The sequence below is a fragment of the Phyllobates terribilis genome, unplaced genomic scaffold (assembly GCF_046119375.1).
Source record: "Phyllobates terribilis strain yellow unplaced genomic scaffold, ASM4611937v1 Scaffold_12__6_contigs__length_324123572, whole genome shotgun sequence".
In the NCBI taxonomy this organism is placed as follows: Eukaryota; Metazoa; Chordata; class Amphibia; order Anura; family Dendrobatidae; genus Phyllobates; species Phyllobates terribilis.
In genome coordinates this window covers 213,611,538-213,755,716 of record NW_027362772.1, presented here as the reverse complement: position 1 = coordinate 213,755,716, position 144,179 = coordinate 213,611,538, and positions in this window count along the sequence as shown.

Sequence of the window (144,179 nt, the reverse complement as noted above, 5' to 3'; positions counted from 1 at the left end):
TGGCAGTGTATGTCACATGTACTTGGCCTTTAAGACCCAGCCATTTTCCACGTAGCCACCATTTTCTCACTGCTGCAGCTGAGTGTTAGACAGCCCTGCTGCTGCTGTTAGCGCTATACTTTGAGTGTTAATTTCAAGCCAATTTTCGCACAAATCTACAGATAGCTTGGGAGTAGGGAATAGTTGTGATTGCAGTCCTTTTGAGGACTAGGTTACATCATTTCCTACGACTTTTATAAGGCAGGTCTGCGCTCTTAAATAGATGGGTTGGGAGTAGGGACTAATTGTAATTGCAGTCCTTTTGAGGCCTAGGTTACATCAGTTCCTATCACTTTTTGCCAGGCACGTCTGTGCCAGTGCTGTGCAAGTCTTTTTCACAGCATTTGGCTTAATCTAGCTAAGCAAATCCTTTTTGGCCTCTTGCAGTCTGTGTTAGTCAGTGGAGTAGCCTCTCTGTGTTGCAAGCTACACCACCTGTGTATAGAATACAATTTTTTTTACTTCACCTAGCCAAGTAAAACCTTTTGGGCATAGCATCATTCTATTAGTCCATCTATACTAACTTCCACCAGGTTGCAAATTAAAAATAATTTTTATCTGCATCTAGCTCTGAAAAAATATTTGGGCTTGTAGCAGTGTGTGGGACTTGTTCTATTAGTCCATCTATACTAACCTCCACCAGGTTGCAAATTAAAAATATTTTTTATCCGCATCTAGCTCTGAAAAAATATTTGGGCTTGTAGCAGTGTGTGGGACTTGTTCTATTAGTCCATCTATACTAACCTCCACCAGGTTGCAAATTAAAAAATAATTTTTATCTACATCTAGCTCTGAAAAAATATTTGGGCTTGTAGCAGTGTGTGGGACTTGTTCTATTAGTCCATCTATACTAACCTCCACCAGGTTGCAAATTAAAAATAATTTTTATCTGCATCTAGCCCTGAAAAAATATTTGGGCTTCCAGCAGTGTGTGGGACTTGATCTATTAGTTAATCTATACTAACCTCCACCAGGTTGCAAATTAAAAATAATTTTTATCTGCATCTAGATCTGAAAAAATATTTGGGCTTGTAGCAGTGTGTGGGACTTGTTCTATTAGTCCATCTATACTAACCTCCACCAGGTTGCAAATTAAAAATAATTTTTATCTGCATCTAGCTCTGAAAAAATATTTGGGCTTGTAGCAGTGTGTAGGACTTGTTCTATTAGTCCATCTATACTAACCTCCACCAGGTTGCAAATTAAAAATAATTTTTATCTGCATCTAGCTCTGAAAAAATATTTGGGCTTGTAGCAGTGTGTAGGACTTGTTCTATTAGTCCATCTATACTAACCTCCACCAGGTTGCAAATTAAAAATAATTTTTATCTGCATCTAGCTCTGAAAAAATATTTGAGTTTGTAGCAGTGTGTGGGACTTGTTCTATTAGTCCATCTATACTCCACCACCTGTGTATGTAATAAAATTGTTTTACTGCATCTAACACAGCCAATACTTTTGGGCTAATACCACAGTTTGCCCACTTAGCTCTGCTCGGTTCCCATCCATTGTTTTTTGTGCAATCAACTCCAGAGTTGTCAATTAGTTAACCACCAAAATGAGTGGAAAAAGGCCTGCTGCTGGTGGAAAGGGGAATAGGCGTGTTGGGAAGGGAAAAAAAGGTTGTGTCCGTGGTGTACAGTAGGTGTTAAAGCAACAGAAACATCTGCAGAAGAAAGACCATCTTCCAGCCAAACTAAGATGTCTACTTCTTTTAGCGGACAATGTGATAAGATCCCTTTCTTACGGCCACGCCAATCGCTACAAATTCCAGATGAGGCACAAAAACAGCAGGTGCTTCAACGGATATCAAGTGCTCCTTTAAGTGGGCTCTCCTCCACCTCAACTTCAACATCACAAATACTCCAGTCCTCAGAGGTGTCACCCCAATCGCCCTTGCTTCCTCACAGCTCCCAAGTCTCCAGCTGCCCGTCTGAGTATGGGGTAGAACAGATGGTTGAGTCTGCAGAGCTGTTTTCTCATACTATAGCCTGGGAATCAGAGGTTGGCTCCAGAGCTTCTGTGAATCCAGACGAGGAAATGATCTGTACTAAAGGCCAGAGTCGGATCCAGGACCAGACGCAGAAGGTTCTGACCATAATGTTGACCCTCGTTCCCAAACTGAAACTCCTGTTGGTGGAGACAATGAGGAAGACGATGATGAGACTCAATACCTGATTGGAGCGACAACTTGAGAATTTGTCAGGGCAGGAAGAGGTTGGCTCTGAGGACGATGGGTGTGATAACACACAGGGTGATCATGATAAGTTTGGAGATCCCACTTACAGTCAACCCACTGTCAACCAGTCGATGAGGTCAGCAGAGGAGGTGGAGGAGGATGCAAGTGACGACAAGGTCAGGTTGCGCCGTCCTGGACAGAGACCGAGTACTGGAAGCATGTCAACAACTACATCCTCAAACACAACTCTGCCTCTGACCCCAAATCGTGGTGTCTCTTTAGGTCGCATGTGTGCTAAGCCTTGCATAGCCTGGGCATTTTTTCAGATCGATGTGGATGACCCAACTCATGTTATCTGTAACATTTGTCAGGAAAAGCTAAGTAGAGGCCAAAAAATACATAGTTTGAGTACTTCATGCATGAACCGGCACATGGATATGAAGTATAAGTTGCATTGGGAAGCTCACTTTGCTACAATGTGGCCTAGCCGGCCGGGCCAACCACCGTCTGCCACATCTTGTGCATCCGCGGCCTCTTCATCCTCTGTGACTGGGGGGACAGCAGTCACAACTGTTTTGGGATGCAGATCTGCCACCTCTTTACCCGCAACAGCCAGCATGATTGGCAGGTCATCATTTTCTTTGGAGGTGGAAACACCAGCTGGTGTTAAGTGCTCTCCGACATCAATAGCACCACCTTTGGATCAAGGCAACCTAACATGTCCGCCTACATCTTCCTCACAGACCGGCAGTTTGCTGGGGACACCCTTCTCAACCCAGTCTAAGCACAACAGCCAGCCCTCGGCCCCTCATATGTGGACAAGTAAAAGACCATTTCCTCCTAGCCAGGAGAAAGCTAAGAGGTTGAATTTCACCATCTGCAAGCTCTTGGCTACAGAAATGCTGCCTTTCCGCCTGGTGGACACAGAGGATTTTCGAGACCTTATGTCCGTCGCAGTGCCCCAGTATCAGATGCCCAGTCGGCACTACTTCTCAAAGAAAGGTGTGCCTGTGCTTCACCAGCATGTCGCACACAACATCACCGCTTTGTTGCTGACTGGGCACTGGGTAACTATGGTGACAGCAGGACAAGGGGCTGCTGTCCAAGTCTTGCCGTCCCCACGAGTTGTGCGTCAATCCTCTTTATCTCAAAGTTCCTCCACTGCTTCGGCCTCCTCAACCTCCTCTCGGTCCTCCACCTGCACCCAAAGCCTGTCTGGTCATGCCACAAGCTTTCTAACTGTGCAGAAGGGATCCTGCACACCTCCTTACTATGCTGGCAGCAGGGCTCAACGTCATCAGGCGGTTTTTAAATTGAAATGTCTGGGAAATGTGAGTCACACAGCTGAGGAGTTGAGGTCAGCTCTGGAGAACCAGTTTCATGAATGGTTGTCTCCACTGGACCTGAAACCAGGGAAGGCCGTGTGTGACAATGCTGCAAACCTCGGTGCGGACCTTTGCCGGGGCAATGTCACACACGTGCCTTGTATGGCTCACGTGTTGAACCTGGTTGTTCAGCAATTCTTAGCCCACTATCCCTGACAAGATGGCCTTCTGCAGAGGGCATGGTCGCTGTGTGCTCATTTCCGCCATTCACATCCCGCAGCTCAGCGACTTACATCTCTACAGAAGTCGTTGGGCCTGCCACTTCACCGGCTAAAATGCGATGTGCCTACCCGGTGGAATTCAACTCTGCACATGTTGCAGCGACTGTGGCAGCACCGACAAGCCCTGGTGCAATATGTTCTGACGTATAGCCTGGGCCAACGAGATCCAGAGGTAGGGCAAATCACGCTGGAGGAGTGGTCTCAGATCAGGGACCTATGCACCCTTCTGCACAGTTTTGAAATGGCGACGAAGATGTTTAGTGCTGACGATGCCATTATCAGCATGACTATTCCGGTGAATTACATGCTGGAGCACATGATAAACAGAATTCGGAGTCAGGTGGTGGCACAAGAGGAGGTGGAGGAAGTAGAGGAGGAGGAGTTGTATGCGGAAGGGCTAACATCTGCAAGGTCCAGACGGTCGGCAGCACCAAGGCGGCAGGCATGTGAGGGTGGGGGAGATGGTGTTACCAGGGCGCATGGTAGCAGCCAAACTAGTGAGGAAGGTGCAGGAGCCCAGGAAGAAGTGGAGGACGAACTGATGGAAGACTCATCAGATGAGGGAGACCTTGATCACATTTCTGTTGTGCGAGGTGGGGGGGAGAGGGCAGAGGAAGGAAGCATGATTGTTACCTCGCCACCAATACAACAGGGACTGGATTCTCCTGGATAAAGATGAGCGGTGTTCGACTAGAACTGTTCGCCAATCTCAAATTCGAGCTGTTTTGGGCGGTGTTCGAGTTGTTCGACGAACCCGAACGATTTGCAAAAAATTCGGCTGTTCGAGGTTATGTTTGATAACTGTTCGTGCACCAAAAGCGTGTCCTGCATGTCTGGCGCTATTTAGAGCACGAATCATGCAGGGATTGTCTGCCACTCACTGTAATGCCACAGCCATGGTGGTTGTGGCATTAGAGTGATTGCCCAAATCGATGGGAACTGTGCTCACAGTGAAACATGAAAAGCCGGCAATTCAGCAGCGGCATACACCGGTACCCGACAATTTAGAACCGAAAGAATAGAGCATCACACATAGATTAGATAGATAGATAGAAACATGTCAGTCACATATATAAGAAGTACAGTGACAGTGTTGATTACTATACTTGCCATTTAGTGTAAAGGATTTATTAAAAAAAATATTAGTGTTTTCATGCACCGTCTCTTTAAAAAAGCCGGCCGGCAATTCAGCAGCGGTACCCGACAATTTAGAACAGAAAGAATAAAGCTTCACACATAGATTAGATAGATAGAAACATGTCAGTCACATATATAATAAGTACAGTGACAGTGTTGCTTACTGTACTTCTCCTTTAGTGTAAAGGATTTATTTAAAAAAATAATAGTGTTTTCATGCTCCGTCTCTTTAAAAAAGCCGGCCGGCAATTCAGCAGCGGTACCCGACAATTTAGAATTTAAGGAATAGAGAATCACACATAGATTAGATAGATAGAAACATGTCAGTCACATATATATGAAGTACAGTGACAGTGTTGATTACTGTACTTGTCATTTAGTGTTAAAATAAAGGATTTATTTAAAAAAAAATTGGCGTTGGGTTCCCCATAATTTTAGGCTCTAGCGGAGGTTAAGCAGACAGCTGGGGCAGATGTTTGAAGCTTGGGAAGGGGTAATACCCACGGAGCTTCCCAGGCTACTAATATCAGCCCCCAGCTGAATGCCTAGCCTTTACTAGCTATTAAAATGGGGGACCCCCCCAAAAAATTGACGTGGGGTCCCCCTTATTTTAATAGCTAGCAAAGGCTAGGCAGACAGCTGGGGGCTGATATTAATAGCCCAGGAAGGGTGCCATGAATATTGGCCCCCTCCCAGGCTAGAAACACCAGCCGTCAGCCGCCCCAGAAATGATACATCCATAGGATGCGCCAATTCTGGCACTTAGCCTCGCTCTTCCCACTGCCCTGTAGCGGTGGCAGTGGGGTAATAGGGCTGGGGTTGATATCAGCTTATAATGCCAGCTGACATCAAGCCCAGGTTAGTAAAGGAGAAGCGTCTGTAAGACACCCCCATTACTAACTCCATAGTCAAAGTTAAAAAAAAACACAAACACCCAGAATAAAGTCCTTTAATTGAAATAAAGACACAATTCTTTATTGTTCTAAATTAAACCATACTTACAATCACGCCCATTCCAACTGAAACCAACGATCCCCTGCAATAAAAGAAAAATAATAAAGCAACATAATCCTTACCTTTCCATGGTTCCCATGACAGCTTCAGCTCTGCTAAATCGAGATGACAGGCTGGACCGCAGCAGAAAGCTGCCATCCAGCCTGTCATCCCACAGACACTGAGAAGAGCAGGCATGCTTGCACTCCTCAGCGTCTCTCTGTGACGGCATCCAGATGAGCCGAGTTCATGTCCAATGAACTCGGCTCACCTCATGCACGTCACTGACAGCGTGGGAAAATTCTCACGCTGAAGCGCTGAGTGCAGGAGAATTCTCCCACGCTGTCAGTGACGTGCATGAGGTGAGCTCATGTCCAATGAACTCAGCTCACCTCATGCACGTCACTGACAGCGTGGGAAAATTCTCCTGCACTCAGCACTTCAGCGTGAGAATTCTCCCACGCTGAAGCGCTGAGTGCATGAGAATTTTCCCACTCTGTCAGTGACGTGCATGAGGTGAGCCGAGTTCATTGGACATAAACTCGGCTCATCTGGATGCCCTCACAGAGAGACACTGTGGAGCGCAAGCAAGCCTGCGCTTCTCAGTGTCTGCGGGATGACCGGCTGGATGGCAGCTTTCTGCTGCGGTCCAGCCTGTCATCTCGATGTAGCAGAGCTGAAGCTGTCATGGGAACCATGGAAAGGTAAGGATGATGTTGCTTTATTATTTTTCTTTTATTTCAGGAGATCGTTGGCTTCAGCTGGAATGGGCGTGACGGTAAGTATGGTTTAATTTAGAACAATAAAGAATTGTGTGTTTATTTCAATTAAAGGACTTTATTCTGGGTGTTGTGTTCTTTTTAAACACTTTACTAGAAATTCATGGTGGTCATGTCTAATATTGGCGTGACCCCATGAATTTCAGGCTTAGGGCCAGTTGATAATGCCAAGCTGGCCCTAACCCCTTTATTACCCAGTGAGCCACCGCATCAGGGCCCTGGATGAGTTGGGTACAGCGCCAGAAGATGGCGCTTCTATGAACGCGCCATTTTCCGGGGTGGCTGCGGACTGCAAATTGCAGCGGGGGTGGCCCAGAAAGCTTGGGCCTCCCTGCGCTACGGATTCCAGCCCCCAGCTGCCTAGTTGTACCTGGCTGGACACAAAAACAGGGCGAAGCCCCACGTCAATTTTCTTTAAATTATTTCATGAAATAATTAAGAAAAAAGGGCTTCCCTATATTGTTGTGTCCGGCCAGGTACAAATAGGCAGCTGTTGGTTGGGGGCAGCCCGTTCCTGCCTGCTTTACCTGGCTGGACACAAATATAGTGCGAAGCCCCACGTCAATTTTTTTTAAATTACTTCATGAAATAATTTAAAAAAAAAAGGGCTTCCCTATATTGTTGTGTCCGGCCAGGTACAAATAGGCAGCTGGTGGTTGGGGGCAGCCCGTTCCTGCCTGCTGTACCTGGCTGGACACAAATATAGTGCGAAGCCCCACGTCAATTTTATTTTAATTATTTCATGAATTTCCTGAAATAATTAAAAAAAATTGAAGTGGGGCTTCGCACTATATTTGTGTCCAGCCAGGTACAGTAGGCAGGAACGGGCTGCCCCCAACCACCAGCTGCCTATTTGTACCTGGCCGGACACAACAATATAGGGAAGGCCTTTTTTTCTTAATTATTTCATGAATTTCATGAAATAATTTGAAAAAAAATACGTGGGGCTTCGCCCTATGTTTGTGTCCAGCCAGGTACAACTAGGCAGCTGGGGGCTGGAATCTGCAGCGCAGGGAGGCCCAAGCTTTCTGGGCCCCCCCCGCTGCAAATTGCAGTCCGCAGCCACCCCGGAAAATGGCGCGTTCATAGAAGCGCCATCTTCTGGCGCTGTACCCAACTCATCCAGGGCCCTGGTGCGGTGGCTCACTGGGTAATAAAGGGGTTAGGGCCAGTTTGGTATTATCAGCTGGCCCTAAGCCCAAAATTCATGGGGCCACGCCAGTATTAGACATGACCGCCATGAATTTCTAGTAAAGTGTTTAAAAAAAACACAACACCCAGAATAAAGTCCTTTAATTGAAATAAACACACAATTCTTTATTGTTCTAAATTAAACCATACTTACAATCACGCCCATTCCAGCTGAAGCCAACGATCTCCTGCAATAAAAGAAAAATAATAAACCAACATCATCCTTACCTTTCCATGGTTCCCACGACAGCTTCTGCTCTGCTACATCGAGATGACAGGCTGGACCGCAGCAGAAAGCTGCCATCCAGCCGGTCATCCCGCAGACACTGAGAAGCGCAGGCTTGCTTGCGCCCCTCAGTGTCTGGCTGTGACGGCATCCAGATGAGCCGAGGTCATGTCCAATGAACTCGGCTCACCTCATGCACGTCACTGACAGCGTGGGAAAATTCTCACGCTGAAGTGCTGAGTGCAGGAGAATTCTCCCACGCTGTCAATGACGTGCATGAGGTGAGCTCATGTCCAATGAACTCAGCTCACCTCATGCACGTCACTGACAGCGTGGGAAAATTCTCCTGCACTCAGCGCTTCAGCGTGAGAATTCTCCCACGCTGTCAGTGACGTGCATGAGGTGAGCCGAGTTCATTGGACATGACCTCGGCTCATCTGGATGCCGTCACAGCGAGACACTGAGGAGCGCAAGCAAGCCTGCTCTTCTCAGTGTCTGCGGGTTGACAGGCTGGATGGCAGCGTTCTGCTGCGGTCCAGCCTGTCATCTCGATGTAGCAGAGCTGGAGCTGTCCTGGGAACCATCGAAAGGTAAGGATGATGTTGGTTTATTATTTTATTTTTATTGCAGGAGATCGTTGGCTTCAGCTGGAATGGGCGTGACGGTAAGTATGGTTTAATTTAGAACAATAAAGAATTGTGTGTTTATTTCAATTAAAGGACTTTATTCTGGGTGTTTGTGTTTTTTTTTACTTTCACTATGGGGTTAGTAATGGAGGTGTCTTATAGGCGCCTCTCCATTATTAACCTGGGCTTGATGTCAGCTGGCATTATAAGCTGACATCAACCCCAGCCCTATTACCCCACTGCCACCGCTACAGGGCAGTGGGAAGAGCGAGGCTAAATGCCAGAATTGGCGCATTCTATGGATGCGGCATTTCTGGGGCGGCTGACGGCTGGTGTTTCTAGCCTGGGAGGGGGCCAATATTCATGGCACCCTTCCTGAGCTATTAATATCAGCCCCCAGCTGTCTGACTAGCCTTTGCTAGCTATTAAAATAGGGGGGACCCCACGTCATTTTTTGGGGGGGTCCCCCATTTTAATAGCTAGTAAAGGCTAGGTATTCAGCTGGGGGCTGATATTAGTAGCCTGGGAAGCTCCATGTGTATTACCCCCTTCCCAGGCTTCAATCTTCTGCCCCAGCCGTCTGCTTAACCTCCGCTAGAGACTAAAATTACGGGGAACCCCACGCTAATTTTTTTTTTAATAAATCCTTTATTTTAACACTAAATGACAAGTACAGTAACCTACACTATCACTGTACTTATTATATATCTGACTGGCATGTTTCTATCTATCTAATCTATGTGTGATGCTCTATTCTTTCTGTTCTAAATTGTCGGGTACCGGTGTATGCCGCTGCTGAATTGCTGGCTTTTTTAAAGAGAAGGGTGCATGAAAATCGGAGGGCACTAGTGTGTTCCAAGTGCCCTGCTATGTTTTTCATGCACCCTCCTATATACCCTGCCTGCCTGTCTGCCTATATATTCTGCCTTCCTGTCGTTTAATTGAGCACTATTGCCATCGATTTGGGCAATTTTTGACCTTCTGCAGACCACCGGAGTGGGGGACCGCCAGAAAAATGCTTGAGTTTCCCATAGACTTACATTGGGCTCGTAGCTCGGGTCGAGCACCCAAGTATTCCAATGTGCTCGACCCGAGCTTCGAGCACCTGAGCATTTTAGTGCTCGCTCATCACTAACTCTGATTCATTCCCAGAGGACCTTGGTCTCAGACAAAAATATAACAAACAAGCATTTTTAAAGGGAAAAAAAGTCTTACTGTTTACCATAATAAACATCCGTCAATCCTACCTTGGGTTCCACAAAATGTGCTCCAGAACAGCTACTCACGAGTTGCTGGAGCTCGGCCACCTCCAGAGACAATCCCTGCAAGCATTGAGCCAGATCCTGGACGGACAATCCCTGTAAGCATTGAGCCAGATCCTGGACGGAAGCCATAATGATCCCCAAATTTCTTTCCTTATACTTTTTTTTGGGCTGGACTTACTGTTATGATCAGCAACAAGTACTAAGGAAAGAAAGGGGAAAGCTATCCCTACAGTAAGACTAAGTTGAATCCCTACGATGTAGTGGGCTGCCTGTTCCTTGCGAATAGGCCCGCCTTAGTCCTTGGCTAGTCTGAACGAAGACCTATAGAGTAAAGGAAGGGGTCTCTAAAGGAACTAAAGACTGGAACGAACAAAAATGGGACACTACCTGAACAGAGAAGGTTGTTGCAGAACACAAATAGGTAAACTGACAAAAAGGTACTAGAGATCCCAGAAGGACCAAGTGAACTGACAGAGATAGGCACATAAGCACCTGGCTAGCAAAACAGTCAAACAACACTGAAGTCCAGCACAGCCAAAAGGGCGGAGCTGGAATATAAAGGCAGATGGTCACGTGACCGCAAAACACAAGATGGAAAAAAAAACAGGAGGGTTCTAACAGCTAGACTGTGTGTAATCACCCTGTATGGTTCCTTCTGCCTGCAATGCCTCCTATTTAATTGTAAACAGCAAGCGTTTCAGAAGACAGAGAAGCGGGATAGTGATGTTAATTGTGGCGCCATCACCGCTCATCATTTTGGTGGTGTCCACAAAGTTTTGGACGCCCACGGTTTTAAATACCGGCCTTGTAGTTTACTATTATTGGCAGTGACTACATGTGAATAGCTTCACCAACACACTGTTGCCTGAGTGTAAAAGGAGGATAATATTTTGCACAGTCCCTACAAATTGCTGGATTTGTACAGCGGTAATATGTGATACGTCTGACGGACGCCCATGGTTTTAAATAGCAGCCTTCTACTTTCCTATTATTGGCAGTGACCACATGTGAGTAGCTTTGCCAACACACTGCTGCTTAACTGTATAAGGAGGATAATATTTTGCACGGTCCCTACAAATTGCTGGATTTGTACCGCGGTAATATGTGATATGTCTGATAGACGCCCACGGCTTTAAATACCAGTCTTGTAGTTTCCTATTATTGGCAGTGACCACGTGTGAATAGCTTCACCGACACACTGCTGCCTAACTGTAAAAGGAGGATAATATTTTGTACGGTCCCTACAAATCGTTGGATTTGTACTGCATTAATATGGGATCAAGTCTGATGATGGAAAAGATCTGGCTGTATTATGCAGTGTTAATGAGCAAATGGAGCAGTAAAATGTTGGACTTTTTAAGAAAATAATCAGGATTAAGTGCAAAAAAAAGCTCTGATATCTAGTCCAATGGCTATCTGTAACAGGCAGCAACAGCAGACAGAACGTGCAATGGACACTATTGTGCTGTATTGTGTTCAAAGATTTCTCTGCCTGCCTAACTCCTGCTATCACCACTGAATATAGAGGGACTGTTAGTTCAGATGGATATGTATCTTGGTGTGGAATACCTATACCTAACTATTACACAGATAATTTTGTCCCTTACAAAGCAGCACCTCTCCCTACTCTGTCTATCTGAAGGTTAGACTGTGACAAGTCTAGCGCCACCAGGTCTTATATAGACCCGATGATGCTAAGCAGCCAGCCAATCACTGTAATGCCACAACCAAGATGACTGTGGCATTACAGTGATTGGCAGACAATCCCTATATGTTCATTGACTTTCTAAAGAGCGACATACATGCTGGGCGGGGACCTGAGCTCTCATCCGAGTATCCCGGAAATACTTGCCGAGCATCTCTAGCCGTGAGATGCTCAGGCGAGTCCCAAGCAGTGACGAGCACTCTCGCTCATCACTAGTACTAAGTTAACACTATTTTGAGCAGAAAAGTGTAGAAGCGATCCAACCATGATAAGGTGTACCCAATCGGGACAGTCTTATCCTATCTCTAGTATTAAAACCTCACCTTGTGTCTCTACTAGTGTTGAGCGATACCTTCCGATATCAGGAAATATCGTATCGGATTGGATCGGGCCGATACCCAAAAAGTATCGGATATCGCCGATTCCGATACCGGAAACCAATGCAAGTCAATGGGACACAAATATCGGAATGAAAATAAACCCTTTCTTTCCTTGTAGGTTAATTCTACATGAAGGAAAACAACTAAGAATAATGTAGAATGACATGAAAAGCCGGCAATTCATCAGCGGCATACACCGGTACCCGACAATTTACAACAGAAAGAATAGAGCTTCACACATAGATTAGATAGATAGAAACATGTCAGTCACATATATATGAAGTACAGTGACAGTGTTGCTTACTGTACTTGTCATTTAGTGTAAAGGATTTATTAAAAAAAATATTAGTGTTTTCGTGCACCGTCTCTTTAAGAAAGCCGGCCGGCAATTCAGCATCTGTACCCGACAATTTATAACAGACAGAATAGAGCTTCACACATAGATTAGATAGATAGAAACATGTCAGTCACATATATAATAAGTACAGTGACAGTGTTGCTTACTGTACTTGTCATTTAGTGTAAAGGATTTATTTAAAAAAATAATAGTGTTTTCATGCACCGTCTCTTTAAGAAAGCCGGCCGGCAATTCAGCATCTGTACCCGACAATTTAGAATAGAAAGAATAGAGAATCACACATAGATTAGATAGATAGAAACATGTCAGTCACATATATATGAAGTACAGTGACAGTGTTGCTTACTGTACTTGTCATTTAGTGTAAAGGATTTATTAAAAAAAATATTAGTGTTTTCGTGCACCGGCTCTTTAAAAAAGCCGGCCGGCAATTCAGCAGCGGTACCCGACAATTTATAACAGACAGAATAGAGCTTCACACATAGATTAGATAGATAGAGACATGTCAGTCACATATATATGAAGTACAGTGACAGTGTTGCTTACTGTACTTGTCATTTAGTGTAAAGTATTTATTTAAAAAAATAATAGTGTTTTCATGCACCGTCTCTTTAAGAAAGCCGGCCGGCAATTCAGCATCTGTACCCGACAATTTAGAATAGAAAGAATAGAGAATCACACATAGATTAGATAGATAGAAACATGTCAGTCACATATATATGAAGTACAGTGACAGTGTTGATTACTGTACTTGTCATTTAGTGTTAAAATAAAGGATTTATTTAAAAAAAAATTGGCGTGGGGTTCCCCTTAATTTTAGGCTCTAGCGGAGGTTAAGCAGACAGCTGGGGCAAATGTTTGAAGCCTGGGAAGGGGGTAATACCCACGGAGCTTCCCAGGCTACTAATATCAGCCCCCAGCTGAATACCTAGCCTTTACTAGCTATTAAAATTGGGGAACCCCCCCAAAAAAAATAACGTGGGGTCCCCCCTAATTTAATAGCTAGCACAGGCTAGGCAGACAGCTGGGGGCTGATATTAATAGCCCAGGAAGGGTGCCATGAATATTGGCCCCCTCCCAGGCTAGAAACACCAGCCGTCAGCCGCCCCAGAAATGGCGCATCCATAGGATGCGCCAATTCTGGCACTTAGCCTCGCTCTTCCACGCTGCCCTGGTGCGGTGGCAGGAGGTAATAGGGTTGGGGTTGATGTCAGCTTATAATGCCAGCTGACATCAAGCCCAGGTTAGTAATGGAGAGGCGTCTATAAGACACCCCCATTACTAACCCCATAGTCAAAGTTAAAAGAAAACAGAAACACCCAGAATAAAGTCCTTTAATTGAAATAAAGACACAATTCTTTATTGTTTTAAATTAAACCATACTTACCATCACGCCCATTCCAGCTGAAGCCAACGATCTCCTGCAATAAAAGTAAAATAATAAAGCAACCTCATCCTTACCTTTCCATGGTTCCCACGACAGCTTCAGCTCTGCTACATCGAGATGACAGGCTGGACCGCAGCAGAACGCTGCCATCCAGCCTGTCATCCCGCAGACACTGAGAAGCGCAGGCATGCTTGCGCTCCTCAGTGTCTCTCTGTGACGTCATCCAGATGAGCCGAGTTCATGTCCAATGAACTCAGCTCACCTCATGCACGTCATTGACAGCGTGGGAAAATTCTCCTGCACTCAGCGCTTCAGCGTGAGAATTCTCCCACGCTGTCAGTGACATACATGAGGTGAGCTGAGTTCATTGGACATGACCTCGGCTCATCTGGATGCCGTCACAGCCAGACACTGAGGAGTGGAAGCATGCCTGCGCTTCTCAGTGTCTGCGGGATGACAGGATGGATGGCAGCGTTCTGCTGCGGTCCAGCCTGTCATCTCGATGTAGCAGAGCTGAAGCTGTCGTGGGAGCCATGGAAAGGTAAGGATGATGTTGCTTTATTATTTTACTTTTATTGCAGGAGATCGTTGGCTTCAGCTGGAATGGGCGTGATGGTAAGTATGGTTTAATTTAGAACAATAAAGAATTGTGTGTTTATTTCAATTAAAGGACTTTTTTCTGGGTGTTGTGTTTTTTTAAATACTTTACTAGAAATTCATGGTGGTCATGTCTAATATTGGCGTGACCCCATGAATTTTGGGCTTGGGGCCAGCTGATAATACCAAGCTGGCCCTAACCCCTTTATTACCCAGTGAGCCACCGCACCAGGGCCCTGGATGAGTTGGGTACAGCGCCAGAAGATGGCGCTTCTATGAACGCGCCATTTTCTGGGGCGGCTGCGGACTGCAATTTGCAGCGGGGGTGGCCCAGAAAGCTTGGGTCTCCCTGCGCTGCGGATTCCAGACCCCAGCTGCCTAGTTGTATCTGGCTGGGCACAAAAATAGGGCGAAGCACCACGCATTTTTTTTTTAAATTATTTCATGAAATTCATGGAATAATTAAGAAAAAAAGGGCTTCCCTATATTGTTGTGTCCAACCAGGTACAAATAGGCAGCTGGTGGTTGGGGGCAGCCCATTCCTGCCTGCTGTACCTGGCTGGACACAAATATAGTGCGAAGCCCCACGTCAATTTTTTTTTAATTATTTCATGAAATAATTTTTTTAAAAAAGGGCTTCCCTATATTGTTGTGTCCGGCTAGGTACAAATAGGCAGCTGGTGGTTGGGGGCAGCCTGTTCCTGCCTGCTGTACCTGGCTGGACACAAATATAGGGCGAAGCCCCACGTCAATTTTTTTTAAAATAAATCCTTTATTTTAACACTAAATGACATTTGAGGAGTTAATAAAGATGCAGTCCCTAAATTATTATTTATTTTTTAATTAATTTTTCCCAAAACTTTTGACGTGGGCTTCGCCATACTTTTGTATGCCAGCCAGGTACAGCATCCAGCTCCTATGAACGCGCCATTTTCCGGGGTGGCTGCGGACTGCAATTTTCAGCGGGGGGCAGAAAGCTTGGGCCTCCCTGCGCTGCAGATTCCATCCCCCAGCTGCCTAGTTGTACCTGGCTGGACACAAAAATAGGGAGAAGCTTCACGTATTTTTTTTTTTTAATTATTTCATGAAATTCATGAAATAATTAAAAAAAATTGATGTGGGGCTTCGCCCTATATTTGTGTCCAGTCAGGTACAGCAGGCAGGAACGGGCTGCCCCCAACCACCAGCTGCCTATTTGTACCTAGCCGGACACAACAATATAGGGAAGCCCTTTTTTTCTCAATTATTCCATGAATTTCATGAATTTAAAAAAAAAAAACGTGGAGCTTCGCCCTATTTTTGTGTCCAGCCAGGTACAACTAGGCAGCTGGGGGCTGGAATCTGCGAGGCAGGGAGGCCCAAGCTTTCTGGGCCCCACCCGCTGCAAATTGCAGTCCACAGCCGCCCCGGAAAATGGCGCGTTCATAGAAGCGCCATCTTCTGGCGCTGTACCCAACTCATCCAGGGCCCTGGTGCGGTGGCTCACTGGGTAATAAAGGGGTTAAGGCCAGCTTGGCATTATCAGCTGGCCCTAAACCCGAAATTCATGGGGTCACGCCAATATTAGACATGACCACCATGAATTTCTAGTAAAGTATTTAAAAAAAACACAAACACCCAGAAAAGAGTCCTTTAATTGAAATAAACACACAATTCTTTATTGTTCTAAATTAAACCATACTTACCATCACGCCCATTCCAGCTGAAGCCAACGATCTCCTGCAATAAAAGAAAAATAATAAAGCAACCTCATCCTTACCTTTCCATGGCTCCCACGACGGCTCCAGCTCTGCTACATCGAGATGACAGGCTGGACCGCAGCAGAGCGCTGTAATCCAGCCTGTCATCCCGCAGACACTGAGAAGCGCAGGCATACTTCCACTCCTCAGTGTCTGGCTGTGACGGCATCCAGATGAGCCGACAATGAACTCGGCTCACCTCATGTACGTCACTGACAGCGTGGGAGAATTCTCCTGCACTCAGCGCTTCAGCGTGAGAATTTTCCCACGCTGTCAGTGACGTGCATGAGGTGAGGTCATGTCCAATGAACTCGGCGCACCTCATGCACGTCACTGACAGCGTGGGAAAATTCTCACGCTGAAACGCTGAGTGCAGGAGAATTTTCCCACGCTGTCAGTGATGTGCATGAGGTGAGCTGAGTTCATTGGACATGACCTCGGCTCATCTGGATGCCGTCACAGCGAGACACTGAGGAGCGCAAGCATGCCTGCGCTTCTCAGTGTCTGTGGGATGACAGGCTGGATGGCAGCGTTCTGCTGCGGTCCAGCCTGTCATCTCGATGTAGCAGAGCTGAAGCTGTCCTGGGAACCATGGAAAGGTAAGGATGAGGTTGCTTTATTATTTTACTTTTATTGCAGGAGATCGTTGGCTTCAGCTGGAATGGGCGTGACTGTAAGTATGGTTTAATTTAGAACAATAAAGAATTGTGTCTTTATTTCAATTAAAGGACTTTTTTCTGGGTGTTTGTGTTTTTTTTAAATACTTTACTAGAAATTCATGGTGGTCATGTCTAATATTGGCGTGACCCCATGAATTTCGGGTTTAGGGCCAGCTGATAATGCCAAGCTGGCCTTAACCCCTTTATTACCCAGTGAGCCACCGCACCAGGGCCCTGGATGAGTTGGGTACAGCGCCAGAAGATGGCGCTTCTATGAACGCGCCATTTTCCGGGGCGGCTGCGGACTGCAATTTTCAGCGGGTGGGGCCCAGAAAGCTTGGGCCTCTCTGCGCTGCGGATTCCAGCCCCCAGCTGCCTTGTTGTACCTGGCTGGACACAAAAATAGGGCGAAGCCCCACGTATTTTTTTTTTTAATTATTTCATGAAATTCATGGAATAATTAAGAAAAAAAGGTCTTCCCTATATTGTTGTGTCCGGCTAGGTACAAATAGGCAGCTGGTGGTTGGGGGCAGCCCGTTCCTGCCTGCTGTACCTGACTGGACACAAATATAGGGCGAAGCCCCACATAATTTTTTTTTAATTATTTCATGAATTTCCTGAAATAATTAAAAAAAAATTGACGTGGGGCTTTGCACTATATTTGGGTCCAGCCAGGTACAGCAGGCAGGAACGGGCTGCCCCCAACCACCAGCTGCCTATTTGTACCTGGTTGGACACAACAATATAGGGAAGCCCTTTTTTTCTTAATTATTCCATGAATTTCATGAAATAATTAAAAAAAAAAAAACGTGGAGCTTCTCCCTATTTTTGTGTCCAGCCAGGTACAACTAGGCAGCTGGGGGATGGAATCTGCAGCGCAGTGAGGCCCAAGCTTTCTGCCCCCCGCTGAAAATTGCAGTCCGCAGCCGCCCCGGAAAATGGCGCGTTCATAGAAGCTGGATGCTGTACCTGGCTGGCATACAAAAATATGGCGAAGCCCACGTCAAAAGTTTTGGGAAAAATTAATTAAAAAATAAATAATAATTTAGGGACTGCATCTTTATTAACTCCTCAAATGTCATTTAGTGTTAAAATAATGGATTTATTTAAAAAAAAATGGCGTGGGATCCCCCATAATTTTATTCTCTAGCGGAGGTTAAGCAGACGGCTGGGGCAGATGTTTGAAGCCTGGGAAGGGGGTAAAACCCACGGAGCTTCCCAGGCTACTAATATCAGCCCCCAGCTGAATACCTAGCCTTTACTAGCTATTAAAATGGGGGACCCCCCCCAAAAAAATGACGTGGGGTCCCCCCTATTTTAATAGCTAGCAAAGGCTAGGCAGACAGCTGGGGGCTGATATTAATAGCCCAGGAAGGGTGCCATGAATATTGGCCCCCTCCCTGGCTAGAAACACCAGTCGTCAGCCGCCCCAGAAATGGCGCATCCATAGGATGCGCCAACTCTGGCACTTAGCCTCGCTCTTCCACGCTGCCCTGGTGCGGTGGCAGGGGGTAATAGTGGTGGGGTTCATGTCAGCGCCAGCTGCCATGAAGCCCAGGTTAGTAATGATGGGCGTCTATAAGACACCCCCATTACTAACCTACAAAGTGTTAAAAAGAAAAAACACACTACACCCAGAAAAAAATAATTTATTTGAAATAAAACACACAATTTTATTTAATTCTTAGTTTACTAAAAATAATAGTTACCTGTCCACGTTCCTGCGCTGATCTCCCATGCACAGCTGTCACATCTGGAGATGGTGACAGCTGTGCATGGCTGCTGTAAGCTCACGCTGCCGGGAACACGTCCGCTCCCGGCAGCGGGAGCCACTGACTGAGGTCACCGGAGTGCATTCAGGCAGCGCAGCTCCGGAGACCTCCTTTACGGCACTGCTGTACCGTGGGAATTTCTCACGATACAGCAGGGCCGTAAAGGAGCTAACCGGAGCAGCGCTGCCTGAACTCCGGTGAACCCTTACGGCCCCGTCATTCTAGCGGCGGCAGCGGTTCAGAGCGGTCACATTCTATGTGGCTGCTCTGAACTGGAGATCTTCGTGGGACACTCGTGGACTGCTACGGAGGGGTAAGGATAAGGTTGTGGTTTATTATTTTATATTTTATTACAGGAGATCGATGGCTTCGGGGAATTAGGTGTCTTGGTGAGTATAGGTGTAGTTTTTTATTTTTTACTTTATTTTAGGTGGCGATCAGCGGGGACAGGTAATGTATGAACTAATTTCTTTTAGGTAACCACTGGCCACCAATGACATGTATTTAAAATTTATTGGGGACACAGTAGGGCAATTTAAATAGCAGGATCAGTCTGATGGGAACTACTGCTCCCATCGAGCTGATCCTGCTGGCAGGAGTGGACGGGGGACAGACATAGGCCGATGGGAGTAGTAGTGTCACATCGGCTTATGTCTGCCTGCACGCACACACCCGCACACACACCGCACACACCCGCACACATCGCACAGACACCGCGCACACCCGCACAAACATCGCGCACACACCCCGCACACACACCCCGCACACACACTAATCATGACGGTCTGATCGTCTGGGAGGTGAGGCTGACCTGTGCGGCCATGGGAAAGTTCATGTGAGTTCATGCAGTCAAGCATGAACTCACATGAACCCTCTGAGGGCACCGCGGCTAATTCAAATGAACAGCTGACCGGCATCAGCTGATACCTCAGCTGTTCATTTGAAATAACCGGCGGGAAAGCGCAGCACAGAACGGGAAAGCCGGCGGTGAAGTCTTTTCACTGCCGGCTTCCCCGCCCGGGTCCTTCACTCCCCGCTCCTTGGAGCTGCGCTCCCCGCCCGGTCCTAACTTACGATCGGGATGGGAGGTGGCGAGGGGAGCGGAGGATCGGGGTGGGAGGCTGCGGGGAAGCAGTATGGGGCTGTGTGATTGTTTAAAAGCCGGCGGCTTTTTACCGCGCGCCGTCTTTTAAACAATCAGGAGAATTCTCCCCCGCTGGGATGGCATTCTGATGACAGGCTGGATCGCGCTGCCATCCAACTTGTCATCCTTCACAGACACTGCAGAGCGCAGGCATTATGGGAACTTCCGATTCCGGTATCCGATATTGTAAAAGTATCGGAATTAAGTATCGGAATTCCGATACCGCGAATATCGGCCGATACCCGATATTACAGTATCGGAATGCTCAACACTAGTCTCTACGATTGATCAAAATCCAGAAGTTCGCACTGAGCAAATTACAGTAGAATTTAATTCCACTCGAAAAAACTTGCCCAAGCCCAATAGAGATCCAACTGTTATGATGATCAAAATAAATGGCAGCGGCACTAGCAAACTAAAAACCAAAGAAAAATAACAACAAAAGCATATTCCCTGTAATAAGAAAATAATAATAGTACATGCAAATAACATATGGTACAAAGTTAACACTATTTTGATCAAAAGTAAAAGCCATGCAACCACAATAAGGTGTACCCAATTGGACAGTCCTATCATATCTCTAATATTAAAACCTCACCTTTTGTCAGCAGAAATCAATGTAGATAAGGGAAGAGCAGGATACAGGCCTGACAATTCAGACTCCTGCCCATAACGAGCTATATAGATGAAATGCCAGCTCACAAATGGGGTGCCATGCGCTTGTTGTAGAGAACACAAACTACTTCAAACCCAAAGCACAAGTTGGTATATGTGCATAAATATGTGCAGCTACATTAACTGCTCATTCTAAATGCATGGGTAGTGGGTAGAAAGGCAAAATGAGCAATTGTAAGTACACATTGCTATATAATATGATGATTGCAATGTATTAAGAGTAGTGTTGAGCCACCCCCGTAGTGTTCGAGTTCGGTTCGGTCCGTCGAACACCCGTGTGTTCGCCGAACTGTTCGTCGAACACCTTCGAACACCGTTAAAACCAATGGCAGGCAAACAAAAACACATAGAAACACATAGAAAACACCTTCAAAATTGTCCAAAAGCTGACAAACTGCTCAGAAGACACAACTAACACATGGAAAAGTGACAAGTACATATAGTCATGCGAAAAGAAAAGAGGTGGAGGAGTAAAAGGAGGGGGAGACACAGATATAGGCATGTCATGCCCTTCTAAAATCCAAAAAGTGAGAAGCCGACACGGCCAGTCCGCTTCTGCCCGTGCCACCTCCGTGTTGCCGGGTTTGTGCCAGAGCCGCGATGAACCCTGACGGCCAGCCCCCCTCTCCCAATACTGGTGCCTGTCCGCTGGTGGGTCGAGCGAGCCCCCCTGTGGTGGAGGCAGCTCTAAGCTTTTTAATTTAAATTGTCTCTCTAATTTGAATGAATACACTTTAAATCCATTTACAAGGATCTATTGGAGGGCAAGTCTCATGCCAGCAGCCGCGTAATTCCAGCTCCAGTAGCGTCCACTAAAGCTGCTGCAGTTAAAAAGCTTTCATAAGGATCGAGCTCGGCTGTCCACCGCAAGGCATCCTACTGCCAGTCCCAGCCCCTATGCCTTGGGGTGCCTCCTGATGCTCTTCACTGAGTATCCCGTGGTCCCGAAGCATTTCCTTTAAAAAAATTAAGTGTCCAAACTACAGGTGGTGTAGCTTACTTAACAGCCCGGATAATCTGCTGACCAGCAGACACTGCTACTAGGCACAAAGTATTTCCTGGGCTAGATGCAGTTAAAAATTTGTAATTAGATACTCTCGTTGGATGCTGAGAAAGCATTCCATAGAGTCTCCTGGCACGCCATATATGATTCTCTTAAAAAGCTTGGGGTAGAGGTCTAGGGGACCCTTTTATAGCCAAAATCACGGCCCTGTATCACAATACGTCACCTAGGCTGAAGATAAAAGGAACTGTAGCACCCTGAGGGCTCGGTTGCTACAGACGTATTGCACCTCACCCAGAGGTGTGATATCTCACTCTCAGGTAAGGATGGAGTGTGGATCACGACCCGACATCTGCATGCATTACACCACATTGCCGTGGGGCAGGGCGACCAATATGCCCCTGAGATGGGCACGACAGTCCCTGTCCCTGGCTGAAGTGGGGGGAGGGAACACTGAGGAAGGGGAACCCTGTAGTGCAGGAGCAGTGAGGAAGCAGTTCCTGGGTGCATTGAGAAGGGAGTATAAAAGGTGGGCACCATCTTAGTTCAGTGCAGAGAAGTCTGAGCAGAAGAGACAGGGAGCAGGGGCTCTGTATGGGCTCTGCTCCGGAGGCGGGCCTAGTAACTAGAGATGAGCGTTGTTCTACTCGAACTGTTCGCCAATCTCAAATTCGAGCTGTTTTGGGCGGTGTTCGAGCCGTTCGGCGAACACGAACAATTTGAGAAAAATTCGGCTGTTCGAGGTTATGTTCGATAACTGTTCGTGCACCAAAATCATAACTGCATTTTTTCTCAGTAATGATGAAAATTAATGTTAATACGCAGTTTGAGTGTACAGCGGGGTGGGGGGAGGGGCAGGGGATGGATCTCTGCAGGAACAATGAAGATCTCCATTTTTTTTTCTCTTTCCTGCATTTACAGTGGGGAGGTGCAATCTGTCAGCCTATCAGCAGCGCACACACAGAGCGAAGTGCTTTTATTCACACAAGCAAGGGCATGTGTCATTGGCAGTGTATGTCACATGTCCTTGCCCTATAAGACCAAGCCATTTTCCCCGTCGCCACCATTTTCTCACTTCTGCAGCTGCGTGTTAAACGGCATCGCTGTTGCTGTGTGCGCTATACCTTGTTAATTTCAAGCCAATTTTCGCACAAATATACAGATAGCTTGGGAGTAGGGAATAGTTGTGATTGCAGTCCTTTTAAGGACTAGGTTACAGCATTTCCTACGACTTTTATCAGGGAGGTCTGTGCTCTTAAATAGATCGGTTGTGGGAGTAAAGACTAATTGTAATTGCAGTCCTTTTCAGGACTAGGTTACATGAGTTCCTATCAGTTTTTGCCAGGCAGGTCTGTGCCAGTGCTGTGCAAGTTTTTTTCACAGCATTTGGCTGAATCTAGCAAAGCTAATCCTTTTTGGCCTATTGCAGAGTGTGTTAGTCAGTGGAGTAGCCTATCTGTGTTGCAAGATATACCACCTGTGTATAGAATACCAATTTTTTTACTGCACCTAGTGAAGTAAAATCTTTTGGGCATAGCATCATTCTATTAGTCCATCTATACTGACCTCCATCAGGTTGCAAATTAAAACTAATTTTTATCTGCATCTACAGTACCTCTGAAAAAAATATTTGGGCTTCTAGCTGTGTGTGGGACTTGTTGTATTAGTCCATCTATACTGACCTCCATCAGGTTGCAAACTGAATATATTTTTTTCTGCATCTACCTCTGAAAAAATATTTGGCCTTCTAGTAGTGTGTCGGACTTTCTCTATTAGTCCATCTATACTGACCTCCATCAGGTTGCAAATTAAAACTAATTTTTATCTGCATCTACAGTACCTCTGAAAAAATATTTGGGCTTCTAGCAGTGTGTGGGACTTCTTCTATTAGTCCATCTATACTGACCTCCATCAGGTTGCAAACTGAATATATTTTTTTCTGCATCTACCTCTGAAAAAATATAGGGCTTCTAGCTGTGTGTGGGTCTTGTTCTATTAATCCATCTATACTGACCTCCATCAGGTTGCAAACTGAATATATTTTTTTCTGCATCTACCTCTGAAAAAATATTTGGCCTTCTAGTAGTGTGTCGGACTTTCTCTATTAGTCCATCTATACTGACCTCCATCAGGTTGCAAACTGAATATAATTTTTTTCTGCATCTAGCTCTGAAAAAATATTTGGCCTTCTAGTAGTGTGTCGGACTTTCTCTATTAGTCCATCTATACTGACCTCCATCAGGTTGCAAATTAAAACTAATTTTTATCTGCATCTAGAGTACCTCTGAAAAAATATTTGGGCTTCTAGCAGTGTGTGGGACTTGTTCTATTAGTCCATCTATACTGACCTCCATCAGGTTGCAAACTGAATATATTTTTTTCTGCATCTACCTCTGAAAAAATATTGGGCTTCTAGCTGTGTGTGGGTCTTGTTCTATTAATCCATCTATACTGACCTCCATCAGGTTGCAAACTGAATATAATTTTTTTCTGCATCTAGCTCTGAAAAAATATTTGGCCTTCTAGTAGTGTGTCGGACTTTCTCTATTAGTCCATCTATACTGACCTCCATCAGGTTGCAAATTAAAACTAATTTTTATCTGCATCTACAGTACCTCTGAAAAAATATTTGGGCTTCTAGCTGTGTGTGGGACTTGTTGTATTAGTCCATCTATACTGACCTCCATCAGGTTGCAAACTGAATATATTTTTTTCTGCATCTACCTCTGAAAAAATATTTGGCCTTCTAGTAGTGTGTCGGACTTTCTCTATTAGTCCATCTATACTGACCTCCATCAGGTTGCAAATTAAAACTAATTTTTATCTGCATCTACAGTACCTCTGAAAAAATATTTGGGCTTCTAGCAGTGTGTGGGACTTGTTCTATTAGTCCATCTATACTGACCTCCATCAGGTTGCAAACTGAATATATTTTTTTCTGCATCTACCTCTGAAAAAATATTGGGCTTCTAGCTGTGTGTGGGTCTTGTTCTATTAATCCATCTATACTGACCTCCATCAGGTTGCAAACTGAATATATTTTTTTCTGCATCTACCTCTGAAAAAATATTTGGCCTTCTAGTAGTCTGTCGGACTTTCTCTATTAGTCCATCTATACTGACCTCCATCAGGTTGCAAACTGAATATAATTTTTTTCTGCATCTAGCTCTGAAAAAATATTTGGCCTTCTAGTAGTGTGTCGTACTTTCTCTATTAGTCCTTCTATACTGACCTCCATCAGGTTGCAAATTAAAACTAATTTTTATCTGCATCTACAGTACCTCTGAAAAAATATTTGGGCTCCTAGCTGTGTGTGGGCCTTGTTGTATTAGTCCATCTATACTGACCTCCATCAGGTTGCAAACTGAATATATTTTTTTCTGCATCTACCTCTGAAAAAATATTTGGCCTTCTAGTAGTGTGTCGGACTTTCTCTATTAGTCCATCTATACTGACCTCCATCAGGTTGCAAACTGAATATATTTTTTTCTGCATCTACCTCTGAAAAAATATTGGGCTTCTAGCTGTGTGTGTGTCTTGTTCTATTAATCCATCTATACTGACCTCCATCAGGTTGCAAACTGAATCTAATTTTTTTCTGCATCTAGCTCTGAAAAAATACTTGGCCTTCTAGTAGTGTGTCGGACTTTCTCTATTAGTCCATCTATACTGACCTCCATCAGGTTGCAAATTAAAACTAATTTTTATCTGCATCTACAGTACCTCTGAAAAAAATATTTGGGCTTCTAGCTGTGTGTGGGACTTGTTGTATTAGTCCATCTATACTGACCTCCATCAGGTTGCAAACTGAATATATTTTTTTCTGCATCTACCTCTGAAAAAATATTTGGCCTTCTAGTAGTTTGTCGGACTTTCTCTATTAGTCCATCTATACTGACCTCCATCAGGTTGCAAATTAAAACTAATTTTTATCTGCATCTACAGTACCTCTGAAAAAATATTTGGGCTTCTAGCAGTGTGTGGGACTTCTTCTATTAGTCCATTTATACTGACCTCCATCAGGTTGCAAACTGAATATATTTTTTTCTGCATCTACCTCTGAAAAAATATAGGGCTTCTAGCTGTGTGTGGGTCTTGTTCTATTAATCCATCTATACTGACCTCCATCAGGTTGCAAACTGAATATATTTTTTTCTGCATCTACCTCTGAAAAAATATTTGGCCTTCTAGTAGTGTGTCGGACTTTCTCTATTAGTCCATCTATACTGACCTCCATCAGGTTGCAAACTGAATATAATTTTTTTCTGCATCTAGCTCTGAAAAAATATTTGGCCTTCTAGTAGTGTGTGGGACTTTCTCTATTAGTCCATCTATACTGACCTCCATCAGGTTGCAAATTAAAACTAATTTTTATCTGCATCTACAGTACCTCTGAAAAAATATTTGGGCTTCTAGCAGTGTGTGGGACTTGTTCTATTAGTCCATCTATACTGACCTCCATCAGGTTGCAAACTGAATATATTTTTTTCTGCATCTACCTCTGAAAAAATATTGGGCTTCTAGCTGTGTGTGGGTCTTGTTCTATTAATCCATCTATACTGACCTCCATCAGGTTGCAAACTGAATATAATTTTTTTCTGCATCTAGCTCTGAAAAAATATTTGGTCTTCTAGTAGTGTGTCGGACTTTCTCTATTAGTCCATCTATACTGACCTCCATCAGGTTGCAAATTAAAACTAATTTTTATCTGCATCTACAGTACCTCTGAAAAAATATTTGGGCTTCTAGCTGTGTGTGGGACTTGTTGTATTAGTCCATCTATACTGACCTCCATCAGGTTGCAAACTGAATATATTTTTTTCTGCATCTACCTCTGAAAAAATATTTGGCCTTCTAGTAGTGTGTCGGACTTTCTCTATTAGTCCATCTATACTGACCTCCATCAGGTTGCAAATTAAAACTAATTTTTATCTGCATCTACAGTACCTCTGAAAAAATATTTGGGCTTCTAGCAGTGTGTGGGACTTGTTCTATTAGTCCATCTATACTGACCTCCATCAGGTTGCAAACTGAATATATTTTTTTCTGCATCTACCTCTGAAAAAATATTGGGCTTCTAGCTGTGTGTGGGTCTTGTTCTATTAATCCATCTATACTGACCTCCATCAGGTTGCAAACTGAATATATTTTTTTCTGCATCTACCTCTGAAAAAATATTTGGCCTTCTAGTAGTGTGTCGGACTTTCTCTATTAGTCCATCTATACTGACCTCCATCAGGTTGCAAACTGAATATAATTTTTTTCTGCATCTAGATCTGAAAAAATATTTGGCCTTCTAGTAGTGTGTCGTACTTTCTCTATTAGTCCTTCTATACTGACCTCCATCAGGTTGCAAATTAAAACTAATTTTTATCTGCATCTACAGTACCTCTGAAAAAATATTTGGGCTTCTAGCAGTGTGTGGGACTTGTTCTATTAGTCCATCTATACTGACCTCCATCAGGTTGCAAACTGAATATATTTTTTTCTGCATCTACCTCTGAAAAAATATTGGGCTTCTAGCTGTGTGTGGGTCTTGTTCTATTAATCCATCTATACTGACCTCCATCAGGTTGCAAACTGAATATAATTTTTTTCTGCATCTAGCTCTGAAAAAATATTTGGCCTTCTAATAGTGTGTCGGACTTTCTCTATTAGTCCATCTATACTGACCTCCATCAGGTTGCAAATTAAAACTAATTTTTATCTGCATCTACAGTACCTCTGAAAAAATATTTGGGCTTCTAGCTGTGTGTGGGACTTGTTGTATTAGTCCATCTATACTGACCTCCATCAGGTTGCAAACTGAATATATTTTTTTCTGCATCTACCTCTGAAAAAATATTTGGCCTTCTAGTAGTGTGTCAGACTTTCTCTATTAGTCCATCTATACTGACCTCCATCAGGTTGCAAACTGAATATATTTTTTTCTGCATCTACCTCTGAAAAAATATTGGGCGTCTAGCTGTGTGTGGGTCTTGTTCTATTAATCCATCTATACTGACCTCCATCAGGTTGCAAACTGAATATAATTTTTTTCTGCATATAGCTCTGAAAAAATACTTGGCCTTCTAGTAGTGTGTCGGACTTTCTCTATTAGTCCATCTATACTGACCTCCATCAGGTAGCAAATTAAAACTAATTTTTATCTGCATCTACAGTACCTCTGAAAAAATATTTGGGCTTCTAGCAGTGTGTGGGACTTGTTCTATTAGTCCATCTATACTGACCTCCATCAGGTTGCAAACTGAATATATTTTTTTCTGCATCTACCTCTGAAAAAATATTGGCTTCTAGCTGTGTGTGGGTCTTGTTCTATTAATCCATCTATACTGACCTCCATCAGGTTGCAAACTGAATATAATTTTTTTCTGCATCTAGCTCTGAAAAAATATTTGGCCTTCTAGTAGTGTGTCGGACTTTCTCTATTAGTCCATCTATACTGACCTCCATCAGGTTGCAAATTAAAACTAATTTTTATCTGCATCTACAGTACCTCTGAAAAAATATTTGGGCTTCTAGCTGTGTGTGGGACTTGTTGTATTAGTCCATCTATACTGACCTCCATCAGGTTGCAAACTGAATATATTTTTTTCTGCATCTACCTCTGAAAAAATATTTGGCCTTCTAGTAGTGTGTCGGACTTTCTCTATTAGTCCATCTATACTGACCTCCATCAGGTTGCAAATTAAAACTAATTTTTATCTGCATCTACAGTACCTCTGAAAAAATATTTGGGCTTCTATCAGTGTGTGGGACTTGTTCTATTAGTCCATCTATACTGACCTCCATCAGGTTGCAAACTGAATATATTTTTTTCTGCATCTACCTCTGAAAAAATATTGGGCTTCTAGCTGTGTGTGGGTCTTGTTCTATTAATCCATCTATACTGACCTCCATCAGGTTGCAAACTGAATATATTTTTTTCTGCATCTACCTCTGAAAAAATATTTGGCCTTCTAGTAGTGTGTCGGACTTTCTCTATTAGTCCATCTATACTGACCTCCATCAGGTTGCAAACTGAATATAATTTTTTTCTGCATCTAGCTCTGAAAAAATATTTGGCCTTCTAGTAGTGTGTCGGACTTTCTCTATTAGTCCATCTATACTGACCTCCATCAGGTTGCAAATTAAAACTAATTTTTATCTGCATCTACAGTACCTCTGAAAAAATATTTGGGCTTCTAGCAGTGTGTGGGACTTGTTCTATTAGTCCATCTATACTGACCTCCATCAGGTTGCAAACTGAATATATTTTTTTCTGCATCTATCTCTGAAAAAATATTGGGCTTCTAGCTGTGTGTGGGTCTTGTTCTATTAATCCATCTATACTGACCTCCATCAGGTTGCAAACTGAATATAATTTTTTTCTGCATCTAGCTCTGAAAAAATATTTGGCCTTCTAGTAGTGTGTCGGACTTTCTCTATTAGTCCATCTATACTGACCTCCATCAGGTTGCAAATTAAAACTAATTTTTATCTGCATCTACAGTACCTCTGAAAAAATATTTGGGCTTCTAGCTGTGTGTGGGACTTGTTGTATTAGTCCATCTATACTGACCTCCATCAGGTTGCAAATTCAAAATAATTTTTTTCTGCATCTAACCCAGCCAATAGTTTTGGCCTAATACCACAGTTTGGCCACTCAGCTCTGCTCGGTTACCATCCATTGTGTTTTTGTGCAAACAACTCCAGTGTTGTGAATTAGTTAACCACCAAAATGAGTGGAAAAAGGCCTGCTGCTGGTGGAAAGGGGAATAGGCGTGTTGGGAAGGGGAAAAAAGGTTGTGTCCGTGGGGTAGGTGTTAAAGCAACAGTAACATCTGCAGAAGAAAGACCATCTTCCAGCCAAACTAAAATGTCTACTTCTTTTAGCGGATAATGTGATAAGATCCCTTTCTTACGGCCACGCCAATCGCTACAAATTCCAGATGAGGCACAAAAACAGCAGGTGCTTCAACGGATATCAAGTGCTCCTTTAAGTGGGCTCTCCTCCACATCAACTTCAACATCACAAATACTCCAGTCCTCAAAGGTGTCACCCAAATCGCACTTGCTTCCTCACAGCTCCCAAATCTCCAGCTGCCCGTCTGAGTATGAGGTAGAACAGATGGTTGAGTCTGCAGAGCTGTTTATCATACTATAGCCTGGGAATCAGAGGTCGACTCCAGCGCTTCTGTGAATCCAGACGAGGAAATGATCTGCACTGATGCCCAGAATCTTTATGAGTCGGATCCAGGACCAGACGCAGAAGGTTCTGACCATAATGTAGACCCTCATTCCCAAACTGTAACTCCTGTTGGTGGAGACAATGAGGAAGACGATGATAAGACTCAAATACCTGATTGGAGCGACAACTTTAGTTTTTTGTCAGGGCAGGAACAGGTTGGCTCTGAGGACGACGGGTGTGATAACGCACAGGGTGATGATGATGAGGTCGGAGATCCCACTTACTGTCAACCCACAGTCAGCCAAGAGATGAGGTCAGCAGAGGAGGTGGAGGAAGATGCTAGTGACGACGAGGTCAGGTTGCGCCTTCCTGGACAGAGACGTAGTACTGGAAGCACGTCAACAACTGCATCCTCAAACACAACTCTGCCTCTCACCACAAGTCGTGGTGGCTCTTCAGGTCGCATGGGTGCTAAGCCTTGCATAGCCTGGGCATTTTTTCAGATCGATAAAGATGACCCAACTCGTGTTATCTGTAACATTTGTCAGCAAAAGCTAAGTAGAGGCCAAAAAATACATAGTTTGAGTACTTCATGCATGAACCGGCACATGGACATGAAGCATAAGTTGCAGTGGGAAGCTCAGTGTGCTACAATGCGGCCTAGCCGGCCGGGCCAACCACCGTCTGCCATATCTTGTGCATCCGCGGCCTCTTCATCCTCTGTGACTGGGGGGACAGCAGTCACACCTGTTTTGGGGCGCAGACCTGCCACCTCTTTACCCGCAACAGCCAGCGTGATTGGCAGGTCATCATTTTCTTTGGAGGTGGTAACACCAGCTGGTGTTGAGCGCTGTCCGACATTGATAGCACCACCTTTGGATCAAGGCAACCTAACATGTCCGGCTGCATCTTCCTCACAGACCGGCAGTTTGCCGGGGACACCCTTATCAACCCCGTCTAAGCACAATAGCCAGCCCTCGGTCCCTCAGATGTGGACAAGTAAAAGACCATTTCCTCCTAGCCATGAGAAAGCTAAGAGGTTGAATTTCACCATCTGCAAGCTCTTGGCTACAGAAATGCTGCCTTTCCGCCTGGTGGACACAGAGGATTTTCGAGACCTTATGTCCGTCGCAGTGCCCCAGTACCAGATGCCCAGTCGGCACTACTTCTCAAAGAAAGGTGTGCCTGCGCTCCACCAGCATGTCGCACACAACATCACCGCTTCTTTGAGAAACTCTGTGTGTGACAGGGTGCATTTCACCACAGACACTTGGACGAGTAGGCATGGACAGGGGCGTTACATGTCGCTGACTGGGCACTGGGTAACTATGATGACAGCAGGACAAGGGGCTGCTGTCCAAGTCTTGCCGTCCCCACGAGTTGTGCGTCAATCCTCTTTATGTCAAAGTTCCTCCACTGCTTCTGCCTCCTCAACCTCCTCTCGGTCTTCCACCTGCACCCAAAGCCTATCTGGTCATGCCACAAGCTTTCTAACTGCGGAGAAGGGATCCTGCACACCTCCTTACTATGCTGGAAGTAGGGCTCAACGTCATCAGGCGGTTTTTACATTGAAATGTCTGGGAAATGTGAGTCACACAGCTGAGGAGTTGTGGTCAGCTCTGGAGAACCAATTTCATGAATGGTTGTGTGCGACAATGCTGCAAACCTGGGTGCGGCCCTTTGCCGGGGCAATGTCACACACGTGCCTTGTATGGCTCACGTGTTGAACCTGGTTGTCCAGCAATTTTTAGCCCACTATCCCAGACTAGATGGCCTTCTGCAGAGGGCATGGTCGCTGTGTGCTCACTTCCGCCGTTCGCATCCCGCAGCTCAGCGACTTACATCTCTACAGAAGTCGTTGGGCCTGCCACTTCACCGGCTAAAATGCGATGTGCCTACCCGGTGGAATTCAACTCTGCACATGTTGCAGCGACTGTGGCAGCACCGACAAGCCCTGGTGCAATACGTTCTGACGTATAGCCTGGGCCAACGAGATTCAGAGGTGGGGCAAATCACGCTGGAGGAGTGGTCTCAGATCAGGGACCTATGCACCCTTCTGCACAGTTTTGAAATGGCGACGAAGATGTTTAGTGCTGACGATGCCATTATCAGCATGACTATTCCGGTGATTTACATGCTGGAGCACATGTTAAACAGAATTCGGAGTCAGGTGGTGGCACAAGAGGAGGTGGAGGAAGTAGAGGAGGAGGAGTTGTATGCGGAAGGGCTAACATCTGCAAGGTCCAGAAGGTCGGCAGCACCAAGGCGGCAGGCATGTGAGGGTGGGGGAGGTGGTTTTACCAGGGCGCATGGTAGCAGCCAAACTAGTGAGGAAGGTGCAGGAGCCCAGGAAGAAGTGGAGGACGAACTGATGGAAGACTCATCAGATGAGGGAGACCTTGATCACATTTCTGTTGTGCGAGGTTGGGGGGAGAGGACAGAGGAAGGAAGCATGATTGTTACCTCGCCACCAACACAACAGGGACTTGGTGCTCCTGGATGCGCAACACACATGAGTGCCTTCTTGCTGCACTACCTGCAACATGACCCTCGAATTGTGAGAATTAGAAATAATCCTGACTACTGGGTTGCCACACTGTTAGATCCCCGGTACAAAAGTAAATTTGCAGAAATTATTCCTGCCATAGAAAGGGATGCACGCATTCAGGAGTATCAGCAGAGACTGTTGCAGAATCTTACATGTGCTTTTCCACAAAATACCAGTGGTGCACGTAGTGAATCTCACAGTTCCAACTTGCCAACCGTGGGACCGTCAAGTGTTCAGCACTCAAACCGTAACAGAACCACAGTATCTGCTGGTAACATCAATTTTGCGGAATCATTTCACCACTTTTTTAGCCCACCCTTTGCAAGGCCACAGGAGACAAGAAGTCTGACACATAGTCAACGCCTAGAGACGATGGTACAGGAGTATCTCCAAGTAAACATTGAAGCCACGACTGTGTCACTGGACCCTTGCTCTTTTTGGGCTTCCAATCTGGATAAATGGCCGGAGCTAGCCACTTACGCCTTGGAGATCTTGTCATGCCCCGCAGCCAGCGTTCTGTCTGAACGTGTGTTCAGCGCTGCTGGTGGTGTGCTGACAGATAAGCGCACGCGGCTCTCCACTGATAATGTAGACAGACTCACGTTCATAAAGATGAACAAATCATGGATCCGAAACGACTTTTCTACCCCTGTGTCATCCTGGGGAGAGTAAAAGCTTGATGATTGGTTAAAATCACCCTACCAAACGTTTTAAGCTTTCAAATTACTAATCATGTTTATCTGTATCTTGACTGGAAAATAATTTGGGCTTTGTAGCAAGGTGCAGCACTGATCCTATTAGGCCATCTATAATAAGCTCCACCAGATTTAAAATTAAAAATAATTTTTAGCTGCATCTAGCCCGGAAAATAATTTTGGGGCTCCGAGATGCGCAAGACACATAAGTGCCTTCTTGCTGCACTACCTGCAGCATGACCCTCATATTGTCAGAATTCGAAGTAATCATGACTACTGGGTTGCCACACTCTTAGATCCTCCAAACTTTTCGATCAACCTTTTCATTTTAATAAAGACCAAAAAAATGGTCATTTTTGAAATTATAAGCATTAGCAGGTTGTTAGAAACTGAAATCAAACAGTTTTCAACTCAAAACTTTTTTCTAGGTGATGTTACATTTTCACATAGGACCCCTTGTTCGAAAGGAGCTTCTGAACTCTCTCGTCCATTGAATTTGTCAGGTTTTGGATGGTTTCTGCTTCAATTGTTTTGCATGAGGACAGAATACCCTCCCAGAGCTGTTGCTTAGATGTGAACTGCCTCCCGCCATCATAGACACTCCTTTTAATGATGCTCCAAAGGTTCTGAATGGGGTAGAGGTCAGGGGAGCATGGGGGTCACACCATAAGTTTGTCCCCTTTTATGCCCATATCAGCCAGAGATGCAGATGTTTTATGTGCAGCATGAGATGGTGCATTATCATGCAGAAAAATGATCTTGCTGTGAAATACACGGTTCTTCTTCTTGAACCATGGCAGGAAGTGCTGTTTGAGAAAATCCACATACATTATGGAGTTCATCTTTAGCGCCTTCAGGGATCCTAAAGGGGCCGACAATCTCTCTCCCCATGATTCCAGCCCAAAACATTACTCCACCTCCTCCTTGTTGGCGCTGTAGCCGTGTTTGCGTGGGGTGTCCATCAACCAGCCATCCTCCACTCCATCCATCTGGACCATCGAGCGCTGCACGGCACTCATCCGTGAACAAAACAGTTTTGAAATCAGTCTTCATGTAATGTTTGGCCCACTGGAGCCGTTTCTGCTTGTGTGAAGTGGATAGAGGAGGTCGACAGGATGGCGTATGCACAGCTGCAAACCTCTGAAGGACCCTGCATCTTGTTGTTCGGGGGACGTTGGAGGCACAAGCAGCTTCAAAAACTTGTCTGCTGCTATGACAAGGTTTTTTGCCGCTGCTCTTTCAACCTGACGTAATTGCCTGTAGGAAAGAGTCCTCAATTTGCCCTTATCAGCACGCACACGTGTGTACTGTGAATCAGCTACATACTTCTTGATTGCCAAGACACTTCATCCTGATCATCGCACAATGTTGATTGTAGTCATGCCTTGACCTAAACACTCCACAATTTGTTGCTTCTCAGCAGCCTACACATCCTTTTTCTTTCCCATTTTGGCAGAAAATGTAGGCTGCTTAATAATGTGAGAGAGCCTTCTTAAGTAGTCTTGCCTTTCATTGGACACACCTGCCAAACTAATTAGCACAGGTGTCTGCAATTGCTTACAGTGATATAAAGAGCCCTGACACACATCACCATCAATGAGTTTAACTGACAAACAAACAAATTCTTCCCTTATCACTCCTAAACACTTTTTGCATAATAATTTGGAATGCGGTGTACATGTGCTTTTCCACAAAACACCAGCGGTTCACGTAGTGAATCTTACAGTTCTAACTTGCCAACCGTGGTCTGTATGGAATTGTTCAATAAAGGGCCCAAAATTAAGATAACATAGATGGGAGAGGTCTCTATGAATAGGAATTCCTAAGTATTTGATACCCTGTGAGGGCCAGGCAAAGGGAAAGTTGGACTGGATGGAATCCTATATGGATTTGGGGAGGGAGACATCGAGGGCCTCAGACTTCGCTGCATTGATTTTAAAATTTTACCATGTAACAAAGTGATCTATTTCAGCCATAACAGCATGGATGGATATATGTGATTGAGTGATATATACTAGGACATCATCAGCAAATAGAGAGCACTTGTACTCGGTGCCTCCCACCTCAATCCACCTAATATTGGGGTTATGGCGAATTGATGAGAGCAGGTGCTCCGTCACTAGAATGTATAAGAGAGGGGACAGAGGACATCCCTGCCTTGTCCCATTGGTGATTGTGAAAGGTGATGAAAATGTTCTGACGCACCCCCTGGGCCTTGGGACACCCGGAGCCGGACCCTTTTTGGTGGATGCTGGTGGTTGTAGTCTTCGTGGCGGCGACCCGGTTCCGTGGCTCAGGGCGGTCAAACCAGTGGCGGAACTATTTATGTGGTTTTGATGTTTAAATGTCCGACTACGCCACCCGTGGATTGCGGTCAGAGTGAACCGCCGCTGCAGGGCAGACCGCTGAGGCTGGTGTTGTGGGTGCAGCAGAGCGTAGCATAACTCCCCACGGGAGGAGTATAGCCTCAGGGCAGTGTATGCGGAGGATGGGGGTGATGGTGCAGGGTAGCAGCAGTAACGACACGGAGTCAGTGATGCAGTCCAGGGCCTTTACTCACAGTTCTTATTATCCAGACCACGTCTGCAGGTAACGGCTGCCCACGTCGTACTGTGCTCACCAGGTGAGGGGCTCAGACAACTCCCAGATAACTTTGGAGCACTTCACAGGACCCCCTTTGTGTGTCCTTTGTCTGGCCTTTCTTACCAACACTTCTGTCCGGCTGCCTCGGGCCTCCTCTTGGTAAACTTGGCGCCAGTTTCCCTGACCCTATGTGGTGCCTTCCTAGCGGGTGTAGCGAGGGGCTGCGCCACATAAAATGTCAGAGCCTCCGGTTTCTAGCTGACGGTCGTTTCCTGCCTCCACTAGTTCGGGGACCGGTCTCCCCCTTTGGCCTGACCCCTCCACGCAGGTGGATTCGGGCGTGCGGTGGCGACTCGCCCGTCCGCACCCCTGGGATCCCTTCATTCCTTGTTCCTGGAGCCTTCTCTGCTCCTCTTCCTTCCTTCTCCCTCTTCCAGGCCTGGGCCTCTGTTACTAGGCCCGCCTCCGGAGCAGAGCTCATGCAGAGCCCCTGCTCCCTGCCACCTCTGCTCAGACTTCTCTGCACTGAACTAAGATGGTGCCCACCTTTTATGCTCCCTTCTCAATGCACCCAGGAACTGCTTCCTCCCTGCTCCTGCACTACAGGGTTCCCCTTCCTCAGTGTTCCCTCCCCCCACTCCAGCCAGGGACAGGGACTGTCGTGCCCATCTCAGGGGCATATTGGTCGCCCTGCCCCATGGCAATGTGGTGTAATGCATGCAGGTGTCGGGTCCTGATCCACACTCCATCCTTACCTGAGAGTGAGATATCACACCTCTGGGTGAGGTGCAATACGTCTGTAGCAACCGAGCCCTCAGGGTGCTACAGTTCCATTTATCTTCAGCCTAGGTGACGTATTGCGATACAGGGCCGTGATTTTGGCTATAAAAGGGTCCCCTAGACCCCTACCCCAAGCTTTTTAAGAGAATCATATATGGCGTGCCAGGAGACTCTATGGAATGCTTTCTCAGCATCCAACGAGAGTATCTAATTATAAATTTTTAACTGCATCTAGCCCAGGAAATACTTTGTGCCTAGTAGCAGTGTCTGCTAGTCAGCAGATTATCCCGGCTGTTAAGCAAGCTACACCACCTGTAGTTTAGACACTTAATTTTTTCAAAGGAAATGCTTCGGGACCATGGGATACTCAGTGAAGAGCATCAGGAGGCACCCCAAGGCATAGGGGCTGGGACTGGCAGTAGGATGCCTTGCGGTGGACAGCCGAGCTCGATCCTTATAAAAGCTTTTTAACTGCAGCAGCTTTAGTGGACGCTACTGGAGCTGGAATTACGCGGCTGCTGGCATGAGACTTGCCCTCCAATAGATCCTTGTAAATGGATTTAAAGTGTATTCATTCAAATTAGAGAGACAATTTAAATTAAAAAGCTTAGAGCTGCCTCCACCACAGGGGGGCTCGCTCGACCCACCAGCGGACAGGCACCAGTATTGGGAGAGGGGGGCTGGCCATCAGGGTTCACCGCGGCTCTGGCACAAACCCGGCGACACGGAGGTGGCACGGGCAGGAGCGGACTGGCCGTGTCGGCTTCTCACTTTTTGGATTTTAGAAGGGCATGACATGCCTATATCTGTGTCTCCCCCTCCTTTTACTCCTCCACCTCTTTTCTTTTCGCATGACTATATGTACTTGTCACTTTTCCATGTGTTAGTTGTGTCTTCTGAGCAGTTTGTCAGCTTTTGGACACCTTTGAAGGTGTTTTCTATGTGTTTCTATGTGTTTTTGTTTGCCTGCCATTGGTTTTAACGGTGTTCGAAGGTGTTCGACGAACAGTTCGACGAACAGTTCGGCGAACACACGGGTGTTCGACGAACCGAACCGAACTCGAACACTACGGGGGTGGCTCAACACTACTAGTAACAGAGGCCCAGGCCTGGAAGAGGGAGAAGGAAGGAAGAGGAGCGGAGAAGGCTCCAGGAACGAGGAACGAAGGGATCCCAGGGGTGAGGGCGGGCTAGTCACCGCCGCACGCCCGAATCCACCTGCGTGGAGGGGTCAGGCCAAAGAGGGAGACCGGTCCCCGAAACTAGTGGAGGCTGGAAACGACCCTCAGCTAGAAAACGGAGGCTGTGACATTTTATGTGGCGCAGCCCCTCGCTGCACCCGCTAGGAAGGCACTACATAGGGTCAGGGAAACTGGCGCCAAGTTTACCAAGAGGAGGCGCGAGGCAGCCGGACAGAAGGGTTGGTAAGAAAGGCCAGACAAAGGACACACAAACGGGGTCCTGTGAAGCGCTCCAAAGTTATCTGGGAGTTGTCTGAGCCCCTCACCTGGTGAGCACAGTACGACATGGGCAGCCGTTACCTGCAGACGTGGTCTGGATAATAAGAACTATGAGTAAAGGCCCTGGACTGCATCACTGACTCCGTGTCGTTACTGCTGCTGCCCTGCACCATCACCCCCATCCTCTGCATACACTGCCCTGAGACTATACTCCTTCCGTGAGGAGTTATGCTACGCTATGCTGCACCCACAACACCAGCTTCAGCGGTCTGCCCTGCAGCGGCGGTTCACTCTGACCGCAATCCACGGGTGGCGTAGTCAGATATTTAAACATCAAAACCACATAAATAGTTCCGCCACTGGTTTGACAGCCCTGAGTCACGGAACCGGGTCGCCGCCACGGAGACTACAACCAACAGCATCCACCAAAAAGGGTCCGGCTCCGGGTGTCCCAAGGAACAGGGGGTGCATCAGAACATTTTCATCACCTTTCACAATCACCAATGGGACAAGGCAGGGATGTCCTCTGTCCCCTCTCTTATACATCCTAGTGACAGAGCACCTGCTCTCATCAATTCGCCATAACCCCAATATTAGGTGGATTGAGGTGGGAGGCACCGAGTACAAGTGCTCTCTATTTGCTGATGATGTCCTAGTATATATCACTCAATCACATATATCCATCCATGCTGTTATGGCTGAAATAGATCACTTTGTTACATGGTCAAATTTTAAAATCAATGCAGCGAAGTCTGAGGCCCTCGATGTCTCCCTCCCCAAATGCATACAGGATTCCATCCAGTCCAACTTTCCCTTTGCCTGGCCCTCACAGGGTATCAAATACTTAGGAATTCCTATTCATAGAGACCTCTCCCATCTATGTTATCTTAATTTTGGGCCCTTTATTGAACAACTCCATACAGACCGCGGTTGGCAAGTTAGAACTGTAAGATTCACTACGTGAACCACTGGTGTTTTGTGGAAAAGCACATGTACACTGTGTTCCAAATTATTATGCAAAAAGTGTTTAGGAGTGATAAGGGAAGAATTTGTTTGTCAGTTAAACTCATTGATGGTGATGTGTGTCAGGGCTCTTTATATCACTGTAAGCAATTGCAGACACCTGTGCTAATTAGTTTGGCAGGTGTGTCCAATGAAAGGCAAGACTACTTAAGAAGGCTGTCCCACATTATTAAGCAGCCTACATTTTCTGCCAAAATGGGAAAGAAAAAGGATGTGTCGGCTGCTGAGAAGCAACAAATTGTGGAGTGTTTAGGTCAAGGCATGACTACTATCAACATTGTGCGATGATCAGGATGAAATGTCTTGGCAATCAAGAAGTATGTAGCTGATTCACAGTACCCATGTGTGCGTGCTGATAAGGGCAAATTGAGGACTCTTTCCTACAGGCAATTACGTCAGGTTAAAAGAGCAGCGGCAAAAAAGCCTTGTCATAGCAGCAGACAAGTTTTTGAAGCTGCTGGTGCCTCCAACGTCCCCCGAACAACAAGTTGCAGGGTCCTTCAGAGGTTTGCAGCTGTGCATACGCCATCCTGTCGACCTCCTCTATCCACTTCACACAAGCAGAAACGGCTCCAGTGGGCCAAAAATTACATGAAAACTGATTTCAAAACTGTTTTGTTCACGGATGAGTGCCGTGCAGCGCTCGATGGTCCAGATGGATGGAGTGGAGGATGGCTGGTTGATGGACACCCCACGCAAACACGGCTACAGCGCCAACAAGGAGGAGGTGGAGTAATGTTTTGGGCTGGAATCATGGGGAGAGAGATTGTCGGCCCCTTTAGGATCCCTGAAGGGGTAAAGATGAACTCCATAATGTATGTGGAGTTTCTCAAACAGCACTTCCTGCCATGGTTCAAGAAGAAGAACCGTGTATTCCACAGCAAGATCATTTTTATGCGTGATAATGCACCATCTCATGCTGCACATAAAACATCTGCATCTCTGGCTGATATGGGCTTAAAAGGGGACAAACTTATGGTGTGACCCCCATGCTCCCCTGACCTCTACCCCATTCAGAACCTCTGGAGCATCATCAAAAGGAGTGTCTATGATGGCGGGAGGCAGTTCACATCTAAGCAACAGCTCTGGGAGGGTATTCTGTCCTCATGCAAAACAATTGAAGCAGAAACCATCCAAAACCTGACAAATTCAATGGACGAGAGAGTTCAGAAGCTCCTTTCGAACAAGGGGTCCTATGTGAAAATGTAACATCACCTAGAATAAAGTTTTGAGTTGAAAACTGTTTGATTTCAGTTTCTAATAACCCGCTAATGCTTATAATTTCAAAAATTACCATTTTTTTGGTCTTTATTAAAATGAAAAGGTTGATCGAAAAGTTTGGGGGATCATTTGTGGCAACCCAATAGTCAGGATTACTTCGAATTCTGACAACATAAGGGTCATGTTGCAGGTAGTGCAGCAAGAAGGCACTTATGTGTCTTGCGCATCTCGGAGCCCCAAAATTATTTTCCGGGCTAGATGCAGCTAAAAATTATTATTAATTTTAAATCTGGTGGAGCTTAGTATAGATGGCCTAATAGAATCAGTGCTGCACACTGCTACAAAGCCCAAATTATTTTCCAGCCAAGGTACAGATAAACATGATTAGTAATTTTAAATCTGGTGGAGCTTATTATAGATGGCCTAATAGAATCAGTACTGCACACTGCTACAAAGCCCAAATTATTTTCCAGCCAAGATACAGATAAACATGATTAGTAATTTGAAATCTGGTGGAGCTTATTATAGATGGCCTAATAGAATCAGTGCTGCACACTGCTACAAAGCCCAAATTATTTTCCAGCCAAGATACAGATAAACATGATTAGCAATTTGAAAGCTTAAAACGGTTGGTGAGGTGATTTTAACCAATCATCAAGCTTTTACTCTCCCCAGGATGACACAGGGGTAGAAAAGTCGTTTCGGATCCATGATTTGTTCATCTTTATGATCGTGAGTCTGTCTACATTATCAGTGGAGAGACGCGTGCGCATATCTGTCATCACCCCACCAGCAGCGCTGAACACACGTTCAGACAGAACGCTGGCTGCGGGGCATGACAAGATCTCCAAGGCGTAAGTGGCTAGCTCCGGCCATTTATCCAGATTGGAAGCCCAAAAAGAGCAAGGGTCCAGTGACACAGTCATGGCTTCAATGTTTACTTGGAGATACTCCTGTACCATCGTCTCTAGGCGTTGACTATGTGTCAGACTTCTTGTCTCCTGTGGCCTTGCAAAGGATGGGCTAAAAAAATGGTGAAATGATTCCGCAAAATTGATGTTACCAGCAGATACTGTGGTTCTGTTACGGTTGGAGTGCTGAACACTCGACGGTCCCACGGTTGGCAAGTTGGAACTGTGAGATTCACTACGTGCACCACTGGTGTTTTGTGGAAAAGCACATGTAAGATTCTGCAACAGTCTCTGCTGATACTTCTGCATGCGTGCATCCCTTTCTATGGCAGGAATAATTTCTGCAAATTTACTTTTGTACCGGGGATCTAACAGTGTGGAAACCCAGTAGTCAGGATTATTTCTAATTCTCACAATTCGAGGGTCATGTTGCAGGTAGTACAGCAAGAAGGCACTCATGTGTGTTGCGCATCCAGGAGCACCAAGTACCTGTTGTGTTGGTGGCGAGGTAACAATCATGCTTCCTTCCTCTGTCCTCTCCCCCCAACCTCGCACAACAGAAATGTGATCAAGGTCTCCCTCATCTGATGAGTCTTCCATCAGTTCGTCCTCCACTTCTTCCTGGGCTCCTGCACCTTCCTCACTAGTTTGGCTGCTACCATGTGCCCTGGTAAAACCATCTCCCCCACCCTCACATGCCTGCCGCCTTGGTGCTGCCGACCGTCTGGACCTTGCAGATGTTAGCCCTTCCGCATACAACTCCTCCTCCTCTACTTCCTCCACCTCCTCTTGTGCCACCACCTGACTCCGAATTCTGTTTAACATGTGCTCCAGCATGTAAATCACCGGAATAGTCATGCTGATAATGGCATCGTCAGCACTAAACATCTTCGTCGCCATTTCAAAACTGTGCAGAAGGGTGCATAGGTCCCTGATCTGAGACCACTCCTCCAGCGTGATTTGCCCCACCTCTGGATCTCGTTGGCCCAGGCTATACGTCAGAACGTATTGCACCAGGGCTTGTCGGTGCTGCCACAGTCGCTGCAACATGTGCAGAGTTGAATTCCACCGGGTAGGCACATCTCATTTTAGCCGGTGAAGTGGCAGGCCCAACGACTTCTGTAGAGATGTAAGTCGCTGAGCTGCGGGATGCGAACGGCGGAAGTGAGCACACAGCGACCGTGCCCTCTGCAGAAGGCCATCTAGTCCGGGATAGTGGGCTAAAAATTGCTGGACAACCAGGTTCAACACGTGAGCCATACAAGGCACGTGTGTGACATTGCCCTGGCGAAGGGCCGCACCCAGGTTTGCAGCATTGTTGCACACGGCCTTCCCTGGTTTCAGGTCCAGTGGAGACAACCATTCATGAAATTGGTTCTCCAGAGCTGACCACAACTCCTCAGCTGTGTGACTCACATTTCCCAGACATTTCAAAGTAAAAACCGCCTGATGACGTTGAGCCCTACTGCCAGCATAGTAAGGAGGTGTGCAGGATCCCTTCTGCGCAGTTAGAAATCTTGTGGCATGACCAGACAGGCTTTGGGTGCAGGTGGAGGACCAAGAGGAGGTTGAGGAGGCAGAAGCAGTGGAGGAACTTTGAGATAAAGAGGATTGACGCACAACTCGTGGGGACGGCAAGACTTGGACAGCAGCCCCTTGTCCTGCTGTCACCATAGTTACCCAGTGCCCAGTCAGCGACATGTAACGCCCCTGTCCATGCCTACTCGTCCAAGTGTCTGTGGTGAAATGCACCCTGTCACACACAGAGTTTCTCAAAGAAGCGGTGATGTTGTGTGCGACATGCTGGTGGAGCGCAGGCACACCCTTCTTTGAGAAGTAGTGCCGACTGGGCATCCGGTACTGGGGCACTGTGACGGACATAAGGTCTCGAAAATTCTCTGTGTCCGCAAGGTGGAAAGGCAGCATTTCTGTAGCCAAGAGCTTGCAGATGGTGAAATTCAAACTCTTAGCTTTCTCATGGCTAGGAAGAAATGGTCTTTTAATTGTCCACATATGAGGGACCGAGGGCTGGCTATTGTGCTTAGACGGGGTTGATAAGGGTGTCCCCGGCAAACTGCCGGTCTGTGAGGAAGATGCAGGCGGACTTGTTAGGTTGCCTTGATCCAAAGGTGGTGCTATCGATGTCGGACAGCGCTCAACACCAGCTGGTCTTACCACCTCCAAAGAAAATGATGACCTGCCAATCACGCTGGCTGTTGCGGTTAAAGAGGTGGCAGGTATGTGCCCCAAAACAGGTGTGACTGCTGTCCCCCCAGTCACAGAGGATGAAGAGGCCGCGGGTGCACAAGATACGGCAGACGGTGGTTGGCCCGGCCGGCTAGGCCGCATTGTAGCACAGTGAGCTTCCCACTACAATTTATGCTTCATGTCCATGTGCCGGTTCATGCATGAAGTACTCAAACTATGTATTTTTTGGCCTCTACTTAGCTTTTGCTGACAAATGTTACAGATAACACGAGTTGGGTCATCTTTATCGATCTGAAAAAATGCCCAGGCTATGCAAGGCTTAGCACCCATGTGACCTGAAGAGCCACCACGACTTGTGGTGAGAGGCAGCGTTGTGTTTGAGGATGCAGTTGTTGACGTGCTTCCAGTACTACGTCTCTGTCCAGGAAGGTGCAACCTGACCTCGTCGTCACTAGCATCCTCCTCCACCTCCTCTGCTGACCTCATCTCTTGTCTGACTGTGGGTTGACAATAAGTGGGATCTCCAACCTCATCATCATCACCCTGTGCGTTATCACACCCGTCGTCCTCAGAGCCAACCTGTTCCTGCCCTGACAAAAAACTAAAGTTGTCGCTCCAATCAGGTATTTGAGTCTCATCATCGTCTTCCTCATTGTCTCCACCAACAGGTGTTTCAGTTTATGAATGAGGGTCTACATTATGGTCAGAACCTTCTGCGTCTGGTCCTGGATCCGACTCATAAAGATTCTGGGCATCAGTGCAGATCATTTCCTCGTCTGGATTCACAGAAGCGCTGGAGTCGACCTCTGATTCCCAGGCTATAGTATGAGTAAACAGCTCTGCAGACTCAACCATCTGTTCTACCTCATACTCAGACGGGCAGCTGGAGATTTGGGAGCTGTGAGGAAGCAAGTGCGATTGGGGTGACACCTTTGCGAACTGGAGTATTTGTGATGTTGAAGTTGATGTGGAGGAGAGCCCACTTAAAGGAACACTTGATATCCGTTGAAGCACCTGCTGTTTTGTGCCTCATCTGGAATTTGTAGCGATTGGCGTGGCCGTAAGAAAGGGATCTTATCACATTGTCCGCTAAAAGAAGTAGACATTTTGTTTGGCTGGAAGATGGTCTTTCTTCTGCAGATGGTACTGTTGCTTTAACACCTACCCCACGGACACAACCTTTTTTCCCCTTCCCAACACGCCTAATCCCCTTTCCACCAGCAGCAGGCCTTTTTCCACTCATTTTGGTGGTTAACTAATTCACAACTCTGGAGTTGTTTGCACAAAAAAACAATGGATGGGAACCGAGCAGAGCTGAGTGGCCAAACTGTGGTATTAGGCCAAAACTATTGGCTGGGTTAGAGGCAGAAAAAATGATATTCAATTTGCAACCTGATGGAGGTCAGTATAGATTGACTAATAGAACAAGTCCCAAACACAGCTAGAAGCCCAAATATTTTTTCAGAGGTAGATGCAGAAAAAAAATATATTCAGTTTGCAACCTGATGGAGGTCAGTATAGATGGACTAATAGAGAAAGTCTCACACACTGCTAGAAGGCCAAATATTTTTTCAGAGCTAGATGCAGAAAAAAATTATATTCAGTTTGCAACCTGATAGAGGTCAGTATAGATGGACTAATAGAACAAGTCCCACACACAGCTAGAAGCCCAAATATTTTTTCAGAGGTAGATGCAGATAAAAATTATTTTTAATTTCAACCTGATGGAGGTCAGTATAGATGGACTAATAGAGAAAGTCCCACACACTGCTAGAAGGCTAAATATTTTTTCAGAGCTAGTTGCAGACAAAAATTATTTTGAATTTGCAACCTGATGGAGGTCAGTATAGGTGGACTAATAGAACAAGTCCCACACACTGCTAGAAGGCCAAATATTTTTTCAGAGCTAGATGCAGAAAAAAATTATATTCAGTTTGCAACCTGATGCAGGTCAGTATAGATGGACTAATAGAACAAGTCCCACACACATCTAGAAGCCCAAATATTTTTTCAGAGGTAGATGCAGAAAAAAATTATATTCAGTTTGCAACCTGATGGAGGTCAGTATAGATGGACTAATAGAACAAGTCCCACACACTGCTAGTAGCCCAAATATTTTTTCAGAGCTAGATGCAGACAAAAAATTATTTTGAATTTGCAACGTGATGGAGGTCAGTATAGATGGACTAATTGAACAAGTCCCACACACTGCTAGAAGGCCAAATATTTTTTCAGAGCTAGATGCAGAAAAAAATTATATTCAGTTTGCAACCTGATGGAGGTCAGTATAGATGAACTAATAGAACAAGTCCCACACACTGCTAGAAGCCCAAATATTTTTTCAGAGCTAGATGCAGAAAAAAATTATATTCAATTTGCAACCTGATGGAGGTCAGTATAGATGGACTAATAGAATGATGCTATGCCCAAAAGATTTTACTTCACTAGGTGCAGTAAAAAAATTGGTATTCTATACACAGGTGGTATATCTTGCAACACAGATAGGCTACTCCACTGACTAACACACTCTGCAATAGGCCAAAAAGGATTAGCTTTGCTAGATTCAGCCAAATGCTGTGAAAAAAACTTGCACAGCACTGGCACAGACCTGACTGGCAAAAACTGATAGGACCTGATGTAACCTAGTCCTGAAAAGGACTGCAATTACAATTAGTCTTTACTCCCACAACCTATCTATTTAAGAGCACAGACCTGCCTGATAAAAGTCGTAGGAAATGCTGTAACCTAGTCCTTAAAAGGACTGCAATCACAACTATTCCCTACTCCCAAGCTATCTGTAGATTTGTGCGAAAATTGGCTTGAAATTAGCAAGGTATAGCGCACACAGCAACAGCGGTGCCGTCTTACACGCCGCTGCAGCAGTGAGAAAATGGTGGCGACGGGGAAAATGGCTTGGTCTTATAGGGCAAGGACATGTGACATACACTGCCAATGACACATGCCCTTGCTTGTGTGAAAAAAGCACTTCGCTCCGTGTGTGCGATGCTGATAGGCTGACAGATTGCACCTCTCCACTGTAAATGCGGGAAAGAGAAAAAAAAATGGAGATCTTCATTATTCCTGCAGAGATCCATCCCCTGCCCCTCCCCCCGCTGTACACTCAAACTGCGTATTAACATTAATTTTCATCATTACTGAGAAAAAATCCAGTTATGATTTTGGTGCACAAACAGTTATCGAACATAACCTCGAACAGCCGAATTTTTTTCAAATCGTTCGTGTTCGCCGAACGGCTCGAACACCGCCCAAAACAGCTCGAATTTGAGATTGGCGAACAGTTCGAGTCGAACAACGCTCATCTCTAATTAAGAGGACAAAAACTTTGATGAGAGTGCTTCTTTAATAAGATGTGACAACCCCTTTAATACTATTTTCTCTTTTCCTTACTACACTTACAGTAGTTCAATCTCTTTTGCTTTCCGGCTTACGGTATGTAATAAGAAATTTTATCAATCCTCATCTAGCAATCCCAGTTGCTGTCTTTTTACATATAATTTGCTTTGTTCTTTAAAGTTTACTTATAACCATAGCTTTCACTGCTCTCATGCACCTCTCCCAGTACATGAAAATTATGTAAATCCCACAGCCATCTGTTCTTTCCTGCAGTTCTGTTCCTTTGTTTGTACACTTTATTTTTCTTAAATTTGGCCTTCCCTTTATCTTACATGTCTGTGATTCTAACATCGTTCCCAAAGGAGAGAATTTAATTTAGCCTCATTTAAGGAGATACACACTTTTAAAAGATTAAAGGAAGCTGTAAAAGTGCTATCATATGCATTCAAAATTCAGTCAATATTTTAGGCCAATATTTACCACACATTCACAATTACTGATTCTACTGTTCTGCAGGTGCTATTCCCAAAATCTAAGCTCAGCAGATAATACAATTGAAGGTGAAAAAGATTGGAGTTGTGCAAAGAAACATATAATGCTAGAATATTTACAAGTGTAAATAAACTTCCATAACTCTATATATAAACAAATATATATACAGTATATACATATATATACATATATATACAAACCTGTTGACAGACTCTCTTTAAGGGTGTATAGAGTATATATATATATATATATATATATATATATATATATATATGTACAGTCATATGAAAAAGTTTGGGCACCCCTATTAATCTTAAGCTTAATGTTTTATAAAAATTGGTGTTTTTGCAACAGCTATTTCAGTTTGATATATGTAATAACTGTTGGACACAGTAATGTTTCTGCCTTGAAATGAGGTTTATTGTGCTAACAGAAAATGTGCAATCTGCATTCAAACAAAATTTGACCGGTGCATAAGTATGGGCACCCTTATCATTTTCTTGTTTTAAATACTCCTGCCTACTTTTTACTGACTTACTAAAGCACTTTTTTTGGTTTTGTAACCTCATTGAGCTTTGAACTTTATAGCCAGGTGTATGCAATCATGAGAAAAGCTGCTTAAAGTGGCCACTTGCAAGTTGTTCTCCTGTTTGAATCTCCTCTGAAGAGTGGCATCATGGGCTCCTCAAAACAACTGTCAAATGATCTGAAAACAAAGATTATTCAACACAGTTGTTCAGGGGAAGGATACAAAAAGCTGTCTCAGAGATTTAACCTGTCAGTTTCCACTGTGAGGAACATAGTAAGGAAATGGAAGAACATAGGGACAGTTCTTGTTAAGGCCAGAAGTGTCAGGACAAGAAAAACATCAGAAAGGCAGAGAAGAAGAATGGTGAGATCAGTCAAGGACAATCCTCAGACCACCTCCAGAGAGCTGCAGCATCAACTTGCTGCAGATGGTGTCACTGTGCATCGGTCAACTATACAACGCACTTTGCACAAGGAGAAGCTGTATGGGAGAGTGATGCGAAAGAAGCCGTTTCTGCAAGTACGCACAAACAGAGTCGGCTGAGGTATGCAAAAGCACATTTGAAGAAGCCTATTTCTTTTTGGAAGAAGGTCCTGTGGACTGATGAAACCAAGATTGAGTTGTTTGGTCATACAAAAAGGCGTTATGCATGGTGGCAAAAAAACACAGCATTCCAAGAAAAACACTTGCTACCAACAGTAAAATTTGGTGGAGGTTCCATCATGCTTTGGGGCTGTGTGGTCAATGCCGGCACTGGGAATCTTGTTAAAGTTGAGGGACGCATGGATTCCACTCAGTATCAGCAGATTCTTGGCAATAGTGTTCAAGAATCAGTGATAAAGTTGAAGTTACGCAGGGGATGGATCTTTCAGCAAGACAATGATCCAAAACACCGCTCCAAATCTACTCAGACATTCATGCAGAGGAACAATTACAATGTTCTGGAATGGCCATCCCAGTCCCCAGACCTGAATATCATTGAACATCTGTGGGATCATTTGAAGAGGCTGTCCATGCTCGGCGACCATCAAACTTAACTGAACTGGAATTGTTTTGTAAAGAGGAATGGTCAAAAATACCTTCATCCAGGATCCAGGAACTCATTAAAAGCTACAGGAAGCGACTAGAGGCTGTTATTTTTGCAAAAGGAGGATCTACTAAATATTAATGTCACCTTTCTGGTGAGGTGCCCATACTTATGCCCCTGTCAAATTTTGTTTGAATGCAGATTGCACATTTTCTGTTAGTACAATAAACCTCATTTCAAGGCAGAAACATTACTGTATCCAACAGTTATTACATATATCAAACTGAAATAGCTGTTGCAAAAACACCAATTTTTATAAAACATTAAGCTTAAGATTAATAGGGGTGCCCAAACTTTTTCATATGACTGTATATATATATATATATATATATATAGGTTCTATCTATGTAATCTAAGCACAGCATGAGGTAGGGGTTAAAACACAAATTTCAACAATGTATCACTTATCAGGCTGTGTGCTGTTGTTTGCTTGCTATTAAAGAGTTATCACTAGGAAATTATCCTGGCTGTGACTAGCTGGCAGGATGAGCAATAGTCCGACTCCACACTTTTCTGTGATTAGCAGCTTACTGTCAATAGACAATGTAAATACAGAGACAAAAGAAAAGACACAGAAGAGCAAATATATGTGCATGGCCTATCTATAGTGATGTGACATATAATTATGTGGACATATGCCTGGACTAGGTATAAAAATGACAATCGTTAAATTAATAAAACAGAAGAAAAGGAGAGAAAAACCGAGATAATGTTTAATAGTAATAAAGTCAATAATTTATAATTAGCATCTTACTTACAGTTTTGTAGCCCATTCCAGCTTTGTGCAGGTCAATGATCTTGTCCCTGACATCCTTAGAAAGCCCTTTGGTCTTGCCCATGTTGTAGAGGTTAGAGTCTGACTAATTAATTGAGTCTCAATGTTAAAATTAACCTACCCTTAAAATTATAGACTTTTCATGTCTTTGTCAGTGGGCAAACTTACAAAAACAGCAAGGGATTGAATACTTATTTCCTTCACTGTACATAATATTGATGAGATTACAAAATAGTTTCAGAGAGTCATAAAGAAGAATAGAATATAAGATAGCATTCACATAAATCTAGTATACTATGAGTGAATGATAGAAGGTGTGGGGTATGATATGGGGTATGACTATCCTAGTTACAATTATATTAATAAATTACATGTGCGATGAAGTACTTAAAAAATGAATAGAACATGACCCATGGTAAAGCACTGGTGCATAATATCCTTCTATTCACATGTGTGACCCACGATCATGAATGACATAACTATAGTTGGAATCATTAGAGACTATTTTACCTTGGTCTGGGGATATTGCTGCTTGTAGTGACATGCGCCCACCCCTACATGTGTTTCTACGTGCCTTTGTCAGGGAAGGGAATATTGACATCATTACTATTGACCATCATCACGTTTTTTCTTTCCTTTTCTAAAATGAATACAGAGCCTGGTGTTTGCGGAGTCAGCTGTGGTGTGGGTGGAGTTAGCTTTCTCTGCTCTGCTGCATTCTACAGTATATTTAAAAACTCTTATTGAGTCAGAGTCGCTGCACCCAGTAAACTAAATTATACTACATCATTGGATTCATGGTCTCTTTGCCTACCTCACGCTGCTGTCAGATAACAAAGCAAAAAAACTGCTGATGGATACCCTTTAAATGTTCTTAATCCTATATAGACTAGCCTATCATAACATTTTTATTTTTTCGGCAATGTAGCTGTATGAGATTTTTATTTTTATTTGTCAGTTGCACCACTTTGGGATCAATGTTAACCATTAACTCATTTTTATTAACTCTATTAATAGTGAGAAATAAAAAAAGAAACACTGCAATTTTGAAGTTGCTTTACTGATATATTAAATTTTAGGCTATTCACGTGCTGCACAAATAAAGAGTTTTATTTTCTGTTACATATAACTTTTTAAACATTTTTTATTACATTTTTGAGATGTGGAAAGAACAAAATAAAGCAATTCTGGATGTTTTATTTATTATACACCTTTCACCTTCACTATTCAGTTTAAATAATATGTTAACTCTATTCTGCAGTTGGGTACAATAATGAAAAAGCTAAATTTACATATTTTTTTAGTTTTTTGCTTAAAATATAATTTATAAAAATATTTGTTTTGTTCACCGTATTACGAGATCTCTTGGATAATTTTTTATTTCATTTGTTTGTGAGGTGGGATGAACAAACACATGCAATTATGGCATTGTATTTTCCTTTTATTCTTTTCATTTTTTTATTGTGTTAGATTAATAACACTTTTATAGTATGAGTCAATATTATTAGGATAGTACACATTTTATGTTGCACTTTGTGTTTTATTTCAAAAAAATTTTTTAAACAAAAAAATGTTTTCTTTTGTAACAAGTAGTGTTGAGCGAGCACTAAAATGCTCGGGTGCTCGAAGCTCGGGCCGAGATCACTGTGATACTCGGGTGCTCGACCCGAGCAATGAGCCCAATGTTAGTCTAAGGGAGAACCGAGCATTTTTGCGGCGGCACCCCCGGCAGTCAGTAGAAAGCCTAAAAAGTGGCCAAAACGATAGTGACAGTGCTCAAAAGACATGGGTACAGCATGGGCATCGCCCCAGGAAGCATTTCTGACCCCCAGGTCACTGCTGTCAACAACGTGGTCAGAGGTATTAAGTCACTTTAACGGGCTCACAATAAAACGTTCAAAAATGAAAATGAAACGGTTTTCCTGTGAAATATGGTAAGGAACTTCTTTTCCAGGGTAAAGACTTGTGTATAAGGTAAAATAAATAACCAAAAACAAAAAAACTTCTCCACACCTTGGGCTATGTTCACAAGTAGCATTTTTTATGCGTTTTTGCCCTCTTGTATTGCTTTCAACCGTGACAAATGCATTCACAGGGAAATGTCATTTTAACATTTTACAATCTTATCTGGCCATGTGCTGTGTGACACATGCATACACTGCTGAAAAGACATGGGAACAGCATGGGGACGACCCCTGGAAGCATCTCTGACACCCAGGTCACTGACTAAAAGTGTGCCCATCAGAAGTGATCCTTTCCACATCAGAAGATGAAGACTTGCAACTATACCCGTGCAAGTCCTTGTCACAGGGAAGTGTTCAATTGTACCTCCCCCATTCCTTGCAATGCAAGTGCAAGTATGCAGCCTGCCACCCTCCCACCCCCAGGCTGCAATACCATACTGCTAGCTTGCTTGCACTTGAAATTGGGCCTTTTAGGCATGTGGAGGCAGACGCCGGCCACCATGTCATGGCTGCTTCGGCGGCCTGGTATCCATACTCAGTCCCCAGTCACCCGGCTGCCGGGTGTCCACCCATGGTCCCCAGCCGCCTGCTGGCGGCCAGGTGTCCATAAACGGTCCCCAGCCACCCCTATTTCTCCGCTGAACTTCCCCAACACTTTTCTTAGCCTGACCTGTTTTAGGGCAGCATTGGAAGAGGCCAACAGAGAACCAGACTCCTCCGGTGGGCCCTGGCTTCTCCATCAGGGTAGTTGAGAGTGCCAAGGTGAGGAGCATGATGATGATGATAGAATTTAGTATCTGCTTTGTTTTCTTGGAATGCAAGCGTAAGTGTGCAACGTGCCACCCTCCCACCCCCAGGCTGCAATACCATACTGCTAGCTTGCACTTGAAATGGGGCCTTTTAGTTTGGAGGAGGCTGAAGCTGGCCACTACCTCATGGCTACTTCGGCAGCGAGGTATCCATACTCAGTCCCCAGCCACGCGGCGGCCGGGTGTCCATGCTCGGTCCCCAGCTGCCAGGGGGCGGCCAGGTGTCCATACTCGGTCCCCAGCCGCCTGGGGGATGCCGGGTGTCCTTAAACAGTCCGCAGTTGGCCCCTATTTCTCAGCTGAACTTCCCCCACACTTTTCTTAGCATGGCCTGCTTTAGAGCAGCATTGGACGAGCCCACCAGAGAACCAGACTCCTCCTGTGGGAGCTAGCTTCTCCATCAGGGGAGTTGAGAGTGCCAAGGTGAAGAGCATGATGATGATGATAGAAGTTAGCATATGCTTTGTTTTCTTGGAATGCAAGCGTAAGTGTGCAACCTGCCACCCACCAACCCCCAGGCTGCAATACCATACTGCTAGCTTGCACTTGAAATGGGGCCTTTTAGTTTGGAAGAGGCCAAAGCTGGCCACTACCTCATGGCTGCTTCGGCAGCGAGGTATCCACACTCAGTCCGCAGCCGCCCGGCGGCCGGGTGTCCATGCTCGGTCCCCAGCCGCCAGGGGGCGGCCGGGTGTCCATACTCGGTCCCCAGCCGCCCCGCGGCCGGGTGTCCACACATGGTCCCCAGCCGCCTGGGGGCGGCTGGGTGTCCATAAACAGTCCCCAGACGCCCCTATTTCTCCGCTGAATTTCCCCCACACTTTTCTTAGCCTGGCCTGCTTTAGTGCAGCATTGGACGAGCCCACCAGAGAACCAAACTACTCCGGTGGGTCCTGTCTTCTCCATCAGGGGAGTTGAGAGTGCCAAGGTGAGGAGCATGATAATGATGATAGAAGTTAGCGTCTGCTTTGTTTTCTTGAAATGCAAGCGCATGTATGTAGTATCGGCTAGGCTTGAGGTGGTCAGCGTTTCCTACCACCTCCGAGGATTGCTGGATGTTTTCCTGCTACTATCCCAGTTCTATGACTCCCGTTAAAACAAAGCTTCAGGTGATGAATGATGGATGAGGTGGTGGCAAAGGAGAAAGTGCAGGAGGAACAGGGACCATTCACATCAATATCAGGCCAGTCAACCACACATGTCTTGTAGGATATGTTTCTGTACCAAAAGGAGTGGTTCGGCTACACAGTTATAGGGCATGCAGTGAGTGCAATGACTATCAAAAATTTCGAGGCACTCCAATGCCCCTTGGAAGAGACGTGGAGGTCACAGTATCTAAACAAGACAGTTTTAATGCATTTTGGAAGAGACGTGGAGGTCGCAGTAGCTTAACAAGACGGTTTTAATGCCCCTTGAAAATGTGCTGGAGGTCGCAGTAACATAGTCTTCCTTCAACCTTAAAAACTATGTTACTATGTTACTAAGTCCATCTAGTTCAACCCATAGCCTAACATGTTGATCCAGAGGAAGGCAAAAAAACCCATGTGGCAAACACTAAGCTCCACATTGGGGAAAAAAATTCCTTCCCGACTCCATAAGACAATCGGACTAGTTCCCTGGATCAACGCCCTATAAAGGAATCTAGTATTTATAACCTGTAATATTATACTTTTCAAGAAAGGCATCCATGCCCTTCTTAAATTTTAACAGTGAATCACTCATTACAACATCTTGCGGCAGAGAGTTCCATAGTCTCACTGCTCTTACAGTAAAGAATCCCCATCTGTGATTAAAATTAAACCTTCTTTCCTCCAGACGTAGAAGATGCCCCCTTGTCCCCGTCTCTGGCCTCAGAGTAAAAAGATCAGTAGAAAGGTCTTTGTACTGTCCCCTCATATACTTGTACATACTAATAAGATCACCCCTAAGCCTTCTTTTTTCCACAGTAAATAACCCCAAGTGTAATAACCTGTCTTGGTATTGCAGACCCCCCAGTCCTCTAATAACCTTGGTCGCTCTTCTCTGCACCCGCTCTAGTTCAGCTATGTCTTTCTTATACACCGGAGACCAGAACTGTACACAGTATTCTAAGTGCGGTCGCACTAATGACTTGTATAGAGGTAAAATTATGTTCTCCTCATGAGCATCTATGCCTCTTTTAATGCATCCCATTATTTTATTTGCCTTTGCAGCAGCTGCCTGACACTGGCCACTAAACGTGAGCTTGTCGTCCACCAATACACCCAGGTCTTTTTCAGTTACAGTTTTGCCCAGTGTTTTACAATTAAGCATATAATTATACATTTTATTTCCTCTGCCCAAGTGCATTACCTTACATTTATCCCCATTAAAGCTCATTTGCCATTTATCAGCCCAAGCTTCTAGTTTACATAGATCCTCCTGTAATATAAAATTGTCCTCCTCTGTATTAATTACTCTGCAGAGTTTAGTGTCATCTGCAAATATTGAAATATTACTCTGTATGCCCCCGAAAAGGTCATTAATAAATATGTTAAAAAGAAGGGGGCCCAATACTGACCCCTGTGGTACCCCACTGATAACTGAGACCCAGTCTGAGTGTTTTCCATTAATAACCACCTTTTGTTTCCTATCACTGAGCCAATTCTTAACCCACATACATATATTTTCCCCTATCCCCATTGTTCTCATTTTATGTATCAACCTTTTGTGTGGAACCGTATCAAAAGCTTTTGAAAAGTCCATATACAGAACATCCACTGCATTTCCTTGGTCCAGTCCCGAACTTGCCTCCTCATAAAAACTGATCAGATTAGTTTGACAGGAACGGTCCCTCATAAACCCATGTTGATATTGGGTCATGAGGTTATTCTTCTTCAGATACTCTATTATAGCATCTCTTAGGAAACCCTCCAGGATTTTACCCACAGTAGAGGTTAAGCTTACCAGCCTATAATTTCCAAGTTCAGTTTTTGTCCCCTTTTTGAATATTGGCACCACATTTGCTATACGCCAGTCCTGTGGTACAGACCCTGTTATTATGGAATCTTTAAAGATTAAAAATAATGGTCTATCTATGATGTTACCTAATTCCTGCAGTACTCGCGGGTGTATCCCATCTGGGCCCGGGGATTTGTCAACTTTAGTGATTTTTAGACGCCGCTGTACTTCCTGCTGGGTTAAGCAAATGACATTTAATGGAGAATTTTTGTTATCACTAATCATGTTTTCTGTCATGCAATTTTCTTGTGTAAATACGGTTGAAAAAAAATAATTTAGCATATTGGCTTTTTCCTCATCCTCATCCACCATTTCACCCAGACAATTTTTAAGGGGGCCAACACTATAATTTTTTAGTTTTTTACTATTTATGTAGTTAAAGAATATTTTGGGGTTATTTTTACTTTCTCTGGCAATGATTCTCTCTGCCTCAATCTTTGCTGCCTTGATTTGTTTATTACATACTTTATTTCATTTTCTATATTTATTTAATGCCTCATCACTACCTACTTGCTTTAGTTCTCTAAATGCTTTCTTTTTGTCACTTATTGCGCCCCTTACAGCTCTATTTAGCCATAGTGGTTTCCTCCTATTTCTAGCATGTTTATTCCCAAAGGGTATATATTGTACACAGGTACTATTCAGGATGTTAATAAATGTCTCCCATTTGCTTTGTGTAGGTTTATGTTTCATGATATCGTCCCAGTAGCTTAACAAGACAGTTTTAATGCCCCTGGGAAAAGTGGTGGAGCTCACAGTAGCTTAACAAGATGGTTTTAATGCCCCATGAAAGAGTCGTGGAGGTCGCAGTGGAATAAAAAGACAATATCAATGCCCCTTGAAAATGTGGTGGAGGTCGCAGTAGCTTAACAAGACGGTTTTAATGCCCCTGGGAAAAGTGGTGGAGGTCGCAGTAGCTTAACACGACGGTTGTAATGCCCCATGGAAGAGTCGTGGAGGTCGCAGTGGAATAAAAAGACAATATCAATGCCCCTTGAAAATGTGGTGGAGGTCACAGTAGCTTAACAAGACGGTTTTAATGCCCCTGGGAAAAGTGGTGGAGGTCATAGTAGCTTAACAAGACAGTTTTAATGCCCCTTGGAAGAGACGTGGAGGTCGCAGTGGAATAAAAAGACGGTTTTAATGCCCCTTGTAAGAGACGTGGAAGTCGCAGTAGATAACAAGACGATTTTAATGCCCCTTGAAAAAGAGGTGGAGGTCGCAGTAGCTTAACAAGACAGTTTTAATGCCCCTTGGAAGAGACGTGGAGGTCGCAGTAGCTTAACAAGGTGGTTTTAATGCCCCTTGGAAAAGTGGTGGAGGTCGCAGTAGCGTAACAAGACGATTTTAATGCCCCTTGGAAGAGCCATGCTGTACAGCATCTTAATTACATTATTCCCATTATTGGGGAGTGGGTCTTCCATAGTCTTTGCCTATGCCTTCCAAGCAAAAGCTGCCAAAAATTAGGATGGAGGAACTTGCAATGCTGGCAACACGGACCACGGTCACCCTGGTTGTATAGTGGTGGTGGAGGCTGAGGATAAGGACGTAGAGCAAAAAAAAGCCGAATTGAGGAAGCGTATACCCATGTGTGGGTATGAAGCTGTGCATGGGAATACACCTCCCGAAATAACACAGTGGATTTGACTTTGTTACTCTGCTGTCATTTGGTGGTGATGGGAAGTCTGGCCCATTCCAGCCCTTGTTCATTTCGATAAGGGTCAGCTTGTCAGCATTGACAGTTGACAGAAGAGTGTGCTTATCAGTTATAATTCCCCCAGCGGCACTAAAAACAGGCTCCGATAACACGTTAGCGGCAGGGCAGGCGAGGCCAGGACCTCCAAGGCGTACAGAGCGAGTTCATTCCAAGTGTCCAGCTTGGATACCCAATAATTAAAAGGCACAAAGGAATCAAGGAGGACGCTGGTACAGTCGGCAAGGTACTCCCTCACCATCTTTTGAAACTTTCCACTCCTTGTGAGAGTACCCCGCGCCTCAGGGCCTGTAAGCTGGTCGGGTCTCAGAAAACTGTCCCAGAATGTTGACAGTGTTCCCCTGCCTCTGCTGGATTGGAGTTGCTTCTCTCTCGCCTGTACGCCTTGGTTGGTCAGCGAACTGTGACCTCTGTCGCTAGCCTGTTCAGATGGGAATTTTTTTAACAGTTCTGCAGCAAGGGCCTTCTGGTACTGCCCCATTTTTGTAGACCTCTCCACCTCAGGGATAAGAGAGTGAAAGTTCTCCTTGTAGCGGGGGTCTAAAAGTGTCACCAACCAGTAATGACTGTCAACCAACATGTTTACTACGCAAGGGTCACGGTTAAGGCAGCGTAACATAAAGTCAGCCATGCGTGCCAGACTGGTAATGGGCAAGACTTCCGTGTCCTCACCAAGATGACGACTGACCATGCTCTACTCCTCCTCCTCCTCCCCCCTGTCCTCAGGCCACCCACGCTGAACCGACGGTATTACAGTTGTACAGGTACTACCGTCTACAGCGCATTATACCAGCTCCTGTTCTTCCTCCTCCTCCTCCTCTCCCTCATTTTCCCCCAATGCACGTTGAGATGAGATGAGGCTGGGCTGTGTGTAATCGCCAGCTACGGCTTCTTGATCCATCTCATCATACTCTGGCTGCAATGCCTCCTCTTTAATTTTCTGCAGAGAACGTTGCAAGAGACAGACAAGTGGGATGCTGACGCTAATGATGGCGTCATCGCCACTCACCATCTTGGTGGACTCCTCAAAGTTTGTCAGGATGGTACGTATGTCAGACATCCAGGTCCACTCTTGAGGTCTTATGTGTGGAGTCTGACCTGATTATCGACGGCCTGGTTGCAGCTGGTACTCCACAACTGCTCTCTTCTGCTCACAAATCCTTTGCAACATGTGGAGGGTAGAGTTCCAACGTGTGGGGACATCACACACCAGTCGGTGTGCCGGAAGCAGCAAACGCTGCTGCAACAGAGCAAGGGCGGCGGAAGCCGTAGCCAACTTCCGAAAATGAGCTGACAGGCGGCGTACTTTGACGAGCAGATCTGGCAACTTGGGGTACGATTTAAGAAACCGCTGAACCACGAGGTTAAGCACATGAGCCAGGCATGGAACGTGTGTGATTTGCGCTTTCGTTCAAAGGTCTGGGATATGGACAATTGAAAGCTGCGGTGGAACGTGGACGTGGATGTTGATGCTGTTTCTTGAGAAACTGCCATAACAAGTGAAGACTGAGAGGAGGGGGAATCTTTGCATGCAGTATGGACAGGGAATTGCCTTGCACTCACAACAGGGGGTTCTATTACACGCACAACAGCGGAGGAAGCAGTGGTGACACCTGCTGCCACTGGTCGTGGACCCTGGGGTTTGCCCCACAAAGTCGGGTGCTCCGCTGCCATGTGCCTGATCATGCTGGTGGTGGTCAGGCTGGTAGTTGTGTCACCACTGCTGATGCTGGCATGGAAAGTGGTACAAATGGCCTTTTTGGGGTTATCAGCAGAGTCTTTAAAAAAATTCCAGACTCTGGAAGACCTAACGGTTGTACTGGCAATGTCCCTCGTGTTGGTGTTATGGGGAACTGTTGCCCGCCTTCTGTGTGCGGCCACCACACTGCTTCTTCCTGCCTGTTGGGGTACTCTGCCTCACTCCATCTGTGTGCTGCTGGCCTCGCTCTGAGTGTTCTCCTGCCACGTTGGGTCAGTTACTAGATCATCCACCACCTCCTCCTCTTCCACTTGCGCACCACGATCCTCCTCCTCACTTCGTGGCAAGTGTGTATCGTCATCGTCCACCTCTTGTGGCAAATTGCCAGCGTCGACTTCCTCTGGCCGTGGCTGTTCAAATATTTGGGCATCGCTACATGGTATCTCCTCTTCCACCACTTCAAGCGGAGCAGGCGAGGGGCACAAATATGGAAATGGACCAGTGAACAGCTCTTCAGAGTGTCCAACTGTGGGATCAGTTGCTGTCTGACGACACTCGGCATGGTGGGAGGAAGGAGCATCAGGGTGAGGAGGAGTATGCGATCGAGACTCACGGCTACTAAAACTTGACTGTGTGGAAGACAGACCGGAGGTGGTGGTGCCCAGGTAACTGGAAGTATTATCAGCTATCCAATTTATAACCTGTTCAGACTGATCAGTTTGCAATACTGGTGTTGTAGTGTGGTTCCCTAGTAATTCGGTCAAGAAGTGTGAGCGAGAAGATGTGGCTGTTGGTTGGGGAACATTTTCCCCTATGCCACGGCCCCATCCTCTAAACATCACCAGAACGTCCAGTTCCACATACCTTGTCACGCGCCTTGCCCATTGTAAATTAAGTAAAATAGCTTACACTCACACTATCTATTTCTCTGGCCTACACCAGAATCTTTAAAACAGATATATTTGTGTCTGAACAAACAGGGAGACACTATTACTGTTTTTCTTTACGGAAAAAATACCAAAAGCTAGATAATACAGAGATTTGACCCATGGAACTGCAAAACCACAGTTATATTTTTCTGGCCTACACCAGATTCTTTCAAACAGATATATTTGTGTCTGAACAATCAGGGAGACACTATTACTGTCTTTCTTTAAGGAAAAAATACCAAAAGCTGGATAATACAGAGATTTGAACCGTGGAACTGCAAAGCAACAGTTATATTTTTCTGGCCTACACCTGAATCTTTCAAACAGATATGTTTGTGTCTGAACAATCAGGGAGACAACATTACTGTTTTTCTTTACGGAAAAAATACCAAAAGCTGGATAATACAGAGATTTGACCCGTGGAACTGCAAAACCACAGTTATATTTTTCTGGCCTACACCAGAATCTTTCAAACAGATATATTTGTGTTTGAACAATCAGAGACACTATTACTGTTTTTCTTTAAGGAAAAAATACCAAAAGCTGGATAATACAGAGATTTGACCCGTGGAACTGCAAAACCACAGTTATATTTTTCTGGCCTACACCAGAATCTTTCAAACAGATATATTTGTGTCTGAACAATCAGGGAAACACTATTACTGTTTTTCTTTAAGGAAAATATACCAAAAGCTGGATAACACAGAGATTTGAACTGTGGAACTGCAAAACCACAGTTATATTTTTCTGGCCTACACCAGAATCTTTCAAACAGATATATTTGTGTCTGAACAATCAGGGAGACACTATTACTGTTTTTCTTTACGGAAAAAATACCAAAAGCTGGATAATACAGAGATTTGAACCGTGGAACTGCAAAACCACAGTTATATTTTTCTGGCCTACACCAGAATCTTTCAAACAGATATATTTGTGTCTGAACAATCAGGGAGACACTATTACTGTTTTTCTTTACGGAAAAAATACCAAAAGCTGGATAATACAGAGATTTGACCCGTGGAACTGCAAAACCACAGTTATATTTTTCTGGCCTACACCAGAATCTTTCAAACAGATATATTTGTGTCTGAACAATCAGGGTGACACTATTTTTGTTTTTCTTTATGGAAAAAATACCTAAAGCTGGATAATACAGAGATTTGAACCATGGAACTGCAAAGCAACAGTTATATTTTTCTGGCCTACACCTGAATCTTTCAAACAGATATGTTTGTGTCTGAACAATCAGGGAGACAACATTACTGTTTTTCTTTACGGAAAAAATACCAAAAGCTGGATAATACAGAGATTTGACCCGTGGAACTGCAAAACCACAGTTATATTTTTCTGGCCTACACCAGAATCTTTCAAACAGATATATTTGTGTTTGAACAATCAGAGACACTATTACTGTTTTTCTTTAAGGAAAAAATACCAAAAGCTGGATAATACAGAGATTTGAACCGTGGAACTGCAAAACCACAGTTATATTTTTCTGGCCTACACCAGAATCTTTCAAACAGATATATTTGTGTCTGAACAATCAGGGAAACACTATTACTGTTTTTCTTTAAGGAAAATATACCAAAAGCTGGATAACACAGAGATTTGAACTGTGGAACTGCAAAACCACAGTTATATTTTTCTGGCCTACACCAGAATCTTTCAAACAGATATATTTGTGTCTGAACAATCAGGGAGACACTATTACTGTTTTTCTTTACGGAAAAAATACCAGAAGCTGGATAATACAGAGATTTGAACCGTGGAACTGCAAAACCACAGTTATATTTTTCTGGCCTACACCAGAATCTTTCAAACAGATATATTTGTGTCTGAACAATCAGGGAGACACTATTACTGTTTTTCTTTACGGAAAAAATACCAAAAGCTGGATAATACAGAGATTTGACCCGTGGAACTGCAAAACCACAGTTATATTTTTCTGGCCTACACCAGAATCTTTCAAACAGATATATTTGTGTCTGAACAATCAGGGTGACACTATTTTTGTTTTTCTTTATGGAAAAAATACCAAAAGCTGGATAATACAGAGATTTGAACCATGGAACTGCAAAACCACAGCTATATTTTTCTGGCCTACACCAGAATCTTTTTAACAGATATATTTGTGTCTGAACAATCAGGGAGACACTATTACTGTCTTTCTTTAAGGAAAAAATACCAAAAGCTGGATAATACAGAGATTTGAACCGTGGAACTGCAAAGCCACAGTTATATTTTTCTGGCCCACACCAGAATCTTTCAAACAGATATGTTTGTGTCTGAACAATCAGGGAGACAATATTACTGTTTTTCTTTACGGAAAAAATACCAAAAGCTGGATAATACAGAGATTTGACCCGTGGAACTGCAAAACCACAGTTATATTTTTCTGGCCCACACCAGAATCTTTCAAACAGATATATTTGTGTCTGAACAATCAGAGAGACACTATTACTGTTTTTCTTTAAGGAAAAAAAAACAAAAGCTGGATAATACAGAGATTTGAACCGTGGAACTGCAAAACCACAGTTATATTTTTCTGGCCTACACCAGAATCTTTCAAACAGATATATTTGTGTCTGAACAATCAGGGAAACACTATTACTGTTTTTCTTTAAGGAAAAAATACCAAAAGCTGGATAATAAAGAGATTTGAACCGTGGAACTGCAAAACCACAGTTATATTTTTCTGGCCTACACCAGAATCTTTCAAACAGATATATTTGTGTCTGAACAATCAGGGAAACACTATTACTGTTTTTCTTTAAGGAAAATATACCAAAAGCTGGATAATACAGAGATTTGAACTGTGGAACTGCAAAACCACAGTTATATTTTTCTGGCCTACACCAGAATCTTTCAAACAGATATATTTGTGTCTGAACAATCAGGGAGACACTATTACTGTTTTTCTTTACGGAAAAAATACCAAAAGCTGGATAATACAGAGATTTGAACCGTGGAACTGCAAAACCACAGTTATATTTTTCTGGCCTACACCAGAATCTTTCAAACAGATATATTTGTGTCTGAACAATCAGGGAGACACTATTACTGTTTTTCTTTACGGAAAAAATACCAAAAGCTGGATAATACAGAGATTTGACCCGTGGAACTGCAAAACCACAGTTATATTTTTCTGGCCTACACCAGAATCTTTCAAACAGATATATTTGTGTCTGAACAATCAGGGTGACACTATTTTTGTTTTTCTTTATGGAAAAAATACCAAAAGCTGGATAATACAGAGATTTGAACCATGGAACTGCAAAACCACAGCTATATTTTTCTGGCCTACACCAGAATCTTTCAAACAGATATATTTATGTCTGAACAATCAGGGAGACACTATTACTGTTTTTCTTTACGGAAAAAATACCAAAAGCTGGATATTACAGAGATTTGACCCGTGGAACTGCAAAACCACAGTTCTATTTTTCTGGCCTACACCAGACTCTTTTAAGCAGATATAGTGGTGTCTGACCAGTCAGGGAGACACTATTATGTTTTTTTTCACAGCAAAAAATGCCCAAAACAGGATAATACAGAGATTTGACCCGTGGAACTGCAAAACCACAGTTATATTTTTCTGGCCTACACCAGAATCTTTCAAACAGATATATTGGTGTCTGACCAGTCAGGGAGACGCTATTACAGTTTTTTTTTACGGCAAAAAATGCCAAAAAAAGGATAATACAGAGATTTGACCCGTAGAACTGCAAAACCACAGTTATAGTTATGTGGCGTACACCAGTCTCTTTTAAACAGATATATTGGTGTCTGACCAGTCAGGGAGACACTATTACAGTTTTTTTTACTGCAAAAAATGCCCAAAACAGGATAATACAGAGATTTCACCCATGGAACTGCAAAACCACAGTAATATTTTTCTGGCCTACACCAGACTCTTTTAAACAGATATATTGGTGTCTGAACAGTCACAAGCTCACTCAATTTTTGTTTTTTGGGGGGGGGAATCAAAAGGTTAATAAGACGCGTATTTGGACAGTCTGACTGAGGAAAAAAAAATACAGGATTTAGATGAAAAAGAAAAAATTTTTCCTGGCCCCTGAGACCGGGGTGATACGTCTAGCAATTTGACCAACAGGAGCACTCAGGACTGTAATGCAGCGTTTGCTGGTATAACCACTGTTTCTTCTATACAGCCTGCCTGCCTGATATCTGGGATGGATATTAGTCCTGAGAAGGACTGTTTGTTTGATTTGGCAGGCTTTAGAGACCTTACACTAACTATTTTGGAGTATAAATCTCTCCCTAGCTCAACAGCACTGACCCTACACTGTCTGATCTGGAGTGACTGTGTCCAAGATGGCGGCGCCCGGTTTTAAATACTCGAGGTGATGCTGTGCGGCCAGTCAATCACTGTAATGCCCACAAACAACATGGCTGTGGCATTACAGTGACTGGCTGGCAAACCCTGCATGTTCATTGGCTCTGTAAAGAGCTCTAAACGTGCAGGGCGGAGACCCGAGCTCCCGCCCGAGTAACCCGGAAATGCTCGCTGCTCGCCGAACATCCTGAGTAGTGAGATGCTCGGGCGAGTACCAAGCAGTGTCGAGCATGCTCACTCAACACTAGTGTTGTGTAGGTGCATTAAAATACCTACCCATCTATGTCTTTCCTGGTTTCCAGGGTCGGTCCTGTCCTCCTCTGGATCATGTCATTTGACATCTTTGCATAGACTTTCATTGTTAAAGTGATTTGCACTCAACACATAAACCCCTGTGTGTCGGCTCGTCTGATTGGAGGTTACATGATCCAGAAGAATTGCGATGGGAAAAATAAGTAAAAAAAATGTTGTGTTGGATATCGTGACAGTACCCACCTCAACATTTTTTTCTCATATTTTTGCCTTTCAATTGTTTTAAAGAAATGCCAAGGAGCCTATAAGGCGGACAGGCCTCATGACAATTTTAAAGAGTGGGAAAGAAGGGGTTAACTTGTTTTGCACAAGGTTGGGAGGGAATTTGTGCTGTAAGTGGAGGAAGCATGATTGGTGGGAGGGAGTTTTGGGAGCAGGTTTGGAACAGGGCTATTTAAGGGCCCTGGGAGGATCCCTACCTTCTCTTGTTTCCTGGATCCAACCCCCACCTACCCTCCCCTCTTTTTTAGTTTTTTTTAAATATATATATGTGTGTATTATATTCAATTTTTTGTCACAGCGGCGGGGGGATAGGTCTGGGTGAGAGGCTGGTCAAGTGGTGATGGCATTTAGTGGGAAGGCACTATCAGGGTATGGTTGCTTCTCTGAAAGGCCAAGGTAACTTGCTGGCATAGGTCCTTCAAAGTTAATTGTATTAATTAAGCGTGATTAATACCTCATTTTCTGGGCTGGTGCAGTGCGGCCAGGGAAAATTTGGAAGATTGTAGGTTATGCCTCTTACAATACGGCACCTGATTAGGATGCCCAGACTTGGTAGCAGCAGGCTGATTGAGCTGTAACTAATTGTTTCATCTTTGCAAAGACTTTCAATGTTAAAGTGACTTGCACTCAACACATAAACCCTTGTGTGTCAGTTCGTCTGATTGGAGGTTACATGATCCAGAAGAATTGTGATGGAAAATATGAGAAAAAAAATGTTGTGCTGGACATCGCAACAGTACCCACCTCAACATTTTTTTTCTCATATTTCTGCCTTTCAATTGTTTTAATGAGCCACTCTGTTGGATTTAATGGGTGGAGCAGCAGTCTATACAAGTAAAACCACTTCACTAGCACTCTCATCAGAGTTGTGCCTGATCTGCACTACTCCATCAGGTGAACAGATTTCATCTCCTCTTCCCTGTTTCTTATCACCACGACTTCACCATGGAGCACTCTTATTTTGCCTTCTAATAATCAAGAAGTAGACCACAGCAATACTGGCAGCCATGGAAGACAGCGATCAATGAGAATTTGAATGCACCAACAGTATATAACAGACACATTTAGGAGAGATTAGAAGATACATTTTTAGCAGGGAGTGCTTTTTTAATATCTCAGTAGTTGATTAGATGCAATAAATAGAATATAACAAAATGAGGACAAAGCAATATAACCAGTCTGTTCTTAATGTATGTTTGTGTGGTTAATTATGTGTAGAAATGAGCATATCAATCTATAAAGGATTGAGTTGGAGTAAAATTTTCTAAGATTTGCAGTTTCACGCATTTCCAACACTTTGAAATTCGATCCACAGGTTGCAAAAAAAAAAAACGTGCCCGGCAACATTCCTCAATCTGCTTAAGCATCAGAGAGCAGGCTAAAGTAATTTTCCATGGCTGCTTGGGCTTCTCCATAATGCTCTGCGGTTATGACACCTAGCAGATTATCATACCGTACAATGGTGGTTAATACCTGGGCCATCACAGATCAGCAATTTCAAGCGGAGTTTGTACAGCAGAGTCATTTTCCATCTCTAGAATCACTGGGTAATTCACTCTTTCCTGTAGAGCAGGGGTCTCAAACTCGGCTGGGTATATGGGCCGCACATGGAAAAAATTTGAATTTGGGGGGCCGCATTCTTTGTTCAATGTGACATTTTTAGTGATACCATTTTTTTTGTATACACCTTTTGAACATTTTTGCCGTGTTTATTTTTTTATGGCTTGGGTCGTTATGGATGTGGCGATAATAAACGTGCACTTTTTTGTGTTTACTTTAGTTTACATATAAAACAGCATTTTTAGTGCCCAATATTTTTTCATGCTTTATTTTATTTTTTATTTTTTTTACAATTTTATTTCCCCCAATTGGCCACATACAGTAATATTGTCTTACAATTAGCATCATATAGTAATAATGGAAAACATCTTGTAGTAATGTTCCCCATCCAAGTCCCCATCTTGTACTAATGTGCCCCATCCAGGTCCCCATCCTGTGGCAACGTTCCCCATCCTGGCGCCCATCTTGTACTAATGTGCCTCATCCAGGTCCCCATCTTGGGGCTATGTGCCCCATCCAGGTCCCCATCCTGTGGCAATGTTCCCCATCCAGGTCCCCATCTTGTGGCTCTGGTCCCCATCTTGTGGCTCTGTGCCCCATCTTGTGGCTCTGTGCCCCATCCAGGTCCCCATCTTGTGGCTCTGTGCCCCATCCAGGTCCCCATCCTGTGGCTATGTGCCCCATCCAGGTCCCCATCCTGTGGCAACGTTCCCCATCCTGGCGCCCATCTTGTACTAATGTTCCCCATCCAGGTCCCCATCCTGCGGCAATGTTCCCCATCCAGGTCCCCATCTTGTGGCTATGTGCCCCATCCAGGTCCCCTCTTGTGGCTATGTGCCCCATCCAGGTCCCCATCTTGTGGCTATGTGCCCCATCCAGGTCCCCATCCTGTGGCTATGTGCCCCATCCAGGTCCCCGTCCTGTGGCTATGTGCCCCATCCAGGTCCCCGTCCTGTGGCTATGTGCCCCATCCAGGTCCCCGTCCTGTGGCTATGTGCCCCATCCAGGTCCCCGTCCTGTGGCTATGTGCCCCATCCAGGTCCCCATCTTGTGGCTATGTGCCCCATCCCGGTCCCCATCTTGTGGCTATGTGCCCCATCCAGGTCCCCATCCTGTGGCTCTGTGCCCCATCCAGGTCCCCGTCCTGTGGCTATGTGCCCCATCCAGGTCCCCGTCCTGTGGCTATGTGCCCCATCCAGGTCCCCGTCCTGTGGCTATGTGCCCCATCCAGGTCCACATCTTGTGGCTATGTGCCCCATCCCGGTCCCCATCTTGTGGCTATGTGCCCCATCCAGGTCCCCATCCTGTGGCTCTGTGCCCCATCCAGGTCCCCATCTTGTGGCTATGTGCCCCATCCAGGTCCCCATCCTGTGGCTCTGTGCCCCCTGTGCTGTTCTTCACACACATAAAATAGAAAAAAAAAAAGATGATTCTCACCTGTCCTCCGTTCCCTCGGCGGCCTTCCTGCAGATGTGGCCCGCAGGCACCACAGAGTCCGACCCCTTGACGATCCCGACCTGGTCCAGGAGGAGCCGCCGACAGCAGCGCTGCATTGCCGCACAGAGACTGTCTCCCAGCACAGCATTTTCAATGTCAGCCGCCGGCCAATCAGAGACCAGCAGCTGACATCTGCATATGGCAATGACGTCATACTCGCTGCGCCGACACGCAGATATCAGCTGCTGGCCTCTGATTGGCCAGCGGCTGGCATTGGAAATGCAGTGCTGGGAATCAGTCTCTGTGCGGCAATGCAGCGCTGCTGTCGGCGGCTCCTCCTGGACCAGGTCGGGATCGTCAAGGGGTCTGTGCCCGCGGGCCGCATAAAGCAGCCTCTGGGGCCGCATGCGGCCCGCGGGCCGCGTGTTTGAGACCTCTGCTGTAGAGTGTAAACACTTATGATCACCGGGGTCTCCTCTCAACTTCTAGTGTTGAGCCACCCCAGTAGTGTTCGGGTTCGGTTCGGTTCGTCGAACACCGGGATGTTCGTGGAACTGTTCGTCATACACCTTAGAACACCGTCGAACACTGTTAAAACCAATGGCAGGCAAACAAAAACACATAGAAACACATAGAAAACACATAGAAAACACCTTCAAAGGTGTCCAAAAGCTTACAAACTGCTCAGAAGACACTCTCTTTAAAATAGCCGGCCGGCAATTCAGCAGCGGCATACACCGGTACACGACAATTTAGAACAGAAAGAATAGAGCATCACACATAGATTAGATAGATAGAAACATGTCAGTCACAAATATGAGAAGTACAGTGACAGTGTTGCTTACTGTACTTGTCATTTAGTGTTAAAGGATTTATTAAAAAAAATAATAGTGTTTTCACGCACCGTCTCTTTAAAAAAGCCGGCCGGCAATTCAGCATCGGTACCCGACAAATTAGAATAGAAAGAATAGAGCATCACACATAAATTAGATACATAGAAACATGTCAGTCACATATATAAGAAGTACACTGATAGTGTTGATTACTGTACTTGTCATTTAGTGTTAAAATAAAGGATTTATTTAAAAAAAAATTGGCGTGGGGTTCCTCGTAATTTTAGTCTCTAGCGGAGGTTAAGCAGACGGCTGGGGCAGATGTTTGAAGCCTAGGAAGGGGGTAATACCCACGGAGCTTCCCAGGCTACTAATATCAGCCCCCAGCTGAATACCTAGCATTTAATAGCTATTAAAATGGGGGACCCCCAAAAAAATGATGTGGGGTCCCCCCTATTTTATTAGCTAGCAAAGGCTAGGCAGACAGCTGGGGGCTGATATTAATAGCCCAGGAAGGGTGCCATGAATATTGGCCCCCTCCCAGGCTAGAAACACCAGCCGTCAGCCGCCCCAATTCTGGCACTTAGCCTCGCTCTTCTCACTGCCCTGTAGCGGTAGCAGTGGGTTAATAGGGCTGGGGTTGATGTCAGCTTATAATGCCAGCTGACATCAAGCCCAGGTTAGTAAGGGAGAGGCGTCTATAAGACACCCCCATTACTAACCCCATAGTCAAAGTTAAAAAAACACAAACACCCAGAATAAAGTCCTTTAATTGAAATAAACACACAATTCTTTATTGTTCTAAATTAAACCATACTTACCATCATGCCCATTCCAGCTGTAGACTCTGTCTTCTGCAATAAAAGTAAAATAATAAGCCAACATCATCATTACCTTTCCATGGTTCCCACGACGGCTCCAGCTCAGCTACATTCACATGACAGGCTGGATCGCAGCCGAAAGCTGCCATCCAGCTTGCCATGCCGCAGACACTGAGAAGCGCAGGCATGCTTGCGCTCCTCAGTGTCTGGCTGTGACGGCATAAAGATGAGCCAAGGTCATGTCCAATGTACTCGGCTAACCTCATGCACGTCACTGACAGCGTGGGAAAATTTTCCTGCGCTTGCAGTGAGCATGAGAGAATTTTCCTGCTAAAGCGCTGAGCAAAGGAGAATTTTCCCACGCTGTCAGTGACGTGCATGAGGTGAGCTCATGTCCAATGAACTCAGCTCACCTCATGCACATCACTGAAAGCGTGGGAGAATTCTCCTGCGCTCAGCGCTTCAGCAGGAGAATTCTCCCACGCTGGGATGGCATTGAGATGACAGGCTGGATCGCAGCTGAACGCTGCCATCCAGCTTGTTATCCTTCAGAGACACTGCAGAGCGCAAGCATGCCTGTGCTTTTCATGTTTCACTGTGAGCACTGTTCCCATCGATTTGGGCAATCACTGTAATGCCACAACCACCATGGCTGTGGCATTACAGTGAGTGGCAGACAATCCCTGCATGATTGGTGCTCTAAATAGCGCCAGACGTGGAGGACACGCTTTTGGTGCATGAAGTTATCGAACATAACCTCGAACAGCTGAATGTTTTGCAAATCGTTCGCGTTCGTCAAACGACTCGAACACCGCCCAAAACAGCTCGAATTTGAGATTGGTTAACAGTTCTAGTCGAACACCGCTCATCTCTACTTATGACCAACAAGGTCAACTATCTTTTTCTCCCTCCTGAAGAGTGTAAGCTCTTAAGATCAGCAGGGTTCTCTCTCTCCCCTTACAAGATTTATAGTGCTGAGATTCTGGCAAATATATTTGCCGTAAATCAATTTTGGTGGAAAACACAGGCAAAGTTGGAGAATTTTAATTTCAAAGATCTCTTCTTATTAGTGATAAGCGAACATGCTCGCCACTGCTCGGTACTTGCCCGAGCATCACTGTGCTCGACAAGCTCGGCGAGTATTCCCGGGTTGCTCGGATGGGAACTCGGGTCCCCTCCCTGCATGTTTGGTGCTCTTTAGAGAGCCAATGAACATGCAGGGATTGCCTGCCATGCACTGTAATGCCGTAGCCATGTTGGTTGTGGGCATTACAGTGATTTGCTGGCTGCATAGCATCATCAGGTCTATATAAGACCTGGCGCCGCTATGCTCGTCACAGTCTACCTCGGAAGCAGGCAGAGTAGGGAGAGGTGCTGCTGAGTCAAGGAGAGATTTGCTTCTTTATAGTTAGTATGAGTATTCCACAACATATATATACATATACATATACATATACATATATATATATATATATACATATATATATATCCATCTGAGCTAACAGTCCTTCTGAGGACTAATGCAGCAGCATATATTTAGTGGTGATAGCAGGAGTTAGACAGGCAGGCCGGGTATGTGGCAGACTGGAGTGCATGATAATGCACAAGAGGGTCCATTGAACGTCCTGTTAGTATAGGTATTCCACAACATATACTGTATATATATATCCATCTGAACTAACAGTCCTTCTGAGGACTAATCCAGCTGAATATTATCAGTGCTGGTCAGGCAGGCGGTGTATGTGGCAGACTGCAGTGTATGATATACCACAAGAGGGTCCATTGAACGTCCTGTCTGCTGCTGCTGTAATAATTACAGATATTTGTAGACATAGCCCCAGATATCAGGAGCCAGGGAATTTTTTTTTTTATCTTAATCCTGGTTATTTGCTTAAAAAGAAATCCAGAGTACACATTTTTCTGCTCCATTTGCTTGTCAGCACACAGAATAAAGCCAGATCTGTTCCATATTTCAGCCATACAAATCCAGAAATTTGAACTGAACGTTGAAAATATTGGCCTCCTTTTCCATTCTGTTGCAGTGTGTCGGTCAAGCTATTCACACTAGGTCTCTGTGTAGAATAATATTAGTAAATTATAGGCCTGCTATTTAAAATCTTGGTTCTCTGTCAAACGTATCACATATAACTGCATTCCAAAATCAGCCATTTCTCGTGAAATGTGGAAAATATTGTCCTCCATTTAAAATGGGCAAGGTGCGTGGCAAGGGACGGGGAAGTGGATGGGATGGTGATGGTGCAAGCTGAGGCCGAGGCCAAGGATGTGGCCGTGGGCAAACTGAAATTGTGCCACAACAAACACCCACATCTTGTCGCTTAACCTTCATGTCCCAAATACTAATTAGTATAAGACTGTTCCAAAATCAGCCATTTCTTCCATTTTCATTTTGTTGCAGTGTGTCAGTCAAGCTACTCACACAAGGTCTCTGTGTAGAATAATATTAGTAAATTACAGGCCTGCTATTTAAAACCGTGGTTCTCTCTCAGACATATCACCTATAAGACTGTTCCATAATCAGCCATTTCTTAAATTTCCATTCTGTTGCACTGTGTCGGTCAAGCTATTCACACTAGGTGTCTGTGAAGAATAGTATTAGTAAAATACAGGCCTGCTATTTAAAACCGTGGTTCTCTGTCAGACATATCACATATAAGAGTGTTCCAAAATCATCCATTTCTTCCATTTTCATTTCATTGCAGTGTGCTGGTCAAGCTATTCACACTAGGTCTCTGTGTAGAATAATATTAGTAAATTACAGGCCTGCTATTTAAAACCGTGGTTCTCTGTCAGACATATCACCTATAAGACTGTTCCAAAATCAGCCATTTCTTCCATTTCCATTCTGCTGCAGTGTGTTGGTCAAACTATTCACACTAGTTCTCTGTGAAGAATAATATTAGTAAATTACAGGCCTGCTATTTAAAACCATTATTCTCTGTCAGACATATCACCTATAACTGCGCTCCAAAATCAGCCATTTCTCGAGAACGTGGAAAATATTGTTCTCCATTAAAAATGGTACGTGGCAAGGGACGGGGAAGTGGACGTGATGGTGATGGTGGATGCAGAGGCCGAGGACGTGGCCGTGGGCAAGCTGAAATTGTGCCTCAACAAACACCCACATCTTGTCGCTCGACCTTCCTGTCCCAATTACTAGGGGACCGCAGTACACCACTATTGAACCCAGAGCAGTGTCAAAAGGTTGTTGGTTGGATAGCAGATAATGCTTCTAGTCACTTTGCCACCACTACCACCACCCTGTGCTCCACACAGTCATGTCTCAGTAACCGTGAGTCTGGACCGCATATTCCTCACCCTCAACCTCCTTCCTCCCACCATGCTGATTGCCCGAAGACAACTGATGCCACACTTGGACACTCAGAAAAGCTGTTCACTTTTCCATTTGTAGATTCGGGCCTCTCGCCGAGTAAGGGTGCGGAAGTGGAATACGAGGTGGTGGATGATATAGTAACTGACCCAACCTGGCAGGGGGACATACAGAGCGAGGACAACAACACACAGGGTGAGGAAGGCGTAGCACCACAACAGGCAGGACGAAGCAATTTAGTGGCCGCAGACACAAGACAGGAAGGCGTTCCTTGTAACGGCAACACGATGGAAGCTGCCAGTACAACTGTTAGTTCTTCCCAAGACTGGCTATTTTTTAAACCCTCTGCAGATAACTCCAAAAAGGCCATTTGCACCACCAGGTCAGCATCAGCAGGGGTAGCAAAACTAAAAGCCTGACCACCACCAGCATGATCAGACACATGGCAGGAAAGGACACGACTAAGTGGTCGGAACCCCTGGGTTCAGCAACAATGTCTGCGGGTGGCACCACTGCTTGTTCCACTGTTGTGCGTGCACGCCAATCCTCTGTCCATGGTGCATGCGAAGATGCCTCCCGCCATACACCTATCGTTGCACACTCTCAAGTAGCACAATCAGCAAGCACATCTAGGTCCTTGTCCCAGCGCAGCGATGAGTTGCCCCTACCCCAGTCCTTGGAACGCAAGCGCAAATAAGCAGTCAATGCCCTACAGGCCACTCTACTAAATTCACACATTTCACGAATGCTTGCACTTGGAATGTTGCCTGTTAGGCACGTGGAGACTGAAGCTTTCTGCAACCTGATGGCGGCAGGCATCCCTCGGTACCCCAGCCGCCGTTACTTAAGTTAATATGGTGGATGCGGGGACCCAATCGGACCTTGGGATGGAACACGTCCTCCCGACGCCGAGGATTGTGGGGGCTGGGTCAATCAGGGTTGCCCCCACATTCTACAGCTCCTGCACCTTCTCCTCCTCTTCGGCCTCCACCTCCGAAATTACCACATTAATCGCAATCTGGAAGCACTGCAGCACTGCCTCGGCCAAGCGGCAACAGGCTGTGCTGAAGCTAATATGCTTAGGTGACAAACTGCACAACTCTAAAGAGTAGTGGACAGCTCTGAAAAACAGGCAGATCTGTGGCTTACACTGCTTTCCCTAAAGCCAAGCATGGTGTGATAATGGCTGGAACCATGTGGTGGCTCTGAGGCGAGGCGAGCTCACACACGTACTTTTCCTGGCCCATGTGCTTAACCTCGTGGTTCAGCAGTTTCTCAAAACCTACCCGGATCTGTTAGATCTGTTTGTCAAAGTACTCTGCCTCTATGCCCATTTTAGAAAGTCAGCTACAGCTTCCACCACCCTTGCCATGCTTCCACAGCATTTGCAGCTTCCAGTTCACTGACTGATCTGCGATATCCCAACGCATTGGAACTCTACATTGCAGATGTTGGGAAGTATTTGTGAGCAGAAGAGGGCAGTTGTTGACTGCCAGAATCAACAAGGCTGTCTGGCTTCTGAAACGCTCTCTGCTCACAATCAAAGAGGATGAATTGCAGGCGGAGCACGATGAGATGGAGCAAGGAACCATACATGGCGATTACACACAGCCAAGCCTCATCTCATCATGGGTGACAATGAAGAAGAGAAGGAGGAGGAGGAAGAACAGGAGCTAGTTTCATGCACTATAGACGGTACTACCTGCACAGCTGTCATACCGTCTGTTCAGCGTGGATGGCCAGAGGATAGAGAGGAGGAGGAGGAGGAGAGCATGGTCAGTCATCCCCTTGGTGAGGACACGGAAGTCTTGCCTGTTAGTAGTCTTGCACGCATGGCTGAGTTTATGTTACGCTGTCTTTCCCATGACCCTCGCGTTCTCAAAATTTTGGGTGACAGTCATTACTGGTTGGTGACACTTCTAGACCCACGCTTCAAGGAGAACTTTATATCTCTTATTCCTGAGGCGGACAGGTCTACAAAAATGGGGCTGTACCAGAAGGCCCTTGTTGCGAAACTATTAAAAAAAATTCCCATCTGAAAAATGCTAGCGGCAGAGGGCACGTTTCGTTGGACAACCAAGGAGTACAGGAGAGAGAGACACAACTCCAATCCCGCAGAGGCAGGGGAACACTGTCAAAGTTCTGGGAGAGTTTTCTCAGACCCTCCCATCACACAGGCCCTGAGGTGCGGGGTACTCTCACAAGGAGTGCAAAGTTTTTGAAGATGCTGAGGGAGTACCTTGCCGACCGTTCCAACGTCCTCCGTGATTCCTCTGTGCCTTATAATTATTGGGTATCCAAGCTGGATATTTGGAATGAATTGGCTCTCTACGCCTTGTAGGTTCTGGCCTGCCCTGCCGCCAGCGTTTTATCAGAGCGGGTTTTTACTGCCGCTGGTGGAATTATAACTGATAAGCGCATCCGTCTGTCAACTGAAAATGGTGACAGGCTGACTCTTATAAAAATGAACAAGGGCTGGATTGGGCCAGATTTCTCAACACCACCGAATGATAGCAGCATAACAAACTCAAATCCAGTGTCATTTCTTGGGAGGTGTATTCCCATACACCTTTTCATACCCAGACATGGGTATACGCTTCCTGATTTTGGCTATTTGCTCTTGTCCTCCTCCATCCCCTCATCCTCCACCACCATATCACCAGGGTGACCATGGTCCGTGATGCAACACCCACGTCATTTTTTTAAAGGGTGTTTATTATGCCCGTAAAAATTTTTTTTATACAGTATGTTCATGTATACCCCCCGGGGGTAAATGTTTGTCATCCCATACACTTAGTGCATGGGCATTACAAGTATAGGAGGCCCACTCCTTTCTAATGGGAACATTTTTTTATGAGGCCCTCCTCCACGTCTCTTCCAAGGGGCATTGATGAGCCTCCAAATTTTTAGCAGCCCTTGCATTCACTGCATAGGCCAACACTATGGGAAACTCTTTCCTTTCTAATGGAAATTTGTCATTACTGTGGCCCTGCTCTATGTCTCCTTAAATTCTTAATGGGGTTTTTCCTAAAATTGGTCAGCCGTTGGATTCACTGCACACCCTTTAACTGTATAGCAGACTCTCTCCTTTCAAATGGGAATTTGTCGTATCTGTGTCCCTGCTCTAAGTGTCTTTAAATCCTTAGTGGGGTTTTTCCTAAAATTGGTCAGCTGTTGGACTCACTGCATACCCTATAACTGTATAGCAGACTCTTTCCTTTCTAATAGGAATTTGTCGTTACTGTGGCCCTGCTGTATGTGTCTTTTAATTCTTAGTGGGGTTTTTCCCAAATTTTGGCAGCCCTTGCAGTCACAGCATGGGCATTATCACTATAGGAGACCAGCTCCTTTATAATGGGAACATTTTTTTTACTGAGACCCTCCTCTATGTCTCTTCAAAGGGGTATTGGGTTGCGTCCAAATTTTTGGCAGCCCTTGCAGTCACTGGATACGCAATAACAGTATAGGAGACCCACTTGTTAATAATGGGAACAACTAAGCAAGGCCATCTGATGGCCCTATAAAAATAGACTTTATTACTTTTAGAGTCCCTCCATCATGAATAAAACAGGTTGTGTCTGATGATGTGTAACACACCACATTGTCAGATAAGGTTGTAAAATGTTAAAATGACATTTCCCGGTGAATGCATTTGTCTTAAAAAATAACATAAAAAAACAAAACAATAGGATCTTTCTTTAGTATAAAAAACAACGTCACCAATTTAACCTCAATGTAATCACATTATTCAGCTCCTGTACCTCCTCCTCCATCTCCGAAATGACCACATCAGTCACAAGCTGACAGCACTGCAGCACTGCCTTATCCAAGCGGCAACAGGCTGTGCTGAAGATAACATGCTTAATTCTTAATTGACAAACCGCCCAGCACTGCAGAGTTGTTGAAAGCTGTAACACAGCAGCCTGATCTGTGGCTCTCACCGCTGAACATACAGCCAGGCATTGTCGTGTTTGACAATGGGCGGAACCTGGTGACGGAGAAATGACACCCAGAGTAGATACGGTTTCCCTTTATGCCAGTCCTTTCACCGATCTAAATACAACTCTCTTCAAGAAAAGCTGTGGATTGGCTCCGTACCGTCCCTGGCCACATTCACCTGCCCATGTGTTTGTGGGTAGACCGTCCTTCCTAGTAAGTGCACAGGGGAGGGCACGGGTAATGTTGTGGGACCCGTGCTTTTGGAAGGTGGAGACGATACCGGGAAAAATAATGGCGGCTGGGGACCGAGCATGGATTCCCGGCCGCCGCCAGCATGAGATTGTGAAAAGCTTCTGCCTCTACGAGCCTAAAAGGCCACATTTGAAGTGAAAGCAGCTTTAGAGGACTTCCTGGTAGAAATTACAGCTGGGTAGATATGGTTTCCCAAGTCCTTTCACCAAGCTAAAGAATATGGCTGTGGTGAAATACAACTCAGTAAAAAAAGCTGTGGATTGGCTCCATACCATCCCTGGCCACATTCACCTGTCCACGTGTTTGTGGTTAGGCGGTCCTTCCCAGTAAGTGCACTGGGGAGGGCATGGGTAATCTTGTGGGACCCGTGCTTGTGGAAGGCGGAGACGACACCAGGAGAAACAGTGGTGGCTGGGGACCGAGTATATACACCCGGCCGCCGCTGGCATGAGGTACTGAAAAGCTTCTGCCTCCACGAGCTTAAAAGGCCATATTTTAAGTGCAAGCAGCTACCCAGAAATCTGGCAGTTTAGTGTTGCGGCCTGTGGCTGGGTGGGTGGGTGGCTGGCTGCATACTTGCACTTGCATTCCAAGTAAGAGAAAACTAAGCAGATGGTGGCCTCTATCATCATCATGGCCTCACCTCAGCACTATGAACTCTCCTGAAGGAGAAGCCAGGGCCCACAGGAGGAGTCTCCGGTTCCCTGGTGGGCCCGTCCAACCATGCCGAGAAGCAGCCTTGGCTAAGAAAAGTGTGGGGGAAGGTTCCCGGACATCCTATGGCTGCTTATTTAATGTGGATCGGACATGCTTATGCATGTTATTTCTTAAACTGCAATGCAGATCAGGCCATGGTCCAACTCTGTATTCATGAAATTAAATGCGCAAAGAAAGATGTTTGTGTGTCAAAGCACCACCGACAAGTGCAATTTGATGTTGAACGGGCTTCCATTGCTTCTGCAACAAGCTGCATTAGAGGACTTTCTGGGAGAAATGACACCCAGGGTAGATATGGTTTCCCTCTATGCCAGTCCTTTCACCGAGCTAAATGCAACTCTCAGCAAAAAAAGTTGTGGACTGGCTCCGTACTGTCCCTGGCCACATTCACCCGTCCACGTGTTTGTGGTTAGGCGGTCCTTCCCAGTAAGTGCACTGGGGAGGGCACGGGTAATGTTGTGGGACCCGTGCTTGTGGAAGGCGGAGACGACACCAGGAGAAACAGTGGCGGCTGGGGACCGAGTATGGACACACGGCCGCTGCCGGCATGAGGTTATGAAAAGCTTCCCCTCCACGAGCCTAAAAGGCCACATTTCAAGTGCAAGCAGCTGTCAAAAATTTGGCAGTATAGAATTGCAGCCTTTGGGTGGGTGGGTGGGTGGCTTGCTGCATACTGGCGCTTGCATTCCAAGGAATGGGGTAGGGACAACTGAACTCTGCACTGGGACAAGGACGTGGACGGTGATTGTTGCAAGTCTGCAACGACAGGTGCATGGCTGGAGGCATCTTCACATGCACCAAGGATCACTTATGATGGGCATACTTTTAGGCAGTGACCTGGGAGTCAGAAATGCTTCCAGAGGTCTTCCCCATGCTGCTCCCATGTGTTTTCAGCACTGTATGCATGTGTCTGATGATGTGTCACACACCACATGGCCAGAAAAGGTTGTAAAATGTTAAAATGACATTTCCCAGTGAATGCATTTGTCATGGTTGAAAGCAATGCAAAAGTGAAAAAAACGCATCAAAAACGCTGCGTGTGAACATAGCCCAAGGTGTGGAGGAGTATTTTTGGTTTTGGTTATTTATTTTGCCTTATATACAAGTCATTACCCTGGAAAAGATGTTCCTTAATATATTTCCCAAGAAAATCCATTTCGGTTTTGTGTTTGTATGTTTTATTGTGAGTCCGTAAAAGTGGCGTAATACTCTGACAACATTATTGACAGCAGTGACCTGGGAGTCAGAAATGCTTCCAGGGGTCTTCCCCATGCTGTTCCCATGTCATTTGAGCACTGTTCCCATCGATTTGGGTAATTTTTAGGCCCTCTGCAGACGGCCGGGGGGAGACTCCTGAAAAATGCTCGAGTTTCCCATAGACTTACATTGGGCTCATTGCTCTGGTCGAGCACCCGAGTATTCCAATTTGCTCGACCCGAGAAACGAGTGCCTGAGCATTTTAGTGCTCGATCATCACTACTATTTAGCACACAAACTACAGGGGTGTTTTACTTTAAATATCTTACACTCTAATTGTCATCCTGATGTGTTAAGAGTTTCAGACATGCCGTCTATTTGCATGGTAAATTACATAGCCAAAGTAAATTGGGAGGCACTAATTTACTACATATCTATTTCCAAGTGACTTTATATTTGCATAATTTCTTAAAGGGGTCTAATGATAAAATGTCTTTATTGTAAATTTTTATTTCCATCCACCCAAGTACTGGCTGCAAACTCCCAATTTACTTTGGCTATGTAATTTATCATGCAAATAGACAGCATGTCTGAAACTCTTAACACGTCAGGATGACAATCAAAGCGTCAGATATTAAAAGTAAAACACCCCTGTAGTTTGTGTGCTAAATAGGCATAATTAAAAAAAAAATAATAATAATAATTCTTATTCATATCAGGATTTGAACTCTAACACTGTAGTTTCAGAAGCTGATGCCTTACAATTAAGCTATCCAGTCAAATGATACTAACTGATAGCTTTTCTTGTCTTATGAGATCAACTATAAAAATACTCAGGGTGACTAAAAGTCATTGTGATTCTGATTCTGATATTTGAACAAAGTCACATGTAGCACCCCGAGGGCTCGGCTGCTACAGGGGTATTGCACCTCAAACCAGAGGTGTGATATTCCACTCCCGGGTAAGGATGGATTGTGGACCAGGACTCGGTTGGCTGCATGCATCACACACACCCCATTTCCGAGGGACAGCTCAGCGGTGCTCCCACTAGACAGAAGTGCAGGCACGACAGCATCTGTCCCTGGCTGGTGTGGGGCGGGGGGTGGAATACCCAGTGGTGTAGGAGCAGATAGGGGTGGGTCTCCGCAGGCAGGCCTTGTCAGGAGGCTGGAGCCTGAGAGAGAGAGAAAGGAGAATGAACAGAAAGGACAGTAAGAAAGGAAGCAAGGAACAGGAACACAGAGAAAGGCCCAGAGACACGAGGACAGAAGGAACCCCAAATGCCCAGGAGATACAGGGTGAAGGGTTGGCAGAGCAGGGTACCGGAACCCAAATTGGTGGAGGCGACTAATCCTCAGCCAAAACCGGAGGTTGTTACCAAATCTTGGTGCGACCCCTCACTACATCCACCAGGAAGGCATACCATATAGGGTCAGGGACGCAGAGATCAGCGTGCCCAGAGAAGGCCCGAGGGAGCTGGACAAAGGTGGGTCACTGGTGGGGACGGCCAGAGAAAGGAAAGGAACGGAGCCCTGTGCCACGCTGTGGAATTGCCTGGAAGTTGGTCGAGCCCCTTGCCTGGTGAACGCAGCACGGCTCAGGCGGTCCTACCTGTGCACGAGTGACCTGGTGAAGAACTGTGAGTAAAGCATTGGAAACTGCAATTACAAGTCTCTGTGTTTCATCGCCGCACCAGCACCATTAGTACTGGGACGCTCACACCATCACTCCCATCATGCACACTAGCTGCCCTGAGGCATACTTCTCCAGTGGGGAGAAATCCCATACTTGGCTGCGCAAACAACATCAGCCTCAGCGGTCTGCAGCGCAGCGGCGGTCCCCACTGACCGCAATCCACGGGTGGCGTAGTCGGACATTTATTACAACATTAAGACTGCCACTGGTTTGACCACCCTGGGCATGGACCGGGTCAACACCACGGAGGCTACAACCCCCAGTGATCCGGCTCCGGGTATTCCCCGCACAACACAGGCCCAGGGGGTGCGTCAACTTTGGCGTAGTCGGCAGGATTTCGTGCCCGCAACCACCGGGTACTGCGTGCCTGAAAAAGACTTTTGCACTTACCTGAGAGAAGTTTCCCGCCGTCCGGAGTCGTTTCCCGCCATCGGACGCCATCTTGGGTCGTTTCCCGCCATCTTCTGCCGTATTCCCGCCATCCGCAGCCGCTTCCCGCCATCGGACGCCATCTTCGGGACGCCGCGCGGGAAGAAGAGGGGCGTGGATGCCGAAAGCGTGCGAGATCCAAAGCTCCGCCCCACGCACTGACGCTGCGTAAGGTCCTGGAAGGGAGAGGGAGCGATGCTGACATCACAGGAGCGCGACGCAAGGTCCTCAACCCCGACGATCGACTGCGGAGCCGTGGCCTACGGAGGAAGATCAACGCAAGGTAGGCCACGGTCCACCAGGGGGGAGGAGGACACCAGGAACGGAGAGCAAGATGGCGGACCGGCAGCAGACTAAGCTGCCCAGCATCGGCAGTGCCCCAGCCGTCGCGGGCCCCGACCAGCGCCAGGAGAAGACGCGTGATGCAGGAGCGGTCGCGGGAGCAGGTAAGAGGAGTCTCCCTGTCCCGGGCCCCCTGGTGGAGTCGCCAATCCCAGGCGCTGCAGACACCGACCTGCTCCAGACCCCGCAACAAGCCCTGCAGCTGAGCCCTCCAGCCCTGGGCACCGCCACCACCAGCCCGCGCCCAGGCCCAAAGTCGCACCCTCTGATCCCGGGCATCATCAACGGCGGCCCTCTCCAGGCCCGGTCGCAAGGCCTGAACTCCCCAGGCGCAAAAGGACTGTACGCCCTCCACATCAACCGGCTAACCGAGGAAGAGCTGCAGTACCACCAGTACGAGGAAAGCCAAGAGGACCCGGACGGGTCTGAAGATTACGAGGAAGAAGCATCAGGAGGACACCGTTACTAAGGAACGGTAAATTGAACTGTATATAGTTACCCGTAGGGGTATGAGAACTGCTGCTGATTGGAGTGTGGTCCCCGTTGGGACTAGTGTGGAACTGTTAAAGAACTGTTACTTGTGTGCCCCTAATCCCTAACCAGGCTGAGGACTGTGAGCAGCCACTCCCTTATCCCCACTGGCCGAGGACTGAGAGCGGCCAACCCCTTGTAAATAGTTGCGCTTCTTAAAGCGCCCCCTACTGGTTTTATACAAGAACCGCAACGTCTACCTCAAGGCGGATTAAATGGACTGTTGCACTTAAAAGGAAGATCGAACACCTGGTCACAAGTTGCACAGCGGCCAGAACTCAAGAATAGTGTTGAGCCACCCCCGTAGTGTTCGAGTTCGGTTCGGTTCGTCGAACACCCGTGTGTTCGCCGAACTGTTCGTCGAACTGTTCGTCGAACACCTTCGAACACCGTTAAAACCAATGGCAGGCAAACAAAAACACATAGAAACACATAGAAAACACCTTCAAAGGTGTCCAAAAGCTGACAAACTGCTCAGAAGACATAACTAACACATGGAAAAGTGACAAGTACATATAGTCATGCGAAAATAAAAGAGGTGGAGGAGTAAAAGGAGGGGGAGACACAGATATAGGCATGTCATGCCCTTCTAAAATCCAAAAAGTGAGAAGCCGACACGGCCAGTCCGCTCCTGCCCGTGCCACCTCCGTGTCGCCGGGTTTGTGCCAGAGCCGCGGTGAACCCTGACGGCCAGCCCCCCTCTCCCAATACTGGTGCCTGTCCGCTGGTGGGTCGAGCGAGCCCCACTGTGGTGGAGGCAGCTCTAAGCTTTTTAATTTAAATTGTCTCTCTAATTTGAATGAATACACTTTAAATCCATTTACAAGGATCTATTGGAGGGCAAGTCTCATGCCAGCAGCCGCGGTAATTCCAGCTCCAGTAGCGTCCACTAAAGCTGCTGCAGTTAAAAAGCTTTTATAAGGATCGAGCTCGGCTGTCCACCGCAAGGCATCCTACTGCCAGTCCCAGCCCCTATGCCTTGGGGTGCCTCCTGATGCTCTTCACTAAGTATCCCATGGTCCCGAAGCATTTCCTTTGAAAAAATTAAGTGTCTAAACTACAGGTGGTGCAGCTTGCTTAACAGCCGGGATAATCCGCTGACTAGCAGACACTGCTACTAGGCACAAAGTATTTCCTGGGCTAGATGCAGTTAAAAATTTGTAATTAGATACTCTCGTTGGATGCTGAGAAAGCATTCCATAGAGTCTCCTGGCACGCCATATATGATTCTCTTAAAAAGCTTGGGGTAGGGGTCTAGGGGACCCTTTTATAGCCAAAATCACGGCCCTGTATCGCAATACATCACCTAGGCTGAAGATAAATGGAACTGTAGCACCCTGAGGGCTCAGTTGCTACAGACGTATTGCACCTCACCCAGAGGTGTGATATCTCACTCTCAGGTAAGGATGGAGTGTGGATCAGGACCCGACACCTGCATGCATTACACCACATTGCCGTGGGGCAGGGCGACCAATATGCCCCTGAGATGGGCACGACAGTCCCTGTCCCTGGCTGGAGTGGGGGGAGGGAACACTGAGGAAGGGGAACCCTGTAGTGCAGGAGCAGGGAGGAAGCAGTTCCTGGGTGCATTGAGAAGGGAGTATAAAAGGTGGGCACCATCTTAGTTCAGTGCAGAGAAGTCTGAGCAGAAGTGGCAGGGAGCAGGGGCTCTGCATGAGCTCTGCTCCGGAGGCGGGCCTAGTAACAGAGGCCCAGGCCTGGAAGAGGGAGAAGGAAGGAAGAGGAGCGGAGAAGGCTCCAGGAACGAGGAATGAAGGGATCCCAGGGGTGCGGACGGGCGAGTCGCCACCGCACGCCCGAATCCACCTGCGTGGAGGGGTCAGGCCAAAGGGGGAGACCGGTCCCCGAACTAGTGGAGGCAGGAAACGACCATCAGCTAGAAACCGGAGGCTCTGACATTTTATGTGGCGCAGCCCCTCGCTACACCCGCTAGGAAGGCACCACATAGGGTCAGGGAAACGGGCGCCAAGTTTACCAAGAGGAGGCCCGAGGCAGCCGGACAGAAGTGTTGGTAAGAAAGGCCAGACAAAGGACACACAAAGGGGGTCCTGTGAAGTGCTCCAAAGTTATCTGGGAGTTGTCTGAGCCCCTCACCTGGTGAGCACAGTACGACGTGGGCAGCCGTTACCTGCAGACGTGGTCTGGATAATAAGAACTGTGAGTAAAGGCCCTGAACTGCATCACTGACTCCGTGTCGTTACTGCTGCTGCCCTGCACCATCACCCCCATCCTCCGCATACACTGCTCTGAGGCTATACTCCTCCCGTGGGGAGTTATGCTACGCTCTGCTGCACCCACAACACCAGCCTCAGTGGTCTGCCCTGTAGTGGCGGTTCACTCTGACCGCAATCCACGGGTGGCGTAGTCGGACATTTAAACATGAAAACCACATAAATAGTTCCGCCACTGGTTTGACCGCCCTGAGCCACGGAACTGGGTCGCCGCCACGAAGACTACAACCACCAGCATCCACCAAAAAGGGTCCGGCTCCGGGTGTCCCAAGGCCCAGGGGGTGCGTCAGAACATTTTCATCACCTTTCACAATCACCAATGGGACAAGGCAGTGATGTCCTCTGTCCCCTCTCTTATACATCCTAGTGACGGAGCACCTGCTCTCATCAATTCGCCATAACCCCAATATTAGGTGGATTGAGGTGGGAGGCACTGAGTACAAGTGCTCTCTATTTGCTGATGATGTCCTAGTATATATCACTCAATCACATATATCCATCCATGCTGTTATGGCTGAAATAGATCACTTTGTTACATGGTAAAATTTTAAAATCAATGCAGCGAAGTCTGAGGCCCTCGATGTCTCCCTCCCCAAATCCATATAGGATTCCATCCAGTCCAACTTTCCCTTTGCCTGGCCCTCACAGGGTATCAAATACTTAGGAATTCCTATTCATAGAGACCTCTCCCATCTATGTTATCTTAATTTTGGGCCCTTTATTGAACAACTCCATACAGACCACGGTTGGCAAGTTAGAACTGTAAGATTCACTACGTGAACCACTGGTGTTTTGTGGAAAAGCACATGTACACTGCGTTCCAAATTATTATACAAAAAGTGTTTAGGAGTGATAAGGGAAGAATTTGTTTGTTTGTCAGTTAAACTCATTGATGGTGATGTGTGTCAGGGCTCTTTATATCACTGTAAGCAATTGCAGACACCTGTGCTAATTAGTTTGGCAGGTGTGTCCAATGAAAGGCAAGACTACTTAAGAAGGCTCTCTCACATTATTAAGCAGCCTACATTTTCTGCCAAAATGGGAAAGAAAAAGGATGTGTCGGCTGCTGAGAAGCAACAAATTGTGGAGTGTTTAGGTCAAGGCATGACTACAATCAACATTGTGCGATGATCAGGATGAAGTGTCTTGGCAATCAAGAAGTATGTAGCTGATTCACAGTACACACGTGTGCGTGCTGATAAGGGCAAATTGAGGACTCTTTCCTACAGGCAATTACGTCAGGTTGAAAGAGCAGCGGCAAAAAAGCCTTGTCATAGCAGCAGACAAGTTTTTGAAGCTGCTTGTGCCTCCAACGTCCCCCGAACAACAAGATGCAGGGTCCTTCAGAGGTTTGCAGCTGTGCATGCGCCATCCTGTCGACCTCCTCTATCCACTTCACACAAGCAGAAACGGCTCCAGTGGGCCAAACATTACATGAAGACTGATTTCAAAACTGTTTTGTTCACGGATGAGTGCCGTGCAGCGCTCGATGGTCCAGATGGATGGAGTGGAGGATGGCTGGTTGATGGACACCCCACGCAAACACGGCTACAGCGCCAACAAGGAGGAGGTGGAGTAATGTTTTGGGCTGGAATCATGGGGAGAGAGATTGTCGGCCCCTTTAGGATCCCTGAAGGCGCTAAAGATGAACTCCATAATGTATGTGGATTTTCTCAAACAGCACTTCCTGCCATGGTTCAAGAAGAAGAACCGTGTATTTCACAGCAAGATCATTTTTCTGCATGATAATGCACCATCTCATGCTGCACATAAAACATCTGCATCTCTGGCTGATATGGGCATAAAAGGGGACAAACTTATGGTGTGACCCCCATGCTCCCCTGACCTCTACCCCATTCAGAACCTTTGGAGCATCATTAAAAGGAGTGTCTATGATGGCGGGAGGCAGTTCACATCTAAGCAACAGCTCTGGGAGGGTATTCTGTCCTCATGCAAAACAATTGAAGCAGAAACCATCCAAAACCTGACAAATTCAATGGACGAGAGAGTTCAGAAGCTCCTTTCGAACAAGGGGTCCTATGTGAAAATGTAACATCACCTAGAATAAAGTTTTGAGTTGAAAACTGTTTGATTTCAGTTTCTAACAACCTGCTAATGCTTATAATTTCAAAAATGACCATTTTTTTGGTCTTTATTAAAATGAAAAGGTTGATCGAAAAGTTTGGGGGATCTAAGAGTGTGGCAACCCAGTAGTCATGATTACTTCGAATTCTGACAATATGAGGGTCATGCTGCAGGTAGTGCAGCAAGAAGGCACTTATGTGCCTTGCGCATCTCGGAGCCCCAAAATTATTTTCCGGGCTAGATGCAGCTAAAAATTATTTTTAATTTTAAATCTGGTGAAGCTTTAGTATAGATGGCCTAATAGGATCAGTGCTGCACACTGCTACAAAGCCCAAATTAAGATACAGATAAACATGATTAGTAATTTGAAAGCTTAAAACGGTTGGTAGGGTGATTTTAACCAATCATCAAGCTTTTACTCTCCCCAGGATGACACAGGGGTAGAAAAGTCGTTTCGGATCCATGATTTGTTCATCTTTATGAACGTGAGTCTGTCTACATTATCAGTGGAGAGCCGCGTGCGCTTATCTGTCAGCACACCACCAGCAGCGCTGAACACACGTTCAGACAGAACGCTGGCTGCGGGGCATGACAAGATCTCCAAGGCGTAAGTGGCTAGCTCCGGCCATTTATCCAGATTGGAAGCCCAAAAAGAGCAAGGGTCCAGTGACACAGTCGTGGCTTCAATGTTTACTTGGAGATACTCCTGTACCATCGTCTCTAGGCGTTGACTATGTGTCAGACTTCTTGTCTCCTGTGGCCTTGCAAAGGATGGGCTAAAAAAGTGGTGAAATGATTCCGCAAAATTGATGTTACCAGCAGATACTGTGGTTCTGTTACGGTTTGAGTGCTGAACACTTGACGGTCCCACGGTTGGCAAGCTGGAACTCTGAGATTCACTACGTGCACCACTGGTATTTTGTGGAAAAGCACATGTAAGATTCTGCAACAGTCTCTGCTGATACTCCTGCATGCGTGCATCCCTTTCTATGGCAGGAATAATTTCTGCAAATTTACTTTTGTACCGGGGATCTAACAGTGTGGCAACCCAGTAGTCAGGATTATTTCTAATTCTCACAATTCGAGGGTCATGTTGCAGGTAGTGCAGCAAGAAGGCACTCATGTGTGTTGCGCATCCAGGAGCACCAAGTCCCTGTTGTGTTGGTGGTGAGGTAACAATCATGCTTCCTTCCTCTGTCCTCTCCCCCCAACCTCGCACAACAGAAATGTGATCAAGGTCTCCCTCATCTGATGAGTCTTCCATCAGTTCATCCTCCACTTCTTCCTGGGCTCCTGCACCTTCCTCACTAGTTTGGCTGCTACCATGCACCCTGGTAAAACCATCTCCCCCACCCTCACATGCCTGCCGCCTTGGTGCTGCCGACCGTCTGGACCTTGCAGATGTTAGCCCTTCCGCATACAACTCCTCCTCCTCTACTTCCTCCACCTCCTCTTGTGCCACCACCTGACTCCGAATTCTGTTTAACATGTGCTCCAGCATGTAAATCACCGGAATAGTCATGCTGATAATGGCATCGTCAGCACTAAACATCTTCGTCGCCATTTCAAAACTGTGCAGAAGGGTGCATAGGTCCCTGATCTGAGACCACTCCTCCAGCGTGATTTGCCCCACCTCTGAATCTCGTTGGCCCAGGCTATACGTCAGAACGTATTGCACCAGGGCTTGTCGGTGCTGCCACAGTCGCTGCAACATGTGCAGAGTTGAATTCCACCGGGTAGGCACATCGCATTTTAGCCGGTGAAGTGGCAGGCCCAACGACTTCTGTAGAGATGTAAGTCGCTGAGCTGCGGGATGCGAACGGCGGAAGTGAGCACACAGCGACCGTGCCCTCTGCAGAAGGCCATCTAGTCTGGGATAGTGGGCTAAAAATTGCTGGACAACCAGGTTCAACACGTGAGCCATACAAGGCACGTGTGTGACATTGCCCCGGCGAAGGGCCGCACCCAGGTTTGCAGCATTGTCGCACACGGCCTTCCCTGGTTTCAGGTCCAGTGGAGACAACCATTCATGAAATTGGTTCTCCAGAGCTGACCACAACTCCTCAGCTGTGTGACTCACATTTCCCAGACATTTCAATGTAAAAACCGCCTGATGACGTTGAGCCCTACTGCCAGCATAGTAAGGAGGTGTGCAGGATCCCTTCTGCGCAGTTAGAAAGCTTGTGGCATGACCAGACAGGCTTTGGGTGCAGGTGGAAGACCGAGAGGAGGTTGAGGAGGCAGAAGCAGTGGAGGAACTTTGACATAAAGAGGATTGACGCACAACTCGTGGGGACGGCAAGACTTGGACAGCAGCCCCTTGTCCTGCTGTCACCATAGTTACCCAGTGCCCAGTCAGCGACATGTAACGCCCCTGTCCATGCCTACTCGTCCAAGTGTCTGTGGTGAAATGCACCCTGTCACACACAGAGTTTCTCAAAGAAGCGGTGATGTTGTGTGCGACATGCTGGTGGAGCGCAGGCACACCTTTCTTTGAGAAGTAGTGCCGACTGGGCATCTGGTACTGGGGCACTGCGACGGACATAAAGTCTCGAAAATCCTCTGTGTCCACCAGGCGGAAAGGCAGCATTTCTGTAGCCAAGAGCTTGCAGATGGTGAAATTCAACCTCTTAGCTTTCTCATGGCTAGGAGGAAATGGTCTTTTACTTGTCCACATCTGAGGGACCGAGGGCTGGCTATTGTGCTTAGACGGGGTTGATAAGGGTGTCCCCGGAAAACTGCCGGTCTGTGAGGAAGATGCAGGCGGACATGTTAGGTTGCCTTGATCCAAAGGTGGTGCTATCGATGTCGGACAGCGCTCAACACCAGCTGGTGTTACCACCTCCAAAGAAAATGATGACCTGCCAATCACGCTGGCTGTTGCGGGTAAAGATATGGCAGGTCTGCGCCCCAAAACAGGTGTGACTGCTGTCCCCCCAGTCACAGAGGATGAAGAGGCCGCGGATGCACAAGATATGGCAGACGGTGATTGGCCCGGCCGGCTAGGCCGCATTGTAGCACACTGAGCTTCCCACTGCAACTTATGCTTCATGTCCATGTGCCGGTTCACGCATGAAGTACTCAAACTATGTATTTTTTGGCCTCTACTTAGCTTTTGCTGACAAATGTTACAGATAACACGAGTTGGGTCATCTTTATCGATCTGAAAAAATGCCCAGGCTATGCAAGGCTTAGCACCCATGCGACCTGAAGAGCCACCACGACTTGTGGTGAGAGGCAGAGTTGTGTTTGAGGATGCAGTTGTTGACGTGCTTCCAGTACTACGTCTCTGTCCAGGAAGGCGCAACCTGACCTCATCGTCACTAGCATCTTCCTCCACCTCCTCTGCTGACCTCATCTCTTGGCTGACTGTGGGTTGACAGTAAGTGAGATCTCCGACCTCATCATCATCACCCTGTGCGTTATCACACCCGTCGTCCTCAGAGCCAACCTGTTCCTGCCCTGACAAAAAACTAAAGTTGTCGCTCCAATCAGGTATTTGAGTCTTATCATCGTCTTCCTCATTGTCTCCACCAACAGGAGTTACAGTTTGGGAATGAGGGTCTACATTATGGTCAGAACCTTCTGCGTCTGGTCCTGGATCCGACTCATAAAGATTCTGGGCATCAGTGCAGATCATTTCTTCGTCTGGATTCACAGAAGCGCTGGAGTCGACCTCTGATTCCCAGGCTATAGTATGAGTAAACAGCTCTGCAGACTCAACCATCTGTTCTACCTCATACTCAGACGGGCAGCTGGAGATTTGGGAGCTGTGAGGAAGCAAGTGCGATTTGGGTGACACCTTTGAGGACTGGAGTATTTGTGATGTTGAAGTTGATGTGGAGGAGAGCCCACTTAAAGGAGCACTTGATATCCGTTGAAGCACCTGCTGTTTTTGTGCCTCATCTGGAATTTGTAGCGATTGGCGTGGCCGTAAGAAAGGGATCTTATCACATTGTCCGCTAAAAGAAGTAGACATTTTAGTTTGGCTGGAAGATGGTCTTTCTTCTGCAGATGTTACTGTTGCTTTAACACCTACCCCACGGACACAACCTTTTTTCCCCTTCCCAACACGCCTATTCCCCTTTCCACCAGCAGCAGGCCTTTTTCCACTCATTTTGGTGGTTAACTAATTCACAACTCTGGAGTTGTTTGCACAAAAAAACAATGGATGGTAACCGAGCAGAGCTGAGTGGCCAAACTGTGGTATTAGGCCAAAACTATTGGCTGGGTTAGATGCAGAAAAAAATTATTTTGAATTTGCAACCTGATGGAGGTCAGTATAGATGGACTAATACAAATAGTCCCACACACTGCTAGAAGCCCAAATATTTTTTCAGAGGTACTGTAGATGCAGATAAAAATTATTTTTAATTTGCAACCTGATGGAGGTCAGTATAGATGGACTAATAGACCAAGTCCCACACACTGCTAGAAGCCCAAATATTTTTTCAGAGCTAGATGCAGAAAAAAATTATTTTTAATTTGCAACCTGATGGAGGTCAGTATAGATGGACTAATAGACCAAGTCCCACACACCGCTAGAAGCCCAACTATTTTTTCAGAGCTAGATGCAGAAAAAAATTATATTCAATTTGCAACCTGCTGGAGGTCAGTATAGAAGGACTAATAGAACAAGTCCCTCACACTGCTAGAAGCCCAAATATTTTTTCAGAGCTAAATGAAGAAAAAAATTATTTTTAATTTGCAACCTGATGGAGGTCAGTATAGATGGACTAATAGACCAAGTCCCACACACTGCTAGAAGCCCAAATAGTTTTTCAGAGCTAGATGCAGAAAAAAATTATTTTTAATTTGCAACCTGATGGAGGTCAGTATAGATGGACTAATAGACCAAGTCCCACACACCGCTAGAAGCCCAAATATTTTTTCAGAGCTAGATGCAGAAAAAAATTATTTTTAATTTGCAACCTGATGGAGGTCAGTATAGATGGACTAATAGACCAATTCCCACACACTGCTAGAAGCCCAAATATTTTTTCAGAGCTAGATGCAGAAAAAAAATATTTTTAATTTGCAACCTGATGGAGGTCAGTATAGATGGACTAATAGACCAAGTCCCACACACCGCTAGAAGCCCAAATATTTTTTCAGAGCTAGATGCAGAAAAAAATTATTTTTAATTTGCAACCTGCTGGAGGTCAGTATAGATGTACTAATAGACCAAGTCCCACACACTGCTAGAAGCCCAAATATTTTTTCAGAGCTAGATGCAGAAAAAAAATATTTTTAATTTGCAACCTGATGGAGGTCAGTATAGATGGACTAATAGACCAAGTCCCACACACCGCTAGAAGCCCAACTATTTTTTCAGAGCTAGATGCAGAAAAAAATTATATTCAATTTGCAACCTGCTGGAGGTCAGTATAGAAGGACTAATAGAACAAGTCCCACACACTGCTAGAAGCCCAAATATTTTTTCAGAGCTAAATGAAGAAAAAAATTATTTTTAATTTGCAACCTGATGGAGGTCAGTATAGATGGACTAATAGACCAAGTCCCACACACTGCTAGAAGCCCAAATATTTTTTCAGAGCTAGATGCAGAAAAAAATTATTTTTAATTTGCAACCTGATGGAGGTCAGTATAGATGGACTAATAGACCAAGTCCCACACACTGCTAGAAGCCCAAATATTTTTTCAGAGCTAGATGCAGAAAAAAATTATTTTTAATTTGCAACCTGATGGAGGTCAGTATAGATGGACTAATAGACCAAGTCCCACACACTGCTAGAAGCCCAAATATTTTTTCAGAGCTAGATGCAGAAAAAAATTATTTTTAATTTGCAACCTGATGGAGGTCAGTATAGATGGACTAATAGACCAAGTCCCACACACCGCTAGAAGCCCAACTATTTTTTCAGAGCTAGATGCAGAAAAAAATTATATTCAATTTGCAACCTGCTGGAGGTCAGTATAGAAGGACTAATAGAACAAGTCCCACACACTGCTAGAAGCCCAAATATTTTTTCAGAGCTAAATGAAGAAAAAAATTATTTTTAATTTGCAACCTGATGGAGGTCAGTATAGATGGACTAATAGACCAAGTCCCACACACTGCTAGAAGCCCAAATATTTTTTCAGAGCTAGATGCAGAAAAAAATTATATTCAGTTTGCAACCTGATGGAGGTCAGTATAGATGGACTAATAGAATGATGCTATGCCCAAAAGATTTTACTTCACTAGGTGCAGTAAAAAAATTGGTATTCTATACACAGGTGTTATATCTTGCAACACAGATAGGCTACTCCACTGACTAACACACTCTGCAATAGGCCAAAAAGGATTAGCTTTGCTAGATTCAGCCAAATGCTGTGAAAAAAACTTGCACAGCACTGGCACAGACCTGCCTGGCAAAAACTGATAGGAACTCATGTAACCTAGTCCTGAAAAGGACTCCAATTACAATTAGTCTTTACTCCCACAACCTATCTATTTAAGAGCACAGACCTCCCTGATAAAAGTCGTAGGAAATGCTGTAACCTAGTCCTTAAAAGGACTGCAATCACAACTATTCCCTACTCCCAAGCTATCTGTATATTTGTGCGAAAATTGGCTTGAAATTAACAAGGTATAGCGCACACAGCAACAGCGGTGCCATCTAACACGCAGCTGCAGCAGTGAGAAAATGGTGGCGACGGGGAAAATGGCTTGGTCTCATAGGGCAAGGACATGTGACATACACTGCCAATGACACATGCCCTTGCTTGTGTGAAAAAAGCACTTCGCTCCGTGTGTGCGCTGCTGATAGGCTGACAGATTGCACCTCCCCACTGCAAATGCGGGAAAGAGAAAAAAAAATGGAGATCTTCATTGTTCCTGCAGAGATCCATCCCCTGCCCCTCCCCCCACCCCGCTGTACACTCAAACTGCGTATTAACATTAATTTTCATCATTACTGAGAAAAAATCCAGTTATGATTTTGGTGCACGAACAGTTATCGAACATAACCTCGAACAGCCGAATTTTTCTCAAATTGTTCGTGTTCGCCGAACGGCTCGAACACCGCCCAAAACAGCTCGAATTTGAGATTGGCGAACAGTTCGAGTAGAACAACGCTCATCTCTACTCAAGAATGTGTTTGTGGAAGAATGTTTTGCTTGACAATGTTTTTACTGAAAAAGTTTGATATGATGCCAAAGTTTTATATAGTGTTTTATAAAAGAGTTCCGGTGGCATTAGCAAGATGTTTTATAATGTTTTATACCAGTAACGTTAAAAAGAGAAGAGTACCTCCCATAAAGGGATGAGTAAATAGTTAATGTCTTATATGTGAATGCATTCTAAAATTTTTGTATGTTTAAATTGTTTTTATTCTTTCCAGCCCGAGGACGTGCTGTGATTTACCAGGGGGGAATGTAGCACCCCGAGGGCTCGGCTGCTACAGGGGTATTGCACCTCAAACCAGAGGTGTGATATTCCACTCCCGGGTAAGGATGGATTGTGGACCAGGACTCGGTAGGCTGCATGCATCACACACACCCCATTTCCGAGGGACAGCTCAACGGTGCTCCCACTAGACAGAAGTGCAGGCACGACAGCATCTGTCCCTGGCTGGAGTGGGGCGGGGGGTGGAATACCCATTGGTGTAGGAGCAGATAGGGGTGGGTCTCTGGGCAAAGGTAGGAGCCCATTGGTTGCTAGTCACCTGGGCTCACACATAGAGGGAGGTATATAAGGTGGGCACCATCTTAGAACAGTGTTCAGTGCAGTGCAGAGAAGAAGCTAAGAGTGAGAGTAGAAGACAGGAAGCAGAGCCCCTGCATGGGCTCTGCTCCGCAGGCAGGCCTTGTGAGGAGGCTGGAGCCTGAGAGAGAGAGAAAGGAGAATGAACAGAAAGGACAGTAAGAAAGGAAGCAAGGAACAGGAACACAGAGAAAGGCCCAGAGACACGAGGACAGAAGGAACCCCAAATGCCCAGGAGATACAGGGTGAAGGGTTGGCAGAACAGGGTACCGGAACCAAAATTGGTGGAGGCGACTAATCCTCAGCCAAAACTGGAGGTTGTTACCACATCTTGGTGCGACCCCTCACTACATCCACCAGGAAGGCATACCATATAGGGTCAGGGACGCAGAGATCAGCATGCCCAGAGAAGGCCCGAGGGAGCTGGACAAAGGTGGGTCACTGGTGGGGACGGCCAGAGAAAGGAAAGGAAGGGAGCCCTGTGCCAGGCTTTGGAATTGCCTGGGAGTTGACCGAGCCCCTCACCTGGTGGACGCAGCATGACTCGGGCGGTCCTAACTGCGCACAAGTGACCTGATAAAGAACTGTGAGTAAAGCATTGAAAACTGCAACTGCATGTCTCTGTGGTTCATCGCCACACCAGCACCATCAGTACTGGGACACTCACACCATCACTCCCATCATCCACATTAGCTGCCCTGAGGCTATACTTCTCCCGTGGGGAGTTATCCCATACTCGGCTGCGCAAACAACATCAGCCTCAGCGGTCGGCAGCGCAGCGGCGGTCCCCACTGACCGCAATCCACAGGTGGCGTAGTCGGACATTGTTAGTACTTAAGACTGCCACTGGTTTGACCGCCCTGGGCACGGACCGGGTCACCGCCACGGAGAACTACAACCCCCAGCGATCCGGCTCCGGGTATCCCCCTGCACAGCACAGGCCCAGGGGGCACGTCACACACATCAGACTCACACATCAAAATGAAACATCATTTGAATTTGGCTTGCTTGCAGTCTCTGCATAAGTTCCAATGAGTTTTAGACAAGTTTACACTGAAAATCATATAACCAAATAGAACTCCTAGGTTTTTACAACTGAGTTTATAGCTCAGTGGCTAGTGCACTGGTTTGGGACACAGAATTTTGAGTTCAAGTCCCATCAGCGAACAGTTACTTTTTTTTATTTATTGTTATTACAGTTGTAAAAGTCACTTGTCAAAGTCACTCATCAGAATCACTCGTCAGAATCACTCGTGAAAATCACTCATCAGAATCACTTGTCAAAATTACTTGTCAGAATCACTTGTCAAAATCACTTGTCAGAATCACTTGTCAAAATCACTCATCAGAATCATTTGTCAAAATCACTTGTCAGAATCACTTGTCAGAATCAGTTCTCAGACAGGGTATTTAGCCTCAAACTGACATCATTCTGATGTTTGATTTTGATATCTGATCATGTCCTAAAATGGACACTGTACATGTCTGCTCTCTTCCAGGAAGAGTGTCATACCTGTCAATGGGTTGTTTCTGGTATTGCAACTTAGTTACATTGAAGACAATAGGATTTTGCTGCAGTAACACACAAAACTCTTGGGACCATCAATCTATATTTACTAATCTTTTTCTGTCTTTACATCCATCACAAAGAATTTTTTTCCCATAATCTTTTTTGCATCCATTTTTTTTCAATCACTTTTAAAACTGAACTAGATAAACTGAACTTGTTTCCAAAAATAGATGGAAAAAGGATGTCTTCTGTTTTTATTCATTTTAGACAGCTTCCATAGACTTGACTGCCAAAGGCTGATCTGCTAAAACAAATGAAAATAGGGCATTGAATTTGACAAAGTGGTCACAAGGATCCATTAAAAAAATAGATATGTGAATGGTTCTATTAAACTGTGGGTCATTTGCTGTCCATCTTAAAAATGGATAGTGCATGGACAAGAAAAGGGATCTCAAAATGTAGCCTATGATAACAAAAATAAATATATCAAAGGAACTCATTCATAGTCATAAAAATTTTATTAAGAAAATTGAAATTCGTATGAAAGGAAATATCACAAATTGCTCCTTCTTAATAAGCCTAGATGTCACTGAGCTTTTGAGAAACAGAAAATACATTTTTGTCATGTCTCAATAACGTAAACATAAGGATTTAAACCAGAACATAAAACTGGATCGACTTTCTTTTTTAAATGCCTTAGCGCACTATGCATATGGCTATACACAAGGTCTATACATTCCAGACCTTCACTATAACATGCAGGGAGTAAGTATAGTGATATATTTTGAGAAACATTTTTTTTTGTATTTTGCTGTTTTTCACTTTTTCAGCTTTGGGATTTGGTCAAATACTCTTTTTTTTAAGGCTGTGATAGATCAACGCTGTGTGATAAAAGTTGGATCAATACACTTAATTTGAAAGCATATTGCATTCTCTGTCCAATGTTCCACTCTATTAAAAGCAGGCAGTAATGCCAATACTTGCTTCTCTCTGAAACGTACACAAAGTAGTCACCTTTATATTAATAGAATTAGATTTTGTTGTATTCTTTGTTTGTCAGTATTTTCTATATTACTTAACATTTTGCTTAAAACTTGTAACTGTCTTGGAAAGCATTTCTATTGTTTAAAGACAAGATCGATACTCTATTTGCATTTAGTTTATTTATGACATTCATTTGATATAAAGCTAGCTGTGCTGATTTTTAACATTTACCATCATATATTTTATTCTACAATCATTTTAAATAGTCTAAATCCAGTTTCACACATCCGTGTTTCAAGGTTCGAGTACTGACCTTGATGCAAATGGCCTCAGGTTTCATGACCTGACCAGCCCTTATATATGTCTGAGACTGTTCAGTTTAGGTCAGGAGACCCAAGGCCTGTCCGTGCATCGCAATTGGTTCTTTGATCCATGAATCTGGCCTCAGAGTCAGTTTGTTGAGACTCCAACCCTGTAAATCCAGAGGTATCAAGGAAAATAAATGCTGCATTAGAGAAGCCATATTAGAAAGTAAGAAGGAATCTAGAAGACACTTAGAAAAGGAACATAGAAATGGTACATCAACTAAACAAGTTTACACCAGGCATACACAAGAACATCTACACTATTCTTTAGAGAGTATACAGGGCATAAAAAATCTAAAGTTATTCATTACAGCAATATACAATATATACATAAATATCATAGTAGATCAGAACAACAAAAGTGCACAGTGCCAGGAGATTTGGTGCCACATAGACAACCGATTAGAGGTAGATATCTTGTGTAGATAACTTAAACATAAGGTATCTTGTGGAGGATGCTACATGATAGAAATATATGCAAGGCCACAATGAGCCACACAAAAATAATATAATGGCAGTAAATCCACCACAAAATCTTACCAAAGATGGGTCAGAAGTACTGTGGAACACCGCAAGATATAGTTGATGGCAGAGGTAAGCCTCAATGTGCATTTTGCTAAGGATGGTATTGCTTTCTCAAGAGACCAGCCTCCTGAGAAGCAATACCACCCTTAGCGAAATGCTAAGTGTTTACACTGCTTGAGTCTGCCTTTTTATTTATATACACCAGTCTACCTTAGATTGGTATATTAGCGATCTTTGGTGTTTGATACGTTGGACCTCTGTGTAACTATTCTTTAGAGGTGTTTTCCATGATTTAGAAATAGAAAAGTGAGCTTTACTAACTGAATTCTGCTCAAACGTTGATTCCCCTATGCTATGCTTGGTCTTTGTTGACAGATTGAAGAGTGGGTTACAATAACTGGGCTTGGTGGTTTTGTGCTGACTGCCTTGGTGAGTCCCGTGATTGGCTGTAGTTATGACATCACTAGTCTAGTGTTGAGCGATACCTTCCGATATCGAGAAATATCGGATCGGATTGTATCGGAGCGATACCCAAAAAATATCAGATATCGCCGATTCCGATACCGGAAACCAATTCAAGTCAATGGGACACAAATATCGGAATGAAAATAAACCCTTTCTTTCCTTGTAGGTTAAGAAGGAAAACAACTAAGAATAATGTAGAATGTATTGGGGGAGGTGGGGGAGACAATAAAGGCATAGAGGTTTAGCCCAATCAAATGGAATAGCAGGAATTAATATTTTTTTAAGACGTTCTGAGTTACGGAAATATTGACTATGTTAAGTTTTTTTATATTTTGTCAGATATTTATGTTTCACTACTTCCATGCTCTTCACCTTCTTTTTTACTTCTCCCACACTTTCTCCTTCATCATCCTCAGCATCAGCATCTTTTTCATCAACTTCTTCATGTTCTTCTTCTTCACCTTCTTCGTATTATTCTTTTTTTTTACATTCTTCACATTCTTCTTATTCAACTATTATTCTTCTTCATATTCTACTTCTTCATCTTCTTCATATTCTTCTTCTTCATCATATTCTTATTTGTGACAGGCATTCCTGTAGTTGTTATCTATAAAAGTTCGAACATTGCACCTTTCGTTCTGCCCGTTACAAAAGATTTACAACAGGATTTGTCCGCGTTCAGTTTGGCCGGCAGCAGCAGGTCTTTTCCAGGGGCACCACGAGGAGGAACGGACTCACCCCCATACACTGCTTAGTCTTCTTCTGCTTATAATTTAGATAATATATTTTGCTCTGATTTTTAGTCTTATGCTTAATGTTCTTCCGCTTTTTGTTCTGCAGCTTCTTGTACTTCTGCTTCTTGGTTTTCTGTCTCTTGTTCTTCTGTATCTTGGTGGTTGTCTTCTTGTTCTTTTTCCTCTTGGACACCTTCTTCAGGGTCATTTTCTTGGTCTTCTTTGGGGTGGTCTTCAGGGTCGTCGTCTTCAGGGTCGTCGTCTTTGGGGTCCTCGTCTTCTTCGGGGTGGTCTTCAGGGTCGTCGTCTTCAGGGTCGTCATCTTCAGGGTCGTCGTCTTCTTCGGGGTGGTCTTCAGGGTCCTCGTCTTCAGGGTCATCGTCTTCGGGGTCCTCGTCTTCTTCGGGGTGGTCTTCAGGGTCCTCGTCAGGGAGATCCAGAGTGATTACCAAGAACCAATTAAAAAAACTTGAACTTGGAAATGTAGCAGAAGGTACAAGAAGGCTGAGGAACTGCCGAGAACCAGCTGATGGTACTGGAATCCGGATGGGTAGCAGAAGGTACAAGAGCCAATGGAACTACCGAGGACCAGCTGACGGTACTGGAACTCAGTTACTAAGCAGAAGGTACCTGTGCCAGAAAGCACTACCAAGGACCATCAGATGTTGGTGGAACTTGGATAACGAGAAGGAGGCACCTAAGCCAAAGGCACTGCCGAGAACCATCTGACGGTACTGGAACCCGGATGGGTAGCAGAAGGTACAAGAGCCAATGGAACTACCGAGGACCAGCTGACGGTACTGGAACTCAGTTACTAAGCAGAAGGTACCTGTGCCAGAAAGCACTACCAAGGACCAGCAGACGTTGGTGGAACTTGGATACCGAGAAGGAGGCACCTAAGCCAAAGGCACTGCCGAGAACCAGCTGACGGTACTGGAACTCGGATGGGTAGCAGAAGGTACCCATGAAAAAAAAAGTTGCAAGTCCATGAGCCGGCCGCAGTTACCAAAACCCACAGTCCTACAGGGGGTGCTTCTCCTATTTTCACTATGGAACCAGCCTTCATTGCCAGATCCCGCAGCCCACATAGGAGTCACCTAAACTGCAGGCACCATAGAGTCGGCTAACCCGACCGCAACACGACAGGACAACGCATTGGAGGCAAAGTGATGTTGACACTATCCGGAAACAGCTGGCATGCTGGAACCAGGCTGGGCAGGAGGGAGTACCCGTGCCAAAGACACTACCGAGAACATGCTGACGGTACTGGAACTCGGATGGGTAGCAGAAGGTACAAGAGCCAATGGAACTACCGAGGACCAGCTGACGGTACCGGAACTCGGTTACTAAGCAGGAGGTACCTGTGCCAGAAAGCACTACCAAGGACCAGCAGACGTTGGTGGAACTTGGATACCGAGAAGAAGGCACCTAAGCCAAAGGCACTGCTGAGAACCAGCTGACGGTACTGGAACTCGGATGGGTAGCAGAAGGTTCCCATGAAAAAAAAGTTGCAAGGCCGCAAGCCGGCCGCAGTTACCAAAACCCACAGTCCTACAGGGGGAGCTTGTCCTATTGGCACTATGGAACCAGCCTTCATTGCCAGATCCCGCAGCGCACATAGGAGTCACCTAAACTGCAGGCATCATAGAGTCGGCTAACCCGACCACAACATGACAGGACACCGCATTGGAGGCAAAGTGACGTTGACACTACACGGAAACAGCTGGCGTGCTGGAACCAGGCTGGGCAGGAGGGAGCACCCGTGCCAATGACACTGCTGGGAAACAGCTGGCGGTGCTGGAACCCAGGGTATATACTAAAAACAGAGTGGAGCCAGAGGCCTAATTGTAGCAACTTTAAAATCAGTAGTAGACTAGTAGTGTGAATGTGGACAGAGCAGGAGAAATTGCCGTACACACAGCAGGGGAACAGCTGACACTACTGAACCCCAATAACACGGCAGCAAGTGTTGACTGTGCAGACGACACTTCTGAGCGCCAACTGGCAGTGTTGGAGCTCAGGGATAATACTGAAAACAGATGAGCCAGAGGTGTAATTGGAGCAACTTTAAAATCTGTAGTAGTGTCAATGTGGACAGAGCAGGAGAAATTGCCGTACACACAGCAGGGGAACAGCTGACGTTACTGAACCCCAATAACACGGCAGCAAGTGTTGACTGTGCAGACGGCACTTCTGAGCGCCAACTGGTGGTGTTGGAGCTCAGGGATAATACTGAAAACAGAGAAGCCAGAGGTGTAATTGGAGCAACTTTAAAATCTGTAGTAGTGTGAATGTGGGCAGAGCAGGATAAATTGCAGTACACATAGCAGGGGAACAGCTGACGTTACTGAACCCCAATAACACGGCAGCAAGTGTTGACTGTGCAGACGGCACTTCTGAGCGCCAACTGGCGGTGTTGGAGCTCAGGGATAATACTGAAAACAGAGGAGCCAGAGGTGTAATTGGAGCAAGTTTTAAATTAGTAGTGCAGTGGATGTGGACAGAGCAGGAGAATTTGCCGGACACACAGCTGGGGATCAGCTGACGTTACTGAACCCCAATAACACTGGAGCAAGCGATGACAGTACAGACGGCACTTCTGAGCAGCAACTAGCAGTGTGGGAGCCCAGGGTAAATACTAAAAACAGAGGAGCCAGAGGTGTAATTGGAGCAAGTTTTAAATTAGTAGTACAGTGGATGTGGACAAAGCAGGAGAATTTGCCGGACACACAGCTGGGGATCAGCTGACGTTACTGTACCCCAATAACACTGGAGCAAGCGTTGACTGTGCAGACGGCACTTCTGAGCAGCAACTAGCAGTGTTGGAGCCCTGGGTAAATACTAAAAACAGAGGAGCCAGAGGTGTAATTGGAGCAAGTTTTAAATTAGTAGTACAGTGGATGTGGACAGAGCAGGAGAATTTGCCGGACACACAGCTGGGGATCAGCTGACGTTACTGAACCCCAATAACACTGGAGCAAGCATTGACTGTGCAGACGGCACTTCTGAGCAGCAAGTAGCGGTGTTGGAGCCCAGGGTAAATACTAAAAACAGAGGAGCCAGAGGTCTAATTGGAGCAAGTTTTAAATTAGTAGTACAGTGGATGTGGACAGAGCAGGAGAATTTGCCGGACACACAGCTGGGGATCAGCTGACGTTACTGAACCCCATTAACACTGGAGCAAGCATTGACTGTGCAGACGGCACTTCTGAGCAGCAACATGTGGTGTTGGAGCTCAGGGATTACAGTTCAGGTGGTAGAATCATGAACACAACAGGAGACCTGGATACTGTTGCCAACCAATTATTTAATCTGGAAGAGGACTGGCAAATACATGCGAGATCCAGGCCTTGTTCATTTTCAGAAAAGTATGCCGGTCAACGTTATCGGAGGATATGTGCTTGCGACGATCTGTTAGTATCCCACCTGCGGCACTAAAGACGCGTTCCGTTAATACACTAGCAGCAGGGCAAGCCAGCACCTCCAATGCATACTGGCTAAGCTCTGGCCATGTATCCAGCTTATAGACCCAAAACTTGAAGGGTGAAGAGCCGTCAGGGAGTACACTGAGAGGGCAAGACATGTAGTCTGTCACCATCTGATGGAAATGTTGCCTCCTGCTGACTCGAGCTGTCTGTGATGGTGTAGACATTTGTGGCGGCGGGGACACAAAACTTTGCCACATTTGGGCCATACTGGTCTTGCCTTGTGCTGAGGCGCTGCTTCTGCTCCCTCTTTGTGCAGAGCTTCCTCCACTGCCTCGATGCACTGAGCTGCTTTGTAAAGCACTAGCAGCACTGCTCTCGGTTGGGATGGAGAACATGATGGAATGCACCAGTGCGTCTTGGTACTCCCGCATTTTACGCTCCCGGTTCAACGGTGTTATGAGGCTTTGTAAGTTGTCCTGGTAGCGAGGATCTAGGAGGGTGGACACCCAATAATCAGCCGTGTTGAGAATGTGGGCGATGCGGCAGTCTTTTCTCAGGCACTGCAGCATGAAATCAACCATGTGCTGCAGACTGCCAACTGGCCAAGAAACACTGTCCCCTGCTTGAGGCGTGATCTCTGCCTGCTCTGCATCACCCCACCCTCGCTCTAGATACTGACTACTAGAGCATTGTGTACCTCCCTCCTCTGGACAGATGTCTTCCTCCTCCACTGACTCCTCCTCATCCTCCTCACAAAGTGTCCCCTGCCTAGGCCTTTGTGAGGAACCACGTTGCATAGACTGTACAGAAGCAGATGGCATTTGTGACTCCTCATCTTCAACCTCTTCCAAAACCTCGTCCCTTAGTGCTTGCAGTGTTTTTTCAAGCAGGCAGATAAGGGGAATAGTCATGCTGACTAGTGCATCATCTGCACTCGCCATCCGCGTGGAATAATCGAAGGCACGCAAAACGTGGCAAATGTCCTTCATAGAGGCCCACTCAGTGGTGGTGAAGTGTGAACGGCGCGCACTGCGACTTATTTGCGCCTGCTGCAGCTGGTACTCCATTACTGCTGCCTGCTGCTCACACAACCTCTCCAACATATGTAACGTTGAATTCCACCTGGTGGGTAGGTCACATATGATGCGATGTTCCTGAAGACGTAATCGGCGCTGCAGAGCTGCAATGCGCGATCTTGCGTTGCTGGAAAGCCGCAAGTGAGCGCACTCTATGTGGACCTTGTGCAGCAGTGCATCAAGATCCGGATAGTCCCTCAAAAAACTCTGCACAACCAAGTTGAGCACATGTGCCAGACATGGGGTGTGAGTGAGGTTGCCTAGGCCCAGAGATGCCACCAGATTTCGGCCATTGTCACACACTACCATGCCTGGCTGGAGATTCGCTGGCACAAACCACACGTCGCTCTGCTGCTTGATGGCATACCAGAGCTCCTGCGCTGTGTGGCTTCGATTCCCCAAAGAAATTAATTTTAATACGGCCTGTTGAAATTTGGCCACGGCTGTGCTCATATCAGTCGCAACGGTAACCGTTCACGGGTCGATGTGGAGGTAGACTGTGACGGCTCCTGCAGCGCTGATTCAGAGGAACTGGAGTATGAGGAGGAGTCAATGTCTATAGACTGGATTCCTGCAATCCTTGGAGTTGGCAGAACACGTACAGCGCCACTCTCAAGATTTGTACCCAGCTCCACAACATTTACCCAATGGGCAGTGAGGGAAAGGTATTGTCCCTGTCCATGCTTACTGGTCCACGCATCGGTGGTAAGGTGGACCTTGCTACTGACGGCGTTTTGTAGCGCATGTTTAATTTTTCCCTCCACATTATGTTGCAGGGCAGGGACGGCTTGCCTGCTGAAATAAAAGTGGCTGGGCACGTTGTATTGTGGGACTGCCAATGCCATAAAGTTACGGAAAGTGTCAGTCTCCACCAGCCTGAATGATAGCATTTCAAGGGCCAGTAGTTTTGCAATGCCAGCATTCAGAGAATGTGCTCGGGGGTGGTTTGCCGAGTATGGGCGCCTTTTCTCCCATGCCTGTGCTAACGATGGCTGTAGACTGGCCTGGGAGTGTGAGGATGACAGGGAACGTGGTGCTGTGGGTGGAATTACACTGTGTCTCTGTACAACAGTGCCAGAGTTTCTTCCATGGCGATCCTGTGAGGAAGCCGAACCAGCTGTGTGTGAGCTGGAGGAAGAGGCTACAACACGAGCTGAAGATGTGGTAGGTGGCGCTGTAGGTTGGCCAAGGTCTTCAGTGTGTTTTTGTAACTCCACCATGTGCTTGGTCCGCACATGTTTCCACATATTTGTGGTATTGAGGTTGCTGACACTTTTCCCTCTTTTCACTTTCTGATTACACAGCTTGCATTTGACAAAGCAAATGTCATCTGCAACTGTGTCAAAAAAGGACCATGCACTGCAAGTCTTGGGAGCGCCCGCTTTGGATTTTGGAAGAGCCATTCTCCTAATAGGTGCCGAAGTGGAGGCTACAGGCAACCAAGTCTGCCCCCTCCCTCTCCCTCCTTTTTGGGCCGGTCGGGGAATCTCTTCCTCAGAGCTGCTCCCACCACCTTCCTGTCCCTCACGCCATGATGGGTCAAGGACCTCATCATCTACACCACCCTCTTCAAACAACTGCTTCTCCTGGGTAGTCTCGACAGCACAGTATGCACCAGAAAATGGCACCTGAGTCTCTTCATCAGATGCGTACTGAGGTGTGCTGCTGACCATAAGCACTGGCCCACCCACCTCTTCAGATTCAGAGAGACCAAACGGTTGCGCATCACTGCATACTACCTCTTCTTCAAATTCTTGAATTCTGCTTTGCTAGCCCCCTCTTTCCAAGCCAAGAGATTCAGAGAACAGAAGTAGAGATGGCTCCTGTCCAGGGCTCTCTGACTGCCTGGGCAATTTGGCAGGTGGTGAAGAGACAGATGGGTGCTCTTCAGTGCTCAGGACCTGAGAGGATCTGTAACTAATTGAAGTCGATGCGTTAGCTGCCATCCATCCGACAACGGCTTCAATTTGGTCCTCCCACAGCAGTGGGCTATGGCTAGCTCCTGCAAAGCTGCGCATAAAGGACTGTTCCCTGGTAAAACTGGGGGATGCTGAGTCACTGGTGCCCGCAGCAGGCACAGAATCCCCACGTCCACTCCCTGCAGGCACAGAATCCTCACATCCTCTTCCTGCAGAAACTCCACGCCCACGACCACGACCACATGCCTTACTGCATTCCTTCTTCATCTTGGTAGACTAATAAAGATAGGCAGAAAAGCACTAAGGGCTTAGTGTGCTTATTCCTGAACAGCTGCTAACAGGTATAAGAAACACTAATATTATAAAGTGTGGACTAGACTTTAATATGAGCTTATGTGGCCTACACAACTGTAAAGTGGAGTGTTTGGTGAACTTTATTTAGGCTTTTTTTGTCACAAAAAGACACTGGATGTGCCCAAAGATGTAATACTGATAGTATCACAAACGTTTTGTAGCTATTACAATGCAGGAAGGTAACCTACAATGCAATAGATGAGGCTACAAAAAATAGGCTAATACTAATCTGGCTGGGGCTGCAGGGCACAATGTGGCAGAAAGGCTCCTCTATCTACTCCTATATAGTGTGTTTGGAACCAATTTAGCTGAATATGGATGGAACCACCACACTAATAGGAGAAATCAGGAAAAATGATCAATTAGCAAAAAAGGACAATGTATGAGGCAGTGACGCATGCTGAGCGCACAACAACCAGACGTGGCCGAAGCACACACTACAGCGTGAGCTGCACTCACACACAGAGACCTTGCAGACAGCCGTGAACAGTGCAGATGCAGAGCACTGTGCACTAGCGCTGCAAGACAAAAAAAAAATTCTCTATCTACTCCTATATAGTGTGTTTGGAACCAATTTAGCTGAATACGGATGGAACCACCACACTAATAGGAGAAATCAGGAAAAATGATCAATTAGCAAAAAAGCACAATGTATGAGGCAGTGACGCACGCTGAGCGCACTACAACCAGACATGGCTGAAGCAAACAACAACAGCGTGAGCTGCACTCACACACAGAGACCTTGCAGACAGCCATGAACAGTGCAGATGCAGAGCACTGTTCACTAGCGCTGCAAGACAAAAAAAAATTCTCTATCTACTCCTATATAGTGTGTTTGGAACAAATTTAGCTGAATACGGATGGAACCACCACACTAATAGGAGAAATCAGGAAAAATTATCAATTAGCAAAAAAGGACAATCTATGAGGCAGTGACGCACGCTGAGCGCACTACGACCAGACTTGGCTGAAGCACACACTACAGCGTGAGCTGCACCCACACACAGAGACCTTGCAGACAGCGGTAAACAGCACAGAGAACTGTGCACTAGCGCTGCAAGGCACAGCGATTTATAAAGTAGCTTGGGTAAAGCAGAATAGAGCAAATACTGTAGGTAGCTAAAACTGTCCCTCAGAACAACAGCGTCCTATCCCTAACTGAATTCACAGCAGAGTGAGCTCAAAATGGCGGCGGCTTTTATAGTGCATCATGACATCATTTCAGCAGCCAATCACAGCCATGTCATTAGTTAACATGCCTACATGCCTAACAGGATGTGCCCACACTTCTTAGGATCCTCATTGGCTGAATAAAATGAAACTGGCTCATTGCATTATGGGAACTTCCGATTCCGGTATACGATATTCTAAAAGTATCGGAATTAAGTATCGGAATTCCGATACCGCGAATATCGGCCGATACCCGATATTTCAGTATCGGAATGCTCAACACTAATCACCACTGCAGACTGTTAATAAAGATATGATTCCATTTCAGAAAGCCGACACAAGAACAAAGTTGGGTAAGTAAAGCTCTGTTTCCTACTTTTATACAGTGGAAGCCTATGGTGTAAAAAAAAAGAGAATTATATGGCTAAGGCCAATGTCACGCTATAAAGGCAAAAAAAATAAAGCTGGAGTGCTGCTCTAATTGGGTGTATAAAATAGTTACACTATTTTATTACAAAGAGCTCACATGTAACTTAATTTCCTTGCTTTGGATTCTGCAAAGCTTGATACTTCCCTGGGGTAATTATGTTCCTAACAGCTTATATCACAGTAATTATCATTATATTTTAGTTGGAGCCATATCTACTAATAGTGCATTCCCTGTAGGATTATATAAAGAAGTATGTAGGTGTACATCATATTCTTGATTTTTAGATTTTTCTACCTGGAATTTGATCTTACGTAAATCAGTGATAAAGAGAATTATGAAATTAATTTTTTTATTATAAGATGTGGATAGATTTTTATGAGATACTGATTGTCTTTTCATGTATTATGTTATGACACACTTTTTATGGGAGTGGGTCTAGTAATAGTAACTGGCCTCAGCTTTTTTTTATTTTTCCCCCTGCTTTTTATGTCTTTATTTTTCATTTATTGTACATATTGTGGCCCCTAAGCAGTTATATAGGACCTGTGCATTTCAAGAATTAACTATTTTTTAGAAATGGCTTTTTAACCTTTTCCAGACAGATAGATCTCAATTACTTTTTTTCTCCTTTGTTCTTGAATTTCTTTGGATCGCAGCATGATGTATAGCTTTTGAGGATATTTTGGTCTTCTTTACTTTGTCAGGCAGGTCCTATTTAAGTGATTTCTTGATTGAGAACAGCGGTGGAAGTAATCAGGCCTGTGTGTGGCTGGGGAAATTGAACTCAGCTTCCCAAAGAAGTGATAAATCATAGTTAATTTATGTTTTAAGTTGGTGGGGGCAATTACTTTTTCACACAGGGCCCGGTAGGTTTGGATTTATTGTTCCCTTAATAGTAAAGACCTTCATTTAAAATCTGCATTTTTTGTTTACTTGTGTTATTTTTGTCTAATATTTACATTTGTTTTGTGATCTGAAACATTTAAGTGTGACAAACATGTAAAAGATTAAGAAATCATGAAGGAGGCAAACACTTTTTCACACCACTGTACATGGACAAAATTGATGGAACCCTTCTGTTAAAATAAGAAAAGCTTACAATGGTCACTAAAATAACTTGAAACTGACAAAAGTAATTTTCAATTTAAATATATTAAATATCAAGTAATGAGAATCAGACATTGGGTCCCATTGGGACACACAATCAAAATTCCCTGAAAGTATGTTTTTGGAGTGGGGGAGGAAACCGGAAGAAACCCATGCAAACACAGTGAGAACATAAAAACTCCTTGCAGATGCTGTCCTTGGTGGAATTTGGACCCAGGACCCCAGTGCTGCAAAGCAACAGTATCAACCACTGAGCCACCATGCTGCCCTTGGGATTGTTACACACTGGCTCCCTTCACTTTAGGAATTATAGTGCTCCATGTCGGGCTTTGCAGGTTGCCCAGTGTGTGACATTATCTCCCTAGGCCTTTCAAGGCCCACTAAGACACACAATCGTGTCTTAGTATTAAGACTCTAGTGTTTGGTGTACTCCACCATTTGTACTCCAACTCTGATTCTGAATACCTACAGCTCAGCAGGTTAACCCTCGGTTTGTCATTTCTGCATTCAACCTTTCTTGATTTTACTGCACCTGTATTTCTGGTCCTGAGCCTTCTGTGTGTGACGAGTCCTTGTTTCCTGTATGCCTTCTCCATCTGCTGCACCAAAGCCTGGGGCCCGTGTGCCCACCCGGACCTTGATCTTGTAGGATCCACCTCACTTGCTGAGCCGAAAGAGTTATCAGGGCCCAGGCTATTTGCTTGAGAAACGATAAAGTCCAAGTATGACTGAACCTGGTTGTTGGTGGTGCATCTCCATTTTCTCATATGCGTCAGTTTGTTGCAGGGTCTGATAAAACATCGGGTCCATTATGTCATATATACTGTAATGGCTGCTGTTTTAAACACTTGTTTCAGGGATAGCACTAACACAAGCTGGGAGCATTAATTATTCAGTAAATGGATAGAGGTCTCCTGCTCAGACATGTGGTCAACAGGTGTCTGCTCAACCAAAGCCTTGCCGAACTATAAACATGGCTTATTCTGGTAATGTGTCAATTTTGACTTCCCTTCAAAAGCTGGAAAAAAATGCATCCATTTTGCTTTTCTTCTGAAGGGTTTAAAGCATGGGCTATCTAATACTCATTCCTTTTCTTGATGCAAATAACAAAAGCAACCAATTTTACAGCTTGCCATACTTGCCAGCACAGCAAAGGCTTCGGTTGATTCACTTTCAGTATCCTGCTGTGACAGTTGGTTTTCATAGCTGGCATCATCCTTACCATCAATTTCACACTGAAAGTCAGTCTCATCTCCTATCTGTGACTAGGATAATTCAAATTCCCCCTATATATTCATCTGCTGCTACTTCTCAACCGCCTTGTTCAAATCTTGCTGCATGTGACTTTGTCCATGAGGGTCTCCAACAGCCAGCACAGTTGTTCTCTGTTACTACATTCCTTGTTACATCATTTATTTTTATTTATTTTTTTAGTATAAATGAGAGGGAAAACATTATTGATGCCACCTACTGACAAATTTAGAAGGGACACATGTTCCTCATCAGCTGCCAATGGACAATTTAAAAATAACCCATAATCGAGTTTTCCTGCAGCATGATATAATCAATCAGCTTTTTATACTGCTTATATACTGTAGATACTCCATGATATGCAGTGTTGAATTCCATCCAGTTGCAATGTCACTAATTAAGTTTTGCTCAGGCAATTCATTCTATTTTTTCAAATCCTGGAGGTTGTACTTCGCTATGAAAGAATGGTTGAAATACGCTGACACCCTCCTGGAACCACCTTTCTCAGGTGGGTATGATTTTTTTTTACATGTGTACAATCAAAATAAAGATGTGCATCATGCAGGGGCATGTGTTATTTTCCCCAAATACAATGTTTGGGGCATTGACGCTCACTACAGTACACATTTGTGGTTGACATAATCCTGAGTAACATTTGCGGCTTGATGCACAGGAACAACTTCTCTGCTGCTTGGCTTATGTCGCTCAGGCTCATAAGCTGTATAATACCTTGGCAAGCACTTACAAAGGAAATTCAGGACTTTGATTGATCTGAGAAGGAAGAGATCATAGAAAGTCCGAATCAACAAGTATTTAGCAACTACCTTCCGGGAAGTTCTTAGCTTCATAGGGAAATAAAACAAAAGTCCTAAATAACCCCTTTAAGCTTACAAGAACAAAATTTATCAAGGAATGGATACAATACTCCTCCTTATTAATGGGGATATGGTTATGTCTATTGAAGAGGATGTGTAGGAAGTGTAGCATTGCCTTATGTTGCAATCACACCTTGCGCACAATTGTGGAGGCTTCACCACCTGTCCTGGTTTCAATAGTGTATTGCTGCTGCTCAAAATATTGACCCCGTAAAAGACATGTATTTTCTCTGGCATTATAAAACTCAATGGCAAATCCAGGGACTGGCCCTCATTCTCCTGCAAGTGAGAAAATAGAATGTGCTCTCTTTTTTGCAAAAAAATATTGGAAATCTTTCAGTGAGGCTTTGTGTATGCCATCATTTCCTGAAAAGGCAGTGTAATCCATTACATGGTTCAACAATGTCTCCACCACCAACAAACTGACGAGATGCTAGAGGCAAAAGAGTACAAATGTGACCTGTTTTTAGCAGTAGTTATACTTCCCAGATAGCTGGCACCAGTATTCTTACCTTTTCTATTAGATCTGTGACATCACGCGATTTGAAAACAGAATAGTTAAATCCTTTTAAGCCCTGTGTAGAAATAGGCAGTTTCTTTTCCCTGCATAAGTCATCATTAGAACTACAATTCTGCATTACTGCACAGTCCCTGGCAGTCCAGCTCCACCTCCTCTTCAACTCCTGACACAGCTGCCCCATCCTTCCCCCTTGCAGGGACTTTGCTATTGCTGCTAGAGGTAGTTCTATAAGCTATTGATTTATTGGATGTAGTTCATTTTACATATACTGCTTCTGAATTTTCCATTAAACACCTTTTTCCAATACAAAATTATTTATTATAGGTGGAAATAACATAATAACATACATGTGACTGGTATTGATGCATCTATAATTAGCCAAATTCAAGAGGGATCACATGATTCATTGAGTAGAAAGTCGCCGCCAGTACAGTCACTCCCCAGCATTTAACATGCTCTATCTTCTAAACAGTTAGACTTCACTTGACTTATTGCAATATTTTGTTGCTTAGAAAAGAAAGCAGACTCAACTTTTTTACTTTCACAAGGGTAACAGGAGAAAATGGACCCCACAATTTGTTTTGAAATTACTCCTGAACACACTGATATCCCATATGTGGGGGAAAACCACTCTTTGGGCGCATGGCAGGGCTCGGAAGGAGCGCCATTTGACTTTTCGAATGTAACATTTTCTGGCATAATTAGCAGACGCCGTGTCGTGTTTGGAGAACGATGTGCCTCAACAGTAGAAACCCCCCCACAAGTGACACCATTCTGGAAACTAGACACCTCAGGTAACTTATATAGATGTGTGGTGAGCACGTTGAACCCACAGGTGCTGCACAGAAGTCTATAATGTTGAGCCATGAAAGTAAAAATAACTAAGGTTTGGATGCATAACAGGGCTTGGAAGGTAGGGAGCGCCATTTAACTTTTTGAATGCAAAATTTGCTGGAATAATTGGCGGACGCCATGTTGCGTTTGGAGAGCCCCTGATGTGCCTAAACAGTGGAAACCCCCCACAAGTGACCTCATTTTGGAAACTAAACAACTCAAGGAATTTATCTAGACTCGATGAGCACCTTGAACCCACAGGTGCTTCACAAAATTTTGCAACGTTGATCTATGAAAATGAAAAAATTTTTTTTTTCCTTTTTTCCACAAAAATGTTGTTTTAGCCCCAAATCTTTTCATTTTCACAAGGATAGCAGGAGAAAATGGACCCCTAAATTTGCTGTGCAATTTCTCCACAGTATGCTGATGCCCCATATGTAGTCGAAAACTACTTTTGAGGCACAATGCAAAGCTCAGTAGGGAACAAGCACCGTATTGGAGCTCACTCCCTCTGTGATGCCCCATGGTGTCACTGTCACATTGCCATCACAGGGGTTAAACGCCTGAGATCAGTGCTAGCACAAATTGTTGGCATTGCTATAGGGTGTCAGTCCTCACACAGAGCTGACACCCGCATGTGATCATGGTGACCCTCAGCACGATCATTGCACCATATATATACTGCTCTTTGAGAGAACACAGCTCTCGCAGAGCAGTATATTTGGCGCATGTCGGGAAGGGGTTAAATGTGTTCACCAGATAAAGAGACCTCTATTCAGCTCCATCCCAAATCCACACTGCTCAGCTAACTCAGCTTTTGTAATTAGGTCTGCAAGCCCTCGGCTGGATTATAGGAATGACCTTTTCCACCTAGACTCTTTTGGTTGCTCTTTAATCCCAGACCCCAAATCCAGTCAAATTAAAACTCAGTAAGCTATCCTTACCTATCAGAGATTTCAAAGCCAAGGCCAACCACCTTGGTGACACATACTCTGGATCCGGTGGGATAATCACAATTTGGGGGGCTGTCCTGCGGTGCCTGGAGGAACGGGCAATGTTGCCACTTCCAATCAATCTGTGTGTCTTCTCTCCTGGTGTCTTCACTGTTGCATAGTTCCTTCTCCCTTGATTCTGGGGGCAGGGACAGCATCTTTCTGCTCTCTACATACTTACATTCATTTAAAAAATTCATACCTGTCTTTTCTTTAGCTCTGGTCTCTTTGTGATACACTTAACATGTATCATTGGAGGCAGGAGCAAAAGCTACATGCCATAGCCTACACTAACAACAGAAGAATTTTTTCTCTACTTGAATGTGCATTGTATTCTCCAAAATTACAGACAAATTGTACTGGTACATAGTGATACAACTCAGTGCATTTCTGTATTCTAGGGGTAAAATAAAAGTCAGATTTTTTTTATTTCTATAAAATTGTAAAAAAAATTATGAACAAAAAAATTACAATAGTAACATTTTTTATACATTTTAAAAAATAAGCATCACAAATAAGCAAATAACATGGACATATTTGGTACCCCAGTAATCTTAATCCAGTGCAATACAGTGAAATGATTATTTACGTTGAAAGGTGCAAACAAAGTGGCATGATTGATTTTTTCTCCATTTTGCCCTTAAAAAACGTAATAAATATATAACACTGAGGCTGTGTTCACACATAACGTAAATGCTGTGGTTTTTTTCTGCTGCTTTTAACTTCAAATCTTCTGCCAGTTTCCACACTAAATGACCTACTTACAATCTTTTCTGATTATTGCTTTTTTATGACCTCCCCCTTATTTTATGCATTTTTCCTGCAGAATTGATTGTTTTAATATTTTTTTGTACAGTACTACAAAAAAGCTTTGATTCTGCATTTAAAAATGCTACTGTGTTTTTTTATACGAGTTATTTTCAAGCTCCAAATAGAAGCTTATAGAGAAAAATGCACCAAAGCCTTTAGATGAAAAGTAAACAGGAATTTTCATGAAATCACAACTTATTTGCTTGGACAGTTAGGCCATGTTCACAGTAAATGCAGCATTTTTTTGCACAGAAATTCTGCTACGTTTAATTGTCCAAGTAAATTGGATGTGATTTCATGAAAACTCTGTCCACTGTTGAACTGTTCTGTTTTGGTGCTTTTTTTTCTCTATATTCTTCTATGGCGAGCCTGGAAGAAGCACATGTAAAAAAACGCATGTAAAAAAAAAAGGGTGCGGTCACAGGGATGGTGCAGAGAGAGATTACCATCATCACTCACTATGCTGTCATCATGTCCCAGCATTTTGACAGACAGCACATCTATGCAGAGCAAACTATCAGTGTCGGGCGTGATGTGAACAATGACTGTAATTGCTCCCTGCACCACCCATTTACCTGAAAGCCAGCAGCTCCCGGGCCAAAATAAGTTCATTTTCTCCTGGTAGCCGCACTTTCAGTAAGGCGGTCATACTTGCTGATCAACCCTACATCTGCGGGTAAATGACATTTTCCAAGTTAACTAGTTCCCTTTAATCTGCATAAACATCAAAAAAGTGGTAATGTCCAGTGTTCCAAAGGAGAGAAAACTTTTACTGATTCTGAACATCAAAGTAAAGCAAAACAAGATAAAAACCAAAACATTCTCTAATAAAAACAAAGATGTTTTAGTCATAGGCAAGTAATGTACAAACACTGATTGTTTTAATTTGTTGGCTGATTTCATATTAAATTAACAATTAAATAGAGAAATACTTAACAAATAATTAGCTTACAAAATTAGCTTTAAAGACCAAACAATATATTATATACTAATAAGACAAGCTATAATGAAATGTTAAATTAATAATGCAGAATAACCTCATTTTTCTTAAGACTAAGTATGAAGCAAAGGTTGAACAGGAAATTCCATTAGGCTTCCCTCTTGGACAAAATGAGGCGATGGTCACAACCTCTAAACCACCATTTCAATTTCCTATGCTTTTAAATGGGATGTATTCCCACTATATTTCAGGCATGTGCACATGACATCTTTAAGATGCCAGCTGCCTTCCCAAGACTTTCATAGATGAAGTTGCTTCAAGAAAAAGCTGATGGTCTTTGGTTTTGTCGTTGTGTTTTGCAGCATCTTTTTCCTAAACTTTCAACTATATGGAGTGGGTGACTTCCAAACGAAAGCCATCGTAAGAATAAACCTGTTACTTGTGAACCATGAAGTGATTAAAAGAATTAACTGAAGACTGAACATGTGTACAGCAATGTTGTTTTTACATTATGCTCATTTTTTGCAGAGATTTGCGGCACTTTTTTCTGGCAAATTCCATGACAGAAATAGATGTTGTGTGCACATAATTGATGCAATGCACCAAAACTGTTGAGATGTTTCTTTTAATTGTATCCGCTTCATCAGACAATTTTGTATGAATGAGTGTTTTTAAGTTACCAACATATTGTAATTTGCTGGCCGAGCTTGTACTTGGATACACGACAAAGACAGGATTCCAGTTAATGTACTGCTTTAATTGGAAAGTTTTTCCATTAGAAGTGGATGTAAAATTGCATGTTGTTAACATATCTTTACAAGAACATTGTGTCCCCATTTAAAATGTCATTATATTTGATGCTAATTAACTGCGTCTTGTGGAGCATATGGGAAAAGGGACAATAAAATCACCTGACCAACGTGGGTGTCCTGTGTGATACTCAGTGTATATTCCTGCATCAATAATTTTTAAAAAAAAACTTCGCTGTATATAAAAGGAAAATTTCTCAAAGAATTTTATAACTTACATTAAAAAAATATTTCGATTTGAGAGTCCTCAGTGGTTGATACTAGTGTTGTGCGAGCATGCTCGACACTGCTCGGTACTCGCCCGAGCATCTCACTACTCGGGGTGTTCGGTGAGCACCGAGAATTTCCGGGTTACTCGAACGGGAGCTTGGGTCTCTGCCCTGCACGTTTGGCGCTCTTTACAGAGCCAATGAACATGCAGGGATTGCCAGCCAGTCACTGTAATGCTGCAGCCATGTTGTTTGTGGGTATTACAGTGATTGGCTGACCGCACAGCGTCACCTCGAGTATTTAAATCCAGGCACCTCCATCTTGGACATAGTTGCACCGGATCAGACAGTGTATGGTCAGTGCTGCAGAGCGAGGGAGAGATTTATACTGCAAAATAGTTAGTGTAGGGTCTCTAAAGCCTGCCAAATCAAACAAACAGTCCTTCTCAGGACTAATATCCATCCCAGATATCTGGCAGGCAGGCAGGCTGTATAGGAGATGCAGTGGTTATACCAACAAACAGTGCAAAACAGTCCTGTGTGATCCTGCTGGTCAAATTTCTAGACTTAGCCCCAGATCTTAAGGGCCAGGAAAAATCCTTTTTTTTTTCATCTTAATCCTGCTTTTTTTTTTTCTCCTCAGTCAGTCTGTACAAATACACGTCTTATTAACCTTTTGGTATCTGTGAGTGTTCAGACACAAATATATCTGTTTAAAAGAGTCTGGTGTAGGCCAGAGAACTAGAACTGTGGTTTTCCTCTTCCACGGTTCTAATCTGGGTGTTATCAACCTGCTTGCCATTTTTCCATAAAAAAAACAGTTTGAGTGTGTCACTGACTGTTCAGACCCCATTATATCTATTTTAACAAGTCTGGTATACACCAGGAAATTATAACTGTGGTTTTGCAGTTCCACAGTTCAAATCTCGGTATTATCCCCTTTTTTGTGTTTTTTGCATAAAAAAAAAAACATTTTCAGTGTCTCACTGACTGTTCAGACACCAATATATCTGTTTAAAAGAGCCTGGTGTAGGCCAGAGAACTAGAACTGTGGTTTTCCTCTTCCACGGTTCAAATCTGGGTGTTATCAACCTGCTTGCTTTTTTTCCACAAAAAAAAACAGTTTGAGTGTGTTGCTGGCTGTTAAGACACCAATATATCTATTTTAACAAGTATGGTAAGCATCAGGAAATTATAACTGTGGTTTTGCAGTTCCTTGGATCAAAACTCTGTATTATCCACTTTTTTGTTTCTTTTGCATAAAAAAAACATTTTCAGTGTCTCGCTGACTGTTCAGACACCAATATATCTGTTTAAAAGAGTCTGGTGTAAGCCAGAGAACTAGAACTGTGGTTTTCCTCTTCCACGGTTCTAATCTGTGTTTTTTCAACCTGCTTGCCTTTTTTCCATAAAAGAAACTGCTTGAGTGTGTCACTGACTGTTCAGACACCAATATATCTATTTTAACAAGTCTGGTATACACCAGGAAATGATAACTGTGGTTTTGCAGTTCCACGGTTCAAATCTCTGTATTATCCACTTTTTTGTGTTTTTTGCATAAAAAAAACATTTTCAGTGTCTCACTGACTGTTCAGACACCAATATATCTGTTTAAAAGAGTCTGATGTAGGCCAGAGTACTAGAACTGTGGTTTTCCTCTTCCACGGTTCAAATCTGGGTGTTATCAACCTGCTTACCATTTTTCCATAAAAAAAACAGTTTGAGTGTGTAACTGACTGTTCAGACACCAATATATCTATTTTAACAAGTCTGGTATACACCAGGAAATGATAACTGTGGTTTTGCAGTTCCACGGTTCAAATCTCTGTATTATCCACTTTTTTGTGTTTTTTGCATAAAAAAAACATTTTCAGTGTCTCACTGACTGTTCAGACACCAATATATCTGTTTAAAAGAGTCTGATGTAGGCCAGAGTACTAGAACTGTGGTTTTCCTCTTCCACGGTTCAAATCTGGGTGTTGTCAACCTGCTTACCTTTTTTCCATAAAAAAAAACAGTTTCAGTGTGTCGCTGACTGTTCAGACACCAATATATCTGTTTAAAAGAGTCTGGTGTAAGCCAGAGAAGTAGTACTGTGGTTTTCCTCTTCCACGGTTCAAAACTGTGTTTTTTCAACCTGCTTGCCTTTTTTCCATAAAAAAAACTGTTTGAGTGTGTTGCTGACTGATCAGACACCAATATATCTATTTTAACAAGTATGGTATACACCAGGAAACTTTAACTGTGGTTTTGTAGTTCCTTGGATCAAAACTCTGTATTATCCACTTTTTTGTGTTTTTTGCATAAAAAAAACATTTTCAGTGTCTCACTGACTGTTCAGACACCAATATATCTGTTTAAAAGTGTCTGGTGTAGGCCAGAGAACTAGAACTGTGGTTTTCCTCTTCCACGGTTCAAATCTGGGTGTTATCAACCTGCTTGCCTTTTTTCCATAAAAAAAACAGTTTGAGTGTGTCGCTGACTGTTCATATACCAATATATCTATTTTAACAAGTCTGGTACACACCAGGAAATTATAACTGTGGTTTTGCAGTTCCACGGATCAAATCTCTGTATTATCGACATTTTTGTTAATTTTGCATTAAACAAAACATTTTCAGTGTCTCGCTGACTGTTCAGACACCAATATATCTGTTTAAAAGAGTCTGGTGTAAGCCAGAGAACTAGAACTGTGGTTTTCCTCTTCCATGATTCTAATCTCCTTTTTATTACCCTTTTGCCATTGATAGTGCGAGTGTAAGCTATTTTGCTTCATTTACAATGGGCAAGGTGCGTGGCAAGGGACATGGAACTTGATGTTCTGGTGATGGTGCGTGCAGATGACGGGGCCGTGGCCAAGGTAAAAATCTGCCACAACCAACAGCCACATCTTCTTGCTCCCAGTTCTTGACCGAATTACTAGGGAAGCACACAACAACAAGACCACTATTGCAAACTGATCAGTGTGAACAGGTTATTAATTGGATAGCAGATATTACTTCCAGTCACCTGGGCACATCCACCTCCGGTCTGTCTTCCACATGGTCAAGTGTTAGTAGCCGTGGGTCTCGACCGCATACTCCTCCTCACCCTGATGCTCCTTCTTCCCACCATGCCGAGTGTCGTCAGACAGCAACTGATCCCACAGTTGGACACTCTGTAGAGCTGTTCACTGGTCCATTTCCATATTTGGGCCCCTCGCCTGCTTCGCTTGAAGTGGTGGAAGAGGAGATTCCATGTAGAGATGGCCAAATATTTGAATTGCCATGGCCACAGGAAGGTGACGCTGGCAATTTCTCACAAGAGGTGGATGATGAAGAAACACAATTGCCACAAAGTGAGGAGGAGGACCGTGGTGTGGAAGTGGAAGAGGAGGAGGTGGTGGATGATCTAGTAACTGACCCAACGTGGCAAGAGGACACGCAGAGCGAGGACAGCAGCACACAGGGTGAGGGAGGCAGGGTACCCAACAGGCAGGAAGAAGCAGTGTGGTGGCTGCACGCAGAAGGAAGGCAACAGTTCCCTGTAACACCAACATGAGCGACGTTGCCAGTACAACCTGTAGGTCTACCAGAGTCTGGAATTTTTTTAAAGACTCTGCTGATAACCCCAAGAAGGCCATTTGTACCACCTGCCATGCCAGCATCAGCAGGGGTGACAAAACTACCGGCCTGACCACCACCAGCATGATCAGGCACATGGCAGCAAAGCACCTGACTTTGTGGGGCGAACCCCAGGGTCCACGACCAGTGTCAACGGGTGTCACCACTGCTTCTTCCACTGTTGTGCGTGTAAGAGAACTCCCTGTTGTGCATGCAAGGCTATCCCCTGTTCATACTGCATGCAAAGATGCCCCCTCCTCTCAATCTTCACTTCTTATGGCAGTTGCTCAAGAAACAGCATCAACTTCCACGTCCCCCCGTAGCGTTCAATTGTCCATATCCCAGACGTTTGAACAAAAGCACTAATTCGCATCCAAGCCCCACAGGCCACAGTCCTAAATTAGCACATTTCACGACTGCTTGCATTGGAAATGCTGCGTTTTAGGCTGGTGGAGACGGAATCCTACCGCAACCTTATAGCGGTGGCCGTCCCTCGGTTCTCGGTCCCCAGCCGACACTATTTTGCCCGTGTGACATCCCCGCACTACACAAGCACGTGTCCCAAAACATCTGCCGTGTCCTTAACAACGCAGTTACTGAGAGAGTCCACCTGACAACGGACACGTGGACAAGTGCTTGTGGCCAGGGACGGTACATCTCCCTGACGGCACACTGGGTAAACATAGTGGAAGCCGGGACCCAGTCGGACCTTGGGACGGAACACATCCTCCCCACACCGAGGATTGCAGGCCCTATGTAAGTCAGAGTTGCCCCCACAGTGTATATCTCCTGCGCATCATCAACCTCCTCCTCCTCATGTTCAGCCTCCATCTCATATATCACCACATCAGTTACAAGCTGGAAGCACTGCAGTACTGCCTAAGCCAAGCGGCAACAGGCTGTGCTGAAACTCATAAGCTTAGGTGATAAACCTCACACTGCTTGTGAGTTGTCGACAGCTGTGAAAGAGCAGGCAGATCTGTGGCTGAGACCGATGAACCTACATCCAGGCATGGTCATGTGTGACAATGACCGTAACCTAGTGGCGGCTCTGAGGCGAGGCGAGATCACACACGTACCATGCCTGGCTCATGTGCTTAACCTCGTGGTTCAGCGGTTTCTTAAATCGTACCCTGAGTAGAGATGAGCGTTGTTCTACTCGAACTGTTCGCCAATCTCAAATTCGAGCTGTTTTGGGCGGTGTTCGAGCCGTTTGGCGAACACGAACAATTTGAGAAAAATTCGGCTGTTCGAGGTTATGTTCGATAACTGTTCGTGCACCAAAATCATAACTGGATTTTTTCTCAGTAATGATTAAAATTAATGTTAATACGCAGTTTGAGTGTACAGCGGGGTGGGGGGAGGGGCAGGGGATGGATCTCTGCAGGAACAATGAAGATCTCCATTTTTTTTTCTCTTTCCCGCATTTACAGTGGGGAGGTGCAATCTGTCAGCCTATCAGCAGCGCACACATGGAGCGAAGTGCTTTTTTTCACACAAGCAAGGGCATGTGTGATTGGCAGTGTATGTCACATGTCCTTGCCCTATAAGACCAAGCCATTTTCCCCGTCGCCACCATTTTCTCACTGCTGCAGCTGCGTGTTAGACGGCACCGCTGTTGCTGTGTGCGCTATACCTTGTTAATTTCAAGCCAATTTTCGCACAAATATACAGATAGCTTGGGAGTAGGGAATAGTTGTGATTGCAGTCCTTTTAAGGACTAGGTTACAGCAATTCCTACGACTTTTATCAGGCAGGTCTGTGCTCTTAAATAGATAGATTGTGGGAGTAAAGACTAATTGTAATTGGAGTCCTTTTCAGGACTAGGTTACATCAGTTCCTATCAGTTATTGCCAGGCAGGTCTGTGCCAGTGCTGTGCAAGTTTTTTTCACAGCATTTGGCTGAATCTAGCAAAGCTAATCCTTTTTGGCCTATTGCAGAGTGTGTTAGTCAGTGGAGTAGCCTATCTGTGTTGCAAGATATACCACCTGTGTATAGAATACCAATTTTTTTACTGCACCTAGTGAAGTAAAATCTTTTGGGCATAGCATCATTCTATTAGTCCATCTATACTGACCTCCATCAGGTTGCAAACTGAATATAATTTTTTTCTGCATCTAGTTCTGAAAAAATATTTGGGCTTCTAGCGGTGTGTGGGACTTGGTCTATTAGTCCATCTATACTGACCTCCATCAGGTTGCAAATTAAAAATAATTTTTTTCTGCATCTAGCTCTGAAAAAATATTTGGGCTTCTAGCAGTGTGTGGGACTTGGTCTATTAGTCCATCTATACTGACCTCCATCAGGTTGCAAATTAAAAATAATTTTTTTCTTCATTTATCTCTGAAAAAATATTTGGGCTTCTAGCAGCGTGTGGGACTTGTTCTATTAGTCCATCTATACTGACCTCCATCAGGTTGCAAATTAAAAATAATTTTTTTCTGCATCTAGCTCTGAAAAAATATTTGGGCTTCTAGCAGTGTGTGGGACTTGGTCTATTAGTCCATCTATACTGACCTCCATCAGGTTGCAAATTAAAAATAATTTTTTTCTGCATCTAGCTCTGAAAAAATATTTGGGCTTCTAGCAGTGTGTGGGACTTGGTCTATTAGTCCATCTATACTGACCTCCATCAGGTTGCAAATTGAATAAAAAAATTTTCTGCATCTAGCTCTGAAAAAATATTTGGGCTTCTAGCGGTGTGTGGGACTTGGTCTATTAGTCCATCTATACTGACCTCCATCAGGTTGCAAATTAAAAATAATTTTTTTCTGCATCTAACCCAGCCAATAGTTTTGGCCTAATACCACAGTTTGGCCACTCAGCTCTGCTCGGTTACCATCCATTGTTTTTTTGTGCAAACAACTCCAGAGTTGTGAATTAGTTAACCACCAAAATGAGTGGAAAAAGGCCTGCTGCTGGTGGAAAGGGGAATAGGCGTGTTGGGAAGGGGAAAAAAGGTTGTGTCCGTGGGGTAGGTGCAGAAGAAAGACCATCTTCCAGCCAAACTAAAATGTCTACTTCTTTTAGCGGACAATGTGATAAGATCCCTTTCTTACGGCCACGCCAATCGCTACAAATTCCAGATGAGGCACAAAAACAGCAGGTGCTTCAACGGATATCAAGTGCTCTTTTAAGTGGGCTCTCCTCCACATCAACTTCAACATCACAAATACTCCAGTCCTCAAAGGTGTCACCCAAATCGCACTTGCTTCCTCACAGCTCCCAAATCTCCAGCTGCCCGTCTGAGTATGAGGTAGAACAGATGGTTGAGTCTGCAGAGCTGTTTACTCATACTATAGCCTGGGAATCAGAGGTCGACTCCAGCGCTTCTGTGAATCCAGACGAGGAAATGATCTGCACTGATGCCCAGAATCTTTATGAGTCGGATCCAGGACCAGACGCAGAAGGTTCTGACCATAATGTAGACCCTCATTCCCAAACTGTAACTCCTGTTGGTGGAGACAATGAGGAAGACGATGATAAGACTCAAATACCTGATTGGAGCGACAACTTTAGTTTTTTGTCAGGGCAGGAACAGGTTGGCTCTGAGGACGACGGGTGTGATAACGCACAGGGTGATGATGATGAGGTCGGAGATCCCACTTACTGTCAACCCACAGTCAGCCAAGAGATGAGGTCAGCAGAGGAGGTGGAGGAAGATGCTAGTGACGACGAGGTCAGGTTGCGCCTTCCTGGACAGAGACGTAGTACTGGAAGCACGTCAACAACTGCATCCTCAAAAACAACTCTGCCTCTCACCACAAGTCGTGGTGGCTCTTCAGGTCGCATGGGTGCTAAGCCTTGCATAGCCTGGGCATTTTTTCAGATCGATAAAGATGACCCAACTCGTGTTATCTGTAACATTTGTCAGCAAAAGCTAAGTAGAGGCCAAAAAATACATAGTTTGAGTACTTCATGCATGAACCGGCACATGGACATGAAGCATAAGTTGCAGTGGGAAGCTCAGTGTGCTACAATGCGGTCTAGCCGGCCGGGCCAACCACCGTCTGCCATATCTTGTGCATCCGCGGCCTCTTCATCCTCTGTGACTGGGGGGACAGCAGTCACACCTGTTTTGGGGCGCAGACCTGCCACCTCTTTACCCGCAACAGCCAGCGTGATTGGCAGGTCATCATTTTCTTTGGAGGTGGTAACACCAGCTGGTCTTGAGCGCTGTCCGACATCGATAGCACCACCTTATGATCAAGGCAACCTAACATGTCCGCCTGCATCTTCCTCACAGACCGGCAGTTTGCCGGGGACACCCTTATCAACCCCGTCTAAGCACAATAGCCAGCCCTCGGTCCCTCAGATGTGGACAAGTAAAAGACCATTTCCTCCTAGCGATGAGAAAGCTAAGAGGTTGAATTTCACCATCTGCAAGCTCTTGGCTACAGAAATGCTGCCTTTCCGCCTGGTGGACACAGAGGATTTTCGAGACCTTATGTCCGTCGCAGTGCCCCAGTACCAGATGCCCAGTCGGCACTACTTCTCAAAGAAAGGTGTGCCTGCGCTCCACCAGCATGTCGCACACAACATCACCGCTTCTTTGAGAAACTCTGTGTGTGACAGGGTGCATTTCACCACAGACACTTGGACGAGTAGGCATGGACAGGGGCGTTACATGTCGCTGACTGGGCACTGGGTAACTATGGTGACAGCAGGACAAGGGGCTGCTGTCCAAGTCTTGCCGTCCCCACGAGTTGTGCGTCAATCCTCTTTATGTCATTTTTCCTCCACTGCTTCTGCCTCCTCAACCTCCTCTCGGTCTTCCACCTGCACCCAAAGCCTGTCTGGTCATGCCACAAGCTTTCTAACTGCGCAGAAGGGATCCTGCACACCTCCTTACTATGCTGGCAGTAGGGCTCAACGTCATCAGGCGGTTTTTACATTGAAATGTCTGGGAAATGTGAGTCACACAGCTGAGGAGTTGTGGTCAGCTCTGGAGAACCAATTTCATGAATGGTTGTCTCCACTGGACCTGAAACCAGGGAAGGCCGTGTGCGACAATGCTGCAAACCTGGGTGCGGCCCTTCGCCGGGGCAATGTCACACACGTGCCTTGTATGGCTCACGTGTTGAACCTGGTTGTCCAGCAATTTTTAGCCCACTATCCCAGACTAGATGGCCTTCTGCAGAGGGCACGGTCGCTGTGTGCTCACTTCCGCCGTTCGCATCCCGCAGCTCAGCGACTTACATCTCTACAGAAGTCGTTGGGCCTGCCACTTCACCGGCTAAAATGCGATGTGCCTACCCGGTGGAATTCAACTCTGCACATGTTGCAGCGACTGTGGCAGCACTGACAAGCCCTGGTGCAATACGTTCTGACGTATAGCCTGGGCCAACGAGATTCAGAGGTGGGGCAAATCACGCTGGAGGAGTGGTCTCAGATCAGCGACCTATGCACCCTTCTGCACAGTTTTGAAATGGCGACGAAGATGTTTAGTGCTGACGATGCCATTATCAGCATGACTATTCCGGTGATTTACATGCTGGAGCACATGTTAAACAGAATTCGTTGTCAGGTGGTGGCACAAGAGGAGGTGGAGGAAGTAGAGGAGGAGGAGTTGTATGCGGAAGGGCTAACATCTGCAAGGTCCAGACGGTCGGCAGCACCAGGGCAGCAGGCATGTGAGGGTGGGGGAGATGATTTTACCAGGGCGCATGGTAGCAGCCAAACTAGTGAGGAAGGTGCAGGAGCCCAGGAAGAAGTGGAGGACGAACTGATGGAAGACTCATCAGATGAGGGAGACCTTGATCACATTTCTGTTGTGCGAGGTTGGGGGGAGAGGACAGAGAAAGGAAGCATGATTGTTACCTCGCCACCAACACAACAGGGACTTGGTGCTCCTGGATGCGCAACACACATGAGTGCCTTCTTGCTGCACTACCTGCAACATGACCCTCGAATTGTGAGAATTAGAAATAATCCTGACTACTGGGTTGCCACACTGTTAGATCCCCGGTACAAAAGTAAATTTGCAGAAATTATTCCTGCCATAGAAAGGGATGCACGCATGCAGGAGTATCAGCAGAGACTGTTGCAGAATCTTACATGTGCTTTTCCACAAAATACCAGTGGTGCACGTAGTGAATCTCACAGTTCCAACTTGCCAACCGTGGTCTGTATGGAATTGTTCAATAAAGGGCCCAAAATTAAGATAACAGATGGGAGAGGTCTCTATGAATAGGAATTCCTAAGTATTTGATACCCTGTGAGGGCCAGGCAAAGGGAAAGTTGGACTGGATGGAATCCTATATGGATTTAGGGAGGGAGACATCGAGGGCCTCAGACTTCGCTGCATTGATTTTAAAATTTTACCATGTAACAAAGTGATCTATTTCAGCCATAACAGCAGGGATGGATATATGTGATTGAGTGATATATACTAGGACATCATCAGCAAATAGAGAGCACTTGTACTCGGTGCCTCCCACCTCAATCCACCTAATATTGGGGTTATGGCGAATTGATGAGAGCAGGTGCTCCGTCACTAGGATGTATAAGAGAGGGGACAGAGGACATCCCTGCCTTGTCCCATTGGTGATTGTGAAAGGTGATGAAAATGTTCTGACGCACCCCCTGGGCCTTGGGACACCCGGAGCCGGACCCTTTTTGGTGGATGCTGGTGGTTGTAGTCTTCGTGGCGGCGATCCGGTTCCGTGGCTCAGGGCGGTCAAACCAGTGGCGGAACTATTTATGTGGTTTTGATGTTTAAATGTCCGACTACGCCACCCGTGGATTGCGGTCAGAGTGAACCGCCGCTACAGGGCAGACCGCTAAGGCTGGTGTTGTGGGTGCAGCAGAGCGTAGCATAACTCCCCACGGGAGGAGTATAGCCTCAGGGCAGTGTATGCGGAGGATGGGGGTGATGGTGCAGGGCAGCAGCAGTAACGACACGGAGTCAGTGATGCAGTTCAGGGCCTTTACTCACAGTTCTTATTATCCAGACCACGTCTGCAGGTAACGGCTGCCCACGTCGTACTGTGCTCACCAGGTGAGGGGCTCAGACAACTCCCAGATAACTTTGGAGCGCTTCACAGGACCCCCTTTGTGTGTCCTTTGTCTGGCCTTTCTTACCAACACTTCTGTCCGGCTGCCTCGGGCCTCCTCTTGGTAAACTTGGCGCCAGTTTCCCTGACCCTATGTGGTGCCTTCCTAGCGGGTGGAGCAAGGGGCTGCGCCACATAAAATGTCAGAGCCTCCGGTTTCTAGCTGAGGGTCGTTTCCTGCCTCCACTAGTTCGGGGACCGGTCTCCCCCTTTGGCCTGACCCCTCCACGCAGGTGGATTCGGGCGTGCGGTGGCGACTCGCCCGTCCGCACCCCTGGAATCCCTTCATTCCTCGTTCCTGGAGCCTTCTCCGCTCCTCTTCCTTCCTTCTCCCTCTTGCAGGCCTGGGCCTCTGTTACTAGGCCCGCCTCCGGAGCAGAGCTCATGCAGAGCCCCTGCTCCCTGCCACTTCTGCTCAGACTTCTCTGCACTGAACTAATATGGTGCCCACCTTTTATACTCCCTTCTCAATGCACCCAGGAACTGCTTCCTCCCTGCTCCTGCACTGCAGGGTTCCCCTTCCTCAGTGTTCCCTCCCCCCACTCCAGCCAGGGACAGGGACTGTCGTGCCCATCTCAGGGGCATATTGGTCGCCCTGCCCCACGGCAATGTGGTGTAATGCATGCAGGTGTCGGGTCCTGATCCACACTCCATCCTTATCTGAGAGTGAGATATCACACCTCTGGGTGAGGTGCAATACGTCTGTAGCAACCGAGCCCTCGGTGCTACAGTTCCATTTATCTTCAGCCTAGGTGACGTATTGTGATACAGGGCCGTGATTTTGGCTATAAAAGGGTCCCCTAGACCCCTACCCCAAGCTTTTTAAGAGAATCATATATGGCGTGCCAGGAGACTCTATGGAATGCTTTCTCAGCATCCAACGAGAGTATCTACTTACAAATTTTTAACTGCATCTAGCCCAGGAAATACTTTGTGCCTAGTAGCAGTGTCTGCTAGTCAGCGGATTATCCCGGCTGTTAAGCAAGCTACACCACCTGTAGTTTGGACACTTAATTTTTTCAAAGGAAATGCTTCGGGACCACGGGATACTTAGTGAAGAGCATCAGGAGGCACCCCAAGGCATAGGGGCTGGGACTGGCACTAGGATGCCTTGCGGTGGACAGCCGAGCTCGATCCTTATAAAAGCTTTTTAACTGCAGCAGCTTTAGTGGACGCTACTGGAGCTGGAATTACGCGGCTGCTGGCATGAGACTTGCCCTCCAATAGATCCTTGTAAATGGATTTAAAGTGTATTCATTCAAATTAGAGGGACAATTTAAATTAAAAAGCTTAGAGCTGCCTCCACCACAGGGGGGGTCTCTCGACCCACCAGCGGACAGGCACCAGTATTGGGAGAGGGGGGCTGGCCGTCAGGGTTCACCGCGGCTCTGGCACAAACCCGGCGACACGGAGGTGGCACGGGCAGGAGCGGACTGGCCGTCTCGGCTTCTCACTTTTTGAATTTTAGAAGGGCATGACATGCCTATATCTGTGTCTCCCCCTCCTTTTACTCCTCCACCTCTTTTCTTTTCGCATGACTATATGTACTTGTCACTTTTCCATGTGTTAGTTGTGTCTTCTGAGCAGTTTGTCAGCTTTTGGACACCTTTGAAGGTGTTTTCTATGTGTTTCTATGTGTTTTTGTTTGCCTGCCATTGGTTTTAACGGTGTTCGAAGGTGTTCGACGAACAGTTCGACGAACAGTTCGGCGAACACACGGGTGTTCGACGAACCGAACCGAACTCGAACACTACGGGGGTGGCTCAACACTAGTCACATGTCCTTGCCCTATAAGACCAAGCCATTTTCCCCGTCGCCACCATTTTCTCACTGCTGCAGCTGCGTGTTAGACGGCACCGCTGTTGCTGTGTGCGCTATACCTTGTTAATTTCAAGCCAATTTTCGCACAAATCTACAGATAGCTTGGGAGTAGGGAATAGTTGTGATTGCAGTCCTTTTAAGGACTAGGTTACAGCATTTCCTATGACTTTTATCAGGCAGGTCTGTGCTCTTAAATAGATAGGTTGTGGGAGTAAAGACTAATTGTAATTGGAGTCCTTTTCAGGACTAGGTTACATCAGTTCCTATCAGTTTTTGCCAGGCAGGTCTGTGCCAGTGCTGTGCAAGTTTTTTCACAGCATTTGGCTGAATCTAGCAAAGCTAATCCTTTTTGGCCTATTGCAGAGTGTGTTAGTCAGTGGAGTAGCCTATCTGTGTTGCAAGATATACCACCTGTGTATAGAATACCAATTTTTTTACTGCACCTAGTGAAGTAAAATCTTTTGGGCATAGCATCATTCTATTAGTCCATCTATACTGACCTCCATCAGGTTGCAAACTGAATCTAATTTTTTTCTGCATCTAGCTCTGAAAAAATATTTGGCCTTCTAGCAGTGTGTCGGACTTTCTCTATTAGTCCATCTATACTGACCTCCATCAGGTTGCAAACTGAATATATTTTTTTCTGCATCTACCTCTGAAAAAATATTGGGCTTCTAGCTGTGTGTGGGCCTTGTTCTATTAATCCATCTATACAGACCTCCATCAGGTTGCAAACTGAATATAATTTTTTTCTGCATCAAGCTCTGAAAAAATATTTGGACTTCTAGCAGTGTGTCGGACTTTCTCTATTAGTCCATCTATACTGACCTCCATCAGGTTACAAATTCAAAATAATTTTTATCTGCATCTACAGTACCTCTGGAAAAATATTTGGGCTTCTAGCTGTGTGTGGGACTTGTTGTATTAGTCCATCTATACTGACCTCCATCAGGTTGCAAACTGAATATATTTTTTTCTGCATCTACCTCTGAAAAAATATTGGGCTTCTAGCTGTGTGTGGGACTTGTTGTATTAGTCCATCTATACTGACCTCCATCAGGTTGCAAACTGAATATATTTTTTTCTGCATCTACCTCTGAAAAAATATTGGGCTTCTAGCTGTGTGTGGGACTTGTTGTATTAGTCCATCTATACTGACCTCCATCAGGTTGCAAACTGAATATAATTTTTTTCTGCATCTAGCTCTGAAAAAATATTTGGCCTTCTAGTAGTGTGTCGGACTTTCTCTATTAGTCCATCTATACTGACCTCCATCAGGTTGCAAAATAAAAATAATTTTTATCTGCATCTACAGTACCTCTGAAAAAATATTTGGCCTTCTAGCAGTGTGTCGAACTTTCTCTATTAGTCCATCTATACTGACCTCCATCAGGTTGCAAATTCAAAATAATTTTTATCTGCATCTACAGTACCTCTGAAAAAATATTTGGGCTTCTAGCTGTGTGTGGGACTTGTTGTATTAGTCCATCTATACTGACCTCCATCAGGTTGCAAACTGAATATATTTTTTTCTGCATCTACCTCTGAAAAAATATTGGGCTTCTAGCTGTGTGTGCGTCTTGTTCTATTAATCCATCTATACAGACCTCCATCAGGTTGCAAACTGAATATAATTTTTTTCTGCATCTAGCTCTGAAAAAATATTTGGCCTTCTAGCAGTGTGTGGGACTTTCTTTATTAGTCCATCTATACTGACCTCCATCAGGTTGCAAATTCAAAATATTTTTTATCTGCATCTACAGTACCTCTGAAAAAATATTTGGGCTTCTAGCTGTGTGTGGGACTTGTTGTATTAGTCCATCTATACTGACCTCCATCAGGTTGCAAACTGAATATATTTTTTTCTGCATCTACCTCTGAAAAAATATTGGGCTTCTAGCTGTGTGTGGGACTTGTTGTATTAGTCCATCTATACTGACCTCCATCAGGTTGCAAACTGAATATATTTTTTTCTGCATCTACCTCTGAAAAAATATTGGGCTTCTAGCTGTGTGTGGGACTTGTTGTATTAGTCCATCTATACTGACCTCCATCAGGTTGCAAACTGAATATTTTTTTTTCTGCATCTACCTCTGAAAAAATATTGGGCTTCTATCTGTGTGTGGGACTTGTTGTATTAGTCCATCTATACTGACCTCCATCAGGTTGCAAATTGAATATAATTTTTTTCTGCATCTAACCCAGCCAATAGTTTTGGCCTAATACCACAGTTTGGCCACTCAGCTCTGCTCGGTTACCATCCATTGTTTTTTTGTGCAAACAACTCCAGAGTTGTGAATTAGTTAACCACCAAAATGAGTGGAAAAAGGCCTGCTGCTGGTGGAAAGGGTAATAGGCGTGTTGGGAAGGGGAAAAAAAGTTGTGTCCGTGGGGTAGGTGTTAAAGCAACAGTAACATCTGCAGAAGAAAGACCATCTTCCAGCCAAACTAAAATGTCTACTTCTTTTAGCCGACAATGTGATAAGATCCCTTTCTTACGGCCACGCCAATCGCTACAAATTCCAGATGAGGCACAAAAACAGCAGGTGCTTCAACGGATATCAAGTGCTCCTTTAAGTGGGCTCTCCTCCACATCAACTTCAACATCACAAATACTCCAGTCCTCAAAGGTGTCACCCAAATCGCACTTGCTTCCTCACAGCTCCCAAATCTCCAGCTGCCCGTCTGAGTATGAGGTAGAACAGATGGTTGAGTCTGCAGAGCTGTTTACTCATACTATAGCCTGGGAATCAGAGGTCGACTCCAGCGCTTCTGTGAATCCAGACGAGGAAATGATCTGCACTGATGCCCAGAATCTTTATGAGTCGGATCCAGGACCAGACGCAGAAGGTTCTGACCATAATGTAGACCCTCATTCCCAAACTGTAACTCCTGTTGGTGGAGACAATGAGGAAGACGATGATAAGACTCAAATACCTGATTGGAGCGACAACTTTAGTTTTTTGTCAGGGCAGGAACAGGTTGGCTCTGAGGACGACGGGTGTGATAACACACAGGGTGATGATGATGAGGTTGGAGATCCCACTTACTGTCAACCCACAGTCAGCCAAGAGATGAGGTCAGCAGAGGAGGTGGAGGAAGATGCTAGTGACGACGAGGTCAGGTTGCGCCTTCCTGGACAGAGACGTAGTACTGGAAGCACGTCAACAACTGCATCCTCAAACACAACTCTGCCTCTCACCATAAGTCGTGGTGGCTCTTCAGGTCGCATGGGTGCTAAGCCTTGCATAGCCTGGGCATTTTTTCAGATCGATAAAGATGACCCAACTCGTGTTATCTGTAACATTTGTCAGCAAAAGCTAAGTAGAGGCCAAAAAATACATAGTTTGAGTACTTCATGCATGAACCGGCACATGGACATGAAGCATAAGTTGCAGTGGGAAGCTCAGTGTGCTACAATGCGGCCTAGCCGGCCGGGCCAACCACCGTCTGCCATATCTTGTGCATCCGCGGCCTCTTCATCCTCTGTGACTGGGGGGACAGCAGTCACACCTGTTTTGGGGCGCAGACCTGCCACCTCTTTACCCGCAACAACAAGCGTGATTGGCAGGTCATCATTTTCTTTGGAGGTGGTAACACCAGCTGGTGTTGAGCGCTGTCCGACATCAATAGCACCACCTTTGGATCAAGGCAACCTAACATGTCCGCCTGCATCTTCCTCACAGACCGGCAGTTTGCCGGGGACACCCTTATCAACCCCGTCTAAGCACAATAGCCAGCCCTCGATCCCTCAGATGTGGACAAGTAAAAGACCATTTCCTCCTAGCCATGAGAAAGCTAAGTGGTTGAATTTCACCATCTGCAAGCTCTTGGCTACAGAAATGCTGCCTTTCCGCCTGGTGGACACAGAGGATTTTCGAGACCTTATGTCCGTCGCAGTGCCCCAGTACCAGATGCCCAGTCGGCACTACTTCTCAAAGAAAGGTGTGCCTGCGCTCCACCAGCATGTCGCACACAACATCACCGCTTCTTTGAGAAACTCTGTGTGTGACAGGGTGCATTTCACCACAGACACTTGGACGAGTAGGCATGGACAGGGGCGTTACATGTCGCTGACTGGGCACTGGGTAACTATGGTGACAGCAGGACAAGGGGCTGCTGTCCAAGTCTTGCCGTCCCCACGAGTTGTGCGTCAATCCTCTTTATGTCAAAGTTCCTCCACTGCTTCTGCCTCCTCAACCTCCTCTTGGTCTTCCACCTGCACCCAAAGCCTGTCTGGTCATGCCACAAGCTTTCTAACTGCGCAGAAGGGATCCTGCACACCTCCTTACTATGCTGGCAGTATTGCTCAACGTCATCAGGCGGTTTTTACTTTGAAATGTCTGGAAAATGTGAGTCACACAGCTGAGGAGTTGTGGTCAGCTCTGGAGAACCAATTTCATGAATGGTTGTCTCCACTGGACCTGAAACCAGGGAAGGCCGTGTGCGACAATGCTGCAAACCTGGGTGCGGCCCTTCGCCGGGGCAATGTCACACACGTGCCTTGTATGGCTCACGTGTTGAACCTGGTTGTCCAGCAATTTTTAGCCCACTATCCCAGACTAGATGGCCTTCTGCAGAGGGCACGGTCGCTGTGTGCTCACTTCCGCCGTTCGCATCCCGCAGCTCAGCGACTTACATCTCTACAGAAGTCGTTGGGCCTGCCACTTCACCGGCTAAAATGCGATGTGCCTACCCGGTGGAATTCAACTCTGCACATGTTGCAGCGACTGTGGCAGCACCGACAAGCCCTGGTGCAATACGTTCTGACGTATAGCCTGGGCCAACGAGATTCAGAGGTGGGGCAAATCACGCTGGAGGAGTGGTCTCAGATCAGGGACCTATGCACCCTTCTGCACAGTTTTGAAATGGCGACGAAGATGTTTAGTGCTGACGATGCCATTATCAGCATGACTATTCCGGTGATTTACATGCTGGAGCACATGTTAAACAAAATTCGGAGTCAGGTGGTGGCACAAGAGGAGGTGGAGGAAGTAGAGGAGGAGGAGTTGTATGCAGAAGGGCTAACATCTGCAAGGTCCAGACGGTCGGCAGCACCAAGGCGGCAGGCATGTGAGGGTGGGGGAGATGGTTTTACCAGGGCGCATGGTAGCAGCCAAACTAGTGAGGAAGGTGCATGAGCCCAGGAAGAAGTGGAGGACGAACTGATGGAAGACTCATCAGATGAGGGAGACCTTGATCACATTTCTGTTGTGCGAGGTTGGGGGGAGAGGACAGAGGAAGGAAGCATGATTGTTACCTCGCCACCAACACAACAGGGACTTGGTGCTCCTGGATGCGCAACACACATGAGTGCCTTCTTGCTGCACTACCTGCAACATGACCCTCGAATTGTGAGAATTAGAAATAATCCTGACTACTGGGTTGCCACACTGTTAGATCCCCGGTACAAAAGTAAATTTGCAGAAATTATTCCTGCCATAGAAAGGGATGCACGCATGCAGGAGTATCAGCAGAGACTGTTGCAGAATCTTACATGTGCTTTTCCACAAAATACCAGTGGTGCACGTAGTGAATCTCACAGTTCCAACTTGCCAACCGTGGGACCGTCAAGTGTTCAGCACTCAAACCGTAACAGAACCACAGTATCTGCTGGTAACATCAATTTTGCGGAATCATTTCACCACTTTTTTAGCCCATCCTTTGCAAGGCCACAGGAGACAAGAAGTCTGACACATAGTCAACGCCTATAGACGATGGTACAGGAGTATCTCCAAGTAAACATTGAAGCCACGACTGTGTCACTGGACCCTTGCTCTTTTTGGGCTTCCAATCTGGATAAATGGCCGGAGCTAGCCACTTACGCCTTGGAGATCTTGTCATGCCCCGCAGCCAGCGTTCTGTCTGAACGTGTGTTCAGCGCTGCTGGTGGTGTGCTGACAGATAAGCGCACGCGGCTCTCCACTGATAATGTAGACAGACTCACGTTCATAAAGATGAACAAATCATGGATCCGAAACGACTTTTCTACCCTTGTGTCATCCTGGGGAGATTAAAAGCTTGATGATTGGTTAAAATCACCCTACCAACCGTTTTAAGCTTTCAAATTACTAATCATGTTTATCTGTATCTTGACTGGAAAATAATTTGGGCTTTGTAGCAGTGTGCAGCACTGATCCTATTAGGCCATCTATAATAAGCTCCACCAGATTTAAAATTAAAAATAATTTTTAGCTGCATCTAGCCCGGAAAATAATTTTGGGGCTCCGAGATGCGCAAGACACATAAGTGCCTTCTTGCTGCACTACCTGCAGCATGACCCTCATATTGTCAGAATTCGAAGTAATCATGACTACTGGGTTGCCACACTCTTAGATCCCCCAAACTTTTCGATCAACCTTTTCATTTTAATAAAGACCAAAAAAATGGTCATTTTTGAAATTATAAGCATTAGCAGGTTGTTAGAAACTGAAATCAAACAGTTTTCAACTCAAAACTTTATTGTAGGTGATGTTACATTTTCACATAGGACCCCTTGTTCGAAAGGAGCTTCTGAACTCTCTCGTCCATTGAATTTGTCAGGTTTTGGATGGTTTCTGCTTCAATTGTTTTGCATGAGGACAGAATACCCTCCCAGAGCTGTTGCTTAGATGTGAACTGCCTCCCGCCATCATAGACACTCCTTTTAATGATGCTCCAAAGGTTCTGAATGGGGTAGAGGTCAGGGGAGCATGGGGGTCACACCATAAGTTTGTCCCCTTTTATGCCCATATCAGCCAGAGATGCAGATGTTTTATGTGCAGCATGAGATGGTGCATTATCATGCAGAAAAATGATCTTGCTGTGAAATACACGGTTCTTCTTCTTGAACCATGGCAGGAAGTGCTATTTGAGAAAATCCACATACATTATGGAGTTCATCTTTAGCGCCTTCAGGGATCCTAAAGGGGCCGACAATCTCTCTCCCCATGATTCCAGCCCAAAACATTACTCCACCTCCTCCTTGTTGGCGCTGTAGCCGTGTTTGCGTGGGGTGTCCATCAACCAGCCATCCTCCACTCCATCCATCTGGACCATCGAGTGCTGCACGGCACTCATCCGTGAACAAAACAGTTTTGAAATCAGTCTTTATGTAATGTTTGGCCCACTGGAGCCGTTTCTGCTTGTGTGAAGTGGATAGAGGAGGTCGACAGGATGGCGTATGCACAGCTGCAAACCTCTGAAGGACCCTGCATCTTGTTGTTCGGGGGACCTTGGAGGCACCAGCAGCTTCAAAAACTTGTCTGCTGCTATGACAAGGCTTTCTTGCCGCTGCTCTTTTAACCTGACGTAATTGCCTGTAGGAAAGAGTCCTCAATTTGCCCTTATCAGCACGCACACGTGTGTACTGTGAATCAGCTACATACTTCTTGATTGCCAAGACACTTCATCCTGATCATCGCACAATGTTGATTGTAGTCATGCCTTGACCTAAACACTCCACAATTTGTTGCTTCTCAGCAGCCGACACATCCTTTTTCTTTCCCATTTTGGCAGAAAATGTAGGCTGCTTAATAATGTGAGAGAGCCTTCTTAAGTAGTCTTGCCTTTCATTGGACACACCTGCCAAACTAATTAGCACAGGTGTCTGCAATTGCTTACAGTGATATAAAGAGCCCTGACACACATCACCATCAATGAGTTTAACTGACAAACAAACAAATTCTTCCCTTATCACTCCTAAACACTTTTTGCATAATAATTTGGAACGCAGTGTACATGTGCTTTTCCACAAAACACCAGTGGTTCACGTAGTTAATCTTACAGTTCTAACTTGCCAACCGTGGTCTGTATGGAATTGTTCAATAAAAGGCCCAAAATTAAGATAACATAGATGGGAGAGGTCTCTATGAATAGGAATTCCTAAGTATTTGATACCCTGTGAGGGCCAGGCAAAGGGAAAGTTGGACTGGATGGAATCCTATATGGATTTGGGGAGGGAGACATCGAGGGCCTCAGACTTCGCTGCATTGATTTTAAAATTTTACCATGTAACAAAGTGATCTATTTCAGCCATAACAGCAGGGATGGATATATGTGATTGAGTGATATATACTAGGACATCATCAGCAAATAGAGAGCACTTGTACTCGGTGCCTCCCACCTCAATCCACCTAATATTGGGGTTATGGCGTATTGATGAGCGCAGGTGCTCCGTCACTAGGATGTATAAGAGAGGGGACAGAGGACATCCCTGCCTTGTCCCATTGGTGATTGTGAAAGGTGATGAAAATGTTCTGACGCGCCCCCTGGGCCTTGGGACACCCGGAGCCGGACCCTTTTTGGTGGATGCTGGTGGTTGTAGTCTTCGTGGCGGCGACCCGGTTCTGTGGCTCAGGGCGGTCAAACCAGTGGCGGAACTATTTATGTGGTTTTGATGTTTAAATGTCCGACTACGCCACCCGTGGATTGCGGTCAGAGTGAACCGCCGCTACAGGGCAGACCGCTGAGGCTGGTGTTGTGGGTGCAGCAGAGCGTAGCATAACTCCCCACGGGAGGAGTATAGCCTCAGGGCAGTGTATGCGGAGGATGGGCGTGATGGTGCAGGGCAGCAGCAGTAACGACACGGAGTCAGTGATGCAGTCCAGGGCCTTTACTCACAGTTCTTATTATCCAGACCACGTCTGCAGGTAACGGCTGCCCACGTCGTACTGTGCTCACCAGGTGAGGGGCTCAGACAACTCCCAGATAACTTTGGAGCACTTCACAGGACCCCCTTTGTGTGTCCTTTGTCTGGCCTTTCTTACCAACACTTCTGTCCGGCTGCCTCGGGCCTCCTCTTGGTAAACTTGGCGCCAGTTTCCCTGACCCTATGTGGTGCCTTCCTAGCGGGTGGAGCGAGGGGCTGCGCCACATAAAATGTCAGAGCCTCCGGTTTCTAGCTGAGGGTCGTTTCCTGCCTCCACTAGTTCGGGGACCGGTCTCCCCCTTTGGCCTGACCCCTCCACGCAGGTGGATTCGGGCGTGCGGTGGCGACTCGCCCGTCCGCACCCCTGGGATCCCTTCATTCCTCGTTCCTGGAGCCTTCTCCGCTCCTCTTCCTTCCTTCTCCCTCTTCCAGGCCTGGGCCTCTGTTACTAGGCCCGCCTCCGGAGCAGAGCTCATGCAGAGCCCCTGCTCCCTGCCACTTCTGCTCAGACTTCTCTGCACTGAACTAAGATGGTGCCCACCTTTTATACTCCCTTCTCAATGCACCCAGGAACTGCTTCCTCCCTGCTCCTGCACTACAGGGTTCCCCTTCCTCAGTGTTCCCTCCCCCCACTCCAGCCAGGGACAGGGACTGTCGTGCCCATCTCAGGGGCATATTGGTCGCCCTGCCCCACGGCAATGTGGTGTAATGCATGCAGGTGTCGGGTCCTGATCCACACTCCATCCTTACCTGAGAGTGAGATATCACACCTCTGGGTGAGGTGCAATACGTCTGTAGCAACTGAGCCCTCAGGGTGCTACAGTTCCATTTATCTTCAGCCTAGGTGACGTATTGCGATACAGGGCCGTGATTTTGGCTATAAAAGGGTCCCCTAGACCCCTACCCCAAGCTTTTTAAGAGAATCATATATGGCGTGCCAGGAGACTCTATGGAATGCTTTCTCAGCATCCAACGAGAGTATCTAATTACAAATTTTTAACTGCATCTAGCCCAGGAAATACTTTGTGCCTAGTAGCAGTGTCTGCTAGTCAGCGGATTATCCCAGCTGTTAAGCAAGCTACACCACCTGTAGTTTAGACACTTAATTTTTTCAAAGGAAATGCTTCGGGACCATGGGATACTTAGTGAAGAGCATCAGGAGGCACCCCAAGGCATAGGGGCTGGGACTGGCAGTAGGATGCCTTGCGGTGGACAGCCGAGCTCGATCCTTATAAAAGCTTTTTAACTGCAGCAGCTTTAGTGGACGCTACTGGAGCTGGAATTACCGCGGCTGCTGGCATGAGACTTGCCCTCCAATAGATCCTTGTAAATGGATTTAAAGTGTATTCATTCAAATTAGAGAGACAATTTAAATTAAAAAGCTTAGAGCTGCCTCCACCACAGGGGGGCTCGCTCGACCCACCAGCGGACAGGCACCAGTATTGGGAGAGGGGGGCTGGCCGTCAGGGTTCACCGCGGCTCTGGCACAAACCCGGCGACACGGAGGTGGCACGGGCAGGAGCGGACTGGCCGTGTCGGCTTCTCACTTTTTGGATTTTAGAAGGGCATGACATGCCTATATCTGTGTCTCCCCCTCCTTTTATTCCTCCACCTCTTTTATTTTCGCATGACTATATGTACTTGTCACTTTTCCATGTGTTAGTTATGTCTTCTGAGCAGATTGTCAGCTTTTGGACACCTTTGAAGGTGTTTTCTATGTGTTTCTATGTGTTTTTGTTTGCCTGCCATTGGTTTTAACGGTGTTCGAAGGTGTTCGACGAACAGTTCGACGAACAGTTCGGTGAACACACGGGTGTTCGACGAACCGAACCGAACTCGAACACTACGGGGGTGGCTCAACACTAACCCTGAGTTGCCAGATCTGCTCGTCAAAGTACGAAGCCTGTGAGCTCATTTTCGCAAGTCGGGCTTACGCCGCCCTTGCTGTGTTGCAGCAGCGTTTGCAGCTTCCGACACACAGACTGGTGTGTCATGTCCCCACACGTTGAAACTGTACCCTCCACATGGTGCAAAGGATTTGTGAGCAAAAGAGAGCAGTTGTGGAGTACCAGCTGTAACAAGGCCGTCGATATTCAGGTCAGACTCCACACATAAGACCTCAGGAGTGGACCTGGATGTCTGACATATGTATCATCCTGACAAACTTTGAGGAGTCCACCAAGATGGTGAGTGGCAATGACGCCATCATTAGCGTCTGCATCCCACTTGTCTGTCTTTTGCAACGCTCTCTGCAGAGAATTAAAGAGGAGGCATTGCAGCCAGAGTATGATGAGATGAATCAAGAAGCCATAGCGGGCGATTACACACAGCCCAGCCTCATCTCATTCTAACGTGCATTGATGGACAATGAGGGAGAGGAGGAGGAGGGGGAAGAACAGGAGCTAGTATCATGCGCTTTAGACGGTAGTTTCTGTACAACTGTCATACCGTCGGTTCAGCGTGGGTGGCCTGAGAACAGGGGGGAGGAGGAGGAGGAGGAGAGCATGGTCAGTCGTCATCATGGTGAGGACACGGAAGTCTTGCCCGTTAACAGTCTGGCACGCATTGCTGACTTTATGTTATTCTGCCTTAACCGTGACGCTCGCGTTGTCAAAATGTTGGGTGACAGTCATTACTGAATGGTGACACTTTTAGACCCACGCTACACTCTCTTATTAATGAGGTGGAGATGTCTACGAAAATGGGGTAGTACCAGAAGGCCCTTGGTGCAGAACTGTTAAAAAAATTCATATCTGAACATGCTAGCGGCAGAGGTCACAGTTCGTTGACCAACCAAAGCGTACAGGCAAGAGAGACGCAACTCCAATCCAGGAAAGGCAGGGGAACACTGTAAACATTCTGGGACAGTTTTCTTAGACCCGCCCAGCTTACAGGCCCTAAGGCGTAGGGTACTCTCACAAGGAGTGGAAAGTTTCAAAAGATGGTGAGGGAGTACCTTGCCAACCGTACCAGCGTCCTCCGTGATTCCTCTGTGCTTTTTAATTATTGGGTATCCAAGCTGGACACTCGAAATGAACTCGCTCTGTACACTTTGGAGGTCCTGGCCTGCCCTGCCGCTAGCGTGTTATCGGAGCGTGTTTTCAGTGCTGCTGGGGGAATTATAATTGATAAGCGCACTCGCCTGTCAACTGACAATGCTGACAAGCTGACCCTTATCAAAATGAACAAGGGCTGGATTGGGCCAGACTTCTCATCACCACCAAATGACAGCAGAGTAACATAAAGTCAAATCCACTGTGTTGTTTCGGGAGGTGTATTCCCATGCACCGCTTCACACCCACACATGGGTATACGCTTCCTCATTTCGGCTGTTTTTTGCTCTTCTCCTTATTCTCAGCCTCCAACACCACTATACCACCAGGGTGACCATGGTCCTTGTTGCCAGCAGTACAAGTTCCTCCATCCTAATTTTTGGCAGCTTTTGCTTGGAAGGCATAGGCAAAGACTATGGGAGACCCACGCCCCAATAATGGAAATAATGTTTTTAATATGCTGTACTGCATGGCTCTTATAAGGGGCTTTAAAATCGTCTTGATAAGCTATTGTGACCTCCACGTTTCTTCCACGGGGCATTGTTATTGTATTTTTATTCCACTGCGATCTCCACAACTTTTCCAAGGGGCATTAAAACCGTCTTGTTAAGCTACTGCGACCTTCACCACTCTTCCAAGGGGCATTAACACCGTCTTGTTAAGCTACTGCCACCTCCACCACTCTTCCAAGGGGCATTGATATTGTCTTTTCATTCCACTGCAACCTCCACCACTCTTCCAAGGGGCATTTAAACCGTCATGTTAAGCTACTGAAACCTCCACCACTCTTCCAAGAGGCATTAAAACCATCTTGTCAAGCTACTGCGACCTCCACCACTCTTCCAAGGGGCATTGATATTGTCTTTTTATTCCACTGTGACCTTCACATCTCTTCCAAGGGGCATTAAAACCGTCTTGTTAAGCTGCTGTCACCTCCACGTCTCTTCCAAGGGGCATTAAAACCATCTTGTTAAGCTACTGTGACCTCCACGTCTCTTCCAAGGGCATTAAAACCATCTTGTTAAGCTACTGCGACCTCCACCACTCTTCCAAGGGGCATTGATATTGTCTTTTTATTCCACTGCGACCTCCATGTCTCTTCCAAGGGGCATTAAAACAGTCTTGTTAAGCTACTGTCACCTCCACGTCTCTTCCAAGAAGCATTAAAATCATCTTGTTCAGCTACTGTGACCTCCACGTCTCTTCCAAGGGACATTAAAACCATCTTGTTAAGCTACTGCCACATCCACGTCTCTTCCAAGAAGCATTAAAACCATCTTGTTAAGCTACTGTGACCTCCACGTCTCTAAAAAGGGGCATTAAAACCATCTTGTTAAGCTACTGTGACCTCCACGTCTCTTCCAAGGGGCATTAAAACTGTCTTGTTAAGCTAATGCGACCTCCAACACTCTTCCAAGGGGCATTGATATTGTCTTTTTATTCCACTGCGACCTCCTCGTCTCTTCCAAGGGGCATTAAAACTGTCTTGTTAAGCTACTGTGACCTCCACGTCTCTTCCAAGGGGCATTAAAACTGTCTTGTTAAGCTAATGCGACCTCCAACACTCTTCCAAGGGGCATTGATATTGTCTTTTTATTCCACTGCGACCTCCTCGTCTCTTCCAAGGGGCATTTAAACCATCTTGTTAAGCTACTACGACCTCCACCATTCTTCCAAGGGACATTAAAACTGTCTTGTTAAGCTACTGCGACCTCCACCACTCTTCAAAGGGGCATTGATATTGTGTTTTTATTCCACTGCGACCTCCACGTCTCTTTCAAGGGGCATTAAAACCGTCTTGTTAAGCTACTATGTTCTCCACGTCTCTTCCAAGGGGCATTCGAAATCATCTTGTTAAGCTACTGTGACCTCCACGGCTCTACCACGGGGCATTAAAACCATCTTGTTAAGCTACTGTGACCTCCACGTCTCTTCCAAGGGGTATTAAAACCCTCTTGTTAAGCTACTGTGACCTCCACCTCTCTTCCAAGGGGCATTAAAGCCATTTTGTTAATCTACTGTGAACTCCACGGCTCTACCAAGGGGCATTAAAACCGTCTTGTTAAGCTACTGTGACCTCCACATCTTTTCCAAGGGGTATTAAAACCGTCTTGTTAAGCTACTGTGACCTCCATTTCTCTTCCAAGGTGCATTAAAACCATCTTTTAAGCTACTGTGACCTCCACATCTCTTCCAAGGGGCATGAAAACTGTCTTGTTAAGCTACTGCAACCTCCGTGTCTCTTCCAAGGGGCATTCAAACCATCTTGTTAAGTTACTGAGACTTCCACGTCTCTTCTGTGGGGCATTAAAAGCACCTTGTTAAACCACTCTGAACTCCACAGCTCTTCCAAGGGGCATTGAAATGTTGTTTTTAATTAACTCTAAACTCCACGACTCTTCGAACGGGCATTGCATTTCCTCAAAATTTTTGGCAGCTTTTGCTTGGAAGGCATAAGCAAAGACTATGAGAGACTCACTTCCCAATAATGGGAATAATGTTTGTAAAACGCTGTACTGCATGGCTCTTGTAAGGGGCATTGCAAGTTCCTCCGTCCTAATTTTTGGCAGCTTTTGCTTGGAAGGCATAAGCAAAGACTATGGGAGACCCACTCCCCAATAATGGGAATAATGTTTTTAAGATGCTGTACTGTATGGCTCTTGTAATGGGCATTAAAACCATCTTGTTAAGCTACTGTGACCTCCACCACTTTTCCAAGGAGCATTAAAACCATCTTGTTAAGCTACTGTGACCTCCACCACTTTTCCAAGGGGCATTAAAATCGTTTAGATAAGCTACTGCGACCTCCACCACTTTTCTGAGGGGCATTAAAACAGTCTTGTTAAGCGACTGTGACCTCCACGTCTCTTCCAAGGGGCATTAAAACCATCTTGTTAAGCTACTGTGACCTCCACCACTTTTCAAAGGGGCATTAAAACCATCTTGTTAAGCTACTGTGACCTCCACCACTTTTCCGAGGGACATTTAAACCGTCTTTTTAAGCTACAGTGACCTCCACCACTTTTCCAAGGGGCATTAAAACCGTCTTGTTAAGCAACTGCGACTTCCACCACTTTTCCAAGGGGCATTAAAACCATCTTGTTAAGCTGCTGTGACCTCCACGTCTCTACCAAGGTGTATTCAAACCATCTTTTTAAGCTACTGTGACCTCCACGTCTCTTCTGAGGGGCATTAAAAGCGTCTTGTTAAACCACTCTGAACTCCACAGCTCTTCCAAGGGACATTGAAATGTTGTTTTTAATTAACTCTAACCTCCACGACTCTTCGAACGGGCATTGCATTTCCTCCTAATTTTTGGCAGCTTTTGCTAGGAAGGCATAAGCAAAAACTTTGGGGGACCCACTCCCCAATAATGGGAATAATGTTTGTAATATGCTGTACTGCATGGCTCTTGTAAGGGGCATTTCAAGTTCCTCCATCCTAATTTTTGGCAGATTTTGCTTGGAAGGCATAAGCAAAGACTATGGGAGACCCACTCCCCAATAATGGGAATAATGTTTGTAATATGCTGCACTGCATGGATCTTGTAAGGGGCATTTCAAGTTCCTCTGTCCTAATTTTTGGCAGCTTTTGCTTGGAAAGCATAAGCAAAGACTATGGGAGACCCACTCCCCAATAATGGGAATAATGTTTTTAAGATGCTGTACTGTATGGCTCTTGTAAGGGGCATTAAAACCGTCTTGTTAATCTACTGTGACCTCCACCACTTTTCCAAAGGGCATTAAAACCGTCTTGTTAAGCTACTGTGACCTCCACCACTTTTCCAAGGGGCATTAAAACCATCTTGTTAAGCTACTGTCACCTCCTCCACCTTTCCAAGGGGCATTAAAACCGTCTTGTTAAGCTACTGCGACCTCCACCACTTTTCCAAGCGACATTCAAACCGTCTTGTTAAGCTACTGCGACCTCAACCACTTTTCCGAGGGGCATTAAAACCGTCTTGTTAAGCTACTGCGACCTCCACCACTTTTCCGAGGGGCATTAAAACCGTATTGTTAAGCTACTGTGACCTCCACGTCTCTTCAAAGGGGCATTAAAAGCGTCTTCTTAAGCCACTCTGAACTACACAGCTCTTCCAAGGGGCTTTGAAATGTTGTTTTTAATTACCTCTAACCTCCGCGACTCTTCCAACGGACATTGCATTTCCTCCTAATTTTAGTCAGCTTTTGCTTTTCAATGCAAAAGCGAAAACTAAGGGAGACCCACTCCCCAATAATGGGTAGAAGGTTTTTAGTATGCTGTAATCCACTTCTGTTTCAAGGGGCATTGCAGTTCCTCATAATATTTGGAACGCCTTCCATTCACTGCTTAGGCCAACAGTGTACAGGAGACCCACTTGCTATAAATGGAAAAAACGGTTTAGTTAAGGTCCTCTGACCTCCACGTCAGTTCCAAGGGGCATTGGAGTGCCTCGAAATTTTTGGTAGGCATTGCACTCACTGTATGACCTATAACTGTGTAGCCGAACTGCTCCTTTTGTTACTGAAACATATCCTACAAGACATATGTGGTTGACTGACCTGATATTGATGTGAATAGTCCCTGTTCCTCCTGCTTTTTCTCGTTTGCCACCACCTCATCCATCATTTATCACCTGAAGCTTTGTTTTAACGGGAGTCATAGAACTGGGATAGTAGCAGGAAAACATCCAGCAGTCCTCGGAGGAGGTAGGATATGCGCCAAAACGCTGACCACCTCAGGCCTAGCCGCTACTACATACATGCGCTTGCATTCCAAGAAAACAAAGTAGATTCTAACTCCCCTGATGAAGAAGCCAGGGCCCACCGGAGGAGTCTGGTTCTCTGATGGGCTCGTCTATTGCAGCCCTAAAGCAGCCCGGGCTAAGAAAAGTGTGTGGTGGGAAGTTGACAGGAGAAATAGGGGCGGCTGGGGACCGTTTATGGACAACCGGCCGCCAGGCGGCTGGGGACTGAGTATGCCGCCCCCCAGGCCGCCAATGCAGCCATTCCTCCTCCACTTGCCTAAAAGGCCCAATTTCAAGTGCAAGCAAGCAGTATAGTTTTGCAGCCTGGGGGTGGGTGGGTGGCAGGCTGCATACTTGCGCTTGCATTGCAAGGAATGGGAGAGGTACAATTGATCACTGCCCTGGGACAAGGACTTGAACGGGGATAGTTGCAAGTCTGCAATGACAGGTGCAGGGTGGGAGGCATCTTCGCATATACCATGAACAGGGGTTTGGCATGCACACACTACAGCGGAATAGGCTGTCCTTCCCACTAAATGCACTGGGGAGGGCACAGG